Genomic DNA, 124,246 nt, shown 5'->3' on the forward strand with positions numbered 1-124,246 from the left:
TTGATTAAAATTGGTTAAGATTGGTTAAGATTGGTTAAATGAAAAATGTCTTATAGGTAACAAACAAAACGCGAGGAAAAAAAAAACTTTAAAATAGAACAATCGAGAAAAAAAAATGCATTCATATTCAACTCAACTAATATTATTCCGTTTAATTCATTATGTTTCTAAAAACGTTTCTGGTGAACTTTTGACTCAGAATAAAATGAGATGTTCGTTGATCTTGTGCTACTCATTTTTTTTTTTTATAGAACGGGTTATCCGGTCTAGGGAGGGGGCGATGGGGTCCCGGTAAAATTATTAATAGATTTATAAGCCAGACAACGAAACTTTCAGGAGGAGAAGATTGTAAACAATGCATGTCTGATAATTTACAATAAACTATTGAAAAAAGGTAAATATTTGAAATTCACAAGAGCTAAAAAAGAATTTGAACATAAAAGGTTTAATTTCTCGCCCCTGGAAAATTACATAATCATCAAATTTTCTAAACAAGGTAGTATTGTATTTTGTATAAGATTATATAAGTGCGATGTTAAATATTTTCGCTCAAGTTTTATGCAGTGTCGCATTAAAATTTTCGGTAAACAAAAAAAAAAGTGGTTCACAAAACAACGTAAAACCTCCTTAATTGTTTAGCATATGACCAGTTTTTCGGAAAGTGACACGATATTTTGTTTTTTGGGGCTCATGATTTTAATATACTTAAATATGCGCTCTACAAATTTCTTTCTATGTAGTGTCTCTAATTACCATGGATTATTCAGCATGTGATAAAGGTCTAGAACAGAGTTTCTATTATTATTATTTCTTTCACAACATTAAAACGCCAAATCACTTTATCCATAATTTAAATCTCATTTGAGTACCAAAGATTACTTTTTTTATTATTGGAATTATATGCCGTGTGACGACAATATTAATTGGTTTAGGTAATAAATAAGAAATAAATCCGATATGATGTTTAGCTATTCTCATTGATCAAATAAAAATAAATAGTAACATATGATTGTGTCCAGTCATCCGGTAATGAACCTTTTGGTTCTCTAAATTATTTCTATACATAATTACATATAATTGGTCTTTTAAGATTTCTCTGTGTCGAATTTTGTAATTTTCGTCTTTAATTGATGGACTTTAGACAAGATTATTATTCAGCATGTATTTGATGTAATTGAAGAATATCGTAATTAATTAAAGTTGAGAAGGTCCCATTTATAATTTCCATTTTTCAACAACACAAAACGCCAAATTACTGCGTTTAAATATAATTCGATAACTATAAATGATTATTAATAGATTATATATTACGATTAACAATCTATTTTTTTTTTTATAAAAAAAATTAGCCAATAAGAAAAAAATTCACACAACAGTTTTAAAACATTTCAAAAAAATAATGGTGATTTTTAGGATTTTTTCTTGGTTATTATTCATTTTAATATTTCTTCTTTCCTTTTTTATCCCTCAAAAGGTTCAAAGCCACAATAATCAACCGAGTTTTTCATTTAAAAATTTTTTTAATTTAATAAAAACAAATATTTTTTTTGTTTTACGTTTTACTGTAAGTATATCATTATTTAAATGAATGAAAAAAAATGAAAATCTTTTAATATGTAACGTCAAATAATTAAAAAAAATGCACTCTTTTAATTTGAATTGATTATGATTTTTTTTTTTTTAACGAATCATGGAATCATAAAAAATAAAATTTTATTTTAAATTTTTTTAATATTCGGTTTTTTTTTTCCTTTTTTTTTGGTGAAACATTATTTTTTTTACAAAATTTTAAATTTTAATTGAATGAAAAAAAAAAAAACGCGAAAATAATTTTTAACTTAAAATATAATTATTCATACATACTTTTTAATATACTGTACATAATTATTATTATATATCATATGTCGTATTACTTTAAAAAATTCTAGAACCTTATTATTCATTAAAAATTTTTGAAACTTATTATTTTTTACCCGAAAAAAAAAACCTCAATCTTATTATTGGATGAATTTATTATTGGATAAAAAGAAAAAGCCAAGAGAATAATTTTATATATCTTCATTCATGTATTCATGTAATTATCCAATCCAATGAACCGTTATCCAATGTCGATCTTTAATTTTTTTTCTTTCAATCGATTCTAAAAAAGAAAAATAGTAATTTCTATGTAAAAAAAAAAATTTAGAAGATAATGAATTTTAAAAAAGCGATTTGTTAAAAAAAATAATGCATTTGTAAAAAAAAAAGTATGCATCTAAAAAAGAAATGCATCTTTAAAAAGAGTACTCATTTATGTTGTTATGCATAATCATAATCTTAAAAATGCGGCCAGCAATCTTCACAGAAGATTGCAGCTAGGTACGACAGTCCAAGCTTAATGGTCAGTTTTATTTTTAAAAAAACTAAAAAAGGTAAATTAAATAACTTCCACCCATATTTGTAACTATTAGACTTCTTTAAAAAAAATTTCATTGAAAATATTATAATTGCAATTTTTTTTTTCATACTTTTTCTGCAGCCAATAAACATGTAAACAATTTTAATTAAAGTTTACTGGATTTCAGAAAGAAAAATCTTAAATTTTTAATGTACGGTATCTTAAACGCCTGGTACATACGGGTACATTACATCTTGCATATATAATTTCCTTTAAAAAAAAAAAAACTGGTTTTATATATTATATAAAATGAAAAGAACAAATAATATTTTGATTTGTTAATTCATTATGTAATTTAACCGAATTATTTTTTCCTTTGTTTAAAATCGAAATCTTTAAGGAATCGTACATTTGACTAATGGGACTTGGCATTTTGTATGTAAATCTCTCTATTCCAGGAACATTATTACAGTATAGCAGGTAGCAATTTTACCGAGTAAATAATATCAAACATGGTTAGTACCGCAAGTAATGATACATGGTTAGTATCGCAAGTAATGATAACGAATTTAAATGCAGTAATTGCTAAATTAAACATGGTTAGTATTGCAAGTAATGATAGAAACCTAGCGAATTAAACATGGTTACTACCGAAAGTAATGATAGAAAATCCAGCGAATTTTAAATGCAAATTGGAAATCAGTATATGTTACAAAATATGTTAGGTCAAAAAAACTTCAAAAATGTTCAAATATTCAGAATAATTTGTAATATTCTCATATTAAAATATTTATTGGCGAAAAAATTACGTTAAAATGATATATCTATAAAGCGAATGAGATTACTATTTTTGTTTTAGTGGACTGACTCTTTTACATCATAGTACGATTTTCATATAGCCTATATACTGCAATTCGCTGGTTTATAATCATCTTTTCTGTTTCGTTTAGTGTCTTCACGATATTCTATTAATGAAATTTCATATTAAAGGGTCGAAATCTCGTAAGGAAATCGTTCTATCTTTGGAAATTCTATAGTTAAAAATTTTGATTCGATAATTTTATAGTACAGCAAACTCCGATATAACGATACTACCTATATAACGATAACTCCGATATAACGATATGTTGAGGATTGTTGGGGATTCCCATATGAAAATTATTGAAAAATATCAGTTATATTAAATTATATTGATACTTAGATGTTCTCTCATATAGCGGGAAAGTAAAATTTTATCGTTATATTAATATATATCGGTATACCGAATACTGGTATTATCGAGGCATCATGCATGTTGTTAAAGAGACAGTACCTAACCTATTATTAAAGAGGAATGGATATGAGAATGAAATAATAGCAAAGTTACAAAAAATAGTCTCCTCGTGTGGCCCGCATATAATGTGTTGCATATAGGAGGTCAAGAAGGGTGTCGTAACGTCGATGTTGGATGAATTTATTTCAAGATATCTATTCACATCATTAGCATCCGTCAATGCTTACGTTCCCTTTATAGACACTTCCAATTAATTACATCACAATATCTACGATTCTACGTCCACACAACAATACTATGTCCACAGCGGGGTTGACACGGTCCTTGTTCTAATTTTTAGAAATTGTTCCCTGTAGCAAGGTCTCAGACTGAAGGTAGGCTTGTATAGAAATTTCTTTATAATGTTCGTCTGCAGCCATTATTGTACTGTCTTATATTTCTATCATATAGTTTTGTTCTCTAATAAAGTACCGCAAAAAAAAAAATAGTAGACTGTGTATTTTTATCATATAGTTTTGTCCTTTTAAATAAAGTACCGCAAAAAAAAATAGTTGACTATGTCCAGAAATTCGAATCATCATCATTGGTATGGGAATTTTCACAGTAATTCTATATGAAGTGGACTTAAGTGAGTCTTGGTGTTTACTTTTCGGATGCAAGCGACATTACCTTGGAAAAGTTACATTTTCTAGCATCCATTTTCCGACGATTACTCAACAAGACATATTCCCGAATGGACACTTTACTGGCATATCATCTTAACATTTTCCCGATGTACTCTTCCAACGATTACTCTTTTCACTGACATATCATCTCAACATTTTCCCGAATGACTTATGCAGATGATTTTTCTGCCGTAGTTTCTTCCCATAATCCATATGAAAAAGTTTTTAGCATTTCGAATTATATGATTACATTTGACTTTAAAATTGGGTTTGGAATTTTTTTATGAAAATTTTATTATTTATTAGAATCTGTTCTGACTTCAAAAAACTTAGACGGAACCTAAACTTATGGGTAAATAGTTCATTTCTTTGATTACAATATAAATAGTCCACCTATTTACTTTTGTTAGGGTATTAAATTTTGTTTAAAAAGTTTGGCACACCTTCTAGAATGTGATTTTAATTAAATTTCACGAATAATTAAATGGCTAATAAAAGCTTAAAAGATAATAATTAAATTAAGGTACGGTAGATAACATTAGAGGATAAATCGCAAATTTGTTACAAATATTGGTCATCCTAATTAATTCTAATCATTGTTGGCATTTGGACGCGGCCAAGAATTTTTTTGGCCAGTTTGGCCGACCAAAATGGCCAACCCTAGCCAAATTTTGATCAAATAACAAAATACTAATTCTTTATTAAGGCTGAATTGGCATTTGGCCCGCGGCCAAAGATTTTTTTGGCCAGTTTGGCCGACCAAACAAACTGGCCAAACGGCCAAGTGCCAACACTGTTAAGTTTTAATCACGTCAGGAGGAAATACTGTGAAAGATTATGAAATTTACAATTTTACTCACATTAGAGAAGCGGTTATAATTTGTAAGTAACGAACAGAAAATCTTATATTTAGGAAAACGCAGAAAGAGGAGAAGAAGAAGGAGGGGAATATGCTTTATTTACGTTTTTATTTACTGGACGGAATCGGTGGTCCTATAAAAAATTTTATCCGTTATTTCTGTAAAAACTCCGTAAAAAATGAGTCTTTCCCGGATCCATTCATGGAAAATAAAATAATTCGATAAATTCCGTGATATAAGGTTATTAATGCGGAAAAAAAGATGGATATAAAAAGAGTTTACCATAAAATCGACAGTCTACAACCCCGACACCAAACCCAAATCCTGTTGAAATAAAATCCCGAAAGTCACAAATTCCGACAGTTAAAAAATCTTGACAGTCAAAATCCCAAAGTTTTTTTTTTAAAAAAAATAAAAAAATGTATATAGTTTTAAAATGTAGTGACGCAGTAAAGTGACGCAGTAATGGGCTAATTTATTCAATATAATTTAAAATATAATCTGTAAATTTTATTAATACCAAAATGTAAATTGTTTGCAAATTTTATTAATAGTTACTATATTATTAATGAAAATTAAAGAAAAAATTTTTATCTTAGTATGTACAGTATATTTCTAGATTCTAAACCAATCGAAATTTGCATTTATCAGGATTTTGGTGTCGATAGACTGTCGCATTATGGGTGTTAGGATTTTTGGGTGATCCCATATAAAAAACGGATCGATTTTTTTTACAGGGAAATATATCCGTCGTATTTTATTTGATGGTTTATAGGTTGTGATAATTTGTCATCACACGATGAAGATTTTTGACGTTTCAGAAATACATCTGGTTGTGTGAGGAAGAGTTAGTCGAGACTTACAAATATATATTTATCACCAAGATTTTCCATTTATGATTACCGCAAAAATCGGTGCATTTCTTCCGTTGAAAATATTAACATCGGAAAGTGATGCAGTTTAATTCGAGGCCTTTTAATTTCTAAACCTGAACTAAACCTGAACTAAATAATGCGTTTCAGTCATCAATCAGCGCATTAGTTTAATCGTTACAATCTTTTTTTTTACTACCAGCGAAATCACTACTAATGTGATATCTAATTTAAATGTGTAAATTTCTAGTTGTATTGAAACAAAAATTCAAATAATTTGAGAGATTCTTGAAATTTAATTTGGCAACATGTGTAAGTTGCCGTTAATTATTTTATCTCTATTTGCAAATTAGCTTGATATGGACAATTACAAGATTGATTACAGGACAATTGCCGGACAATTACCGGATATTTAATGGACAAAAATTGATTGATAATCAATCAAAATAAACATTGTAAATCAATGCGTTTCATTCAGGGCTGAAAATGAAAAATCAAGAGGTACTAAAATTATATTTGACATATTAGATAAAAATTGCGTAAAATGATGGAATAATAAATTTTAAGAAATTAATTTTATCATTAATAATAATTTATTTCAGATTGAAATGATTATTATAGATTTTCAATACATGTGGCTATTTTTTCGTGCTGCTCCTGATTCGTTATTTATGAAAAGATCCGATCTAGTTATTTGATCTGATAAACGATCTATAATCAATTAATAAATAATAAAAATCAATCTATATTTTTAAAGCTTTCTTGGAAATAATTATTATTAAAAGAACTTAACTGAATAAATTAAAGAATCTTTATGATAATCTGAATTTATTGTATTAATTAATTATTAATATATTGCCTGGATGTTTTTTTAAATGTTCCTTGTAAATCAAATTAAATAAATTAAATTACCTTATCATTCTTAATCTATAGAATTTATCCCATATTTAGGATTCGGCGTTTACAGGGAGAAACGTTTCGAGTTTTTGAAAAATGGTTTTCTCCTATGCAGGTGATATGAAATACAAATAAATACGTTTAAGAAATTGATACGCAATATCGATAAATTTGAGCCAAACTTTTTATAGTGTGACCCTATCTACTTAAGCTATATCGGAGAACTAATTAATCTATCCAAATTTAGTTTAATGAATACATATATAGATAGTTAGCAACCTCCTTTTTTTTTTCCTTTTTTTGAATTTGTTACCGAAGATCATCAATTATTTAAAAAAATTTTTTTTTTGCGAAATTGATTTTTTTTTTAAAAAAAAAAAAATCGAGAATTCGATTAAAAAATTTTTACGGAAAAAAAGTATTAGGGTTAGGTTGTAATCAAAATGAGTGATCCGCCTAATAATGAATCTGAATCCGAGCGTCAACAAAGTACTATTCCTATTAGTAATCCAGCGTTACTTTCTTCTTCCCGTCGTACTGTAAGGTAAATTAAAGATCTATTTTTGATTTGTAATTTATATAAAAGAAATTCATCATTAATTATTAGGTAATCCTTTTTAGTTTTCCAAGTCCATATTACGATTCAATTTATAATCCACCCGTAACCGCAGAAAGTCAAGAAGCACATGGGTATAATGAAGAAGAAAATATAAATAATTTTGATACTTCATTACACCCAATCGAAGAAGAAGCTCATCGACCTTTAGATTCTGATTTCTCATCATTTCCTAGAAGGATAAAAAAGGGAACTTCACCTAGATTTCTTAGACATCGACATCAAACTCAATATGGAACTCCACATTCATTTGCTTGGAGTGCTTTGAGATATTTTAATGAAGGATTATCCGGGGGAACTCCTTCATCTATTCATTCTGAGGATGTTTTTCAAAGAAGTTTTATGTATGATGAACCTGGTGTTATATCTCCTGGTGAAGGAAGTATGTATAGTGTTATAATGGATGATGGTTCATTACAAAGAAGAAGAATTTCTCTAACTTCGGAATATTCAAGGTTCTTATTACAATATAAATTTTCATTCTAAAATTCTAAAAACATTTAATTTATTCTTACTCTTATATTTTAACTTTTTTTAATTCAGGTACAATACGGTTAACGAACAAACGGCATTACTTCATGATCAAGATAATTCAGACTCTGATGCTGAAGATACGTACAATAATAATAAAAATCGACGTTATACATCAAAGTTTGAGAAATTTAAAGCTTGGTTTTATGAAGATTTTTTTACACAAAGTACAAAGAATATAATTAAATGTGCATTAGCATATTTTCTTGCATCACTATTTACTTTTATTCCGATATTAAATGAAAAAACGGGATTAAAAGAAGCACAAAATTCTCATTTAGTAGCATCAGTAGCAGTATTTTTTAATCCCGCTAAAACTGTTGGAGGAATGTATGAGGCAGTAATGTTTTCTCTTATAGGTGGATTATTTGGATCTTTAATTTGTATTGGTAGTATGGCTAGTGCTGTTTGGTTTGATAATAATGGTCTTGATACTATCGGACGTATCTTAGGTGTTGTAATTTGGTGTGGTGGAAGTATGTTTATAGTAGCTTTTCTTAAGGCTAAACTAAATAAACCTAATTTTAACAGCGGTAAGTTGTAATTTAATTTTATTATTTGGAACTTTTTTGCTAAAATAAACCAATTTACTTATTTTTTTTATAAATTTATAGCATGTTCTCTTGCAAATATTATCATATTTGTAATTGTAACAAAGGAAGGATCACCTGATTTAGCTAATTTTTCAATGGATAAAATTATTCAAGTAACAAAAATAATTTTTTTTGGGATATGTATAAGTTTCTTCGTTTCAGTATGTGTTTGGCCTGTTAGTGCTAGTAAGAAATTAAAGTAAGTTATAATATATTTAAAGAAATGTTTCGTTCCGATGTGAATTTATTAATCTAATCTTTTTATATTTTATAATAGGGTTGAGATTGGGAAAACTTTAGGATCATTTCGTCTTCTTTTAAAACTTCTTACCAAATCTTTCCTTATCGATGATGTTAATTATACAGACGAATCTGTTCAATCTGCAATTAAATCATATCAAGCTACGTTCACAACACTGAAGGAATGCCTTAAGCAAGCATCATATGAAATTCATAATAGGAATATGCAACGACAACTTGGACTTTATCAAGAGACGATCAATAGTTTACAAAGATTAGCACAATATTTGGGTGGTTTAAGAAGTTGTTGTGGATTACAATGGGAAATTATGAAAGATGATAAAACTAAATACGGTAGTGGTTCAACTACTTTGAATGAAAGTTTTGATGGATTAGGTGTGGAAGTAGATGATGATGACGAAGATGAAGAATTTGTAGATTTAGGAAATTTATTGGAAATTATTAGATTTGTTGGACCATCAATGAAATCTTTAGCATATACTTGTAAACAAACTATTTCACATCTTCAAGATCAATTTACCGTTACATCAGCATTTTCAAAAATACCATCATTTACTTTACTTCATCAAAACTTAAAATCCGCACTGGAATTATTTGAAAAATCACAAACAAAATCACTTACAAAACTTTATCGTAAAAAAACTAATTATGATAATAGACCAAATGAAGAAGTTTTTTTAACATATTTTTTTGTATTCAATTTACAAGAATTTGCAAGAGAATTGGCAGATTTGGTGGATTTAGTTGATCATATACAAAAATTAGATGCAATAGAACAACGTAGAAGAGCAACGAGAAGATGGTGGAAATTTTGGCGTTATTTTGGTTGCTTTACAAGTGATAGTTCTCATGACGCTATGTTTAATAAAAGTTTTGATGAAAAAATCAAAAAAAAATTCCCTGAAAATACGAATAATTTATTTAATACGATTCAAACTCCGATACCAAAAACTTTTGCGCAAAAGTTTACTATTAAAATGTGGAAATCACTCACTTGGTTTAGACAATTTGAAGTCAAATATGCTTTTAAAGCAGCTGTTAGTACTGCTATTTTAGCTAGTCCCGCGTTTATTGAGTCAACTAGAGAATTATTTTGGCAATATCGTGGTGAATGGGCTTGTATTTCAGTAAGTTAAATTAATTTTTTTTTTATTTATTTAATTTAATTTAATTTAATGCTAATACTTTATAAATAATTAGATGATGGTCGTGATGGTACCAACAGTAGGAGGGGCAAATCTTATAGGATTATATCGTGCATGTGGAACATTATTTGGATCATTTCTCGCTTGGTTTATTTACACACTCTTCCCTGAAAATGCAATTGTAATGTCAATTTTTGGATTTTTTATCGCCATTGTATGTTATCATTTCATACTTTACTCGAAATATAATCGTATCGGAACATTCGTTTTATTAACGTATAATTTAGTAGCTTTATATAAATTCAATCTTCGAGATTCTGATCAACAAGATCTTGATATTATTGATATTGCAAGATATCGTGCGATCGCAGTTGGTACAGGTATAATTTGGGGAGTTTATGTAACAACATATTGGTGGCCATATGAAGCACGTGTAGAATTACGAAAAGGATTAAGTCAATTATTTATTAACATGAGTTGGTTATATAATAGATTAGTAGCTATCTATTCAATTAATCGAAAAGATTATGATGATGATAATAATAATACGGATCATCCAGTAAATGTTTCACAAGCATTATCAAAATCAGCCAGAGAATTTATAGAAATGGAATTATTTTTACAATTATCATTACTTAAACTTAGAGAATTATTATCACAAACACCAAATGAACCACGTATGAAGGGACCATTTCCAGTAAAAACCTATAGTGAAATTTTAAGTGGATGTCAAAATATTTTAGATAAATTACTTTCAATGAGAATAGCGGTAACAAAACAAGAATGGTATACATCAATTCGAAGGGATTTTATTATACCAGTATCAAAAGAAAGAAAAGATTTAGTAGGAAATACTATTTTATATTTTTATATTCTTGCAGCGGCTCTAAGATTAAAAACACCCTTACCACCTTATTTACCACCTGCTGAAAAAGCAAGAAAAAAATTGATTAAAAAAATCAGAAATCTTCCAGTTGTTAAAAAACGTGTTATTGAAGGAAATGATGAACATTATATCGTTTATTATGCTTATGTTTTAGTCATGGAAGATATAATTAGAGAATTAGAAAAATTAGGTGGAATTATGAAAGAGTTATTTGGTTGTATAGGTAATGAAGAATTTGATGATTTTTTCAATACTAAACGTGAAGCTAGCACTAGTGGTTTTGATGATAATATGGGTGTTGCTAATACTTCGGTTCCACAACAAGATGAACAAGATGATAACGTTAATAACAACATTTCAAGTACTGATAATAATAATAATGTAGAATCCGGAGCTTTTATGAATTCATCTCAACCAACCGCTGTTTCACAAAATGACGTACATAACAATCAAACAACTAATTCGTAGAAATTTTATTATTGTTATATATTGTATTATATATTTTTAAATAGGAATAACATTTTCTTGTATTTTTTTTTTTATTATTAAGTTATTATAAAAAAATTTTTTCGGCATATTATAAAAAGTTGAATAAAAAGACAGGATTTTGATCATATTTTATATAAAATAAGAGATTGATGATTATCAGAAATTTTATTTAATTCGATTAAGGCAGTAATTTACTGCGATACATCTATGTTATTACGTCATGTGCATTATGAATCGTTGTAGTACAAAGTTTTGGTCACAATGACGAAATTAGATAATAGTTTAAAAAGACATCAATCTCAAGTTCATCGTAACTCAAATTTTGAATTTTTCGAAACAAAATTTTTTTTATATCTAAAAAGAAGAAAAAAAAAAGATAAGAAAAAGTAAAGATTTAAAAAGATGAGAATATTTGCAATACCAATATTAAAAAACAAGACAACATATTATTGTCGTCATAAACCTAAAACAACAACATATTTAACAAAAATGACGAATTATGCTACAAGAAAATGGGAAGAATTATCAAATGCTGATAAACAAAGTTTAAAAGGTAGAATTTATGTAGGAGGACAAAATTTATTAGACAGAATGGATTATCAAGAATATTTTCTTAAAGGTGTACCTATGAGAGAAGAGAGGGGTGATGATAAAAGTTCAGTAAGTTTTTTTTTTTTATTATAAAGTAATAGAAAGATTTTTCATTATAAAATAATAGATCATTATAAAAATAATAGAAAGATTTTTTATTGTAAAAATAAAAGATTTTTCATTATAAAAAGAAAAAAGAATTTTTAATTCTTGTTTTTTTTAAGAGTATATTCGAAATTCGAAATTCCTTTATTTTTTTATAACAATTAATTAATTATTTTTCATACATTCTCTATTTTTTAGGTTCCTTTATTATATCCTTCTAATGTAATCACTTCTGAACAAATTGTAAATAATCTTCAAAAACTTTTAGAAAGAAGGTCACCATATCATCGAAAATATATGATTTATTCTGCATTATTTGTTCCTTTATCAGCCACATTTTCAATAATTCCTATTTTACCTAATATACCCTTATTTTATAATCTATTCCGTTTATACAGTCATTATAAAGGTTAAGTACAATATTTGAAAAAATTAAAATTTCTTTTTTTTTAAAAAAAAAATTTATATATTATATACTAATATAATATTTTCTTTAATTATAGCATATAAAGGAGCACAACATTTATCTCATATTATTGAAGATAATAGACTTGTTCCAACAGCATCAAAGGAATTAATATATATTTATAATGGATTAGATTTAAATAAAAATGAAATTATTGATGAACAAAGAATTCATAATATCGCCAAGAAATTTGGTTTAATAGTATTAGAAAATGATGTTAAGAGAGCAAGAAATCAAATTTTAGAAAAAATAAAAAAAGAAAATCAAGAAAAAAATCCTAATAATAATATTAAAGTTGATTGATAGTGTAAGAAATGATGGTGGTGATAATAATAAAATTATAAAGGATAGCAAAAGGACTTTTTAGGAAATGAATTTTAATAATAAATAAAGAAGTTTTTAAAATAAAATAAAGATAATCAAATAATTTTATCAAGAATATTTAATATTTTAAAGATTTATTTTGGGATTGGAAAAGAAATTTCCACGGACAATTTTTTTTTTTGATCCAAAAAAAAAAATCATTTTTGAATTAATTTATGTTCTGAACGCGTAATATTTAACCAAATCTGCGTATATTCTGTGTATTCTTCATTGTCTGCCATTGTGCTAATTATACATTTATACATGAGAAAAAATCGAATTACCAAATCAAGTTAGATTATCTGAATACATAATCGAATTAAGAGATTCAACAGATTCAACGAAAATAAAATGAATCTAAACTAATATATTTTCATTATGATCCACAAAGAAATAAAAATGTATGGGATATGTCGTGTAACATATTGATTTGGTTAAAAAATTAGATTAAGTATCACAAATATAATATAGTAGCCAATGTGCATAATAATAAATACTGTTCTTTTCTTTATTCATAATAAAGTTTTGTTTTTTTTTACGATATTTACTATGCTCTAAAAAAGAATATTTTTTAACTATATATTGATATAAGACGAAACCTATTTCTTTCTTTCTTTTTATAAACATGAAGATAAAAATTATTATTCTAACGGTTACATTTTTAATATTCCAAGTAAATATAATTTTTTTTTTAATTATTTACTGTTTTATTTTATTATTTTTTTTTATATAAAAATAAAAAAAAATAGAAAAATAAAAAATAAATTAAAAAAAATAAAATATTATTTAATTTAGATCATTAATATAAATGCACAAAATATATTGGGTTCGGTAATTATTCCATATAAAACCGTAGAAATTCCACCAAATAATGGAACATGGTATCTATGTTCACAAGAAGCGACAAAATATGTTAGTAAGTATCAATATTTTTTAATAAATTTTTTTTCAAATTTTTTTCTAAATATTTATCATTGATTATTTTACAAAAATTTTCTTTTAGGTTATAGCGTAAGAGTAGTAAATAATACATGGCCATTAACGGAGCCAGAATTTGGTACAAAAAAAGAGGGATATAATGTATCACTTTTAACAGCACCAAAAGAAGGAATTGTTGCTCAAATAGTTTATACTTCATCTTTTAAATTTGTTCCTTCTTTATCTTGTTACATGAATTTTGTTACTGAATGTGATCAAGATGCTGGCAATTATTTAATGAAAGATAATGAAGTTTATTGCTTGGTTTTGGTAAATCCTGCTTCTGAAGCAAAACATACAAATGTTACCATTTCTTTTACTAATTCAGTATTTGAAAATCCATTTACAAGTGATGATAAACCTGGTGGAAATTCTCCTCCAGGAACACATAATAGCGCTACTTTATTAGAATTCAGTTTTATTAATTTATTTTTATTATTAGTTATTCATATGTTAGTAATTGAAATTTTATAATGTAAATTTTAATAGTTATTGATGAGCAAAAAAAAAAAAATTTCTTTGCATTGGCAAAATAAACCAAATATTTGTCGGTAAATACTGTATTATCTGTTATGTATACTCATAAATTGACATCATAGAGTAATAATAGTTTTGCATATATACTATATGATTGTATGCCCCCTTCTTCATAAATGTTAATAGGATCTTCGTCCATTTTTTGCGTTACAAAATTAATTAAATGGGAAATCGTGAATATATGTAAAGTAAGACACCGATAAACTAATGCATTTGCGCTTGCACTAACTTAAATACTTCATTTTGATCTTCTAGAAGACAGATCTGATATCGATGATTGAACCGAAAGTTAGTATGAAAGAATTACGTAATAACCGCAAATAACATTTAGTAAATATGGGCAAAAATCTTAAATTTCCAATCACAACGAACTAGAGTAAGCTGTTTCAACTTACCGCGATAACAAAGTTTAATAAATTTTTAAGATTTATTTCTTAATTTAAAAGGAAATTCAAATCATTATAATACCTGTATTCCTTATATTTCAATATTTTCTTTACTCAACAAATAATGTGCTTTAATTAGTGAAGAAAAAATATGTTTTTCGTTTTATGATAAAATTTTGAATTAATGTAAATTTCTTTTTATCCAACAATTTATTAAGCACATCATTGAAGGCATCTAAGAGTGATATACTGGTTTCACCTTAACTTACAATCTAATTACTGATTAAGTGGCTCTTACGAGTTGATTTTACAGTTCTTGTTCCAACTGGATGCGCTTGATTCGAACGATTCCCTTGTACGAAGATTCACACGAACAGTATTAAGCAACACTATAGTAATCCTCAATTTTTGACAAAACATAATCACGATTACCAGGAGACAGGAGTTATAGAAGACCTACAAATTAATATTTTAATACCAATAAAAGGCTTATGTCTTTGAATGAGTGTTGGTCATTGAGACCATCTGTAAACATCGAAGTATATTCGTTGCCATTAGCGACACATGGGAAATCAATCAGGTTGGTAGTTGTCGTCTAAGTGAACTCTTTAATGAATCATTCTTTTGTCATGCTGTTACTTGAATCTAAATCATGTAAAATAAATAAGAACGTGAAACGATCATAATTATTGTATATGGTAATTCTGCCATGTGTTATCCTATGCCTGCCCCGGTCTCCGTAGGCTACCTTGGCCGAAGGACTAAGGGCCTTCAAAGGCTCAAGGCCGGAGAGGAGCCTGCTTTATCCCTAGGGGACTTGGGCTATAGTTTGAAGAATAATTATAAGATAAATAAAAGGCAAATCCATTTCCACAACGTATATATCCTTATTATCCTTCCTTCTATTTCTATTTTGTTAATTAGTTAATCATTACTAAGTTTCGTCAAAGACTACCGTAATAAATGTTATAGATGAGACCTGCTCGTATTTCGAAACGTTGTTTGAAAAATTCAGCAAGGAACAAAAACAAGAAATGACAACATGTGTGTTTTAGTGTTGTTATATCAATGTAGAATAACCTTAGTAATAAAAATATAACCGCTAAAGGAAAGTTTTGACAACAATTGACATATATGTCAGATGAACTCGATTAATAAAGTATAAATAATGGCTATTACAATCTAGATTCTAGAGTTTACCCATGGAAAATTCAGCTGGTAAACCGTGTACAGATGACATCCACAGTAACAGTATATGATTACTATTTACTACATAATAATTCAATATACAATAAAATAATGCATTTTACGAAATACAAACATAATTAATTTTTCAGATGCATAAAGTGGAAATGAAATAATCGCAAGCGAAATACACGACATTTCAAGGGAGTACATAGACCCTATCAGTATATACTACAATTAAAATCGGGATTGATCTAGGCCATTTTAATGCGGGTCTTTGCTTTTACTTTATTTCTAACTACGAGATCCTCGCATATCTACCTATCTACTCACACAGACCATGTACAGTTTATTTTCCGCAAGAGAGTCTTTCTGAGATGACAGAATTTCAGATCTATAGAAGAATTCCAGAGATTATTAATTGGGTAAAAACAATGTAATACTTCCGATTCACTCACCGTTAAATTTCTATGCCACCCTCCTCTGTATTGAAGACCAACATGTAATAACGATTGCCGATTTGATTTCATCATGAAATTCGAAAAATTCTATTAATATATTTAATCGATATATAAATATTAGATTTTTTTATCCTTGTTTGTTTGATAATGACTTAAGTTCGATTAGTTTGTTCCTTAATTTTTATTTTTATTTTATTTATTTATTCATTTATTTATTTTTTTGAGTAAATAAATGATTTATGTTTTATTTACACAAGGAGGTTTGTTAATCAGATTCATGTAATTTGAACCCGAGAGTGACAATCTTTAGTAAAATTATGTTAATATGATAACACAGAAGCCTTGGATTTTTTTAATCAATAATTCACGTAAATATTCAGAAAAGTTTGGAGCACCATTCCTTATCATTTCCGATAATCAGTGTTCCAAATAAGAAATATCAACTTTGATGTGACAAAAAATTTATTACTGCGGACAACATATTTGATGATTTATTCTAATTCTCTTATCGAAGAACATATACAGTATAAATCTAAATAATAATATGACAATGATACAATATTTTTTAAAAAAAAACCTAGAAACGGAAAGTCCCGATACAGTCGGAAATAAAAGTTATGTTAAAAAATAATATTACTAAACGGATCATTAAAAAAAATTAATCTCTAGAAATAATGAATTAGAATGTAATTTTCGCAATTAATACTCACAGTGCATAACATTTTTACAAGTTGAAGTAAATAATTCAAGCATTTCATCTGTTCGGAATCAGTTTTTGTCCGAGAAGTTTGGCGCAGCAATGCGAGGCAGAGTGAAATATAAATTATAATGGTAGGATGTATTACTTTTATTTTTTTAAATAGACTCTTACTGATTTTTGCTCCGAAATTTTGTAATAGATCAAAATTTACTTCATCTTGGAATGTGTGAATGGGAATTGTTTAATTTATATTAGTTAGAATGATATATATAAACATAACAAAAATTTAGTGTATAAAAAATTGATCATAGAAGCAAAGTAGATAGTAAAAAATTGGCATTAGGTGTAGGAGTAGCGGGAAGGAAGCTCATTTTATGGGTTAAGGCTCAAGATGCTTCCTCCCTTTAGACTCGCTACTCATTTTACTCACACTTTATTTTGTCATAATCAATGAAAAATCGGGTTTTAAATTTTTGCGATAAATGTGCATCTACCGGGAATTTATATATTTTATTTTGAGCATTGTAATCTAGTTTCATTTATTACATTTTTTCTTGTATTTATTTGCATAATCTGTTAGTTGTTAGTTAAAGCTAAAAGTAATCTTATTTCCAATGATTAAAAATCTGGCAAATCTATCAGAGTCAAATTCTTCCTAATCCAATATGTTGTATAATTCCATCCTTCATATTCTTTGTCTGCTGTTGTAACATACAGTACTTCTGTGGACCAAAATCATCAAACAGATCGTTTATATCCGGGATAACAAAATATAGATTGATTGGATTATAATTATTTATTTTACTCCAAATCACTGAGACTGTTCACCTTTGTACTATGTTTTCTGCAATTGTCATCTGATATAAATAATGAATCCCATCACATTCAGGCACAATAGCATCAATAGATTTAAAATTAGGACTATCGGGAATGTTATAACACCCTGAAGCAGTGATGTTAAATGACATTGTCATTTGACCAAATTTCAAATGACCTTAAATGACATTGAAATGATATAAGAAATTATGTCATTTAAAAAAAATGTCATTTGCAAATGACAAATGACAAAATGACATATGTCATTTCTAAGTGACAATATCATTTATGATTGTCATTATGATGATTAATCTATTTAGCGGCACATTTCATAATAACTTGTTGATCGAAACTCCAAAAAGCATAACTTAAAATTGATGATATCCAAAAATGGAATGACAAGTGTGTGATATTTATTTAATCTGGAAATTTAACAATTTATTATTATTTGTTTGTTAAATCTAAGATTTATCGATCTTTTTTGTGATTCTCGCGTTTCGTCATTATTTTTCATAACAAATTTCTTATTTCAATATATACGAGTTTGTATAAAATTAAAATGAAAGAAAAGCATAATTTTCGTGAATTTTTTTATTTATGTACACCAGATAATCCTAAAGCAAATAAAAAAGCAGTGTGTTTTTCTTGTATAAGAAAACATACTTTACCTATTGCTATTTCTAAACCTGAATGTTTCGTATCTAATAAAGCATTATTATGCCGTAATCATCTGAAAAAATGTGAAAATTTTGCTCATGAATATCATGAGAGTGAAAGAGAAGAAATTTTATCACGTAAAGTACCTGAAGATGAGAAAAAAAATAAAACACAAGCAATAATAAATGAAAGTGAGATGGAAACTGATAAATCTACAACTGCTGCACCATCTAATTCAATTATTAAATAATCAACCTTATCAGGATATGTATCCCGGCCATTTTCTAAGAAAGACATTCCTCATTTTGAAAATCTGGTATTACTAATGATGGTATCAAATGGTTTATCATTTACATTTCTGGAAAATAAAGAAACACAAGAAGTTTTTAGATTTATTGCTCCAGCATTGAAACTTCCAGGACGTCATGCCATCAGTAATCGTATTCTTTCTAAATCTGCAAACCAACTATCTATATCAATTGTAGAGCAGGCAAAAGGTGATGCAATTGGTGTTACTGCAGCTTTTGACGGCTGGACAAATGTTAAACAAGAACATCTTTTTGGGGTTGTACTTATTACTTCATCTGGTAAAACACTAATTTGGGGAGCTAAGGATATTAGTGATCAACGATCTAAAACTGAAGATGTTAAAATGTTAATTAAAAATTTGATGAATAATGCCGAATTGAAACAAATAAAAATCAATTGTTTTGTTTCTGATTCAGCTGGAGAATATGCTGCAGCAAGGTGAGTACAATTTTATATTATATATTTTATGGTATAGAATATTATTAATAAAATCTTAATTTTTTGCTTTTTTAGATGTCAATTAAGAGTAGAATATCCAAGTAAGGTATTTTTACCTTGTATGGCCCATCAGATGAATTTGGTTGTAGGAGATATTTTTAAAGAATCACTTCAATACAAGCAAGTATCAAAAAATGCAGTTCGTATTGTTAGTTATTTTCACTCCTCTCCTTATTTCACTGGATTGTTAAGAAATGAACAAACTTCATGCTATGGTCAAACAATAGCATTGATAACTCCAGGGGAAACACGCTGGAATAGTTACTACTTTTGTTTTCACAGTATTTTAAAAACAGAAGCAGCATTAAAGGTGAGAATTATAATTTTGGCAAGTTGCTCAATAAATCAATAAATAAAATTTTTATACCTGTTTTATTAATTTTTTTAGACTTTAATAACAAAATGCTCTCCTGAACGTATTGGAACTCCAAGTACTTCTCGAGCTGGAGTATCTCGTCAACGTTATAGAACTAATTCAAATAATGAAAACAAATGTCTCCCTTCAGACATAATTGAAATTATTAATGATCCAGAATTTTGGATCCAACTATTTGAACTTCAAAATTTATTATTACCAACACTGGTCGAATGAAGGGCTACCGGGTAAATTTCATATACCCGATAGCCCTATTATATGTTTTCGATTTTAACCTGAATGGCAGCTGATCGATCCACCCGATTTGTGACCGGTTCTCGGCGCAGATCAGGTATAAGTCATGTGACTTTCAGGTTAGAACATAACGGTAAAGTGCTATATGAATATCGGGAGAATTTCAGCAATCCGATATTTCTCCGAACTATTTATAATATTAGATGTATATTTGCTACATCGAAACCCGAAACTTATTATTTATTCATTTATATATACTATATATTATTCATTTATTTATTTATTTAACATAATAACATATATATATATTTATTTTATTATTATATTTTTAAAAATTATATTCGTTAATTTATCCTATTCTATCTATCTACATTATGTTGTTAATGGTTTGGAATATTATTCCAGTTGGTTCGATTCCAACAAACAACTATTTTTCCCAAAGTTTTTATGCCAACTCTTCCGAACTATTGCCTACTAATACCAAACGAATTAAGCAGAAGATGGATATTAGATTGTGGTGGATTAGGTTGATTTTGACTTGGTAAAATTGTGAGTGAAATATTATTTCGTTCTCTATAAAAAAAAAGAACGTTTAGTAAACGTTCTTAACGAAAAATATTAAAAAAAATAAGTTCTGGTACCTTGTGTCAATTTCATCTTGAGCGAATTACCTACAAGAAAACGAAAAAAGTAACGTTAAAAATGTTACAAAAAAAATAGAAAAACCCTTCTATTTACCTTTCGTCCAAAGTCCAGTTCGTAATCTTGTCTGGCGTTCCTACTAAAAAAGAAAGAAACGTTAGTACGTTTCTTTAAAACAATTAAACACCATACACCGCATTATCCCATATACCTAAGTCCAGGTTCTCCCAAATTCCTAGGAGTCCGGTAATCTAAAAAAACAAAAAAAGAAACGTTAATACGTTTCTTTAACATAATTAAACACCAACGCTATACACTTCCCCATATACTTTACCGGGTTCTTCCAAATTCCTAGGAGTCCGGTAACCTAAAAAAATGAAAAAAAAGAAACGTTAATACGTTTCTTTAATATAATTAACGCTATACACTCCTCCCATATATTTTACCGGATTCTTCCAAGTCCGGTAACCTAAGAAAATGAAAAAAGAAACGTTAGTACGTTTCTTTAACACAATCAAACGTCATACGCCACCCATATATTATACCGAGACTTCCAAGTTCCTAGGAGTCCGGTAACCTAAAAAATTGAAAAAAGAACGTTGATACGTTTCTTTAACAGCCCCCATATATCTAAATCCGATTTATTGAAAAAAAAATATTTAGTTTCGACAAAAAAACTTACCGAATTTAAATACCGAGCTCAACAAATCCTACAAAAAAAAGAAAAAGAAACGTTAAAACGTTTCTTAATAAAAAAAATAAAGTTTCGTAACGATTTTCGTTACGAAACTTACCATTTCGACCTTAGAGTACCGGAGCGGCGGAGCCTACAGATTCTACAAAAAAAAAAATAATAAGAACGTTAAAAACGTTCTTTGAAAAATAAAAAAAATATTGAAAGTTTGAAACTTACCCTCTCTTAGGCCTTAGCATCCCAGTCCGGTATAAAAGTCGAAGGGAGCCTACAAAAATAAATAAAGAAACATTAGTAACGTTTCTTTAAAAAAAAAATAAAAAAAAAGAATCGAAGTTTCAAAACGAAACTTCGAAACCTAACCGAAATCCAATATCCAGAGAGTATCTACAAAAAAAAGAAGAAACGTTAATATAACGTTTCTTACAAAAAAAAGAATAAAAAAAAGATTGTTTTGCAACGTTTAAACTTACCGTTTCGAAACACCGAGCCGAACACTTCGAACCTACAAAAAAGAGAGAAACGTTAATATAACGTTTCTCAAAGAAAAAAATTTTTTAAGTTTCGTAACGTAACTAAACGTCGCGAAACTCACCGTCATTTTGAATTTCACAAGGCCGAAATACTTGAACCTACAAAAAAAAAGAGAGAAACGTTAATATAACGTTTCTTACAAAAAAAAATAAATAAAAAATAAGTTTCGCGTTGTGAAACTTACCATTCGAGGTTTGCCATTTCGAAGCTCCCCACTTGAACCTACAGAAAAAAAGGAAACGTCAGAATAACGTTTCTCAAACTCTCCAAAGAAAAAAAAATTGTAAGTTTCGCAAGCGCTGCGAAACTTACCGTTCGTTTCGTTGAAAAATGAAAAAAGATATTTCGAAGTATACTTGAAGTATATCTTCGAAATGTCAAATTTAATTTCGTCCGTCTAAGGAGCCGCCCAAAAGAAACCGAACCTAAAAGAAAAAAAAACGAAACGTTAATAAACGTTTCGTTGAAAAAAAACAAAAAAAAAATATATTTCGAAGTATACTTCAAGTATACCTTCGAAATGTCGAATAAGGAGCCGCCCAAAGAAGTCGAACCTAAAAAAGCAAAAAAAACGAAGCGTTAATAAACGTTTCGTTGAAAAAAAAAAACCCAAAAAAGAAAGACATTTTGAAGTATATATACCTTCAAAATGTCTTATTGATTTCCGTCCGTCCAAGAAGCCAAGAAGCCGCCCAAAGAAGCCGAACCTAAAAGAAAAAAGAAACGAAACGTTAATAAACGTTTCGTTAGTCGAAAAAAACAAAAAAATAATTATTTCGAAGTATACTCGAAGTATACCTTCGAAATATCGAGTTCCGTCTCAAGGAGCTGCCCAGCCGAACCTAAAAAAGCAAAAAAAACGAAGCGTTAATAAACGTTTCGCTAGTCGAAAAAATAAAAAAATAAATTATTTCGAAGAAGTATACCTTCGAAATGTCGAATTCCGAACCTATACCTTCGGCGTTCTGGACCTAAAAAATAAAAAAGAATATTAGTGCTAACGTTCATTAAAACAAATAAAAAAAAATTTTTTGCTTACTCCGGAAGACTGGAACTAATTTAGATACCGGTATATGTCTTCGGCTTCCTTAAAGTCTCCAAGAGTCCGGCGTTTCCTTCAAAAGAAAAGAAGTCCGGAGACTACTAAAGTGAAACTTTTTAATCCGTTTCTGCATGTTGCAGATTATATTCCGAACGTTGGACGAGCTTGCCAGAAGTTAGAAATTTGATTTCGAGTTAAATATTTGGTTCTTCAAAAGGTGTGATAAAAATTTATTTATTTAAAGTATTGTAAGAAAAAAGTTAAAAAAAAATTAACTTTAAAGTGTAAAAAAAAAAAGTTTATCAATTAAAAAAAAGATCGAAGATTTTTGTGGGAATAGAAATAATTACATGCCGTAAATTATTCCAATGACCTATCAGACTACTGATAGGTATAATAAAATTTTCTGATATTTTAATGATATGTCTTTAAAAAATCAGATTTTTTTCATAAAATATTATTAAACATTTCGGATTACCGATACTTGTAAATGTTTAATATTGCCTATCATGCCATATCGGGTTTCTGATTATTTCCTGATATTTGACCAATACGTTATTACCCGATATTTCATCATTTGACCAGTGGCAATATGCAGCGCATTAAATAAATTACAAAAGGATATTGCGCGCCTATATGAAATTGCACACTGCTTTGGTTGGATAATTAAAATATTTTCTTCTCACAAAAACGTAGAATTTGGTAATTGCATGATAGCAAGATTAGAATCACGCTGGGCACAGTGGGAACAGCCATTACTATTACTTTCAATTGTTCTTCATCCAAAATATCGAGTTTCAAAATTTAATTCTTCTGCTAAAAATATTTCTTATACACATTTTGGACAATGGCTTATATATTACTATCAAGCATGGTTTAATGAAACACCAAAAAGAATCCTTCGTGATTATTTATCATATCAACGTGAGCTTTTTCCTTTTAATTCTGAAACTTATAATCAGTTTGAAGAAAATATTATTGATTTCTGGGAATCTGCCAAAGGATTGGCACCTGAACTCTCAAAATTAGCTTTACATCTTTTTGGGATCTGCGTTAATGCAGCTTCAGTGGAACGTCTTTGGTCAAATATGGGTTTTTTACATTCAACCCGCCGAAATAAATTATATGTAAGTGTATTTTACCAAAATTTATATTATGCAAAATCACATTAACAAAAGATTATACATTTTTAATTTTGTAGCATAAGAAAGTTTTGGCTATGGCTCAATTGCGAAGTGATATATTATGTAAAAGAAAACGTGATGATATAGAAATTTCTGAACGACAATATAAACGATTACATATTGCTGAACCAATCCAAGAATACCAATCAGATGAAGAAGACACAAATGATAATGAGTTCACATTTAATGCTTTTAACGATAGTGATACTGAAGAACTAGAAGAAACTTCTGTTATTGATGAATGTAATGTTAATGATACCTTTGAAAAAACTAATAATAGTGATAATATTAATTCTGAACAATGGACTAAAATAATTGAAGATTGGATTAAAATGGTTAATGCAGAAATTAATATAAATAATACAGAAGTTATAGGCGAAGAAACATATGAATTTGAAATAGGTGGACAAAGTATTCATCCAGCAGATAATCCATTGGCTAAATGGAAGTTACTTGATTTGTTTAATGAGACTTTAGAAGCTCCAGTTAATATGTTTTAATAATAAATTGTGAATTTGTGATTAAGTAATTTTTACTTTTATTAAATAATACGCTATAATAAAGATTTATTATATTAAATAATTTTGGCCGGCATTACAGCTCACATGACATAATTTCAAATGACATAATATTGTCATTTACTCACTGAAATGACATAATGATACGTGACATGTCACTAATGTCATTTGTGTCATTTAATATCACTTCACAACACTGCCCTGAAGATATTTCATCAATTTCACGAAACTGTTTGTGCTTTAACTCTTTAAGTGTTAACTCTTGAACGGGCAATTTTTCAGAGCCTTCATTGCTATCCTTAATTAAACGTCGCACCTTATATGTTCCACCTTTTTGCAAGATATCATGAGCCATCATTTCAACGAGTTTGCTGGCTAATGGACTACCAGCAATCTTTGCAAAATTTTTGATTACATTAACAATTATATCTTTTGTATTCTTTTCATAGTGATCATATAAAGCCTTACATATTTCTGGTGAAGTAATAACATATTGTTTATCTTTAAAATTAGAATGGGTAAATATGTATGGCTTTTTTGGAATAATTATCTTTAAAAATTAATCGTATTATACCATATTATCAAATTACAATCTGTCATCCCCGTCAAACACGTTGTTTGCCAAATTCATGCCATGAATAGTATGAGATTTGCCTTCATTTAACTGTTAATAGATGAAATCTGCTAAAAAATACCAATGAGTTATATAGAAAGCCAGATATAGTGAAAAGTGTGTTTTGCCAATGCCAAGTACTAATCCAATTATAATACATCCTTTTTTTCTGTCATTTTTTCTTTACTAATAGTATGATTATTTCCAATCTCTTCAACCATCTGCAAGTATGAAGTCTTTATTAGTATTATATTTTGTATTGATATACTATAGACAGGACCCCAGACATTACATATACAACTCAGTGGCAACTTTTTCGCAGATTGACCTAAATTTCGCAAAAAAAAAATCAGTTTTTTTGTGATTATCTTGGCATCCAGTAGTCCAATTTGTACAAACTTTTTTTTGTTTTGTAGCTCTCATCGAGCTCTACAAAATAAAGAAACTCTGCATGAATCGGATCACTGGATACTGAGATAATCGCAAAAAAGGAAAATAATAAAAGAGCAAATTGGGCCTTTTTTGGCAAAAAGTCAGTTGTGGGTTCTATAAGAGATGTCCAGGGTCCTCTATAGACTATTCCTTTTGGTAAATTACAGAAGCAAAGGAATTTTGCCAGTAGTCTGGGCTTCTTATTTCTATCATCCTTCTTTTCTTCAAATCTATTGTAATATTCTCTATTACAGATTTACTACTATTATCATATTTTTTTTTTATGCCTTCAGCATATTTGGTAAGTTTATTAAAATTTATATATAAAGAATACATAATGATTAATTAAACTAAATCCTAATCTAAGTAACTACCAAACTACTTATCATACACAAAAAAGCATCTCATATACTGTATATACTACTAAGTAGAATTTAGATTCAAAGGGTAAGAACTGCTTGACTATCAATCTATCTTAAAGCAATATTCTCCATTTTTTATATCCATTTGGAATTTCATAAAACCTACTATGCTGCTAAAACAAAATAATATCCTGCTATACCATTATAGACCAACTATAAATATATAATTCAGTTAGTAAATTCCTTCTATAATCCTTAAAGTATTTTTTCATACAATAAGTCATTAGCAAAATGGCAAGTTGGCTAACTTAAAGTTGCATTTAAATTGCAAAAGCCATTTAACTTTCTTAGATTATATATTAATAAAGTGGTATTCCAATAGTATATAAAATACTTCTACTTACTTAAAAATTTCCCTTTACTGAATACTATCTACTATTGATATGACATATTCTAAAGAATTAAGTATAAAAAGTTGGTATGATAGATACACTTAGAATCTACTAACTACTTTTGAAGGGTAATACTAAAGATTTTAAGAAGATTTTTTCCATTAATATTACATTCAGTGATCTATTCAAGATCAATAATATTTGTATATTTGGTCAAGTGTGATATTTTTAAAGCTATAAATTTTAAAAAATAAAATTAGTATTTTTCTGCTAAAAAAATGGACATAATAATCATTGGAAAGAATTCCTTTTTTTCAATATTTAATAACAACATTATTTCAATAAATAAAATATTATTTTGTTGATTGTATAGCTGTAATAAATTATTTAATTATATACTTTTTACCAAACAATTCCCTATATATTCTTTCTTTTAAGACCAATAGTCAAAACAAATTAATTTTATTTAAATAAAGTTTAATTTAGTAAAAATATGTGAAAACTTGAAAGTAATTTATAGAAATGAAGTAGAAAATGAAATTAAATAAAAATTAATAATAATATATATATATATATATTTTTAAATGATTTATATATGCTTTATTGATATTAAGTAGTAATAATATATATTAAAAATAATTCTAATTTAATGAAATAGAAGAGAATGTGAAACTACAGTCAACTTTTAATATAACGAAGTCAGCGTCTGGACTGATCAGGTCTTTATTATAGGAATATTCGTTAATATGATGGGAAAATCTGGTATAACCCAGAAAATTTTTGTATATTATGGTATATTGTCATATAATAATTGTATCTTATAATGCAAAGATGCAAGTTACACAAAATATCTTCGTTATATTGAAAAAAAATTTGTTATAAAAGAAAATTCGTTATTAAAAGGGGCATTTTTCATATACGGTTTATAAAATTTACTTCGTTAAATGGTATACTGCATTTAATTACCGTATAGCGCTACATAAAACACCCTCGGTGTAATTCAAGAAACCCCGCTTAGATTGTATAGTACCCGGGGGTGTTATGTGAGGAGGGGGGTACTATAATAGGGGGATACATTGAAAGGGGGGTACTAATCATGTGATAATATACTGGTAATCTTAAAAAGTAATAAAAAATTCAAAAACTTTCAAGCGTAAAATTAATTTAATTTATTGCAAATGAGAATTCTGTGTCGTTAATAATTACCAGACAAATCTTTTTATCAGATGACCTACAGGGTAGCAAAATTTTGAAAAGTGCAATAAAATGGTCATGAAATTTGATCACGTCAGTATTCTTCGCGTTCTTACAAATTTTCATTTCTTCATTTCATTCATAAAATGGGTCGTCCTCGAGCAAATAAAAGTAGTAACCGCTCAACAATAACAGAGAAAAAAAGGAGACACTGGAACGCACGCGAAAAAGTTGCAATTATTATATATCATGAAAATAACCATAGTAAAAATAAGACAGCAGCAAAGTTTAACATTCAAACAAACCAACTTCGCAACTGGATATCTAAAAAACCTCAGTTACTGAAAGTACAACCAGGTGTTAAACGTTTAAATACAGGAGCAAAACCAAAATACCCTGCTTTAGAAACTGCTTTGCTTATTTGGGTAAAAGAAAAAAGAAAAAATCAAAATGCAGTTACACAAAGCATGATTCAAATGAAGGCCAAAGCACTTGCACAACAACGCCAATGGCAAGTTACATGTTCTGGTGTTGGATCTTTTGCTTTTAGTAATAAGTGGCTAGATGGTTTTATGCGACAAAAAAATTTGAGTAATCGCTGCCGTACTACTGTTGCGCAACATTTACCTGATGATCTAGTTGAAAAACAACAAGAATTTTTATCATACATTGTGTATCGGTGTGTTCAGTATGATTATCCTTTAGCATATATTGGTAACATGGATAAAACGCCGGTATCCTTTGATCTTCCTTCCAATACCACTATTGATGAATTGGATACACGATCAGTTAGCATCCGCACAACAGGACATGAAAAAGCTAACTTTACAGTAGTTTTAACGTGTATGGCAGATGGAACAAAACTTCCTCCACTTATAATTTTCAAACTTAAGAATGTTCCTCGAGGAAATTTTCCTTCTGAAGTAATTATTCGTGCAAATCAAAAGGGTTGGATGAATGAAAATGAGATGCTTTATTGGATCGAAAACATTTGGACTAAACGTGAAAGAGTTTCTAATCCACAGTCATTATTGGTTTTGGATTCGTTTTCTGCTCACATAGTTGATTCTGTTAAAAGGCGTTTTGGTGAAAAAATACCAATATTGCTGTAATTCCTGGAGGATTAACATCCCGCCTACAACCTTTAGATGTTTCAGTGAATAAATCATTTAAGACCAAGGTAATAAGTATTACTCTGATCCCTTTGACAATATCATTTAATTCTATTTTGCTTTTTTGATTCTAGTAGTTATAATAAAAAAAAAATAATAATAAATATTAAAACATGTTATTATTATCCTATAGATGCGACGAAACTATAATGAATGGATGGCAGAAGCGTAAAAGAGTTAACACCAGCTGGTAATTTAAAAAAACCTCTTACGAAACTGTAGCAAAGTGGGTTAGAGATTCATGGAATGCAGTTGATGTTAATTTGATTCAGAAATCTTTTAAATGCTGTGGCATCTCTAATAAGCGTGATGGAACTGAAGATGACTGGATTTTTAACTATAATCGACTTGGACAAGGAAATCAGCCAGGGGATGAAGTAGAAATGCCATCAGATGATGAACGTGGCAATAATGAGGAAGGGAAAACAGATGGTGAATATGTTGGCAAGGAGAGGGAAACGGATGAGAAATATGTTGATGAGGAAGGGGAGGAGGATGATGAGGGAGAATACGAAGGGGAAGAGGATGAAGAGGGAGAATACGAAGGGGAAGAGGATGAAGAGGGAGAATATGAAGGGGAAGAGGATGGATATGATAATAAATACCATAGTCACTATGAACAAGGAACAAATTACGTTAATGTGTGGGATGATTAACAGGTAGTTTTGATCATGTAACAATGCTTATTATTCGTTAATAAAGCTTATCAGTTTCAGTTTTCAGTTTTTTTACTTTTATAAGTTAATTAATAAAGTTAATATATTATTATTTATTACATATTATTATTTATTACATTTAGTTTATTTATTATAATATATAAATGATTAGTACTGGGTACTTTACAAAATTGATAATTGATTAATACCGGGTACTATTTAAAATCGGATATTGATTAGTACCAGGGTACTTTTCAAAAATACTAGAATAATGTAAACTTGAGTAATACCCCGGTACTAATTAAGGGGAGTATTATTCCAGGGGGTACTGTATGCAGCGCTGTACAGTAGTAAAATTTGATATAATGAGATTTTTTTCATATGTTAAAATCTGTACCATACTGAAGATCTGTTATATTGTAAAATTCGTTATATTAAAATTTGTTATAAGAAGAGTTGACTGTAGACTAAATTTAACAATAAAAATATAAAATTAATAAAATTTTTTAACTAAATAGAATAAAGAATAATATTATTGATTTAGAATTAAATTTTTTAATGAAAAAAAAAGGAGAGTAAAATCAGATGAGATTTAATATAAATACAAAAACTGACAAAATTTTTCATATAAAATTTAGTAAAATATATTTAAAAATAGTTTTAATTGAATTTTTAAAGAATAAAATATAAAATAAATTTAAAATTACATAGTTTATAAATATATATAGTAAGAAACATGATGGTAATTAACAGTTTTTGAAATTACAGTCAACCCTTGTTATAATGAACCTTAGGGTCCAGATCTCAACTTCGCTATAAGACTATAGTGAAAATTTTAAGAGATTTGATTGGTTAATTCATTATAGCGAAAGGAAATTTATTATAATTGTCTGAAAAATTCACTATATCAAGGGTTCATTATATCAAGGTTTGACTATATTTATTTGTTACAAAAACTATTTATTAATGCTAATAAATTATATTTAATTTGTAGATATTAAATAATAAATATATTATTATTTACTGATATGGATATTATGATAGTTTTGCTTTATTTTTTAGAAGTAAAGATAAAAGAATATATGTATAAAGTATATATATACCAATACTTTTTATGCAGGTAATATAAGCAATCTATATATTATAATAGAGATATTAGCTATTTATATTACTATTATTAATTTAATTATAGCATATAAAATTTATATTCTTATTTGTAAATATGTAAAAAGTAATAAATTTCAATAGTTAATACTAATTTTAATTTTATTAAATAAATAGTTTTTTAGTATTTTAAAATAAATATAAAACTAACATTTACTAATTACAATATAAAGAAATGGTTTATAGAAGTATTTCTAATAAATTAAAAAAATAAAAACTTCTAAAAAGTTTTTATTTAGTATTTAAATTATATATTACAAATGTATTATAAGCATTACCAAATTTTTTTGTTAAATTAATACCAGTAAATAGAAAACTAATAAAAACTTTATTTGTCCATTCATAAAAAAAGATTCCCATTTGCAACTTTATTTTTATATAACAAAATTTTTTAAAGTTGCAAAGTATTACTCAAGTTAATAGCTTTTTAAACATATAATTTTTATTACTTTACATTAATATTATAAAGTTTATATTGTATAGAAAATTTGTATTCTGATTTGCTATATTGATTATAAGAAATTATCACATAATTTACAATACCTTTAAATAAAATACTTTTGGTAAGAATTGCTTCCAGTATGTAACTTCTTTAAAATTAAAAGTTTTTGGTCCAGATAAATTTGAAAAAATTTTCTTGAAATCTTTAAACTGTTAAAAAGTATCTTATTATTACTTAAATAAAAAAAAATAAGCTTTTTCTTTAACATTCTTTTGCTAGAAAAATAGTCAAAAAATCACTGAAAGTATAATTGATATTCCCTATTATTATATATAAATTTATTATATAATTAATATAAGTTTATATTTCATCTTGTAGTTATATTTATAACAACTTTTAAATTATCAAACTTATATATAATATATATTACATAAAATATCATTATTATATTTAAAAAAGTTTATTATAAAAAGAAATTGGTATAAAAAGGGTTATTTTATTATGTATAGTTTATAGTAGATTTATTTATTAAATAGTATATAGCATTTAATTAATAATATTTATTATAGCAAATTTTTAAAATTTGTACAATATTAAAGATTCATTATATTAAATAATTCATTATATCAAAATTTGTTATAACAATAACTATATATAACAAATTTTTTAATTATATAAATTTATTAAATATAATAAAATTATATTTCCTGAAATGGTATAATTGCACCAAAAATTAAATTATAAAATAAGTCTTATTTTATTTACTTTATTTTTAGATTACTTGTGTAAATTTCATTACTACTATATTTTTATCTAGTAATTTTTTTAAAAAAAGTAAAATATATATTAGCAATATTTTTTTTAAAAAAATAATAAAACTTTTTTCTTTAATCCTTTTTTTATTTTAATTTTAAAAATCTGGTCATATTTTTTATTTAATAAGCTAGCAATCTTATAAAAAAGAAAAAATAAATTAAATTTATTAAAAAAAGTGAAAACCCTTCATCTGCTTTTTCTTACCTTAATTTTTCAAAAGTCTGGTTTTGTTTTTCATTTAAAAGTTCTATAAAAGAAAAAAAAATAAATTAAATTTATTAAAAAAAGTGAAAACCCTTCATCTGCTTTTTCTTACCTTAATTTTTTAAAAGTCTGGTTTTGTTTTTCATTTAAAAGTTCTATAAAGAAAAAAAAAATAAATTAAATTTATTAAAAAAAGTGAAAACCCTTCATCTGCTTTTTCTTACCTTAATTTTTCAAAAGTCTGGTTTTGTTTTTCATTTAAAAGTTCTATAAAGGAAAAAAAATAAATTAAATTTATTAAAAAAATAATAAAATCATCTTTTCCAACCTTATATTTAAAATTCAGAAAAAAACAATATTTACAAAAATAAAAGAAAAAGAAATGTTAGTAATATGTTTCTTAAAGTTAATTTTGAAACTTCATCTTAAAGAAACCAATTTACAGTAAAAATTCTTCAGTTATGTTTTTCATTCAATAACTTTAAAGAAAAAAAAATAACAAACCTTTTTTTCCATATAATTCAATTGTCCAGTCATATTTTTCATTTGGCAAGTTAATAACTTTACAAAAAAGAAAAAATAAATTAAATTTATTAAATTCTTTTTTTAAACTGGATTACCACTAGAAATACACCTGTTTGGCTACCTATCAATGTATCAGTGGTTGGTATTTTAATATGATCTCTATAAGCTAAGTAAATCATTTTAAAAAAATTAAAAAAAAAAATTACAAATTTCAGTTTAAAACTGATTAATAAAAAATATGTAATATATAATATAATATTCTTTTAATACAAATAATAGTAATTTTAAAAAATAATTTTTAAGAAATAAATTTTTTTTTTTTCTTTATAAAGAAATACATATGTGAGGATTGGATCCCAATAAAGAAGAAGTTTGATAAGGTTACATTATACATGAGCAAAAAATTATTGGAGTAAGACTTTTTTTTAAAAAAAAAAAAAAATAATAATAATAATAATTTTACTTTTTATTTATAATTTTATTTTATTTTACTTTTATTTCTTTTTTTAGTTTAATTTTGGTTTATAGTATGGTATTTTGGTTTAATTATTTTGGTTTACTTTCACTATTTAATTTTGTTCTTAATTTATTTGTGATATAATAGTTAATGTTTGATCGGACTGGGGTTGTGATTATTATGTAGTCCAAATAAATATATTCTAATAAAATGATACATGATTTAACATTTAAAAAAAAAAAAAAAAAGAAATAAATTTTTTTTTAAAAAAAATTATATAAATTTTTAAATTAGAAATTTTCTTGAAAATATAGTAAAATTTGAAAATTATTTAATTTTAAATTTTTAAATATTAAAGTTAAACTTTATATATTTTTTTATTTAATAAAATAGACTTATACGGTTATACCATAATAAAAATACTTTCAATATCAAAAAATAATTGAAATATTAAAATACAATATAAATATATTAAAGATAAATATAATATTAAATATGTTGGTTTGACAATTCATTATTATTATTACTAGATATATCTGTTAATTAAAAGAACTTTATTGAATTTATTCTATATACAAGTTACAAATTTAATTATTTAAAAATAATTTCTGCAATTGTTTATTAATTATAAATACAATTAAAATTTTTTAATATGAAAATATGAAAATTCGATTATAAAATTCAATTATTTTATCTGTTATTTTTATTTTTATTTTTAACATAAAGATAGAACAGAAGTACAACAAAACATGTAGTTGCTACCCATGAGACTGTCCCGCTTGATACAAGATGTTCTATTGTATTATGTTAAATGAAAAAATAAAAAAGAATATTGATCTCTATAAAAATGTTCTATATTTTCATAAGTAAATATAAGAGGTCCATACGTTACAATATACCATCCATACCATCCATAATGGTGTAAACGTCGAGGGTGGAAGATTATCACATGATCTGTTAAGTTATCGACTTACGAGTAAAATTTTGATTGGGTGGAAACTTATATAAATTTAAAGATATAACTTTTTTAATAATATAACTTTTCCTTCTTTTTAATAAAATAATAAATAATGTTATTTGAAGACGAAATACGGTTTTTACGAAAAATGAATAAGCGTCAGGTGAAATTTCTTAAAGATGTATACCGTAATTCCAACATTATTAATTATAAATATTTGTTTTAGTTGGCGCAACAAATTTTAAATTTCCTAATGATAATTTCATCGGCATTAATGGTATGGAAAGGGCTAGCTCTTTATACAAATAGCGAAAGTCCTATTGTGGTAGTTCTAAGGTATCAAGACAAAGTCTTATCTTCAATTCTTTATTGATCAAATTTAAACCGATCTATTCTATTTTATAGTGGCAGTATGGAACCAGCATTCTATCGAGGAGATTTATTATTCCTGGGGATGCCAGATGAGCCTATAAGAGTTGGTGATATATGTGTATTCAAAATACCGGGAAGAGATGTTCCGATTGTACATCGCGTCATAAAATTGCATGATGAGTGAGTATTTATTATCTTAGTTGAAAATGAAATATTGACCCGCGAAGGTTTCATTTGCAACTTTCATTTTTAGGAAAGAAACAGGGAAACAATATATTTTAACAAAAGGTGATAATAATCAAGTAGATGATCGTGGATTATATAATCCGGGACAACTTTGGATTCATAGAGAACATATTATTGGAAAAGTTAGAGGGTAATTAATCTATTTTTCTTATGTATTTAAGAAAAAATATCTTTTAACTTTTTTACTTTTTTAAGATTTTTGCCGTATATTGGAATTATTACAATTCTTATGAATGATTATCCTCAACTTAAATTTGTATTAATTGGATTCCTTGGATTATATATGTTAGTTAATCGAGAATAATAATTTGTATAACTTAAATAAATAATAATTAACATGGTGAGAAATCTTTTTTATTACATTGTTTGTATAAAAATAACCCGTAAATGTTAATTAATTGGTAAAAGTAGCGTAGACATTATCAATGAATTTTGCAAGATTCACATCTCTTTGAGAGAGACCTTTACATTCATGTGTTGCAAGTGTTATTTCTACACGATTGTATACCTGAAATAACAATAATTATTACATTGAAATTTAAGTCGCATATAAGAATTTAACTTACATTGAACCATTCTGGATGGTGGTCAACCTTGTCTGCTCTTAATGCAATTCTAGTCATGAAACCAAATGCTTCGTTAAAATCCTTGAAAGTAAAATTTTTCTTTATTGCATCCCGGTCTTGTACCATTTCCCAAGAATCGGAAAGTAATGGTGAAAGAAGTGTATTGCGTTCCTCTTCGTTTAACTTTTGTACTCCCATTCTTTTTATCGTTGTTGAATAAAATGAATAACGTAACGTCGGTAATATATGAAATAATGGACGAAAGGAGACAGATTTTGTAAAACCAGATAAAGCGAACATGTACAAATTATCGGAAGTTATAAACGTTTTAGAATTAATTATGACATCATCCATCAAATATCATTTTATGGTTAATTTACTGTGCCACATAACAACAATTATAATATTTATTAATTATTTATGTGTTAAATATGTTAAATATGTGATAAATAAATATATAAATATACAAATTTGTAAAACTCTCTTTTTATGTTAATAATCTAAGTTAATTTATCCCATAACCAATATCCAATTGTTCTAGCAAGATCAGCTGCAAATTGTAACTCGAATTCTTTAAAGTCGAGTGCTTCACGACAAACTACATTCACTACAAGTTTGCCATTATCGTTATCATTATTGTTATCTATTTCTGTCTCATCATCCTTAGAATACGATAAAATAAAATGTAAGAGTAAATCATAAGTATGAGAATTTAAAATTACTAAATGACGAATATTATTTTCTTCTTCATATAACTCTCTAGAAAATTCGGAATGATAACGTGATAAAAATTTTAACAATTCAGTCCAATTTAAATTCATATCAAGGAATTCCTTAAAATCAGGATAAATCGTGATAAGTTCACGACTATACCATTGATTTTTTAATTCAAGAAAATCTTGAACGTTTATTGCATTATTATTCGCGTTGTTATTACTATTTGGTTTAGCATTACATAATACACGCCATAACGAATCGCGTCGATGAAATTGACTTGCCTGTTTAAATAATTGAAGGATATTAATTATTTATATTTTTAAAAATTCAATAATAATAACAATATAAAATTTAGTAAATATTTTTAATACCTGAGAAATTATAGAATCAAGTCTATTTTCCGAACGATTTTTTATCTCTAAAAGGTCTAAATACGATAGATCTGTTGACTGACGACTATGAATATATTCGGAAGAACTTACAGTGGTTTCTGCCTCAAATGATGTATCAGTATCATTTTGCAAAACAATAACAAAATATTCTAATGAAATCTTTCCGGGAACACTTTTATCAAATTGATTTCTTTCGGTAAAAATTAATGTACTGTAGGTTGTTTCATTATCATGTGCAATTTGATTCTGCGGGGTAACATTTAAAGTGGCAAAGCAAGAAATTGGTTTACCATCATAATAAGTAGAGCGGAAACCGTATCGCAGAGGATTTTTTATAATGTACTCAAACAAATCATTTGGAATTGTCGGCAACTCTTTGTAAAAAGTATCATGATAAATACGATGAGCTGCAAAATATGCAGGTTGAGAATGTCGACGAATGAAAGCCCTAAGTACTTCCAGTACATTAAAAGAGGGTGAATTTTCCAAAGATTCCAAAACATGCTTGATATATTTCAAATGGAAATCATAAACAAAAGAATTAACGTGTATCATCTTCTTGAACCTTCCACACTCCTCAGTAAATACTCTTAGATTGTATCTGTCAATTTCAGCGACTCCAGGAGCTGTCGTAAGCCTACGTCCATGATTTAATGTATATAAAGTAACGCACACGAAAATTTCTTGAATTCGAATTTCACACATTATGGAACCACCCTTAAGTTCCTTCAATAAGAACACAGCGGGACTATCTGGCGCTGAAAACCTAGACGTATAAAACACTTTGTCACCATCATCTACCAACATTAAGCCAGATTTGCCACCCATAACTACTTGCATTCCAAGTTTTTCCAAGTTGGAAGAATATTCCTGCAAAAAAGTTTCAACCATATCTTTATACCATTGAGATATTATGGTTTTATCCTTTCGGTCAGGTGCAATTACTGTATGAATATCTGAAGAACGTATTGATTCAACCTTCCCTCCAAATAGTAGGGGTGTTCTGCAAAAATGCAGAAGTCGAGAAGTGCGAAATATTATAGCTAAATCTGATTTTGTTATTACTTCGTTCGTATCTGGATTATCTTCCTTGTGTCCTTGATATCTTTTTTCCCATTTCTTGTAAACTTTCTCAGCATTATCATGAGCTTGGATTATCTTTGCTTGTTTTATACATGCTTCTATAAATGGAGGTCCATGTCTCATAAGTGCATCCCGACTCACACTAGAAATATCACATGCGGCTACTTTTTCAACACAAGAATCTTTTAATACGTCATTTAAATCAGATGAAGTTAAAATGAATCGGTTTGCTTCCAATCCGGTTGAATATGAATTGCCTACTTCATGACGTGCCTCTGAATTTTTTTTACTTTCTTCAGATCGGATATCAATATTTTGACGCTGAGGAAATCGTTCAGATATTAAAGAATATACGTGCATTAAATCTGTTGTCGTACTTTGACCATTTGGTGTAACATTCGAACGATTTGTTCCCGACATTGAAAGTCTAGGGGTATTAGGATTGCTGTTGACAGGTAATGGAGTCTGAGGTTGTGTCTTAAATATATTATTTGTATGATAAAATAATCCCATTTTTTGATGAAAAATATTATTCAAAAGTTCTATGCGTTTATTATGCCAATCAGAAATTCTTCTCATTGCAGTAAATACTTGCTCAGCATATTGCTTATCCCAATTATAAGTATAAATAGTTAAGTCAAAGCCATTAATAGACATTACCAAAAAACACGAACGAAACAAATCAGATGTATTGCGGTTGGCATGGTCATTGATTGTATGCATCATGATGTCCTCAATTAAATGACGCTTTTGTACGGCTAATGGCATCCAAGAACTTTTACGCGAATGGATCACATTAGCTTTTTCATTTGAAATATTTTCAGTAGAACTTCTACGAGAATGTAGCACATCGCTTCCATACACACTGCTTCTGCGATTGTCTGGTTTATGTGAACCATATTTTGCATTCATCTCTTTAAGTCCAGCAACTAATAAATATTGATGTGGAACAGATATTGACTCGTCCATAGTAGAAATAGAGTGCTTTGGCCGATAAATTTCATATTTTGGTGTTAATGCTGTAGGAATTGTTCTCAATATAATTGGAGTAAATATATCATGTACTTCAACTAAAAGTTCGTGGACTTCATTTAAAAAGTTATCCATCATCCAAGAAGGCATATCTAATCTCGTACGCAATGCATGCAATGCCGGATTTGCCATATCAGATGCTTTGTTCAAGAGTTCTAAAACTGGCTCAACAAAATTATGTTGAACATGCAGTTCGACATGTTCATTAATACATTGATCGCCTTGATCTAAATTTTTTGTCATCTGGATAATGTTATCAGCAGAAACGCGGCCCAATCCTTTACTTATAGATACTTCAATGAAGTAATCACAAAGACTCTGTTGGAAACTTTTTGTAATTCTATTAAGTAGGATATTATAATTAAGAGGACAATGACTCCATAACTCTATTAATAGCCTATAAGGAGCGTCTAAAATATTATAATTCGAACCATTATTCGAGTCCGTAACTATTAATGCCTCATCGTTAGAAATGTATTCTAAAATCTTATTCAAATCTATGTCGTCCGAATCAACAGTATCAGGAACCGAAAGTTCAAAAACAGGCTGACCTTGTCGATTCAATAAAGTGAAACAGAGTCCTGCAATCCCTTGACCGACTGATGCCTCAAAAGGATGTGTACGAGATTGGTTGTTATTGTTATAAAAGAAGACAAATTCATGAAGTTGGATATTATTTGTTGTTGGAGTTTTTCTATCCATTCGGAAAATTCAGTTAAGTATCGTATTAAAAAAAATTTACATACGTTCAAAAAACTGGTAAGATCTGTGTAACATACCTCCCGCTGTCAGAAGTCGAATCTGGAAATTCGGTTGTTCCATAGTTTGAGTTATAATGACGCTTTATTGCGTTCGTCACTTCTGGTCCTTGTAAAGTGTTGAGGTACAAAGAAATATTTTGTCTAAAATACACCAAGAAAGCATAAATATTTCTTATACATGATGGTGCTTTTAAAGATAGGCGATGGGGAGTTCTATGAATAGGTAAAATAAAATCTACATCCTAAATGATAATAATAATAGTAAAAATATTATATACATATAAGGTAAAACAAATAGCAAACTACAGAGATTAATTTTATATAAACTTAACTAACCGCTCGAGTTGGATTTACTTTAAGATTACGAGCAAGAAAGGTAGACATAACATTAAGAGTTATGTTTGAAATCAATCTTTTTTCTAACGATTCCATTAACTTTTCGGTTATCTCTTTGCCTGGAGTATCCAAACCAAAAACTTCTACGACTAATTCTCGAGAATCTGTTACTCTAGCTTGAGCATTCGATTTGCGTGGACTTCCTTCATTTTTTGGTGGAGGTTTTCGTGATTCATCAGTAACATGAATATTTGATTGTGATTCCAAATTCGAAAATCGAGAAGAATCATCAAAATTCTCATCAACAATATAAGTTGAGGATACTTCTACTTCAAATATTTTGAGATAAACGATATAATCTTCGCTCCTTATTACATACATATTTTTTCTATTAGAAACTTCAAATGCATTAAGCACAGATGATGCAATGCCATTTAATGCTTGGTTCGGTTTTAGCCGCCAATGGAGTGGAAACGATTGTTTATAAACCAATGGACATTCAAACTGCCCTGGTCTAAATTTTTTCGAAACAGTCACATTCCCATCATTTGGTGCCATTGAAAGCACGTCAACCAAGTCAGATGAAAACTCTCCCTCAGAATCCGATGAACCGTCAGAAGGAACCAAAAAGTTGCTAAATACATACAAGAGAATCAAGAACAAACAATCTATTACATAAACAATTTAATAGTAGACTATCCTTGTTCCTTACCTACAGCTACGTAAATAACATAGTTCGTCTAATAATACTAATCTATTGACTTTTTCGGAAATTTGTATTATACAATTTCGCACATGTTTGATTATATTAGCACGTTCGATTGCTGAAACCGCCTTTGAATAGAAATACATTTGTATACAAGTTTCTTGTGGGATAAGCAACAACCAAAACAATTGTTTATGTACAACATGTCTCTTAACAGATTTAACATTTTGATGATCTAATTTAGTATCATTTTCATCAAGGGAATAAATACTAATTCCAAGACCTTGGCAAATATCGCTATCCTCATCAGGATAATTATCGTCATACGTATCTTCCAGAATATTAAGAGATGAATTTTCAGAGATTCTATTTGAATCAAAATCAGACATACTATTGACAATTATAGGTTCACTCCTCTCTTCATCTTCGCTTATATAAAAGCAGCCTTCAACTTGATTTAATGAATATGGTGACATATTAGTTTTACTAAATTCTTTTAAGAATCTTTCCTGTCCTTTTTCATCATTAACAAAGGATAATGGAACATTAAAAGTAGTCGGAAAATCGACAAACGGATTTTTATGTTTCAACTGTGCTTGAATATATGAAAGGACCAATTTTTCTACAGGTTGCGATTTCAATAGTCCATGCATTATTTCCTCTCTTAATAACCAATCAATACGATGTCGAGTCTCTGCCAGAGCTTCTTGTTTGTCAGTAGTAAGTGAATCCATATTTTCTTTTGTACTTTCAAAGGCACTATAATTTAAATATCTTACGTTATCGATCGTTAAGAAAAACAAGAGTACGTAAAATAAGTAATTTTGAAATACCTTGTCACGTTATCATCCGTTCTGAGATCAACGAAACCTAGAGCTATTTCGGCAATTTCATTATCAACTTTAGGCAAAGTCAAACAAATAAGATGCAAGGTAGCGGTAGTGCCATCAGAGGATTCCACAGGAGATGTTTTTGTCCCGATTGATTCTGGAGAAAAATCGTAAAATTTGCCATCCACTGTACACGAATAACTTGTTGGCAAGCTTGAAACAGGAAATTTCACGAAACTAGATTCTCCTGGTCTATAGTCTCTATGCGCGTAATCAATATTCTCAAGCACACGGGTTGAAGCCGGTTTCTTGAGGGTGCATTCAAGCCGTAAAAATAAAGGATTATCTGCATAATTAAAAACATCCAGAAAGCTTCCTGCAATATCAGCAGCATTTTCGTTATCTATAGACAACGAATTTGGTTTTTTGAAATTTGGCCGATAATAATATATATTTTGCAATTCATCTCCATCAAAATTGGCCGGTTCAAAGTAATGACCAAGTACAGCAACAAATTTTTGATATACGTCGTCGACATCATCACTATGTAAGAGTGTTTCTTATTTTAAATAATGATTAATCGTAAAGAACTTGAAAATAGTAAAATGTACCAACCTATCTGGTCTCTCTCGAGAAGCTTTTACATGTACATTGACATACCCTGTGATATCTATATCAACAGAAGTTTCTACGCAAGTGTCAATCGCTTTAAGAAAATCAGTTTTTGTAACTTTATGTCTTTGTAAAACACTAGCGTATACAGACTTAACAAATCCATGAGAATATAACTGTGTAATATTTAAAGTGATTTGTGTTGCCTGATCTGAAAGATCCGAATTAGAGAAATTTTCGGAAAAAGAACCACTTAACAAACTAGGATCTAATGAATTTTTAGTTGAAGTTACAGCTTTATGAAATAAAGAAATAGTTTCAAAAGATAGGGCCTGATCTCGACTAGAATCTAGTGACTTGTTTATAGAATCACTTCGAACTTGGGGTCTTTTACATAAAAATATTATTATACTCATAAAACACGATTTGTTGTCAACTTGAAATCCGCGATTTTGTTTCATAATATCTAATATAACCCTAAACGATGGAATAATTATTAGAATAAATGAACTAAAATCAACAATTTTTATGAAGCATCGAGACTCTCTTAAATTCTTGATATATGCTATTGTAGTTGAAGTTTCTTGAAAAATGTCGGTTTTAGACAACCCACTAATAATTTCTTTTAATATTGAATCTTTAGAATCAATATTACTTGTATCAACTTCTCCGTCTGCATAATTGGTTAGAGTCTTTTCAACAAAAAGATGCAATAAAGCAAAGTCACGATCTAAAGGACTTAATGACGCAATAGAGGCGCGATCAATAATGTAAGTTACTTCAATAGTTGGGTTTTTGGGTAACGAGAGGGACAATTTCTTTTGCTGTGCCGCTTCTATATATGACAAATTTCTATTGCTTATGCTACCTTTCCTTATATAAGGGCTTGACTCCAGAGATCTTAGATCTTCATAACTAGAGGCTTCACTGTTCATAGATGATGATTGTTTAACAGATTGCAAATTAACTTTGGATAAAGATTTGAAAGAAGGAATATTATAATTGGCGATTAGTAATCCACTCGATTTGAGTAATACAGGAAGATTGAATAAGCTCGGGAGATGGGATGGCTTAGGTAGAGCTAAGCCGTATGAATTCCTACGATGTGACACGCGTGTTTTTGCAATATAGTGTATTTGATCGAAAGTCACTAATTGAGATAATATTTGACGGTCTATTGCTGATATTTTATAAGCAACAGATTCATAAAGGTCTCTTAAGAGAGGCTGCTGCGAAGGTTCCATCCATAATTCGGTTATAATTTCTCTAGTATGTAGATCCTTGTATATATGATGCTGTACACCATATATTCTACCTTGATTAGCGGATGTGCCTATATCTGAATTACCTTTAAGTTCCAGTTCCTGATAAAATATTTTTTTATTACTAATTTCGGATATAAGTAGACATCCTTCATCTAAACGTGATTGACAGAGACGTTGAAACGCTAAATCTCGGATTGGAATATTCCTATAATCCATTAAAAAAACATAATGTTCGATGTCAGACATCCAAGTCCACCGCCAATGCCTTAAGTAAGATTTTACAATACAACTTCGGCCTGTAACATGACGGTTATCTGACGAAATTTCGGTCTCTGTTTCTGAATCCCGAATAAGAAAGGAAGATAAAGGTCTTCTACATATGTAGAATAATGGTTCATTTACTTCATATGAATTTAGTTCATTAACAAGGTTGATTAAATTTTCTAGCACTTGTTGACGTCGAACCGCTTCAACGTTAAAGAATAACAAATTTCCAGTAACAAGATTTCCAGATTCTTTATTGATTCTAAGCTCGCAAAAACTTATTGGAGGAATTTTATCACCTTCTATAGGATGAAAAGTTTTAACATATACTTTATCGGAAAATGTAGAGCTTGACCATGTAGTTTTTAACCGTTCTTTTAAAGTTGAGAAAGCATTCTTATCTTGTCGATCATCCAATAGCCTATTCACGGATGTAATAGTAGATGATGGCTCTCCGGATATTAAAATATCGAATTTGGCTTCATCATACCAAATGTTTGTATTACGTCGCATCGGATTTTGTTCAAAGGAATCCCATAATTGTTTTAACATTCCCAACCGCGGAGAAATACCATTACCAATCGCAATCCGATGAAATGGTAATTTATTACTTTCCTTAGTTATTTTGGGGAAAACGTGCTTCTTCAATAGCTCATCTGTTTCGTATATCATTGTCATGAATTTATGCAGCCTGATACATTTTAAAAAGAGTGGGTGACTAGGATCATTATTTTGTTGAGCTCTCTGAAAATTTATCAAATATATTGCAAATAAAGTATCAGCTACAACATTGATCTCAATTCTTGGTGATTTCAGTCTTGAAAATCCATAAACTTCTCCCATCCATAATGCTTTAATTTTATATTGAATTGTAACATTAGGTTGCCAAAAACGTGTCATTGTTATGTGAACCCTTTCAGCTTCATTAACGTTTCTGCCTGTCACTGGAACTATGCTTTCAATAATAAATCCATTGCGCATACGAGCGAATATAAGTTGCATAACATCAATCGAAAGGGAATATTCTCGATATCGCGTTGACATGGCTTCGACCGCTGGTGGTTGACTTTTTGGGTCCCATGGAAAATTATAGTTATCGTCAAAAATTTGACGCGGAGAACTCCTTTTTCGAGTAAAATAGGCTTCAATCATTAGTAAATGTTTATGATAAAAATTATGTGATAAGGGAACATTTGAAGATTTAACATCATGCACATCTGGGCAATCTGCTGAATAAAGAAAAATCCCTGATGTTGCCATAGCAACAAATTGCAATATTTCATTATCAGGAAGCAACCCAAAACTATATTCCTCACGAGGTCCAATTTGAATAATATTACACCTAACACCTTCTTTACAAAGTTGTTGAATGATGTCGTCGTCAGGTGACATCTGAGCCAGGTTTGAGTTAACAACACCATCCGTAATTACAATTAGTGCAGGAAATCCTTCGTTAGGCAATAAATTTATAGCAATCAAACCAGCATTTAAGCTGTAAGCTAGATTACCCCCACTTAATCCTAACCGCCATATTTTATCTAGGTATGACACGCTAGTATCTGATTCATGCATAACTTCCATAACATATGTGGCGGGAAATTTAGTTCTACGAAGTTTTTGTCGAAATTCAGCAACTTCATCTTGAAAATGAGCAAATTCTGAGTTTAAATTATTAATTATATCAGATACGTTATTTCTATTAACAACAACTCCTTGCAAAAGGACTCTCATTGTAGGAAACTCCGCCAACTTAGGAATGAGGTTTGCATTTGATGCAAAATTAGAACATTCAGCAATAATGGTAATTGATATTTCGGGTTCGAACTATGCGTATTATATAATCATTAATTAAAATTAACTTAATGAGAACTATAATATCCATTTGTATAAACTTATGTAAATACCTGCAAAGCCATATCATTATCCAAATCTTGAATTATAAATGGCTGGACAAGCCCTTCTAGACAACGACAAGTACTGAAACATTGTATATTTATAAATTATTTAGGTAAAACTAATTTTAGTAAACATTTAAATCCTCTTACGTTTGCACCACTTCAGACATTACAATATCTTCTTTTGTACTGTTACAATCAATGGTAGTCAGAGAAGAAGTGACATCCAAAAGAAATACAAATCGATATTTTGTATTGAACGTGATTATACGAGAATGGGGCATAAGTTTGTAGCTTTTATCTGTTTTTAAAACTGGCAAATCCTGTGGTGTATATATTTTGCTTGCTTTCCTCTCATTTTGATTTTGTATTAAAGAAGCTAAAGGCGTATTCGATACATGGAGTACTTGAATGCTCTATTATATGATGAAATTACATATTACGAGTTGAAAATAATAATATAATAATTTAAATTCGAAATCTCTTAAATGCATACATTATCATTCTCCAGACTCAGAGGCTGAAATAATCGTTTTAGAAGCCATTGATAATGATCTATTCTCGAAAAGTTAGACGCGTTATTTACAAGTAAAATCACCGATTTCGCCTCGGAGCACTTTACATAAAAATCGAATAACGCGTAAGTCAAAGTTAAATTATGAAAATTTGCGTTCAAAATCAAACAAAAACCTGTGTTCCATTGAAGGTCTGATGTGAAGTCAACATAATAATGTTGCAATGTATTATAAGTGAAACGGAGACATAAAATGAAATTTTAAAAACGTAAAAACCTACCGCAAAAAAAACAAACAAAAAGATATTATGTCATGAGATTAGTTACGTAAAGATAAGTGTACTTTACTATATATGGATTGAGAAGTGAGAACCTTCTAACCAAAATTGAGATATCTAATTTGTAACGCTAGAGAAGATCATTTGATGTTACCAGGATAAGCTGGATAAGCTTTAAGTGATTGTGAAACATAGATCATTTAGAATATACATTAGTGTATTACTATGCTTGCTCCGAAAATTACAATATGACTCCGAAGTTATGATTGAAAGTGTAGATTTACTGTTCATATAGAGACCGATTAGATCAGAACTCGGATTTAGTTCACTTTTAGTGTTTTATTGATTACTATTTTAAAGAAATATAAAGTTCACGAAATGGCCTCTAACGTAGTAGTACTCCTGAACGGGGGAAAAAGACAACCAATAAAGACTACTCCTATGATGCCTTTAAAAGAGATCATCAAACTTGTATGTAATAAGCAAGGTTATACTGATGTAGAAAATTATGGATTGAAGTAAGATTATTCAGATTCTTCTAGAAATTTGCGAAGAATATAATTAATGATCTTTTCCTACTTTACTACCTGTTGTGATCTTTGATATACGTATAGACAGAATAAGACTATTCTGGATCTTTCTCTTTCTGTTCGATTTGCCAATCTTGCTCCGGGGGCAAAACTCGAATTGATTCGAATAACACCAAAAGGTAAAGAAAGTCAGCATTCGATATTAATCATTAATACATTAATTACGTACATTGAGCTCATTATTTAATTAAATTATATTATTCAGCTCATAGTGAAGTTACAATTGCTCTACAGATGGATGATGGAGGAAGGGTGGTTGAAAAATTTTTGTCGACAACAACTTTGTGGGAGATATTATTACACTTTGAAAATACTTCCCAGGACAGGTAAATATTCTTAGAAAATTTTAATATCGCCAAAAAGAACCAAAATTAACAACTTCTTTTACTAATTTAGATCATTGAACCTTACAAAACGAACGGCCCCAGTACCGGTATCACAATCTAAGAAAGGGGTATGGAAAAAATTTGCCGGAAAACAAAACAAGCTTTTTTATCAACAACCTGTGTGCATTTTATTAAATAAAGAGGTATGTAACTTTTATTTTGAACGTTACTTCCATTTTGCTAAATTTCTCTTATTAACATTTTAAATTATAGTATGGGACTATTTCTTTACTTAAATCGACATCCTTACAATCTGCTGGAATTACTTCCGGCAATATACTTTTACGTGTTTTATTTCGACATACGGAATTAAGTCTCGATGATGTCTTGGAGGAAATAAATACTCCAATACAATCATCAGCCGTAATTAATGAAAACAATTCAGAAAAGTCAGTTCAATCGACAATACCACCAGTAATATCAACTCCAAAAGTTGAACAAATTGAAGAAACAAATATGCAGGTTGATTCACAGGAATCAATCGAAGAAACAAATATGACGAATTCAGTTGAATTAACTGAAGAAACGAGTATACCGGTCAATTCAATTGAATCAGCAAAAGAAATAAATATGCAGACCAATTCAGTAGAAACTGGGGAATCCTTGACACCTGGTGAATCAAAGTTGGAAATACAATCACAGGAGACGGGCGAAATGGAAATAGATACTAAATCTTCTGATGTTCATGACTCTACAGTCAAAAGTCCGGAAGATCAAGAGCCTGTTGAAAAAGTTAATATAACGCAATATGAACAAACTTCTGATGCACAAACTAGCTCAGTCACAAATGTTGTTGGGCACTTTGATAGAGATGTTAAAGTATTCAACCCCCCACCAGAAAATGCTACATTGTCAACTCAAAGTAAGAATATAAAAAGTTAATTAAAATTTTTATTTAAATAGATAATATATTAATAACAGTAAATTATTTATAGTTGACCTTCCAGATTCTTTTTATGAATTGACTGCTCCGGAATTGCAATTCTTATTGGTAATGCAAGATTCGAAACGAAAAGCCGAGGCGAATGCTGGATTTAAAACACGTGCTGCAAGAGAACAAGAGGAGAAGGCAAGGGAACGTAAATATCCAAAAGTAGGAATTTATTTTTTATTATTACTCGTTTGGAGTTCTCTCAAAGAATTTCACATTTATTTTATTTTATTTTTTTTTTTAGACAATGATTCGAGTGAGATTTCCAGATGGTTTTCAATTACAAATGACCTTCCTATCCAAAGAAACAGGTATTTCCACGAAATTTTAATACTTTTAGATGCATGAAATCAACTCAACTAATTTCATATTTAATTTTAAGTTGGAGAATTATATGAATTTGTTAAAGAAGCTTTGCGAACTCCGCAGCGCTCTTTTTATCTATGTATCCTTATTATGATTTATTTTTCAAACTTGTAAAAAATATAAGATGTGATCTTTAACTTAAATCCACTTGGACAGATACAAGTCCTCCAAAAAAAGTACTTACAGAAATGTCTCTATCTTTGTATTATGCTGAATTGTCACCCGCCTCAGTTGTAAATTTCAGTTGGACAGATAAATTATCAGGTGCATAAATATATCCTTAGAAGTTATGTCAGAGAGATTTAGTTAACTAAATATATATGTTTTCAATAGATTCTGAACACTTTTTATCAGATGAATATCTTAAACTTAGAACAGACATGCCACATCAGCTTGTTGACAATCTCACCCCAAATATTGTCCCTTCCTCTATCAATAATGAAGGTGGCCATGTTCTGTCTGAACCTTCGCGCCAGAAAAATATCGGAGAATCGGCTCAAGGACAACATTCGCGCGCTCACTCTACAAATCAAACTTCAAATAAAGTACCGAAATGGTTAAAATTTGGTAAGATGATTATTATTATTTTCTTTTATTTTAAATTTGATTTTAACAATAATTTTTTAATAAATAGGAAATAAGAAATAACAATATAAATTGCATGATATTTTTTGTTATAAACGTTAATTACTATAATTTTATTTTCAATAAAAATAAAATTTAAAATGTAATGATTCACAATAATATTTTGAGAATTTATCAAACGGTTGATATTACATTATTTATCATCTATTTGTAATCAAATGAAAGTAATTTTATAAATTTATTTATAGAATTAATTACTAACTTACCTATAAATAAAAATAATAAAATAAAATATCACAATAATTACCTAAGTTTTTTTAACAAATCTAAATCTGCTTGATATAAAACATCATCTATTATCCTATAAGACCGGCCTCCATTTGCCTTTTAAAATATTTAACAGTTTCTCCAATACCTTGTTTTACTGGCCATCTAGGTTTCCACCCAAGAATTTGTTCAGCTCTTAAAATATCTGGTCTCCGCTTTTTAGGATCATCCGTTGGTGCCGGTAGAGTCTTAATCTTACTAGAACTATTAACTTCATTACGAATAAGCTCAGCAAATTCACGAATTGTGTATTCATCTGGATTACCCAAATTAATGGGTTCCATATAATCTTTATTCATCAACAAAATCAAGCCGTCTACCAAATCATGTACGTATTGAAAAGAACGCGTTTGAAGGCCATCTCCATAAATGGTTAGTTCTTCTCCTTTTAAAGCTTGCATGATAAAATTACTCACTACACGACCGTCATTTTCGTTCATGCGAGGACCAAAAGTGTTGAAAATTCGAGCAACTCTAACATCAACACTATCCTGATGCATGTAAGCATAAGTTAAAGTTTCCGCAACTCGTTTTCCTTCATCGTAACATGCTCTTGGCCCTATTGGATTGACATGACCCCAATACGTTTCTGCTTGAGGATGTTCTTCCGGGTCACCGTACACTTCTACCAAATTTTTCAACATTATAAATATAAGATGGCTTCACGAAAATTTATTGAATCCTCAATTCATAAAAAAATAATAAGCAGAAGACACGCTGAAAGATAAAAATAAAGGGTAACTGAAAAAAATACATGCCCGAAGTAGAAGTTAATAAAAACCGAGCCTTAACGCGTTTGGCAAGACCCAGCATATTGATTGTACCCATTACGCTGGTTTTCACGGTCTTTATGGGATTGTACTGATAATGAGGTGGTGAAGCAGGACAAGCCAAATGATAAATTTGATCTACCTCAATCAAAAAAGGATCGACCACATCATGACGAATTAATTCAAAATTAGGATGTCCAATCCAATGAGCAAGATTATTTTTGCGCCCGGTAAAGAAATTGTCGAGTACAATAACTTCATGTCCGATTAACATTAATCTATCTACTAAATGAGATCCAACAAAACCAGCACCTCCAGTTACTAGAATTCGTTTCTTTTCGCCCTGTATTAATGAATTGACAGGTAAATATGATCGTGGTTGAAGATATGAAATGGTTCTTGTTGTGGGATCAAATATACGATCGTGTGGTTTCTGGGGAAGATAAATATGGCGCAAAAGTTCAAGCGGAACTATTGATTTAACAGAAGCATGACCCACTGCTATTATTGTTTTACTATCTTGTGCAAATATCTGTTCTGAATTAGTGTCCCAAAACCATTCATCATTACGCTTGAAAGTTGAAGTCTCTTCTTCAATATTACTTTCAGTTTTGATTAAATTGTCCTTACGATTGTTAATATCTGTTACACTCTCGATAAATCCAAAATTATTGCCACTTTCATTGCTGGTATTAGATATAGTTTCAGATATTATTTTTGAGGAAGATTGATCAGACATTCTTGTACCAGGAAAAAAACTTCGTAAAATTAAGAAAATACTAATGACGTAATTTCGTAAATGAATAATCAAGGGTGTCACAAATTTCGAATTTAGCAGGTACATGTGAAGTTTAATAGAACAAAGATTTAGCCTATAACAGTTATCTGTTAGCAATGTGGCAACTCGGTCGCTTTTTATTTTTTATTTTGTTATTTACATTTGTCGAGAATTATCAACATAATGATATTTTTAAAGAATCACTTACGATAAAACCACTTTCAGACGGAAAATTATTGACCCATTTTCAATTCAATGTGAGAACTAGTGAGATCAAGGAAGGCAAAGCTTGTATGAATGCAAAATCTCTTTTTTTGTATGCAGCAATTTTACGAATTGATTTTTTATTTTGAATATTTTTTCAGTCAGCCATTATAAGTTCTTTCCGCGCGCAATAGGTCAAATCATTCAGAGCTATAACGCGCGCGAATTGCACTTGACGTTTACTCAAGGACGATGGAATTATGAAGATTGGGGTTATCCTATTGTACCGTCAGCGGGAACCGGAGTAGAGCTTTGGGCATGGCTATGGAAGGATGGAAAGTACGTTAGCCATTTTAAAACGATGTTCTTTTCCTGTTATTTGATGAAATGTATTAATTCGATTTCTTATCATGTTTTTAGGTTGGATAAAAATTGGAAATCACTGACAAATGCTCTTGCCGGCCTTTTCTGTGCTTCTTTAAATTTTATAGATGATACGATTACTGTTCAACCGAAATTATCATTTCGACCAGAAGGACTGTATAATGGTGAAGATCTAATCATAATATGGTCCGCCTTCATATAGAATTATCTTTTCAACAAGGTCAAATAAAAATAAATTCACATTGAATAGATTTTTATTCATTATATAGCTACGGAATTATCTGCGCGTGCTGAACTGAGATATGGATCCTTACCTCATGAGAATGTTTGTACAGAAAATTTGACACCATGGATTAAACTTCTTCCGTGTAAATCAACAGTAAGTTAGATATTTATTAGTTATCCAAAATAATTATTATTTGTTTTACCTTTTTAATTCTTTTTAAATCAGTCTGGAATAGCATCACTTTTGAATGGGCACAAGCTGTATGATTCTAATTTTCATTCAATGTCCATTCACGTGCGGCCGGTATGTCAGGTATGAAATAAAATGAATTGATTTTATCTTAAGAGTGACTTTAAATCTTCATATTTCTTTTTCATTTTAATAAAATAGGATTTGGAATGTCTGGATAGACAGTTAGAAATTGTTCAGACTGTATCTGCTGTTGTGGATCCCGTAAGAAATTCAGGGAAAAGGGGTCGGTAATCCGTTAAATTATCTTGTTACAGGTGTAACCTTTAATTGAACTTCTTTAATTTCTTTACTATTTATATTATAAGATTGGAGTTTGGATCAGATTTTTGGAAGACGACTTTCACAAGCTTGTCCTTTGGCCGAAGAAAGCAAATTGGAAGTAATATTATCCGAAAACGGTGATTATAAACTAAGTCCAGCTGTGGATGATGTTACTAAAAATGACGGCGATGCCACTATTGCGTTATACAATCTCAAAACTTGTAAGTAAATAGTTTTTATATGCAACTAAAATAATGTCAATTAATATATAACTTTTTCCTTTACAGTACAATTAGAAACTGATATTTCAATGACATGGAATGAAGATGTATTCAAATATAGTAAGAACCAGTGTTTTTGGTTTCTTTTACCACCGATACAATTTGACAACTCCTTTTTTTTAGATCTTAATTATGAACAACCACGTGTTTATGCACATCGTTTTTTTACAGGTGATCATTATAGTCTATCTAATAATATATGCAAACTTAGCTAATTTTTTTTAAAAAAAAATTCATAGGTTACGGCCAAGAACGAGGTGGAATTAAAGTTAATATATTTAACAAAAGTACAAATATGACTGTGCCAATAATATATTATGATGTTATACCATGGTTCTTGAAATTATATCTTCATACGTTAAAAGTACAAATAAATGGAGAAGAAGTGCGAGGTATTGAGAATTAAAAAGATATTATTGTTAAATAAATTAAATCATTCTAAATAAATTTATTAAATAGATAGTCCTGTAAGTCCCATAAAAGATTTGTATTATCAGCCAGCTGTGGATCGTTCACGGCCAAATGTTATTGAAGCGGAATTATTGTTACCACCTAATTCCATAACGACTCTGTCAATTAATTTTGACAAAGTGTTTTTAAAATATACCGAACATCCACCGGATGCAAACCGTGGCTTTGACATTGGTTCTGCGGTAATATCATCTATAGGTGAAGGTTTCAACCACTTGCACGATTTTATGACAAGGTAATTTATAATTCAAGTAATGTCATTTCATTATATTATTTCCATTGAAGTTTTTTTTAAAATAAGGAATGAAATTCCTACACATAGAAATTGCTCTGAAGACATTCCAAAAGCAACATGTCACCATTTCTTTATCCGCGTTTATACAGAAACACTCCTTGTTAGTCTTCCTACACCAGATTTTAGCATGCCGTATAATGTTATAACATTAACGTGCACGGTTATTGCGCTTTTCTTTGGGAGCACGTTTAATTTATTGACAAGAGATTTTGTTGCATTACAACCTAATGAAGGTAATAAAAATAAAGAAGGTTAAGACTAAATATATAGATTTTACTATCAACAGTATCATCGTCCCTGAATAAAAATCAAATTTACAATAATCTGTAATAAATTATCAGAGCATTCAAGAGTTAAAAATTTTTTTTTTGATTACCTTTTTTTTACTTCACTTTGTTTCAACTTTAATAAATCAATATAATCAAATCTGTCATTTAGACTAAAAGATTCTGTTTTTTTTAGTAAATCAATATAGATCAAATCTATAAAAATCTGTCATTTAGACTAAAAGATTTACCGACTCGGAAATGTTGTCGGTGTCTAGATGATCGGCTATACTATCCCGATTGTGTAGAATTTATCTAACCTACCGATAATCTATCTATATGAAAGTTCTTTTCAAAAATTGCAAGAATGCAGACACGTTCACAAACTCGAAAAATGGCTGCTAAACTTGCAACAAAAGTAGATGATACAGCGCAGGCTAATAGCAGCCTTACAGGACAGAGCGGTTTCCCTGAACAACCTCAAGAACAGAAAGCTGCGCCAGAACAAGAACAAATTCAGAAATCTGAAGAATGTAACGATAGTGCAAAAGATATAGAGCAACAGGAAGATGAAAATGCCATAAATGACGGTTGTGAGGAAGACATAAGGCAACAGGAATATGAAATTTCCATAAACGATGATTGTGAGGACGACGATGATAGTAAAAACGAAGAGGAGATGGAGTCGTTATTATTAAAAAAAGCCGAAGAATCTTTACGGACAAATCAAAGTGCAAAAAAGTGAATATTATGGATATTAACAAATTGTATTATATTATCTAATTATAATCTATATAAATCATTTATCTATTATCTTTAATTTTAGTGACAATAAGGTGTGGAACGAATTCAGGTATTTGCTGAAACAATTTTTCGTAACATAATTGTCAAAATAATTCATTATGTCTTGTAGCTTCCCAAGTTTGAATGTTGGTGTTTCAATCGATGAACAACTATATATCAAGAGGCATCCTGGGGGTATTGTCACGCTACGGCAGGATGAAATAAGTCAAGATGGTTCATCGAAGAAGCATAAAACTTCCAATAAAACGGTACAATCTTCGTCTAAAACCGCATCTACAACTGATGATAATGATCAAGATTCATATGCAAAACTTAGTAAGAAAGAAAAACAAAGAGTATGTCAATTTTTTTTTGGGGAAAACAGGAAAGAATCATTATGATGACAATTCTATTAACTCTAGAGCAGTTAAATGACTCCGTACTGGGGTTTATTCTGTAGTGTTAGATTTATTAATAGTCATAGTTACACTGACCCATTTGAAATTTAAAAAATTCCATGTTAGTTTAATTTCGAACGAAAATGCTAACGGTCAATTTGTTTTAGATACGCGAATCAACAGCTGGACCGGGATGGTTTGATATGAAGAAACCTGAAATTACACCTGAGATAAAGCGTGATCTCCAAATTATTAAATTAAGGAATGTATTGGATCCAAAAAGATTTTACAAGAAGGATGATTCAAAAGGGCTACCAAAATATTTTGAGGTAAATTTTAATTTTTTAATATTATTATAATAGTTCAACTTAACATTTTTTTTTTTGAAAGATCGGTACGATAAAAGAAGGGCCGGCAGAATTCTACTCTTCCAGGATACCGCGAAAAGAACGAAGACAAACAATAGCGGATGAACTTCTGACAAATGAACAATCTAAACGCTACTTTAAAAGAAAATTTTCCGAGATTCAAGAGGTTTGTAAATCGGGTTCTTATCAACTTCCTTAGTGTGAATTTATATTGAGATGTTATGTTTTATTTGTAGATTAAGCAAAGTGGGGGTAAAAAATACTACAAACAGCTCAAGGCGAAAAGAAGACCTAATTGGGAAAAAAAATTTTAAGAGTGCAAAAACTGACATGGATAAAAATAACGCCTTAAAAATTATATTACTGGTGTGAAAGTTGTTTTTAATTATTATAGAAACCTTTTTGAAAAGATTTTGTGTTTATAGAATCAAATATAATACAGATTTATTTAGATTTTCTTCAAATTCTCTAGAAAATACTGACCATCTTTTTCTATCAAAGTCTTCTTCAGAAACTTGAAAAATATTATTCACTTTTTTCTTTTTTCTAATTCTTTTTATTTTTGTATTAAAAACTAATTGAATTTGTTTAGTCTTATTCCTATTCAATTTAATTTGAGTTTATTTCACGGGGAAATTGTGGATATTCATGGCTGCGTCGTAAAATCTTGATATTCCCACATGTGACTCTTAGATAACTTTTTAAATCATGATAAATTTTTAAATAAATCATCCGTGGGAATATCAATAATCATGAATGATAATTTATCTGGTTGATCTGGGTGGTAAGTGGTAGCACGTAATATAATATATTATTTCGTATAATTACAGAATATATTATGATAAAGTTTTGAAAAAATAAATACAGTAAATAAGATAAATAAATGAAATATAAATAAATAAAAAAAAAAATAATTTTAAAATTAATTTAAATGTTTAAAATATCTTCAAAGTTTTACGGCTTTGAATAAAACTTAATTTATTTATACATACAGTATATAAAAGAAAAAAGAAAAGCGAGCAATTCGATAAAAACAGAAATTTTTATTTCTTTTAAGTAAAAATCGAACCAAATACTTACTAATATAGGAAACCGAAAGGTCGGATTGTCGATCATTTATTTGATGATCATAAACAGTTCATATAACATCCGTACTTAAGAGATTATCACAAAATCGTGTGAAAAATTTAAATTTATTTTTTGTTATCTTGTTTGCAATTCAGACTTTTTTGCATTATATCATTATCATTATTATACCCATATTTTTTTTATAAAAAAGCAATGATTTCGACCGACTTCTCAACTAACCGATAAATTTTTTTATGCTTTAAATTTTTTATTATAGTCCTTTTTTCTTTAAAAGCAATGAGCATCGGATATACATCGATATCTTCTCTTGATGAATATGAATTGGAGGATAGTCACAAGATAGTATTGAAATATACGCGTCGGCTTGAAAAGGCTACAAAAAATATTCATGGCCGTATAAATTCAAACGAACCATTTGTTACGAGCGAACAAAGGACTTATATGAACGAAATCGCAAGAGTTGACCCTAATTTGCTTGATGATATAGTTAACCAACTCATAAAAAACAATAGGCTTGATGAAATAACTTCAAAGAACATTATACAATTACGCGAAATTTTTATGGAAGAGCTGGTCAAGGCTTATGCCAACTTATCATTTAGTGACGAGGATGAAGAATGGGAATGTTCGCTTAGTCAAATAAGTAAAAATCTTCCATCTTCACCTTTAGCATCGATATCAAAATCTCCAATTGAAAATCCTTGGATTACAAAAAATCACTTATCTACTAAAATGCCAGGAGAATATGAAAATTATGTCGAAGGAAAAACTTTTTTGGATAAATTTGAGATTATTCGAATTTTAAAACCATTCGGACCGATTGAACCAACAAATAATCTTTGGAACAATATTAGAATTAACTGTGGTGTAAAGACTCATGAAGTTTTGCGTGAAGCTTGCAGAGATTACTTTTCAACTCTCTCAAATGTGAACGCTTTTGTTGAGATGACAAGGCTAATAAACCGTAATCTCGTCAATGTATGGTCTTTAAGTTCAAAGGAATTTCCAAAAATTGGTTCCGGAGTCCACGTTCTATATTCGGGAAATGTTATGCTTAAAGAAAATAAGTTGATCTTAACATTAAATCCTCCCAAGTTAGGTACTTCCAAAAGATATTATAGAATGTTATCATCCGAAAGATTTTTACATTTAAAGGTTAAGGATATCAATCACTTGGATGATAATCAAAAGCTAAGATTGAAAAAATTTCTGTTATTTCCTCTATCGTTGGCGGGAAGAATATATGAATTTTTATACGCTAAATCTGATAAGCTATATTTTTTTGCAACAAGTGGGTTAGACATTCCTGATCATATTTCAATTTGGCAAGCGATTAATTATAATTTACCAATAGAGATCAACAAAAATATGACAGCTACGAAGTTTTTCTCTCGTATATCATTAGGATTTTCTAATTCCACACCTTCGATCATCTTTGAACAAAAAGAAATCCGATATGTTAAAGATATTACAATCAATGGTTGTTGTTACACTGATGGATGCGCTGCAATATCTCCAGCTGCTATGAAAGAAGTAGGTGAAATTTTGGGATGTCATGAAACTCCTTCCGCAATCCAAGGCAGAATTGGGGGTGCAAAAGGCGTTTGGTATATTGACCCACACAAAGACTTGAGTGGCAATAAGTGGATTGAAATACGTGAATCTCAAATAAAGTATAAGCATAATTTTGATAGTAATTTTGTTCACTTACGAACTTTAGAAGTTTTACACGTCGCATGCTCACCAACATCTCCTGGTGCCCTAAATAGTCAGTTCATTATGGTTTTAGCTAATGGTGGAGTATCAGTTAGTGTTTTTTTTACAAAAATGAAAAATTATATTGAAAAAACCAAATCTGAGGTTGTTGGATGTGATGATCCACGCGCTTTAATAGCTTGGATGACAAAAAATACTAATGTCATGAGAAAAAGATTAGAGCGTTTGCACGATCATTTCAAGGATGAATCAGATGATGAAAATAATGAAATAGATTCATCAATGGATTTAGGATCTGAGATATATGCCATGTCGGGATTTCCAAATAGTCCATCTGAAAAATGTATTCAGATGTTACAGGCAGGATTCACACCTTCAACATGTCCTTATCTGGCAAAAAATTTAAAAATTGTACTTTCTTCAACATTAAAATCGCTTTTTACTAAGTATCGAATAAATATTCCTTCGTCTCGCTTTTTAATTTGTATTGCCGACCCGACAAAAACTTTAAACCCGGGAGAAGTTTTTATTCAATTAAATAGCGGAGCAGGACGTGATGAAAGTACTGGATTGCCATTTGGAATTATTGAAGGTGAAGTGATCTTGGCTAGGAATCCATGCAATTTACCTTCCGATATCGTTAAAGTCAAAGCGGTCAAAAATGCGAATTTGTGCGATTATCATAATGTTGTTGTATTTCCTGTAAATGTTGATTTGAAAGACAATGTTCCATTAGCAACTCATTTAAGTGGAGGTGATTATGATGGTGATAAGGTAAATCTTTTTTTTCCTGTAGATTTTTTTTCCCCCATTCTCACATATTATATTTTATAGATTTTTTGCTGTTGGGATTCGGAAATTGTCAAAGGTTACAAAAACTCCCCACTTTTACCACTCGATTCAAGAGTCAAAAATGCGTTTGAAGAAAATAAAGAAAGTATAGATTACTTGTTATCTTCTTCGGATTCCAGCCAAATTGGATCTAAGTTACAAGAAATTATTTTGGATAATTATTTTAAAGACCTAGAAACACCACGCGGTCTTTATGATTATTGGCATAAACTTCAATCCTCCGAATTCGAGATTCCCAATAAAGAGTCAGTTTATCTTGCTCAAATGTGTGCACAACTTATCGATGCTACTAAGCAAGGACTTACTATCAGACCAAGCGTTCAACAAAGAGATAGTGAGATATTCGGAAAACTTTCAGTTCCTTATTGGATGGGAAAAGATCACAATAGTTTTAAGGATCGATGTAACATCAAAAAGCAAGAAGGCACCAATAGAGGTAACTTTGGAGTTAAAAGTATGATGGATATATTATGTTTCTCGATTGAAAAAGAGATGAATCAAGTGAATAGCAAAGATTTTTCAGTAACGGAAATGAAAAGAGGACCAGATCCACATATTTATAAATTCTGGTATAATGAACTGACTCGTGCTCAACAAATGGAAGAAAGTTTATATGTGGAAGATTTGAACCTTATTTCAACGCATGCTTTACAAATAGCCCAAAATTACAATAAAAAATATGCTCAAACATTCTGTGATCGGGATAGAAAAGAAACTGAACAACGACCAAGTCAATATAAGTTAAATGAAGAACTTAAAGGCATTGATTACGAATGCTTAACAAAATTTTTAAACACGCCGCCAATTGAAAAATATAAAAGTAGTATTTTAAGATCGTTGAAAGACCGAAAATCAACTATTCGTGAAGATCCACTTTCAATTTTCGAGTTACAATTGAAAGCTGCTTCGCTCTATCTCTCTTCGTTTAGTAAAAAACCGGATGGACAAGTTTGTTGGGTAATTGCATTTCGTATTTTATGCAATATTAAATCACAAATGTTAGAGAGTGAACGAAATTTTTCTGTTGGGGGTCCAAGATCGATAATTGATGATGTTTGGCAAGCATTAATGATAGATAAAACATTCTTAAAATATAGATAGTCTAAATAAATATTGAATACGTTGACTGATGGCTAGTCCTTGTATAACTTGAATTTATTTGTCCAATCATGTTATTTTTCCTCTACTTTTTTTTCTTGCGGATATTTTTAATGTGTATAAAATTTTGTTGATTGTTGCCACGCATGTGATTCGCGGCGTATAATAAAAATTCTTTGGCGTATCACATGAGATTTTTAGTAAAACTATAAATAAATGTGGGTTTTGATTTTCTCTTTCAAGTAAACGTATTAACGGCTCACTTAAGTTTTTGAAGCATGTATCATCCCCCACGTGGCGGCGTTCGAGGCGGAAGGGTAGGTGAAGAAATTGCTATTAGTTTATTACTATAACGGTAACAAAATTATTTATTCCATATAAAATTAGGATCAGTTCAATTGTACGTAAAAACAATATTGTTTAATATTTTTATTTCAAATAAGCTTGTCCTAACAAATTTTTTCGTTAATAACTTATAGGGGAGTAAGTCTTATTCGAGAAATTTAGATAGTAAATATGTATAAAATTGTAATAATTTTAATTAAAATAAATATTAGTGATGTGAAGACCGATAAACATAGAGAGAATTATCTTGGACATTCGTTACATGCACCAGTTGGAAGATGGCAACAAGGCAAGGATCTTACATGGTATGCTAAAGAAGGGAAAAAAGATGATTCACGTATGGAAGAAATCAGGGCAATTAAAGAAGCTGAGGCTGATGTTATGGCCGAATTATTGTAAGTTTTACAGTGAATCATTTGGAATAAAAATTTTGAATATTTTTCTTATTCAAATATTGTTAATTTTTAAATAATGAATATATACAAAGAGGAGGTGGTAAAAGAAGAGTAGTTACAGGGAATGTTACTCAACAGGAACTCACTAATGTTTTGAAAAGACAGCAAGAAGATGAGGAAGGTGATGATCTTAAGGAAACTATTCAAGAAGTAACTAAAGGATTTAAGAGGTGAAAATTGAGTCGTTTGTATATTCTTAAATATTTAAAATATTAATCCTGTTATATTCATTTCAAAGTTCGGGAAGATTATCAATTAGTGAGATGGTTCCAGACGATACAAGATTAGTTCCAGAAGATAAAGGTATTTCAACTACAAGTTGGAATAGTAACAATATGGCGGAGAGTATGCAAGTGTCAACGATTCAATTAGAAGATAGGAAGAAATCAAAGAAAAAAAACAAAGAAAAAAAACAAAGGAAAAATAAGAAGGATAAACACCATGGTAGCAAGAAAAAGCACAGTAAACGATCAAAGCGTGATTTGAGTGTATCCCCTTCAAAATATGATGATGCAAGCAATGAATCAATTCGCGGACGAAGTCGTTATCATAAAATAGATGATGATCATACAGGTAACCGAGATCATAGTGGAGAACCTAGACCATACTCGTATTCAATTTCACCAAAACGCGATATGAGACGATATCGTTCTCGATCTAACTCCCCAAAGAGAGATATACGGTACCGTTCACATTCCAAATCACCAAAGAGAGATGCGTTACAGTATCGATCTCGTTCTAAATCTCCAAAGAGAGATGCGTTACCGCATCGATCTCGTTCTAAATCTCCAAGAAGAGATTCGTGGCATAGATCTCCGGTAATACGGCATCGCTCCCGTTCTCCAAGTATAAGATATGCTCGTTCACGATCTCGTAGTCGTCATTCTCCATATTATCATAGTGATGATGATAAACGTAAATATAATGAGTTTAAAAGGTATAGTTATGGCAAAGGGAATGATAGAAGAGACCGTAATTATACCAGAAGATCAAGAAACTATTAAAAATAGCAACAAAAAGGAAGATATACAAAATTATAAAATTATATATTTTATAATAACTATTAAAATAATTACATCTTATTAAATATAATGTATAATTCCTTTTATTACCTACAAAAATCTTTACGTTATTTAACTCTATTATTACATAGCAATAGTATGAAAAAGAGAAATCTTGTTAAAATTAGAAAAGTTAAATTGAATTTTAGGTGAAAGGTGAGCGATCATTTATCTTTTACTTGAAGAAGAATTTGGATATCATGAAATAATATAAGCGTAATATAACTTTATGTTTATAGTAAATAGGTTTATCATCGTTTATAAAAAATCAAAGTTTGAATTAAAAGAAAGAAAAATAGATTCAAAAGAATGCAAAGACTTACAAAATTATTTCCAAAGCATGTTTTTATTCAAGTATTTAATTACACTTTATTAATTATTTTCGATTTCACCATTTTGTTCTTTTTTTTCAATTTTTTATTAATATGTCATTAATTAACAATAAAGGACCAAAATTAATTACCGGATCAAAAATTGAGTAACAAAGTACCTCATCAAGAGAAGAATCATTCGACAAGAATACTTATGAGCCGATAAAACCAGTATCGGGAGTATTATAAATCAATATTTGCAAAGGAAATACAAATATCTTTCTTTATGAAATAATAAAGACGATTTTATAGTGACGAAAAAAGACGAACAATATGATAACAATATTATCAACATACAACAAAAAGAAAATTTTTTTGTAGTTCCATCGTACTTTAGAGATCACAAGGCCAAGATCAATAGAAACACTTGATTTACCGCAATCATAAGCAGGATGTGATAGAACTTATTTTGTTGTATCTCGTCAACCAAGGATTAGATCAAATAATCGAAAGAAAATGATTTAAAATATCAGTACCAATCATTCGTTATATAATTAATTACATTCACCTTTCGTTGATAAATTAAACAGGAAGATTCAGTAAATCTTCTCCCGACTCTTGGTCTCGGAAATTCCATTAGCGTTACTCTTAAATTAAACATCAAAAAAATTTTTGTTGATTAATAGAATATCATGAATTAAGAACAATAAATATGAAAAAACTTTAATGAAAGAATAATACCTGATAACTAATGATCTTTCTATATCAGCATCTAACGGAAATAATAATGAATACTTTATTGATAACAAATTGAATATACGCTTTCGACACAATTAATTTACAATATCGATTCTACTTATTTATCGATTAAACATAAATTTAAAATTAAAATTAGATTAGGAAAAGCTCCCAATATACGCCTTTAAAAGGTTATTAAAATTGATAATATTGTAACAAAATACGAAATTTTCCTCCTACCTATCTAAAATTGATATTCCGAACTCTTTCCTTTATTTAATAAATTCGTATACTCGATCTTGCGGCTCAAAAAACGTAATTTATGCAACTTCTAAATACGGATGATTCTTTTAATTTTTATTCCTTTTATTTACAACTTTAAATTAATTTTCTAACAATTCATTTTTACTTTACTATAATTTGATGTTTGTACGGATTTTTCCATTAAAAAAGTTTGTCCCAGAATATTCTGCCTGTATCATTTCGGATTTGGAAAATGATCGACTCTATCCGTTTAAATTGTGAGTGCAATATGAACTTCCATAAGTATTCAAATCAAAAATAATAAATTACAGTATAGTAAAATTCTTATTCATTCCGCACATATTACAACAAAATAAATTGGTATTTTATTAACTAAAAGCCAAAATTAGAATATAAAATAAAACGAGATCATGTCGAATCGGTTCCCCGTGATTTCATTTAAATGAAAATTGTCTACCATTAGCTTGAAGGACATAATTATGCACATGTATCAATGATCCAGCATAATATTTTTTGCTGTAATGCCATAATTTTTTTTTTACGGCTACAGCATTTCAAATAATTTTGACGTATACCGTAACGCTAACGCCATAATTGGGAACATGACAAATTTGAAATAGAAAAGAAAAATGTGCAATGAGTTTCCCCCCTCTTACTGTAGTTTCCAAAAAATAGATTGATCCACATTCAACCAGAACAAATTGCAGATAAGTTTTCTATTATTGTCAATTGATCTCAGCTTTCTTCATGATTTTCAAGATGCCGTTAAATGTTATTAGAGCATTAAAGATGTTGTTAGTTTAAGTCCTTCCCTCATCGAATGTGGCTCTTTTGATTCTAAATTTAAATTTCTACTCATGTTGCTTTCAGTGTCTCTGATCTTTCGCTAATAATCCTTTCGTGGCTTTTAATCAACAAACTCTTAATTTTCTCGGATCTTTCTCGGTTGTAAGTATTTAAATTATTAAATATTTTAATTTCATTTAAGATCAAATGTTCTTGAAATGTTTAATTGTTTGTATGTACATATTTCTTAAAAAATGAGAAAGAAAATTAAATTTCTTTTTTTTTAAAAAAAAAAATATTAAAAGATAAATTTCAAATTTACTATAAGTCCATTACTGCTAAATCATTACTGATATAAGAAGTTGAAAACCAAACCAAAATTGTTCAAGGGGTGCCATATTTGTCATTTCCTATTTTTTTGTTTTTTTTTTGTTTTTTTCTGGTTTTTTTTGTTTTTTTTTAATAAGAAATGCATTCCCTCGTTGCTTAATCTATTTCCATTGCGCAGTCTGGACAACAATCTGATAAATCTGTATCGGTAGATTCACCAAATACTTCTTCGTCGAGTCTAAATACAGGGTGGTTTAACGACCATTCTAATTTGATCATTGTTTCTGCATCAGGAACAAAAGCCCGTTTTGTTTTGGGCTCAATTAGTGCGTCGTCAATAACTTCTACGGTTTTTCCCTTTCGATTTTTATTAACCACAGGGGCCCATGGAGTCCTTACCGTATCGTTGTTGACAATTGGAGTATTACTGCCTTTCTTCTCATTATTCTGTTCATCATACGGTTCCTCGTTCTGTTCTTCATTCTGCTTCTCATTCTGCTCCTCATTCTTCTCCTCATTCTTCTCCTCATTCTGCTCCTCATTCTTCTCCTCATTCTTCTCCTCATTCTGCTCCTCATTCTGCTCCCCATTCCGCTCCCCATTCTGCTCCTTGACGACAGCAACCGGTGCGACTTTTTTATTTTCTTTAGGTTCTTTATCATTAGATTTTTGGACAATGGTATATACCAAATTACCATTTCTATGTTGTTCGAACATTGGATTTTCGTGTTTATTATTTTCATTGTCTATTTCCCCTTCATCAAAATATTTATTATCTGTATGAACAACATCTGAGCTTTCACTTGATAAAATATTAGAAATTGCCATTTTTGATAATTCCGAGCGCTGTTCAACGTTTTCTGCTTCTCTAGAGACCTCTTCAGTTAATATCGATGAAAGATTCATCTTTGAATTTGAATTGTCCTCACAGCGGGACTCTGTTGATCTCTCGCTTTGTTCACTCTTGCTTGGGAGTTTATCATCGTAGTCCGACATATCTTCATTAGCAAGGGTATCTGCAACAGTAACATCTCCAAGTGAACCCTTACTCTCTACAGATTCTTTAATATCTACTTTGTCTAGTAGACCCTTAACATCATTATCTTTCTTCACTGCATTTTGCATGCTAGTGGGGTTCATATCATTTTCGATCGCAACAAAATTTTTGTTTTCATTGCTCGTTATGGGATTCATGATTTCTTTAATGAAATTTTTACTTTCTACGGCTTCTTGCACCATGGTTGGACTTTCAGGGTCTTTGATAGTGCCATTAGCATAATCCAAAGAAGTATTCACCACGACTTTTTTATCATCGATAACGATAGCGAGATCAGTGGGATTCTTAATGATCTCAAGGTAACCTGTTGTATTTCTCACTTCTTTATGTACAGATTGTTTAGCTTGAGAACGGGTTCTCACCAGAAGAATCTCTGCATCATTGTGGTCTTTTTCTATTTTTTTTAAGCGGATTTCTCTATCACGTTCTACTTTATGCAAGATATTTTCCCTAAGTCTCTTTCTTTCCTACATTATAAGTATTATTAATATATTCCAAACAATATTTCATCATTTACTAAAAGATACTCACATTTTCCAAGGGTTCGAGATATGGCAATACAGTAGTAACGAGTTTATTATATAAAATTCGTTCTCGATCCGACCTGTTCGGATCAATGCCCTGGTAGTCGAAAATGAACTTTTTTAATTCTTCGACCGTGCTAGAGACAGTCTCCCATTTTGCACGCCCTGAGATCATTGACTCCCGGTAAATTCTGACTCCAACTATAAAAAAAATATAAGCATACCAAGTTAACTAACACACTGTGTTGTTAGTCCACGAAAATAATACTTACTCCCAATATAATAATATCGGGATCCGCTTGTGTCTTCACCTAGGACTTCAACTTCTAAAGGCCTTACATCGTCATCATTTATTATCTCATTATGCTCTTTTCTGATTCTCTTTATTTCGGGTGACTCCGCAAGTTGCCAGCTCACGAGGACTTGCATTATCATGACCTATTAAAAAATAGGTATCGTTATTAATATATCATGAAAAAGACAAATTAACGATAATAACTGAATAGGGAATTCATATTTTCTTCTCCGAATCAGCCAAATTACCTTGTCTCGATTACTCATACCATAGTAATCGTAGTTTACTCGCTCTATTGGATTGTGATCGGTAAAGAAATCATTGCCCCTCTCTCGCCAATCATTTAACAATTTAGCGAGCCTTCTAATCCATCTACATAATAAAAAAAATGCAGTTTTAGATAGAAAATTAACAAAACGTATAGTAAAGTTTTATACATACGAGGTCCTTGTTTTTTTCACCTCAAGGTTATGTATAAATGCTTTGTGTAATGACTCTATGAGAGTATTAGGACCCTCTTTGCAACAAATCGCTTCGTCTAAATCCTATTATATATAAACATAAAAAATACAAAAACGTTACAACATAAATAAAGGAAAATAAATAAACTACATACATTCTTCACCGATTTTAGCAACTTTTTTTATAAGAAACTGCAGAAATTTTTTGACCTCATAATATTTTATGAAAATTAAAGCTGACAATATATACCTCTGGCCAGAATGAGATGTTGTTGATGGCGCTCCTGAACTTGACGCAAAAAGCGATCACAAAAGCTGTTTCCGGCATGTCCTTTGGATCCATATCCATTGCTGGAGAGTAGTAGGAGGTAGCAGAACCCACGGTAGGATTCGTTGGAGAAGCTTGTGAACATGGGGAAATAGAACGTTCTATTTTAGCTGCGCCCATTTTGCCTTAAGAACTTATTACGCGTTCTATATGGCGTCTGCGATATTACAGTAAAGAGTTTAAAATAGGCTTCAGCTTGAATGGTTTTCTGTTATCAGTCAAAATTATATAAAAATGATAGTATCAGAAGAATGAAGAAAACACGAAGAAAATGAAATCTTGAAGAATAAGCATAAACACGATCTTATCAGTTATCATGTTGATTCGTTATGGAACAATTTAATTGGCTAAGCTAAATTTAATACAAGATATTTTTTTATTATACTACAGTTTGTGTTTATGTTACACATACATGCGTGAGCGTGTGAAGATAAAAACTTAACGAATTTAAAAATTAAAAACCGATAAAATGTCGGGATCTAAATTTAGTTTAAATTCTAAAAAAATAATTTTTATAAATAAACATATTAAACGCAAGGTTATCTATATATATAAAAATAATACCACATATACAAATATTATACACTCTACAAAATATAAAAAGATCATAATTCTTCAGCATCACTCTCGCCACTTTCAATACCGCCGTCATCAACTAACATCCTATTATCAGCGCTTCTGATAGGCCGACCACCAAACATTTCTTCATCTTCAAATACATCATAATCAAAATCTTCGCCACTTCCTACACCTTCTCCACCAATTAAACTTAAAATAATAGGTAATAACAATAAACCATGAAATGCACCTGATATTACCATTGACACATACATTCTAAAATAATATACTTCGAATATTTTACTTCTTGTAAACGCTAATACTAGAATTCCCCAAAACTTTGTCAGTGTGATTCCTGATAACACAGAACTTCCCACATCAACTATTGATCTGTACGCTCGCTCTTCTCTATCAACTCCTTCACCTCCTACAATAAATGCTCTTGCTATGTGCACACAAAATTCCACTCCGATACCAACACATATTACCAAATTCACCAAACTAATTGCATTTAATGATACACCCCACAACGCCATTATTCCTAATACATTGGTAATAATCATTATAACATGACATACTACAATAAAACCCGTCCACGCACTTCCAAGTAGTAATGTAGTAACAAACCATATTGAAACAAATGCCAAAAAGAATATTTCTGCCGCTAAACTTATAATATATTCATATTGTTCGAAAAATATATAAAATACTGAATATGGGAACACTTGTATTGAAGGATTTTCTTCATTTATTAATTCGCTTATTCTATGTGCTGAATGATAGGCTGCAATATAATCATTTTGACTTTTTAATGGAGTATGAAATGTACGAAAATGACTTGTTTTAACTGTGATATCTTCTAAATCGCGAACAATCGCATCTCCATAGGCGGCTTTTCCGGCTAAAGGACAACTTTCATCCGGAGATGATTTTAACCATAATCCCAAATATTTTAAAAATTCTTCTCCTTGTGGCATTCCTGACATTGTAATATTCCATTGTGGTTCTCGATCTTTAAAACAAATCTCACAATCATTATCATCATCATATTCATCGCACAATTCTTTTTGATCTGTTCCTTTCTTAAATCTACAACACATTTCCAATGACGGATTTAACCAATGAAAAAAATCATCAATCCATACGGATGTTGGCTCAGCAATATATGAAACATTGGAACGTTTGCGTTCTTGTTCTAATATGTTTGCCAATGATAATTGGTTACACGTGCTAAATCTTCCACATAATGATTTTTGGCCATCTACTTTTGTTACATTAAAATCTTTAGTAACAAAGTAAACTGGAGGTCCAATGCGGAAATATGCATCCAAATCATTAAAATAATCAACTAAATATGAATCGAACGGTAAAGCAATCCTTTGATCTATAAATAAATAAATAAAAATTAAAACATTCTTTTTAAAAAAATTTATTATTTATCAAATTAAAATAAAATTACTTACCTAAACCTAGTTCTACTTGAGGGACAAAACTCAAAGATGTCATAAACACGCCAACAAAGCAAATAACGATAACGATACGAACTTTCTTATTTAATACAAAAGGTGCGTAATATTTTCGCATACATTTTTGTAATAACCCTTCTTTGTCAATGCGTTCAGGGGCCCTTTCAATTCTATAGCAAGGAAAACAATCAATTCTATCTTCTTCCTGTCGTTTAGCGTCCAAAGACAAGAATGCTACGAACGCAGTTACTTGCAAAGAAAAGTCTACCCAAACAGCCAATGAAGCATAAAGAGCAAAATTTCTTACTGCTGGCATAGTAACAATTCCACCTAAACCGAATGCAATTGTTTCACTTAATGCACTCAACAAAATACTTGGTCCCATACGTCCTAATGTTTTAGCAATACGTTCTTCAACTGACACTTCACCAAATGATTTCAGCGTAAGCCTTTCAAATTCATGATTCAATATGAAAATATTATCAACTCCTACTGCGAGGACAAGGAAAGGAATCACTTCAGCTATAATTAAAGTAACTTTAATTCCAAGTAAAGAGAAAATTCCGACTGCTGTTGAAACTGATGCCAATACTATAATAATTCCACTGATTCCAAGCATAAATTTTGAGTCAATAATCGTTCGCGGGAACAATGTAGCGTTTCCTAAAGCCAGGGATGCATAAAAAAACATGACCAAATACGATAAAATGATAGTATAAATATCGGTATTTGTTGATTTATTTAATTCAGCTTCAAGCGAACTCTAAAAGAAGAAAATTTTGTTAATGTTATTTATGTTAATAAAAATGCAAACATGACAATTAATTATCCGACCTCTGTTGAGAAAGTTATTCGAAGTTGTGACACGTCGATTTTATCATTTTCTCCGCCAATTAATTTATCCAAATATTCTCTTAATGATTTTTCCCATTCTCTAGCTGCATCGATTTCATTCTGATTCAATGAATTCCTCAAAACATAAGTAAGGACTAAAGCCTTTGCATTTATATAGTCTTCATTTTCAAACCCACCAAGAATCATATCTGGCTTTAATGGTTGTTGAAAATCCGGTAAACAGTAAGTTGGTGCAAATGTGCATGACTTAAATTCCTCTTCCCAAGTTTCTTTTGAAAATCTATCCAAATCCGATTGCCAATACCCTGTTACAGATTGAACTATGCACGAATCTCCATTAGGACGAAAACATAAATCTTGCAATGTATGATTATCAGGGAAAGATTTCAATTCACGAATTTCGCGTTCAATAATAAATAATTTTTTTATAGTATCATAATTTATAATACTTAAGCCAGAGTTAATGTTACTTATAAAAATTTGTTGGGTTCTATAAAATGGTCCAAAATTTTGATCAAAGAATTCTTTCTGCATTGCAGAATCTGAGTTTGGCGCAACCCAGAGTCTTACAGGGTCTCTTTCCACCTCAAATTGTGAGCAACCCAATGTCGCAAGAAATACTATTAACGCGGCGACACCTATCGTTTGCCAAGGATATTTAGCACACATATATCCTTGTTGATAGAAATAATCTTGTAAAAGTAAATTAAGAGCGTATCGTCTCGATGGATGTTCTTGAGTTAATGAAGTGTCTTCTTCTTCAGTAAGTGCAACAGGTTCAAATCCTTCTCTGTCAAACCTATTTCTATTCCAAAATTTCTCTACGAAAAGTCTAATCACAATAGCCATTAATAAAATAAAGTAAGTTAGGTAAAGTCCAAATGCCCAACAAGTCAAGGAACCAACAAGACACGGAGGTTTCTCTTCCGGAGTTGGTTCTAGCACGGGACAGACCGATTGACAATCCACACAAGAACAACGATATTTTACATCAATATCATTACATCGTTTAGGCGGGTCGTCATATGGCAACATGATATCTGAAGTATCATTTAGAGGAAAATCAATTTGAAAAGGAGATCCAATAGGTCTTTCTTGTCCTAAGAAAGCCAACATATCATGATAATTTTTGGCTCCACCACCAATAAAATCCATTACATAACCATTTGTGGCAGCAAATTTTATGTCTTTACAAGAATCGTAAAATCCCTTTCCAAGTGTTTCGCCCACGAAAAAATCAACACTTGTAACAATTTTTAAATTTGTAATTGGTGAAGTTCCTATGGACGTTATATTTAAGAAAGTTGATTGGTTTGGAGAACATGCTAATGTACAAAAAAAATTTAAAAAATTCTTCCAACATGCTGGACAGGTGCTGATCAATGTCTCAACTTGTTTTGTACTGGAGTTGAGATCGTCTAATTGATTCGCATCACAACATGTTAGTGAATTTTCGTATTGTGACCCACAAATTTGAACAAGTTTTGATCTCAAATCGTAATCGGGCTAATGAAGTTTAATCAACATAAGAAATAATATTAAATTACGGTAAATCATTTGCAATATATTTGTTCTGTAACACAAAAAATAAAATAAAATAAAATAAAATAAGACATAATAAGTAGTTGAATCATTTACCTCAATAGCTGGTTTGTTGTGAGGACAGTTCAATTCCTTGCCAAAAAAACTTTTGGAGCCACAATGGCCATGCATAACACAATAGCCTTCTTGATGAATATAATCCGCGAAACTTGTAGATATGGTAAAAGAACACCATATAACAAACATCAAAGTTATACTATACAGCTTTTTCATATTTTTTTTTTGTGTGTCGTTAAAAAAAAATTATTTTAAATTAATTTATTTGATAGATTTATTTAAATTAAATTAAATTATAAATTATTTTGCCTCGTTACAAGAGAAATAAATAATAAATGAACAAGAAAATTTTAATAGTTATTTTTTAGTTTCTACACTTAGAAATTATGATAAAGAGAATATCTTGATTGATAAAAATGATTTCTTAATGGCGAAAAGGATCAAGAAAAAAAAACCTGCAAGACCCTTTAATTATGAGTCGGCGAAAGAAGAAACCATGATAATCATTTCTAGTATGTGTTTCAGATTCGGGTTTTTGGACTATTTCAATTTTTGGGGTTATTAAGTTACCACGCCGTGTGATAATGTTATGGGGCATACCCGTGCAACCATATTTCTTTAAAATGTCGTAATATTGATGTAACATCAAATTCATCACATATGGAGTACAATTAACGCCAAGTTTATAAAATTCAGCTGATTAAGACGCAGGATGTCATATACTCATAGTGTTTTAAATGGGGCACAGTAAAACGTGTAAATGTACTACTGCGCCTAGATTTTTTTCTTGGATCACGTCACAGGTGCATCACACGGATAATAAGATACCCATCCGTCATTCCGTCTTGTGTATTGAGACTCAGTTGTTCATCCTCCTGGGAATCATCTAAGGCCTTTCCTCTCTCCATAGGTGATTATAATTGCCAAAATGGTATTTCAAACTTTTTTTAATAAACTGTAGGAAAAAAAAAATTTTGCATACAACTAACAATGCAATATATTAATTATGCATTTGGAAGAACAATAACATACAATTTAGTATTCAGAAAAAAAAGAAATTTGAAGAAGTATCGGAGTTTTGTTTTCGGCCCGATAAATAATCCATTGAAATTAAATCCGTATTTACCGTTAGTAATGATAAAACTTTTGGAAAATATCAATATATTGATATGTTACATTGATCAAGACCCTTTGAAAATTAAGCGTATCGTGTAACATTATCGCCGACTGCGTTAAAAATTAAAAAATTAAAAAATTAAAGCAATCATCACAAGTATAATAATCGTTGTGCGGATTTTCTTAATAAGAAATTGTCGATCCAATTTATAATTAACTATATTATTTTGATAAAAATGGCTAATAAATCATTAAATAAAGAAACAAGTAAAATTTGGGTTCTAAAAAAAGATCATTTTTATGTATTATTTTTACAATAACGATTTTTTTTTCGTTGCATAATTCCGAATTCAATAAAACAAACATGACCAATAATTCATTTAATATAGTTGTGTACGCAGTCACAGCATAATTTCTAGAAATTGGATCCTTTAGTTTAGCTTGTATATAAATGTTGTATATAAATGGATGTGCATGAGGTTCCACTAATTCAATTTTTTTTTTTTTTACCTTCGGTTCAATTAATTAAACATCCCTACTTTTTACCCTTACACTTTTTTTACTCTTTCACTCTTTTTACCTTTTCGCTCCTTTTACTTTTACACTCTTCTTACTCCAAACACCATAATAAAATTTATCCCTCTAGTTATTTTATCTGACTTTACCATAGTTTTGTATATCATAAAGTAACTTGTATATTTACTATAATGGAAACAGTTGAGCCAACAAGGCAGTATGAAACGGACCCTGTAAGTTTCAGTGTGTGTTTCTTTTATTTCAGTTTTGATTGTCTACTTATAATGCAAAATCAACCAAAACCTCGATATAGACCTCACACGGCTTACTTTCTCCACTTTCACCTCAATCACCACAAACACCACCAATGAGCCCACCCTCACCTTACCAAGAATCGAATAGAAGAGTTAATAATCCTTTAATTGATCTTATAGAGACTGAAAAGAAATATCTTAAGGATTTAAAATGTTTGTTACAAGTAAGTAAGATGCTTATAAATTTAATATATTGATGTCATTTAAAACATTTCCTAATATATTTTGAATTTTTAGCAAGTTACAGCATGTTGGAGTAATGATGATTTTCCTCCGCCAGAATTAGATCTAATGTTTCGAAATGTTGAAGTAATTTATAAACAGAACAAAAAATTTTACTTAGTGAGTATCATTATCTTAAATATTATTCTCGTTAGCAAAACAATATGATTAACAAAATACTAAATTATATTAAATTTGTTACAGAAACTTGATAAAATAGGATCGAATCCAGCATCAGCAAAAGATCTCGGTGAGACATTATTGATCTGGGTAGGTTTTTTTTATAACATATATTTATTATACTTATCTGACATGTGATCTTTGATATTTTAGATCGATGATATGGATGATCCATATACAAAATATGTCGAAAACTTTAAATTAGGATTTGATTCTATACCCGAAATCGAAGAAAATTTAAATTTACAACAGACTTTAAATGTAGTTATTATAATTTTTTGTATGTTATTTATTAAATTACAGAAATTAACGTATTATTTCTTTATTATTAGGATATATCAGTTGAAAAGAATCAACCTGTTTCCTTGGATTATTTTTTCGATATGCCATTAAAACGGTTATATTATTACAAAAAATTATATTTGGTATGTGTGTTCAGGGTAATATAAATTTTTATATATTAAAAATTTATAAAAAAATTTTTTTTTTTTATTGTACTTAAAGCGATTGTATAGGTCCACAGAGCCTGGACGAGCTGATAATAGTCTATTGTTGGCTGCAAATGAACGAATTGATCGTCTCCTTGAACTAGAAAAAAAAATCAAAAGTTCAAATAAAATAAAAGAGTTTGTTTCATATACGATGAATCCTTCAGCTGCCGAAGACGTTGTCTCGTCAACAGTTATTTCGTCAGTTTCGGAAGATGTATCCTCAGTGATGGTGTCTCCCACTATAGAGGTTCATCAAATAGAAAAACAAGATAATATTGCTCCTTCGATAAAATCGCAAACTATAGATTCTCCAGTTGATCCAAATATTGTTGTATCTACCGATAAAGTTCAATCCGTTAAGAGAGATTGGACTTTAGAAGAGTTAGAAAGTCAACTTGATACATCTAAAACTAAAGATTTATTTACCAAATTACCAAAGGTATAATTATTATATATTATCTACTAATTTAGTAAGTTTTTTAACGAACAATTTAAACTTGATTTTTTTTTTCCAGATTGTAAAAATTTCACTTCTCTCAAAAAATCTTCCTTTCGAACGTAAAATTGTTCTTCATGGCGATTTTATTATTGAAACCACAAAATCCATGAATTCTACTGAAACAACTCATATTAATGCTCACATATTTTTATTGACTGACCTTTTGTTGATTTGTCAAGAAATTACCCAGGAAGAGAAGGATTTGAAATTAATGTATCCACCATTTAATACATACCATCTTGCAATCAATGATGTAAGCGACGACCAAGAAGGTTGGTGAATAAACGAATATACATGCAGATTTTAATAAATTACATAAATTTATAACATTTCTTATTATATTAGATTCATTGGAATTGACAATTTTACAAAAAGAAATGATAATCCTTTACGCAAATGATAAAGACACCAAGGACGATTGGTTAAGAGAAATTAATAAAGCGATTGAATTTTCTTCCAATGGTATCCAAACTTTTCTTTTTAAATATAATTAATTATTTGTTAATATTAATTGAATTTTTTATTGATTTTTAGACCCCCAATCGCGAACTGTACGTAAAGTCGAAAGTAATCCTCGCTTATCAACGATTTCAACACTTTCAATGTCTTCAGATGCATTGAAAAGAAGCCCAAGTGTAGGAAACTTAATAAATAGAGCATCTATGCGTCCTGTGTCCTCTATTAGCCAAGGTTCGAACTTATTTCCTGATTTTTCCAGTACAGATTCACCTATTACACGTTCACGTACACCGGATCCACCTCAAAATGCAGGTGGGCAATATCCGGGTGATTATTTACCATCTGGACAAGGGAGAGGTCAAGAACGTCATAATAGTGATCCAATATCATCTCCGGGTATAAGAAATAAATTGACCGTAGGATTACAAGTTGAACGTGCTAATTCCATGGCTTCACTTGTATCAGTTATGAGCATCGCAAGTTTTAAAGAAACAATTTTTAGATCATCTGCATGTGAAGTATTCGTTTGGATAAATAGTGAGTGGAGGCCCTTAACCAAGAAAGATAAGTGTATTGTTGAAGTTCGTTTGACAGTTCAAAACAAAGGATGTTGGGCTATTCTATTAGAATCATCAAATAGAATGGTTCTTAATGCATGGGTTCATTCTGCAACAACACTTCATCGTGAGGATGAAAATTCTGTTAGTATATCATGCGAGATTGGGCAAAGAAAAGAATATTATAAAATTAATACAACTGATTCAGCAGAATCAGATCAGTTTATTAATTATCTGTTGAAAATTAAGGAATCTGCAAAGGAATTAAATGTTCCTGCTGAAGGATATATTTCTCGATCTTCTTCATTACAAACAATTGAGCCTTTGCGTGAAGTTGAAAAAACTGTTACACAAGTTATGGAAGTTAAATGTCGCGTATTTTTACAGAATGATCATGGAGTTTGGACAAACATCGGATGGGGAAATATGAAATTATCACTTGAGACACCTTCACATCGCAAGAGAATTATAGTTAATTCAGATAAAAAAACAAAGACAATAATTGACGCTATTATTAGTGAAGATGGTGTTGAAAAAGTTGGAAAGAGCGTGGCACTTACATTAAATAATACGGGAAGTAACCTTCGGATTGTTTATTTACTTAAAATGAAAGATGAGGAATCGGCTGCCAAAGTAATTGATATTATGAAAGAAAAACGAAAGAAATAAACCAAAATTTATATCATTGAAACGGAATATAATTATAATCATTGTACATATAAACTTTTTGAACATTCATTATAATTTGTGATTAAATATTCTGAAGACATTGATTTTTCAGTGAAACTTTTTTGTTTTTACAGACACTATGTATTAGGGGAATGGAAGTTATTATAAATATAAATATAAACCATATATTAATTAGGTTATATAATATTAGTTATTATTGAATTAGATTTATTATTAAAATATTGTAAAGGAAAAAATATTTATTAATTAATTTATATACATTGCATTATTACATTATAGAATATTATTATTTTTTAAGATGAAATAAAAAAAAAAAGGCTTCAATATTCTCTGCCATTTTTTACATACACATTATTATATTTGTCCAACAATAGATCCCTATCCAACTAGTGAACTTGTGAAAGAACGGTGCCAAGGCAGCAGAAATATTTTAATATGATAAGCTTGGGTTCTTGATCCAGAGAACCAGAGATCCCAAATCCATTTGATCAGTATTTTTTTTTAGAAGCACCAAGTTGGCACTCCTTCTAAAGATATATCTTGGTCTAAGTTTAGATGATGCTATTCTAAAACTGTAGTTGGCACTTTATTTGAGATTAAGTGGCATTGCCAGTAATCGATAGTTAAGATGGTAGTCATGGTACAAATAGTGAAAAAAAGCTTGTAAAGGAAGTATTGGTACCTTCAAAAGTTCTGTGTTCTGACCCGTATATATCGTTGCTGTCTAATAAGTAGTTCAAAAAATTCTCTTATAAAAAAGCTAATCTTCCCAGTATTTTGGTGGCTGTTTCACTAAAGATACTGACAGATAACATACTATAATTTACATTCTATCTTGAGACATGCACTGATTGAAAAGTACTCCGCACATTTGCTGTCCCTTATAGTTTACAAGAATCCTTTCAGTTGATCTTTGTACTATCAGATTTAAGTGTTAATTCTAATTATGATGGAGATTTCACATACATAAAGGTTTCATTTTACGCCAATTGAGAATATTTGAGATATGCATCCTTGAAACAAAGCCCTCCTCTAAAAAAAAATACATGATAAAAAGTAGAAATATAAACAAATGGCACGAGAGCACATTAGCGTTAATGAGTTGGTTATCCTAAATTAAAAAACTCCTCCCATAAAGATGATCTTGATACACGGTGACACCTTTACTATTTTATCAATATCATCTAAAGGATTCTTACACTTGATATAATTGTACCTTTGTTTAAAAAATTAAAAAGATCACTATAATGACGTTCTTCAGTTAGTAGTCGTACAGCTCTAATCTGTAAATGGAAACTCTCCTGCATTAGTTATATTCATTATGAAAATCATTGCCAAATATAAATAAGTTAAATTTAAATAGGGGATGGAACATGGAAAATATATATACGCTCCCCCCTAAGTACATTTTTCACAACGCGTTTTTAATTTTTTTTTTGTTTCCATTGGCAATTATGGTTTTAATGTCTATTCTGTCATATCGAAAAAATAAGAAAAATGCAGACCCAAAATACCATGAAAGTCTTGCCCATACAGTTAAAGATATAATTTTAGGAGTTAATCATTCAGATCACTCCAAAGATAGAAAAAAAGCCAAAAAAGTGGTCAAAGCTTTACAAAATAAAACGGCTGCACAGGGTATGATAGATGTATTAAAAGCAATGCCGGACCCAGACCTAATTATACCTTCAGTTGAAGTTACAGAAGTAGTAGTAGTAGAAGAAGAAACAACTTCAACAAAACCATCCAAATCATCAGATAAAAATAACAAAGAATCATCCATTAAAAAAATAAAAAAAGAAAAGGTTACAATCAAACCACCTTCAACTTCTTCTATAAAACTTTTTCAGCCACCTTCAGATAATATTTCAGCTTATGTTTATTGGTGGGGTTACGAAATTTATGTGCCGCAAAAATGTATGGGTAGATTGGATCAAGCTCAAAATGTCAGTAACAGTTTTTTGGGATTTATACAAATTATAGCCGGAAATGCTTCTGCTATTTCTCCCTATTTTGGTTTGATTTCTGCTTGGGTTGGTTTACAATTCACTGTAATTAAATCTCAAAATGTTGGCCATGGTGTTGTTTTGGCTGCTACTTGGTAAGCAACTTGATTCTTATTTTTTTTTAAAAAAAAAAATTAATTTTAGATTTAATTTATTTAATTTGCAATTTTTTTTAGGGTTCTTCCCGTAGCTATAGTTCCAAGGCCATGGTAAATGTCTATTTTATTATATAAAATGGAATTGATTATTATTAAGAGCATTTATTAATTAACGTTCTAATTCCTTTAGGGATGCTCCGCTTAAAGAAGTTAAAGAAGTATGAACAATTCCTTGACATTATTATATTCAACAATTTTAAATATTGTTAATTTTATGTAGTTATTTGATTTTATTAATTTTGTTATTTATTAATTGTAATTATAATTCTTTTTTTTTTTGTAATTTATAATATATTAACTTTATTTCTTTATTTCTCAATATTTGATATTTTAACGTGTTTGGCATTAATGCAAGTATGCGCACAAAATTTTTAAAATTTTTTGCAGATTCAATTTATGTAGTGATTTTTTTGTAGCATTTCTTATTATATGTAAAGTAAAGCTTAACATGGTATGATCGACTGTCGCAGTTTGCACTATGCAATCATACAATTTTTCCGCCTTATTATTTACGTCGTACATTCATTCTGACTTAAAAATAAATTTTCTAAATTTAAATAAGCTAGGAAAATCTTATACTATTTTTGAGACCCTGCATTTAGCCATACTCCGTTTCATCATCATAATAAAAAAAATTTTTTCCCCTCAAAAAAACTAAACAAGTATATATATATATTTTTTTTTATTTTTTTTCCAATTATGAATTCAACTGCCTCATTACCAACAAGTTTTACGCAACCAACCCTTGAGAATGAAGGACCCCTTGATACAGAAAAAGGCGTTTTTTTAGAAAGTACCCTTAAAATGACGGGTTTTCGTAAAAAACGTTTTTCAAAAATACCGGCTCCAGTTATAATTCCCCCTCGCTCCCCTATTTTAAATGTCCCTTCACCTATTACTTCCGCTAAAAGTGATTCATTTTTAGAATTACCATCCCCAAAAACTCCTCAAAGTCCAACAAAAAAATTTATTCTTAAACCTATATCTGCAATATCTGCTGCTTTTCAAAGAACCAATATAAAAGGTCGTAAATCCCCAACGGCTACTTCATTTTTAAAATTCCAAAAAACAAATAATAATCTAAAATCACCCAAATCTACCTCTCCGAAAGCTGTTCCTCCACAATCACCAAAGTCCCCTAAATCCCCTAAATTTTTACACCGAAAAGGAAGTAATAGTTCGATTCGTAAACATTCCGAAAATCCTACTGTCAGTCCGGTTACTTCTTCTAATGTAACTCAAACAAACAATTCTAAACCTGGTTTCTTTTTTGGAAAATCTTTTTCGCTATCTTCTATTCAATCTGCGGCACCCAAATCTCCATCAAAACTCGGAAAGTTTAATCTTAAACCACAAAAATCACCTACATTTTGTAAAAAAGCATTACCAATTTTACCTTCTGAACTTGCTGAACGATTAAGAGAATCTTCATCTCGTAGTGCAAAAGTTGAAGATGCATGTTTACATAGGTTTTCTAAACCTATTTTAATAGATGTTCGTAATTTGGCGTTGTATCAAGATAAACATATTCGTGAATCTTTTAATGTCAATTTGCCAACACTATTAATTAAAAGATATCGTCGTGGGAATATGAGCAACTTTTCTTTAGATTCATTTATTACAACACCAGAAGGTCGTAAGAAATATTTAAGTATAGTAAATGAAGATGGTGATCAATATCATCATGATGTTATAATTTTTGATGATTCAATGGATGAAACAGATAAAGATAGTTCAGGCTGGACTTTATTGAGTGTCTTAGAAAGAATTATGTTAAGTTTTCATTCTTCCCCGTCATCTGATAACGTTCAAGAAACCAACGATGTACCTAGAGGAAGAGTATATTGGCTTAAAGGAGGATTTGAGGCATTTCGATTATGGGATCAAGAAAATGAGTTTATTGCTACTGGATTAGAAGTTGATTCTCCTTCCGATAAAGATTCTCTTAATGATATTTTAACGGAATATGAAGGTCAAGAACAACAACAGCAACAACAAGGTTCAGGTTTAGTTCGCAGAGATTCTTTATTTTCAGTAAATACTGAACGAAATTCTCTCAGACACAAAAGAAGCGGAAAACAACCTGAACCTAAACAAGAACAAAATTCACAACCACCACCACTAGAAACAAATGCTAGAACAAAACATATTGAAGTTTCACGAGGACGACGGCCTTCAAATGGGCTACAATATCTATTTCCACCAACTAATGGAAATGGCAAAATTAGTAAGTACAATTTTATTTATTTTTTCAATGATATGTGTGTATATATTATAATGATAACAATTTTTATTTTATAAAAAGGTGAATTTTTGTCGCTTTATCCAACTTCGTCACGTGGATTACATGATACTATAATATCAAATTGTGAAAATGTCCCCGTATCTCCAAGCACTCCAACTTTTGTAGTACATCCTGAGATTGCATTTGTAGTTTCTACCATAATACCCGAATTTCTCTTTATAGGCCCTGAAATTACAACAGAGGAAGAGGTGGAGGCGTTAAAAAATAAAGGTGTAAGAAGAATTCTAAATATGGCTTTCGAATGTGAGGATTTTCTAGGGTTAAAGGAAAAATTTGATCGTTATTTAAAGTTAAACGTTAAAGATTCTGTTGAAGAAGACGTTGAAAAATTTTTAAATATCGCTGTTGATTTTATAGGTATAAATTTATCTATTATTATGTCCTTTTTTTTTCAAATAAATAAATAAATGAATGAATAAATAAATAATAATTTTTATTTTAAAATAGAACGTGCACAAGAGGATAAGGCGCCAGTATATGTTCATTGTAAAGCGGGAAGATCACGGTCAGTGACGGCAGTTTTAGCTTATCTAATCAAATCACATCAATGGACATTAAGGCAAGCTTACGATTATGTAACGGAACATAGAAGTGGCATATGCCCTAATATTGGATTTGTTACAGAGTTAATGAGAATAGAGGAAAGTGTATTTGGTTTCAAAAGAAACAGTGGAGCCGTTACTGAGTTTGATCTTAGAAAGAAAGGAGAAATGTTTGATATGGAATATATTGAGCCATTAAGTGAAACGCCTAGAACTGCATTTTTTTGAGAACAGTCAAAATAGGGATATAACATAATTTATACATCGCATTAATATGTTGATCATATTGCTAAAAAAAGTACACTTTTTTTTGAAATCATATATCATATTTATTTTTATGAAACTATTGAGGATTGAGATAGATAATACAGTATTTAAGAAATTGGGGGAATTTTATTAACAAATTATTATTATTATTTATGCTTGATCAAGAATATCACAAAAAAATTTTATTTTTGTAAATAGTTAATTTTTTCCAAGTAAATGATTTGTTGAATTTTTTTATTTCTAATGGGGCTCATAATTATGTAAACGCATAATCATTGATAAATAACTAAACTATGATTAATAGTGATTTTTAAGTGCTGATCAAAATGAAAAAGGTATATACTGATGCAATCATTATGATTCATATGATTATAGTGCGGTACATAAAAGGGATCAACACTTTTATATGTCGTAATTGTCGTAATTAGTCGTACCCTCCCAAATTCTTTTAAAATACCAACCAAATTAAAAAAAAACCACTATATGAAAGAAATAAAAAAATAAAAGAAAAACTATTAATAAAACAATAATAACGTTTCGCAAACCTAAATATTGTGTTCAGTCAAACAAATAAAATCCTGGTTTTTCAAGTCTTTGTCCTGTATCATTGCATGAAATATATATTATACTCAATTTCTTATGCCCGAAATTTGCCTTTATTAGAAATCATTGAAATCATTTAACAATTAATTAGTCCCGTTTTGTCATTATAGGAGTTTGCTTTTGTGTCTAGTCTCGGAAATAATATTATAACTATAAAATACTATAAATATTCTCAATTTTTTTTTATTAACTCTTTTTTTTATACTATTTTTTTACCCTATTAATTTTTTTTTAAAAAAAAATAAATGGCCTCGATAACAGAATTTGTTAAACGTCCTGGTTTAGGTCGTTTAGGTCGTCCCGTAAGAGTTAGAGCAAACTTTTTTGAAGTAACGGCTCTACCTGATGCTAATATTCACCATTATGATATTGATATTTCACCGGAAGTTCCGCCTGCTATGAACAGAAAAATTTATAAACACTTTGAAGCTTTGCATTCAGAGAAAGATCTTGGTAAAATAAAACCCGTATACGATGGTCGTAAAAATCTCTATACTGCTAAACCATTGCCCTTTGGTGAATCTGCTGCTTTCGACGTAACTCTACCAGAAGACGATGGTACCCCGTCTGGTAAAAGGCCTGCACGTGCTTTTAAAGTTAAAATTAAGCTTGTTAATAAAATAAATATGGAAGAACTTCACAGATTTCTTGAGGGAAAGGGGTCTATATCACCAAACATTTTAACAGGTTAATACTTATTACTATAGTTTTTGTATTTATAATAAATTTTCTTTTTTTATTACTAATAATTTGATTTTAATGTTATTTAGGTATTATGGCTCTTGATATATTAATTCGCCATAAACCATCAATGGAACATGCTACTTTTGGAAGATCATTCTTCACTAAACAAGGCTCACGACCACTTAACGGTGGGGTGGAAGTTTGGCAAGGATATTATCAATCAGCGAGGCCTACACCAAAAAAAATGATGATTAACGTTGATTTAAGCGCTACGGCCTTTTATGAAGGTGGTAGTCTAGTACAAATGGTAGTAAAAATGCTCAACAAACGAAGCGTTGATGATCTTAGGAGAATTCATGATAGGGATCGTACAAAGCTTGAAAAATCTCTGAAGAACTTGAAGGTTTATGTTACTCACCGTGGTGAAAATGCTTCAAAACGTCGATTGAGAATAACTAAATTAACCAATACTCCAGCTTCAAATACTAAATTTGAAGTTAATGGTCAACAAATCGATGTCGCTACGTACTTTTTTAATACATATAATAAACGTTTACAATATCCATTTCTTCCTTGTGTTGTCGTCCGAAAGGAGACCTATTTACCAATGGAAATATGTAACGTGGTCGAGGTAATGTAAAAATATTAATAAAAAAAAAAATTATTTTTTTTTCTTTTTTTTTTAAAAAAAATCATATTCTTTTATTTTTACCAGGGACAACGTTATATGCGCAAATTAAATGAAAGGCAAACAGCCGACATGATAAAATTTACTTGTCAGCCACCAAGTGCCCGTGCCAATAAAATAAGTCAAGGTTTACAAATACTTGATTATCGACAAAATGAGTATATGCAACAATTTGGTTTGAAAGTATCTACTGAAATGGCTGTAGTTCAAGCTAGAGTATTGCCCGCACCAAAATTACAATATCATCCCACCTCCAGAGATGCTAATTTTACTCCAAGAGATGGTTCATGGAATTTAAGAGATAAAAAAGTAGCTACTGGCGCTACACTTGGTTCATGGGCTTGTGCTGTTTTTGGAAATGAAAGAGATTATCCGATGGCTGCTGTACAAAAATTCATTAGGGAATTGGTTACCACATGTCAAGACACTGGAATGAATATTCCAAATAAGAATCCACCTATTCAACATTGTAACCCTCAGGGTCCAATTGAAACTTCTTTGAGACAAGTTTGGGTTAAGGCTGGAAACTTGGCTAAATCAAAACCTCAGCTGATTCTTTGTATTCTCCCCAACACTGGTGTACCGTTATATGCCGAAATTAAGCGTGTTAGTGATACCGTAATTGGCGTCGCTTCTCAATGCATTCAGGGAAAACATATGTTTGCAGCAAAGAAACAATATTGTGCCAACGTTTGTCTAAAAATGAACGTTAAACTTGGCGGGATGAATTCATTTATCGACCCAACGCAAGTACCTTTCATCACACAGCGCCCGACTATCCTTATGGGTGCTGACGTTACTCATCCTGCTCCAGGTGCAGAGAATACGGGTCGTCCATCTATTGCTGCTGTGACTGCTTCAATGGATGCAAAAGCATCTCGCTATGCCGCTTCCATTCGCGTCCAAACGGGTAGACAGGAAGTAATTAGTGATTTAGCCGAGATGGTTAAGGAACTGTTAAAAACCTTTTATCAAACATGTGGAAGAAAGCCTGATCGTATTTTATTTTACCGAGACGGAGTTTCTGAAGGCCAATTTTCTATAGTACTAAAGGATGAAGTCAAGGCAATAAAAGGTATATATTTATTTTTAAATTATTTTTAAAATATTAAAATATTTTACATACGCTTTGCTTACATTATTATAATAATTATTTTAGAGGCATGCAAATCACTTGACGAGAAATATAAACCAACTATAACCTTTGTAATTGTGCAAAAACGTCATCACACTCGCTTTTTCCCAATGGAAAGTAAAGATGCCGACAGAACAGGAAACTGTCAACCTGGTACGGTAGTCGAATCAGTAATAACTCATCCTTTTGAATTCGACTTTTATCTTCAAAGTCATCCTGGTTTACAAGGAACTTCACGTCCGACACATTATCATGTTTTACTTGATGAAAACGGATTCAACTCTGATTCACTTCAAACGTTATCGTACAATTTGTGTTATGTTTTTGCTCGGTGCACTCGTGCAGTTTCTCTGGTACCTCCAGTGTATTATGCACATTTAGTTTGTGCTAGAGCAAGATTTCATGCGAGTGGTGAAAATTGGAGCGATCCAGATACTTCAGAAGGTGCTGGGGGGGTTGCGAGTTATGCTGCGGTAAAAGCTGAACTGTTAAAGGTTATGTACTTTATGTGAAAAAAGAGTGTTGGATATGAAACAAATTATTATATGTTTTGTAAAAAAAATTTCCCCCACCCCACCCCTCAATAATTATAAATTTTATTCGCATTTATTTATATATTTTAAATTTATATATTCTAAAAAGTAGAAATTAATAATATAGTCAATAAAGAAAAAAAGTTGTTTTGCATTTGGTCATTCGTTGGGTTTTAGTAAATAAAAAAATCAAGCATTTATATTTCATTAATTTTATTATGTAATTGCAATCTGCTTTCTTATATTGTTGAAAAAAATGTAAAACCTAGCTAAAATACTAATTTGTTATGCTACTGATTTAAATGTCGTATTCTTGCAAATAAATCTTTGTACAGCTAAAAAGATTGCATTATAAAGTATTTTCATCGTAAAGCTAAAAATCACTATTACTATAAACTGTAAAATAACCAATGAAATATCTTATATTCCTTCTTTTCTAATCCTATAATAAAGAACTACAATAAATAATTATTTAAATTGAATATCTTTCTCATTTTACTACTCTTTTTTCTTGAATATATTTGAAGTATTATATTAAGATTTCGTGATACAATTTCACTAGCAATTATATACAATTATATAGTCCTCTGGACCAATAATTCTACTTCTTAGATAAACTTTCCAAAAGATGTATTCCAAATTCGCGAGGAAATGGTTTACGAAGTGATAATTAAAATTTTTGACATTTTGTGATATATCAAGTTTTTTTTATCAGACAATTATATTAATTCTTTCTAGTAAAATAATCGCTTGATTTGTTTTTACTTTCCTCGTTTTTTATTATATAATTAATTTTATATGACAAAGGCGACATTAAAATCTTTTTTTCTGTTTTTCGAAGATATCGAATTAAAATTGTTAGATATTTCTGTTAGATATAATAATCTATTGATATTTAAAAATCTCGCAATGCAGATTGATATCAGAAGACCTGTCAAGAGAAGTTGTGGGTATTGTACCGAAAATGTTACACCGTTACACGGTACACTTTCGAAAATATTATTGGTTGATCTACAAATTAACCAATAATATTTTCGAAAGTACTTAGAATAAAACAAATACATATTTTTTAATTATATTTCCTAGCTATAAACTTTTTAACATGTCTACACGATTTCAAAGAACTGCTGATAAAAGCCTTAACCAGAAACATGCAAAAATCCTTAAAACTTGTTTAGACCGACTCGAAAATAAATATTGCGCAGATTGTAAAAAAAAAGGTTTGCTTTGATATCTTTTCAACGATAAAAAATTTTGTACTTTTTTATCAACATCTTTGAAATAGATCCGCGTTGGGCTTCTTGGAATTTGGGTATTTTTGTTTGTATAACTTGTTCGGGTACCCATCGATCCATGGGAACTCATATTAGTCGAGGTAATACTAAAAAAAGTGGATTATATACCTTCATTAGAAAGACAAATGAAAATTTTCTTATTATTAATATCAAAATATTGTTATATATTTTTAGTCAAGTCTGTAGATTTGGATACTTGGACACCCGAACAAGTTGAGAATATGGTTTTATGGGGAAATACCAAAGCTAACCTGTAAGTCATATATAACAAACTTCACATATACTTTTTTGTTTATAATATTTATAGTTCTTTTTATTAAGTTATTGGGAAGCTAATTTAGAAAATAAGAGACCTCCAGAAAGGTAGAGTATTGTTACTCTTATTATTTTTGTCATTATTATTCATTTGTTTTCTCATAATCGAATAATTATTTAAACTAGTAATTTATATATAGTAACATGGATAGTTGGATTCGAAGAAAGTACGAGATGAAAAATTGGGTGAAATCAAGAGAAATTCCAGATCCTAGAACTTTAGGTGAACAAAATTCAGGAGATTCGGTAGGATTATTAATATAAAATTAATTTATTGGTTGCCAATTATTGAGAAACTTACTTTTTCCTTTACTCTGTAAAAAAAGAAACAAGAGAAACCAAATAATAATAGTAACGATGAAGTTGATCTTTTATCGTCATCATCAATTTCAATAAAGAAATCGCCTACTATATCACAACTTCAAGGAGCTGATTTATTTTCTATATCAACAACAAATTCGAGTTCGGTTCCTTCAAGTCCAACTCAAAAAAAAGAAACACTCCCCATGCCTAGATCAACTACTCCTAATTCTCTTTTAGCAACTTCAAATAGTAGTGGACCTTCTAGTCATGATAACCTTAAATCTTCTATTCTTTCTTTGTATAACAATCCTAATCATACTGCTCAAGGATTTAATAATTATAATAATAACTATTTATATCAGCAGCAAAATTTACCAAATAGTTTATCGGGATATTCTAATAATAATTTTGGTACTCGAACAACCTCGAATATGAATGATTTAACAAGTATTTTTAATCAATCACAAACATCATCACCTCAAGTACAACAAAATCTAATGCCACAAGGAAGTCAATATTTTGGAGCATTTTCTCCTTCTCAAGCATCTTTATCAGGAAGTTCTTCTCTTGGAAAACAAACTCCCACAAAAGCTGATGAGTAAGTAATCTATCTATATTTACACATCATTTTTATTTTAATTAAAAATATATATATATATTTTTCACTAATAATTATTTTATTAATAAAATAAGTGCTTTTAGTGACTTGCTTAGTGATTTTACCAATCTTAAATAAGAAATGTAACATATAAAATAGATTATATTATAGATTGCATACTGTAAGTTTTAAAGGAATAAGAATATCATTTTTATTCTGTATTTTTAAAATAAAAGGTAATTTTTTAATACTAACTTGAAGTATTGGATACTAAACTGTATTTAGTTTAAAATATTTAATTGAATAAATAAATAATACAGTTGTTTTAATTCAATAACTTATAATTAATGGTAAATTGTTACATTATTAGTAATAATATTTGTATTTACAATAAAGTTTGATTGTTAAATTGCTTTATAATGAAATTAAATATCTGTTTATTATTACCAAATTTTAATATTCTAAAATTTTAGGTAATTTACATATATTAAATAGAGTTCCGAACAGGTTGTCCAAATTCAGGTAACCTGACAGGTTGACCTGAATTTTTCAGGTCAGGTTTAGCAATTGCAATTCAGCATCAGTTCAGGTTGTAACATCAGTATAACCTGAATGACCTGTTGACCTGAAACTATAATTTTATATAATAAGTGAGTTATGGTATTATAATTCACTTTTTATATTGATTTATATAATAAAAGTGAATTGCGATATTGGAATTCACTTTTTTATATCGATTTTATATATAAAAAGTGAATTGCGGTATCGGAATTCACTTTTTTATATCGATTTTATATATAAAAAGTGAATTGAGGTATCGGAATCCACTTTTTTATATTGATTTTATATTTAAAAGCCTATTGTTTACTCCTACTCACTGGCGTTTCCTATTCATCAAGTCACAAGACTCCCGATTAGAACACCATCTAGAGTTCCGAATGGGTCAGGTCAGGTCAGGTTATATCAGATTATCTGTTTGACCTGACCTGAACTGAAACCTGAAAATTTTCAGGATTTTTATTAAAATATCAAAAAAAATGGTGAAAACATTTTTTTTGAAATATTGCAATTCAGTTTTTTATATTAAAATTGTATAAAAGGTGAATCGCAATACTGCAACTAACTTCAAAGAAAGTGTTGAAGGAGGTGAAGGAAAGTCATGTTAAAAGCATTCCAGTAGGCTAGTAAAAGTCTCCCAGAGGTAGTTCTTCACGTAGTGCTTAAGATATTGTGGAGCTGTCATGTGTTTCTTGATAGCTTTATCCAAAATATCAAAAAGCGTCAGTCCGTTAGAATATAAGTTGTTTTGTTATAAATAGTTGACAAAGTCTTCAGTAATTAGGCAGACTCATTCTATCGTAAAAGTTGTTGCTTAATAATGATCTTGAAGTCAGATATTTGTCTTCATATCATTATTACTTAACTTATATTATTCAGTATAGTACGTTCTGTCTTTTTAGTTCTGTTTTTGCGCACTTCCAGTCCAACTTTTGTTGTCCTGCTTTCACATTAAGGATTTTTGCCAAAATTCAAAAATAAAAAAATTACTAATACTACAGTAAAAGGGTAATAAAAAATGTATATATATAATGAAGTAATAAAACTTAAAGAGAATAAAGCGAAAAATAAAAGTTTATAATAAAAAAATTTTAAGAAAAAATGGTCATGGACCTATAAATACATTAATAAATCTATAAATAAATAAATTAATAAATATAATAATTAATATTCTTAAGGATTCCTTAATGGTAAATTTAGGATCCTTAAGGATTCTATAAAAATTTTATGATAGAGAATCCTCACTGGTAAGGAAGGTTCCTTAAGGATCCTTACTAATTACAGAATTTTTGGAATTCCTAAGGATTTGTATCTTAAAAAATTTACTGATGAAAGAAACAAAAAAGAAATAAAAGAAAGAAAAAGGAAATGAAAGAAAAATAAAGAAATAGGAGAAAACAAGAAATAATAATGTGAAAATAATAAAATTAAAGTCCAAATTAAAATAAATGAATTAAAATTCAAATGTAAAGAAAAATCCAATCAAAAAAAAGAAATGTGCTCAAAATAATAAGAATCTGAAATGAAAACCAAAAGAAAATCCAAAAGGAAATTTAACCAAAAAAGAAAAGTGATTAAAAGGAGAAAAAGAGAAGAAACCAAAAATAAACTCAAGCAAAAAGAGAATATTTATTAATTACTATTTGCTACAAAAAAAAAAAATAAAATTCAAAACTAACTGAAAAACCTAAACTTACCATTTATTAAAATACTAAACTTTAAAATTTTACAAAAAAAAAACTTATTATAGCATTAAAGATCAAAGTTTAAAAGAATGTAAATAAAAAAGGAGATGCTATAATAATAAACAAATAAACAAATAAATGAATTACAAGTCATATGATAAGATAGCGATGATATTGCACATGCGATGAATAAATTTTTTCTATTTATTATTATTAATAAATCTATTAAATTTTAGTTTAATAAAAATTATAAAAATACCTAAAAAAAATATGTTCTGATTTGACAGTGGGATTTTATAAAATTTTAGAGTTCATAATGCTTATTTAATAAATTTAAGAATGTTTCCTCTTATTATAAAGTGCTATTAATATAATAGATTACCTAAATAATAAAATTTTGAATTTTTAGTATATATGATTTTATAATAAATTTATATAACTAAATATATATTTCAAAAGTTTTATTAATATTTATTAAACTAGCAGAAGAATATTTAAAAGTTTCTTTTATTTAGTGTTAATCGTTTAGTTCATTTAAATAGTAATTTCTGAACTTTTTAATAGAATTTTTCTAATTTCTTATTATTTTCTTGTGCTGCATTTCTAATTTTTTCTAATATATTCTTTCCTTTATATATATTTTCAAGAATATTATCTATAAAATCTCTTTGTAAAGATATTTCTTATAAAGCTAAATTTAAAATAAATATTACATATTCAGCTGAATTCATTTAAGAATGATATGATGCTGTTCTTACTAAGGTTGCTTGCCGAAATCTAGGAGGTTTAGGCAAGATGACGTTTCGCCGAAAAGCGAAATTCTGCCGAAATTATATTAAAGTTATATTAAAAAACTGGCGAAACTTTGGAGAAAGGCGAAACTGCTGAAACTTATTATAAATGCCGAAACTGCCAAAACTCTGCCAAAACTATAATAAATCTATAGTAAAATTTTGATGAAACCAATCGTAGAATTTTGAAGAGATTTAGACAAGCAACCTTAATTCTTACACTTGTTAAAAAATTAAAATTTCCTTGTTAAAAAAGACATATTAATGCAATTTATACTAATCCAAATGTATTTCTATGATCAGGTCTACTATTTGTATAAATTAAAAGAATTTCTGGCAAATTTTATCCATTATATTGTTATAAAGAATTTTATAAAATTCAGTAAAGTGATGAAGAGTTGAACTAGATTGAAATACTGTATTTTTATAAAAGACATAAACTTATCTATTATAAAATAATTCAGATATGCATATATATTGGAATATCACAAATAAATATTATAAAAGAAGTTAATAAAAGTTTTGTAAAACCATGATCAGATGATGACAATTCTATATTTGCTAATGTTAATGAAGGCTTATTTCTAACACTACTAAATGTTGCAATTCCTTCACCTATTGAAACTTTATATTTGTCATCAGCATAAATTAAAGAACAATAATTACAATATTTAATAGCAAATAGTTGCATATATCTAAACAATGCAACACAATAATGAACATCAACATGAAACTTAGATAATTCTTATGATTACACTTTATACTTAATTTCAAATCTTCCAGTATATTTAGAAGTTGCATTTGTTATAGTATTTGCTAATTAAAATTATAATTGAATATATTCATCAAAGGTATTAAATTTCAGAACTAAGTAGCATTCTATATTTTTTTTCTAATCTTTCAATAATAATTTTTTTGAGATTAGCAATAGAAATTACTATTGGTAAATATAATATTGATGATCATGTATAGCTGAAATGATCTAAATAAAAATTATATGCATGATGCTAAATTTTAATAAAATACCAGATATTGTAGCAATTGTTTATGGTAATAATTAAATAATAAATAATAATATACTTTTCATTTAATTCATTCCAAAACATATCAAATTTAGTATTATAAAATCCATTATTGATTCTTAAATAAATCCATTATAATATCTGCGTCTTGTAAATCTAAAATCATTCTAATTTTTTCTTGCATATTTTTTGATAATTCATAAGCTGACATTAAGTTATCTTTTGCTAAATCATTATACAGAAATTTCTATATACTTGATGACATTTTAGTAATTAAAGAATACTAAATAAATTTATTATTATTAGATTTTATAATATTGGTATAAATGTTAAATATCATGAATTTGATATTACTTTTTTAGTAACATTCTTTCTCATTTATTGTATAAAATAAGATGGTATTATTTCATTTGCTAATATTAATATTTTCACATCTTAACTTTTTTTTTGTTTGAATATTGAATCAGAAATTTTCCATATAAAATTTAAAGTTCCTAAATAATTTCTATAATAATAATGATAAAGTATAAATGTGCAATTTACATTTAATTCATTTATGAAATTATATCAAGTTCTTTTATTTTAGGATAAATAATTATCTAATAAGTATAATTCATAAAAATTGGAATCTTTAATAAGAAGGTCAGAAATATTTTTAAACTTTGAATTAAAATTTCTTTGTTTATTTTTAATTTCCAAGATTATACGGACATTTTGCAGTAAAAAAGAACAAAACTACTGAAAATATTTAAATTTTCTTTTATACAGTCAAACCTTGATATAGCGAACCCTTGATATAGTGAATTTTTTAGATAACTATAATAAATTTCCCCTCATTATAATGAATTAACCAATCAAATCTCTTAAAATCTTCACTATAGTCTTATAGCGAAGTTGATGAGGTTTAGATCCTAGGGTTCGTTATAATAAGGGTTAACTGTATATCGAAAATATTTTAAATGCTATAATTTGTTCAAATTTTATATTAACTCATTTTTTATTTTTTTTTAGTAGTTTCATTCTTTTTTACTGCAAAGCGTTTATATTATCTAACAAATTTCAGGTTAATTCATTTTTTGAATGATTTAAAATCATTTTATTGTTAACTAACTCCAAATATAGGTTATATATTTTTGAATATTATGACATAATTCAAATACGTTAGAAATAAAAAGTTTCCAGTTCTCTTGACCTGCCTAAAGTTAAGTAATAAAATGTTCAATTACTTTCAAATGATCATTTAAATTTTCTTGTCACAGGTCAAAAATGAAAAATCAAACATCAATTAGTCAGCAATCAGTCACCAATCAGGTAGCTGATTGTGACCAATTGGTGACTGATTAATGCCTGATTTTTTACTTATCAATCTGTGATAGCAAGGTGGTGAGTTACTTTTGTGATATGTAATATCAGGACCCTGCTTACTTATAAGATAGGTCACCCCCAGGCCTAAGGTAAAAATCATATATAAAATTCTTTGCAGATCCTACTATAAAAGGAAATTTTATGTTACATTGTTATGATTTTTTTCTTTTTTAACTAATTAACCAATAGAATTTAAGAAAAAAGTAAGGTAAAAACTATTAGTAAAGGGTTAATTTTCTACAGTGACCTTTATTATAAGTAAGCGAGATCCTGTAATATCTGTATTGTACGAAGCTTATTATTTCAAGTTGATTTACTATAAAATAAAATAAAAATTCATATATATAAAATAATAATAAATAATAGTTATAAATAATAATTAGTGCATATTTTTTCCATTCTAAATTAATTGTATTTACCAATTACTAACATATTAGTTATTATTTCAAACTAATTTTAAGATTTTAAAATTATTTTTTGGGATTTTAAAATTAGTTTTAGAGTTTTGAAATTTAGTTTTGAAATTTAAAATTAGTTTATGAGGTTTAAAATTAATTTTACAGTTTGTTTTAAAATATATATTAGTTTTAAAATAATTTAGAAGTTTTAACAGATAACTTTATTCATATATGATTATATAGACCAGTTAAATTTTAATTTAAATATATAAATAATTTCAATGGAAATTTAGAATTAAATTTTCTTTTTTTTTTTTTACAATTTATTTTTTTTATTATATTTATTACTATTTTTATAAAAGTAAATTAAAAGAAATAGTTTATAGTAAAGCTAAGCTTTTATATTATATTTATAGATTATATTAACTAATTGGATGAGCAATTAATTTATGTATTTTTATCAAATTTATATTTTAATAAAGTATATTATATGGTTTTTAAATTCAAAAAAAAACTGAAAATTATTAAAAATATTATATTTAAAGTATAAATAAATCTTCCTATAATTAAATTTAATTTATTAATTCCTACACAATTTGCTGGTTGGCTTTTTACCTATACAGGTACTGTAAATAAGTTGGGAATATATTATAATAATACTTTCATAGAAATACATCTATACATCCCTATAACCTTAAATAATAAAAGAATTACGAGTTGTATTAAATATATTTGGAATTTTTAACTGATAATATAATAAAATCAGCAGTTTATTTTAGTTTTTTAAAAAAATAATACTTTTTATTTAATAATTATAGATGGATAAAATACAACTCCCCATTTTTTTTTGTTTGCATTACTTTACAGAAACTAATAAATTTAGAGCGACTCAGCTACGAATTTGCCACAAAATCGTCACTTAGATGTGACGAGTAAAATCACAATGATTACGTTACTTCTTACTTAACGTAGTTGAAGCGATTCCTATTGGGTAGTTAGGTAGAGTATAGGTAGAAGTTATGCAGCGTTATCTGTTATTATTTGAATTTTATTTATATACTGAAATTTATTTATTTATCAATTTTAAAATATATCAATTTACAATTGAAATATATTGTTATTACTTATTAGCATCTATTTAAATTACAAACAAAAAAATCTAATTGCGCAGTGATCCACAATTCCACAATCATGTGATTCGTATCTTGATGTCTCTCATAAAATATCATTATCCATCACAAAACTTAAAAGTATAGAAAAAGAAACATTAATAAAATGGTTCTTAAAAAAAAAAGATTATCTTCCCAAATTCATACTTTCCAAAGAAAAGTCTGGTTAAAACCTATAAAGAAAAACCTAAGTCCAATTTAAAAAATAAAAAATTTGAATCCAAAAGCTGTGATCAAAATCTACAAACAGAAATTTCAAATCAAAGTTAAAGCCAAAGTTTGAATCAATCCTATAAAAAGATAATCAAATAGCCTACAAAAAGAAAATAAAATCCAAAGTAGAAGTTCAAAATACTCACAAAAAAGACAAAACGAATCAAAGTAGCTACAAAAAGAAAATCTAAGTCAAAAGTTGAAGTAAACTACAAAATAAAAACCAAATTAAAGTGAATCAACCTACTAAAAAAAATCTAAAGTTAGAATTTCCAAAGCTGAAGTTCAAAATGAAGCAACCTACAAAATGAAAATTTTCTAAAATCCAGGTCAAAATCAAACGAAACAACTTATGAAAGAAAAAAAACCAAACTGAAGTTTGAATTGAAGTCAAAGTCCAGACTGAATGTTTTAGGCTAGAATTGAACTAGTCAAAGCAATGCTGCTTTCCGCCAGGACAAGACTAAAAAAATTAAAAAATTAAACGAAGTCAAAGCCCTACAAAAAAGAAAAAGAAAATCAAGTTCGAATTTAACTTACAAAAAAGGAAAAGAAATACAAGTACAAATTAAAGCCCTACAAAAAAGAAAAGAAAATCCAAGTCCAAGGTCAAAATGATAAACCTACAAAAAAGAAAAAGAAATTCCAATTCTGATGAAATGTTAGCGTAACATTTTATAAAAACAAGAAAAAATGGATTTCGAAATAAAACTTACCAAGAAATTTAGAACTAAAGTTGAAGGAATCTACAAAATAGAAAAACAATAAAACTTTAGAATATTTCATAAAAGAAAGAGGGAAAAATTAAATTTCTAAGCGAAACTTACTCAAGATATCTAAGCTGAAATCAGATTCTATAGAATAAAGAAGAAAAGTTTAGTTTTATCAAAAAAATAATTAATAAAATATAAAAAAAAGATTTGTCTATAAAATTCAATGCGAAACTTACGATCCAATCCAAGGAGTCCAATCCAAAAAGGGGCTGGTACCTACGAAAAAAAGAAGAAATAGTTTCTTCAAAAAATTTTTTAAAAAAATGTTTTTTTTAGAGGTTTTAATGCAAAATTTACTAATTCAATCCAAGAAGTCTAGTTTAAGAAAGGGCTTGCACCTACGAAAAAAGGAAGAAATATTTAGTTTCTTCAAAAAAATTTAAAAAAAAATTATTTTTTTGAGAGTTTAATGCGAAACTTACTAATCCAATCCAAGAAGTCTAATCAAAGGGGCTGGCAACTACGAAAAAAAATAATAAATAATTAGTTTCTTTAAAAAAAACTTTAAAAAAGTTAAAACAAAGTTTCAAAGAACATACCCAATAATTCAAAGAAGTCCAACCAAATTGAAGCTGATATTTGCAAAAAAAAGAAGAAATGGTTTAGTAACCTATTTTTTAATAAAAAAAATGAAAGTTTCTTCAAAACTTACCCAAAGAGTCAACTGAAGAGTACCTGATACATGGAATAAAAAAAAGAAACATAAGTTTTTTTCAAAAGAAAATTTAAAAGAAAAACTTTAAAAAAAAAATTTTGAAGCTTTCGCTTCAAAATTTACCCAAAGATCCAACCCGAAATAAAAGCTGGTTCTAGAATAAAAAGAAGAAATGTTAAATTTCTTTAAAAAAAAAATCTTTTTAAAGTTCGAAGTTTTACTAAACTTCGAAACTTTTGAGCCAAATCAAAACACCTGGAGTGTCTTTCTAAACTTAAATTTAGACTTTTGTATCAAAAGTCTATTTTTAAATAATGATTCCAAATGTAGATCATTACTGTTTATATAAATCCTCTTGGAGATAAATTTTAATTTTCTTCCGCTCATAATAATTATTTTAAATGTGTAGAGATGTAGAGATAGAATTACTTATATTATATGTTGATAGTTAATTAGCCGTAAATTGGATATATGATATATTTTTAGCAAATTATATCAAAGGTACTATAAGAATGTAAAAAGTTTCCAATAATAAATATTATGGATGTTGATATATTTTTTTTTACATGTTAATCGAAAAAAAAATCCACTTCATAATAATGTAATATGTCAATTAAAATCGAAAAAAACAAAATCTCAATGAAAAAAAAAAATATTTTTTTTTCGTACATTAATTTTATTTTAAGTTTTCAAAGCTGCAGTTAAATTGCAGCAGCAATAACATGACTTTCAGGATATTAAAATAATTATTGATTCTAAAAAAAATTTCTATTTAATAATCTCAACTAAGCTGCAGCCTAAACGTGACTTATTAGTATTATGATCTAATAAATTAAAAAAAATGAGGCAGAGTAGTTGCGTAACTGATGCCTATTGGTTACTGATAGGTGTCTACTACGCAACTACTCTGCCTCAAATATACGAGTTTCAGTAAAGTAATTGTGATTATTTGTTCTAAACTCCCTTAAAATAAGGGCATATATTCTTAGTTTCTCACAAAATTTTATGTTAAAGAATTGCAGCAAGAATAGAAATTCAATTGTTAAAAATAATTATCATTACTATAAAAATTACTATAAAAAAAAAAAAATTTATTCTAGCCAATTTAATCTTAAAAAATAGTATGGTAATATACAGATTATTGGTGTTTTACTCTATTAAACTCTGATCACGTATAATTCTAATTATATTATATATTATGAATAGAACTCTTGTGTAAAGCTCTGCTTTAATTAACTATTTTATTGTGGTTCTGTAATCTATTAAGTAAGCTTGAAAACCAGTTACTCTACACATGTAACCTCGTAATTGCGTAAGATCACTAACCATATATTGCTTATTGAAAAATAAATTGTGGGTACGGATACGGTCAATGATACTATTTTAAAGTTTAGAATTTAGATATCTAACTTTATATATTTTATTTCACCAATTCTTTGACAAATTACCGTATATCGCGGGCCATAGTACCCTTCCTATGCATAGTACCCCCTTGAAAAATTTCATAGAATTGTATAGTATCCAGAGGGATATTTTACAATTATCTCGTGATCCGGTGATCAGATTTGAGCCATCTTTTTTTATTTGATAGCTCTCATTGAGCTCTTTAAAATAAAAAAAAGATCGTTCAAATTGGACTGGTAGATTGTGAGATATTTGCAAAAATGGAATTTTTAAGCTTTGTTTAGTACCTGAAAGTACAGGGTCAAATCCCCGATTCTTGCAAGATACCCGGGGTACTGTGGCCCGCTATATATGGTAATTAGTTAAAGATAATATGAGCATTTAAAATAATGTAATGTTTTATCTCAATACTAATATAAAAGAAGGAAATGATATAACGTGGCACTGGTCAAAATAGTCCAAATCGGCCAAAATTCAGCTAGCCGATTTTAGGCTGATTTATGGTCTAATGCTAGTCGAATTTTAGCTGATTTTTTAGCTGTAATTCGCTGCCACTCACCTAAAATTTGGCTTGAAATTTCAGCCAAAATTCAGTTAACATTCAGAACAATTTCAGATAGCAAATTTTGGTGAATAGTTTTCCAAATGTTACTTAATTTATGTTGCAAATTTGTACTAAATTTATTTACTAATATTCAGCCACAACTCATTTTATTTGATATTCGCAATAAAATCACAACTTTATTTATAAATGCATATTACAAATAAGTATTGCTATCTACAATTCCACAATCACATAATTCATATATTCGTATATACTTACGAATCTTGATCTTTTAGAAACACACCAAAACTATAAAAAAAAAGAAAAGAACGGTTAGTAATCGTTTTATAATATTAAAAAAAAAGCAAAAAAACCCAAAATTCTACTTACAAATCTTTAGTTTTTTCTATTTATCAGAACCCACCTGAGACACCAAACCTATAAAAAAGAAAAAAAAAGAGCAGTTATTAATAGCCATTTATAATAATATTAAAAAAAATAAATAATAAACCAAGATTCGTACTTACGAATCTTTGGTTTTTTTCTGTTTATTGGAACCCACCTGAGACACCAAACCTATAAAAAAGAAAAAAAAGAGCAGTTATTAATAGCTGTTCATAAGGTTGCTTGCCGAAACCTAGGGGTTTAGGCAAGATGGCGTTTCGCCGAAAAGCGAAATTCTGCCGAAACTATATTAAAGTTATATTAAAAAACTGGCGAAACTTTGGAGAAAGGCGAAACTACCGAAACTTATTATAAATGCCGAAACTGCCGAAACTCTGCTGAAACTATAATAAATCCATAGTAAAATTTTGACGAAACTAATCGTAGGATTTTGAAGAGGTTTAGACAAGCAACCTTAGCTGTTCATAATATAATTTAAATATTTAAAAACACTGCAATCACGTGAGCGTTATGTTTAGACTACCCACATAAATTAACCATTTACAATTGTGTGATCACATCGTGCGTAAAAGTACTGATCTTGATATTTATGTATATATATAACGCGTCAAAGATAATTACGTGTTTAGTCATTTCCTTTCTCCTTTTTCTTGAAAAAAAAATAAAAAAAAGCACAGTGAAAAAATGAAAAAGAAATGAAAAGAAAGAAGAACCGAAAAAAGTAAACAAAAAAAAAGAAGAAAAGAAATAATTTATAAAACGAAAAAGAAAACAAAAAAAAAAAGAAAAGAACCCACCAGGACCCCGAAAAATACATATAAAAGTTAGAGATGATCGTCAAAATTTGCCTTAAAATAAGCAAATGTTTTTACTAAGATCAATACGCAAAGTTGACTTCTAACTTTATAATTTATATTAGAATAAGCAAATTTTTTTATGACATTTGTATATTAAAAAAATGAAATCATGGCTTTTTTTTAATTTAATTAATTGTATTTAGGATATACTTCCAGTATAATTGATTTTCAATTGCTAGCATAATGCCAAATTGCATAAATTAATTTGTACTGACGTATTTATTTATACTACTTAAAGATGCACAGGTCGAATGAAAAAAAATCAGATTTTGACCCTTTTAAAATAGTTTTGCCGATATTAGCATATACATGCCGATTTTCGTGTATTTATGTATAGATTTGCCCATTTATACCGATTTTTAATAAAATCCGATACATCAGTCGGAAATACCAATTTTTAATGGCCGATCTTTGTTAATATTAAATTCGGATGTTGTTATTATTATATAGTATTGTCCGCTTTTCATATCGGAGGTTTGATGTACAAATCGGAATTTGCTCCTTTAAATATAGCCATGCCAATTTCAGTATAGCTTTTGATGAAATCCGATAATTCAGTCAGAAATACCAATTTTTAATGACCGATCTTTGTTAAATAAAACCGATATTAAATTCGGATGTTGTTATTATTATATAGTATTGTTCGCTTTTCATATCACAGGTCTGATGTACAAATCGGAATTCGCTCCTTTAAATATAGCCATGCCAATTTCAGTATAGCTTTCGATGAAATCCGATAATTCAGTCGGAAATACCAATTTTTAATGACCGATCTTTGTTAAATAAAACCGATATTAAATTCGGATGTTGTTATTATTATATAGTATTGTTCACTTTTCATATCGCAGGTCTGATGTACAAATCGGAATTCGCTCCTTTAAATATAGCCATGCCGATTACAGCATATCTTTGCCGATTTAAAGTATAATACTGTCACGGTAATACTGCAGACTTAATAATTTTAATATATATATATATACACTAATGTACCGACTTCATAACAATGAAAATTCGGATAGAGAAGAAAAAAAGGAAGCATTGGAAAATAAGTGAATTAAACCTTCACGATATACTTAAAGATAATAAACTTAGGACCTTAGGTGGAAAATTAGTTAAATGCTTCTTAACTTAACAAATGGAAATATACTTATACCATATAAGAAAAAGAGAACATAATTATTTAAAAAAAAAATTATTTTGATTTTTTTTTTATTATTATTATTATTATCAGGTAAGTTGGAGCGCGAACGTAATAAGTTTCTCGGATTTTTTAGAGCTTGATTTTCCGCTGAAATTAACAAAAGATATGTTAATGAAATAATATGAAATAATAGGACAAAGATATTTTTAAGTAATAAGGGAGATACTTACATCGTAATTTGCGTATTTGCCGGTGAAGAGTAGAAATTGATTCTACTTCATGGTTCTCCAGCTCCTCAACCCTATCTTCTGCGTCCCAGAGTGCATTAATAGTCCTTTGGTGAGCATTTTGGAGCTCTTGTAGTGCATTAGTAGTCCTTCGATGAGCATTTTAGAGCTCTTGTATCTTGGTTTGTGAAGCATCTAATGCTTTTTCGTTGCTTTTAACTCCGCAAGGCATGTTCCCAGGCCTCTGTTATAACAATCGACATTCACTGAGCAATAAAAAAAATACATATATATAAAAATAATGAGTGGTTAGCAAAAGCTAAGTGAATAAGTCGATAATCCTTGGAAGCATTCTTCAGGATTGTTTCATTTAAGAACCGAGACTGCCCTGGAAGTACAAGACCTCGTCTTCAGGTGACCCATCTAAGAACCGGACAGCTCTGGAAGTATAAAACTCCGTCTACAGGCGACTCCATTAGAGAAATACAACCATGAACCTTGCGTACGATACCCACTTTTCAAAAATTTTATGGTCATCATACGCTTCGCTTTAAGCGTCTTAAAACGCTCCTTAGATTTTTTATGCGAGGTTGTGGAACGGCGAGAACCCATAATGGCGTTAATAAAATATAATTGATGAAAAGACAAAAATTATTGAGCGAAAGTAAAAGGCATGGAATGATGAAAGGTAGACTTTATATAATAAAAATACGCGTCCTGAAAAATGCGAACAAGCTGATGAAAATACACGTGAATTTTAGAATAATTATTTTTAGACTAAAGAGAATAGCAACTTTAAATTAATAATATATTATTTTGAGATTTGAGCCGATTTTTAATAACGTTATTCAAATTTATAGAAAATTCATTTTATTAAAATGTTATTTTTTTATTTAAAGGAATAACTGCCATATAATTTTTTATCTTTCTCACTTCAACATTAAATTACATGTAATAATACATTATATATTGGTATTATACTATCTCTATCCATAATTCTATATTACATGATTTTATGTCGTTATATACTTGACAATAAAATCTTATCTTGAGAATCATGAATCGGTTTATACCATTTAACTAGTGCAAGTAATTATTTAAATAGACCTGTCCCTTAAGGTTTATAGGTCCGGAATGTCTAAAAATTTGCAAATCACATGAATTTTCACTCTGGACCCACAATGGTTAGTATTTACGAGTGATAGTTTAGCCGTTTCCAAACTGATACATACGCCCAATTGCAACAATCATGATTAAAAAAAATACTTTTGTCAATTGATTGGTTACTATAAAATCGCCTTATATTGTTCGACATTCCAATTGTCGAAAACGGCAATAATCATAGTATAATTATTTGTTAATATTTCACGTGAACAAACAAATCAATAATTATTTATATAAAACTTTCTCCATCCCTTTATCGAATTTTAGAACGATGGTTGATTGATTGTTTTGCTAAGTAAATTTCATTTTACGATTTTTAATAGTGATATATACATGATAATTAATTAAGTGATAACGATGGTATCAATTTTTAGTTTAATTTTAATAGTGATATACACATGATAATTAATTTAGTGATATCGATGATATTAATTTAATTAAGTGATATCGATGATATTAATTTTTAATTAAGAGATAACGATTATGATATTATTTTAATGATGTAAGTAATGGTTAAATAGGTGACTTTTCACCTTTCTTTTCGTTTCAATCTTGTTTCTTTATATTATTAAAATGAAAAAAAAAATAAATTGATGCTTATTCTTATTTCACGTAGCGAATCACATCCTCGTTCTCCTTCTCAGAGTCGCTCTCAGCAATATCATCAATCTCCTTTCTCTCACTCCCATCGACGTCGACGTCGACATCATTCTCGTTCTCGACACCATTATCATTCTCTCTCCTCCTCTCCCTCCTCTCACTCTCGTCGACGTCGACATCATTATCATTCTCAACAATCCTCTTTCCCCTCTAGGAGGAGATCGTTAACAAAAAGTATTATTATTTATATTTTTATTGAAATTATATTTAATATGACCTTACTAATTACTTGTAAAATAATAGGAAATTTGCCGGATTTATCAGAAGGTGGTTATATATATATATTATTATCAAATCAATTAAAAATATAATAAATTTATAATATTTTATTAACTTCTGATAGGTGGACAACAGCAACATCATCAAGAAGAGCAATCTTTGCAATCTTTAGGTGAGGACCCATTCATATCATCGCTTTATTAACTTTGCGCTTCTTTGCATAACTGTTTTTCCTATTATAAAATTATTAAATCAAGAAATTCAAGAACTAAAAAGCGCGGTATCACAATTGTCTAATCGACTGGAGGCTTTGATAGGCAGTAACTCCAGCCATTCCAGTGATAAGACGATCACGAGTATAACAACAAGTATTAATCGAAGTCTATCACCCGTAATAAGCAGAAATAAAGGAAAAAAACTATCACCAATGACTCCAGGCTTTAAAAAAACACTTCGTGTAAGTTACACCTCTATTATAAAATATTTATCTTTTATAATCTTTAATCATATTCATTATTATTTTAAATAGGATGAAGTTGTTCAAATCATTAATAATTTAGGTTCCAGAATTTCGTTTGATGTTTCACAAACGTTTAGTGACCAGAAGAAATCAATAAACAAAAAACTTTTACCAGCGGTAAAAGCGGCAATGAATCCATCGATTGAAGTATACGATACCGAGATTGTTAATGTAATCAAACAGCTTCATAAGTCTCGCCGAGATATCTGGAAAATAACCCAGGATGGCAAATTAGATACGCACAGTAGACGTCAACATATGACTTCTCGGCGAGACCAAGTACGAAATTTAATAAAATGCAAAATTTGTCAATTATTTCTAATTGTCTATGCAATCAATTAACATTATTAATTAACTATTAATTAACTTTTTAACAGAAAATGACGTGACGTAAACGCGGTTTACAACACATAATTAACACAAAAGACAAGGTTTTAAATGACTGCAACCCTCAAGAAATTACCTGGGACGAGTACATGAAAGATTGTGAAAAAATTGTAGTGATCTCGGAACTTCATTCTGATGAGTGGTCATCGGAAGATGAAAATCTTGCCAACAATGAAAAAAATCTAGAGAAAAGACCAGAACGTTTAGATAAATCGAATTCTGTAATCAAAATACATGAAAAAAAATGGAAATCTACGAGAGTATGTAAAGTTATTTTTTTATCAATATAACATTTATAAATAATATTTTTTTTTTAATTAGATTAGGAGAATTCTAAGTAGGGCGGATGAAATTGGGGAGAGTATTGGAACTGGTCTAATCCGTATGCGTCATCGTTTAGATAATGTCATCGATAATAAAAGTAGACTGACAGAAAAAATGCCAGACTGGTGGATTTCTTCCACCTGGGCGCCAGTTAGCAAAGACAGCGAAGACAGCGAAGACAGCAATGAAAGTCATAATGAAGGTGGCGATAATAATGATGACAATAATAATAATGATGACAATAATAATAATGATGACAATAATAATAATAATGACAATAATGATGATGACAATAATGATGAGGATGACAATAATAACAATAGTGCCAATAATAATAACAACGAATTCGATGACAACAACAACAACAACAACAATAATAATAATAACCCTTTAGTAGTTTTATAAATATAATATATGTAACAATAATATAATAATAATATAATAAAAATATGATATATCCTTTAATAAAAAAAATTAGTTATAATTTAATCAAATACAAATGTTATATAATTCAAATTCGTCATTCCGATTTACATATAAACAATTTTATATAAGATTCATTTGTTTTTTAAAACGAAATTTTTTTATTTAAAGGAATCACAGCCATATATTCTTTTATCTTTCTCGTTCCAATATTAAAATTACATTTTATAAATTTTCCTAATATATGATGTACCGGTATAATACTATCTCGACTCATATCATAAAACCCATTTGTCCATAATTCTATATTACATGATTTTATGTCATCGTCTACTTGACAAAAATATCTTGTCCTATGATCTTGGACCAGCCTGTACCATTTAACTAGTGCTAGTGAATGAGTTAATGATGATGAATTTTTTAAATAAATAGTATGTTCAAAATAAAATTGAACTTGACCGGGGTATGTGTCTATAGTTCCATCTTCCTGCTCAAAACGAGCTAATATGTATGATGATTTCTTATGATGAGCTGCCTGAATGGAACCAAATATATCCGCCCCAATTCTTATTCTACCGTATTGTATAATTTTGGAAATTACAACAATATCGTTATTTGGACCCGTTATAGAATAAATGGGGACGAAATGTTCTTCATACAAACTATTATAAAACTCAACCAGTAAGTTCAAGACGCGGTTTGGGAGACATGTTTCTTGGCGCGGTTTCATTAACAACCTGGGAAAACGTTCTGTTTCATAAGCCGATTCATTTTCGATAAGTGAAAGCCTCAGAAAATTTTGATACTTATCACTTGTAAAATCGTCAAGTGCAGCCAAGCTTTCTGCAGATTTTCTAGGCTTTATAATGTCCAAAGTGGTGTTTAATATATTACTATCGCAATTTGTGAGGTAATAGTTTAAAAAGGAACTTTCAACCATTATTTTTAATAGCTCTGGTTCAATGTTACGTTTGCTATTTTTATACGATCCTATGTTCTTAAGAAATAAATTGGTCAATCTGTATAAATTAAAAAAAACAATACGATTTTCAAATCGGCGAAATTAATATATCATACCTAGAATTCCGTTCATTTGTTCGAAGCTAAAACACCAAAATGAGGATAAAAATCCATAATCTAAAGCGCATTCACATATGTGAAGGCATAAATGAAGATTTGGGCTTATTTTTTTTGTCCGTATTTTTTTTCAATTAATTTATTCATTTCGAGTAGTTTTGTAAATGCTTCGTTTAGATCACTTTTTTGTAGTTCCCGATTTGTTAAAATTTTACAGGAACGTACGAAATAAGCAAGAATTTTTCGATCGATCTCTCTCAAGAGATTCCATGTGATAGGTATTGCAAAAATTAGAACAAACGTCTTCCACATGTCTGCCGTAAAATTTGAAAAGCCGTCGCCAGTGGCTATTCTAACGGGATGGCGACCGAGGTCACTTGGAAATTTTATCAAGTCGGCTCGCTCTTGCATTATTTTGAGCTTTTCATTATTTAATATACCTTCGTTGATCCAGAGCTTCATTACAATCCACTTTGCTACCCCGAGAAAGAGGCAGTACATGGGATCAACTACGCAAAAGCGCACAGAATTAAAATAAGGTAATTGGTATACTTCCGACCAACGAACATGATACTGTGAGACATGAGCCTTACGCGATTCTTCGGTTGCACATTTCTTCCATTCACGTGCCTTCTCCCTTATTAAATTAATATCTCTCTCAACAAACCAGTCATCAATGTCTTCAAACCCACCAAAATTGGGTTGATTATTTACCAAGTTTGCTGATTTATGGCATCGATAACATGCGATTCGAGCTGATATAAAATCACATAATTTTCGAGTCGCAGGAACGTCACTAGCACAACCTATTGTCGCGCCACGGATAAAACGACTGTTGTTATATTCGTAGGTTTTTATATGATACCCTTCCCATAACCGATTCAGCTGATTTATGATGGGGTATAAGTAATTGTTGATTTCATGTTTCTTTGGCTCTTTAGGACCGGGTATAACTGCTAGTGTGAGAATATTGTAGGGCTTGAAACGTTCGCTTCGGGGTAAGTTACAAATAACGGCATATATTACACCGACAGAATATTGGGAATTTATATAGGGTTGAAACCAATCCATGTTTAGCATTAATCCGATATGAGTTTCGGCGTATTCTTTTTTGAAGAATAGTTCTCTTTTGCCATCTTCAAAACTCATCCAAATCCTCCCATCATAGATGTACAATAAGGCTTTAGTTTCGTTTTCCCTTTCTGCCCACTTTCAACATGTCACCTCAAAATCTTTGCGACCGAAAAATAGGGTTAGTTGGCGCCTAATGTTAACTAATGGAAATGTCATTATCAGACGGATAATTAGATTATTTCCACCATCTTTATTACTGTCTATTTTTTTGACTAGAGGGTTATTACATTTTTGTCGAAATCTTTCTATGCTATGATTCGGGTAGTTTATAAAACTACATGTTGGTACTTCGGTTGTGTTTGATATTTCATTTATGTCATACAATTTGTGACATTTATTACATGCGGCATATTTGATAATATTCGTTGATATTCCCAATATTTTTTTGGCTACGTACAGGGAGGAAGGAAAAGATGAAAATTTATTTTCATCTACCGTTAAAAGAAAAAACCTTAGAAATTTAAATAAAGAATCTATTGAAACATTAGGAAGCTTATATCTTTGTTGATATTGTAATATTCATAAGATAATCCAGGTATAATTATCATTGTTGATATTAGGAAGTTTTGGTTCACCATCGTCAAAATCTTTTGACGCAAAATTGACTTCTTCCTCATCATCATCTTCAAAATCTTCAGAGTCTCTATATTCTTCATCGCTTTCAAAATCTCCAAAATTACTGTCTTCGTCATTATCTTCAAAATCGCTAGAAACACCATCTTCATCATCATCTTCAAAACTTTCAGAATCTCTATTTTCGTCGTCATAGTCTTCAAAATCTCTATCTTGATCATCATTCATATCTCTTCCGTTATCCGGTAATAAATTTTCAAGAACGTGATCAGATATTTTCCCTTTCTTTGTGAATTTATGTTTTGCCGATTCATGTATAGGTATAATCTCGAGTAAAGGTTCGCATTCCATTGCATTATTATCGTCAGTATATTGTCCAACATCAGAAGGCCCAGCCTCTTGATAATCATCACCAAAATTATTAGATAGATTAGCATTAGAAGGTTCAGCTTCTTGATAATTGTTACTAAAATTATTATTCGCATGAGATATATTATATTTTAACCCATGTTTAGTTTTCGTTCTTGGGTCCACTAACTTGCCATTACATTCTTTACAAAAGCAGTATACTTTAGTTCTTGTTCTTATTCTATTAGATTTGGCAACAGCTCGAGGGTTAGACATTTTTTTATCTAGAAAATTTTTTGAAAATTTTTTTTGAAATAAAGTGAAACAATCAGCCACATTTTTTTAATTTGTATTAATTATAATATTACAAATATTTACTCAAAATCTTTCAGGATTTTAACCAATTTATATATATATGATTGGAAAATACCACCTGACAGGCACTTTTGCGCCTCTCCCACCCCTAAAATATAGCATAATGAATGTTATTAGCCATTGTTAGCAATAATACATGCTTTATTCATCGAATTATAAATTTCGAGATTAGCCAGAAAGATTATTTTCGCAAAAATGGGCAAACCATCGTTGAATTCTCGCAAATCCTCGCGAAATCGCAAAAAAAAATAGAAGAGAGCGAATGCTAAAGGAATTAAAGGGGAAGGATAAGGAAGTTGCCGATTTGCAAGTCCAGTTGCTGGACTTTAAAAAGTTGTGTACGATTCGGGAGAGAAATTACTTAATAAGTTGGAAAAAAGTTCCCGTGAAAACAATAATTTGGTGAAGTGATTAAAAATATACGACGAAAAAATAAAAGACTATGAAAAAGAAATTTATGATTTAAATTTACGATTATATTTTTCGCAACAACATCAACAAACGCAGCTGTAACAACAATCGCAACAACAATCGCAATCACCTACATTTAGCAGCTTATCAGAATACTTCAAATTTCACAAGTCATGATTAATCAATTATATTTCATTTTTTCATTTTTTTGGCTTTTGCGTCTAGATAAATTTGAAAATTCCTTTATATTTTGTAAATATGATGTTTTTTTTTGGCTATTAAATCAGCTTCTTTTTCATAATATAAGATAAGATAATATTAATACCTTTAAAATCGATTTAAAATGTCATAAATTTTGTATAAATCTAATAGTAATTAATCATCATACTGCATGTAACAAGTATCTCAACGAACGATTTGTCCATCAGCGCCGAATGATCGTGATAAACTTGCATCTATCATTTTAGTAGTAATACATATAAACTATAATTTAAACAAAAAAGTCAGTCTAGTATGGGGATCATCCTCCCTATCGACATGGGGAACATCTCCCTGTAGATGTTATTCATGTACGCAGGCAGAATGGAACTCAGAACTTTATTACATCAACGATGTTAAAAATTAATTGATTGAGTTATTTTTAATCAAAATATCAAAATCACGTATAAAAGTATAAAAAGTTATTCTTTTATTGCCCAATAAGTACTAATTTTCTGCCTTGGGCGCAGTTCGTTACTACACGTGACTGGATGACGCATAAGTGTCACACGCCAGATGCATAAATCCTACAAAATCGGAGGTGCCGATCATGATATATTTGTGTATGTTTACCACGCTTTCTTTGATGATATTTATATCACTTTTTTTCATTCACATCACAGTTCGAAATATTTCCTCTCTCTTTTCGTTCACATTACAGTTCGAAAATATTTCCTCTCTCTTTTCGTTCACATCACAGTTTCAAAAATATTTTCTATCACTTTTTGCGTTCACATCACGGTTTCAAAAATATTTCCTATTGCTTTTTCGTCACGTATTGCTATTTTGTCGCGTCACAGATTTCCTACCGGAAAAACAAACTTCCGTAAGTAATTAATTTAATTAAGTTTAATGATATTAATTGATTATTGATAAATTTAATTGATGGATAGCGATGTAGTATAAATTTATTGATATGTGATAACGAAGTTAATAATTTATTTTATGTTTATTTTAATTAGGCAATTACGCGTTAAATGATAGGATGACTCAAAAAGTGCCTTTTTATCTCTTGTCTGATCTTTAATAATAAATACCATAATGAAAAGATTTAAATTTTTACAAATTTCTCGGGATGCATAGGAACCTCAATACTAGATCTCAACAAAAAGAATCAGATTCCCGTTCTCACTCACATCGTTCTTATCAACGATCCCATTCACGTTGTTCCCATTGTTGTTCTCACTCACGTCGTTCTCATCAACAATCCCATTCACGTCATTCCCATCATCGTTCTCACTCACATCGTTCTCATCAACGATCCCACTCACGTCGTTCCCATCGTTGTTCTCACTCACATCGTTCACATCGTCATTTTCATTCACGTCGTTCCCATCATCATTCCCAACCTCGTAGTCGTAGTCATTCCCAATCTCGTAGTCGTAGTCATTTCCAATCTCGTAGTCGTAGTTGTTCCCAATCTCGTAGTCACCGATTACGACAACAACATATCTCTCCATCTCATTCTAGTTCCCCTATCCGTTCACGTCGACATCATCGATCACATAAATCACAATCTAGATCCCACAGTTCTAACCATCATCGATCCTATTATGAAGTATCTGATTCTAATGATCAATTTACCACTCTCTCATCCAAAGATTCATCACCACAAAATAGAGGGAGATCATTAACAAAAAGTAATATTATTTTAAATTAGGCTTAATTACATTTCAAAACATATACCGATTTAACATAATTATTATAGGAACACTTACAAATCAATCTTCGATATTGCAAAATCAACCTTCCTCTTCAATTACTCTGGCTCTAAATAGCGGTATTATTTCCCTCACGCTCCTATTCTGACTTACATGTAAAAAAAAAATTTTCAAAATGAATTATATTAAATACTGACTTATAATAGGTGGCATTGAAAACCAAGAAATTCAAGAATTAAGAAATGTAATCTTAAATCTCACACAACGCCTAAATAACCTAACCGAAAAAAATGCTAGTCATGAAGAACCTTTAGTTGATCGTCCCAATAGAAGCTTATCACCTATTCTTATTAGAGAACAGAAACGTGAGCTGCCACTCATGTCAAGTAATTATAAGAAGACACTTCACGTAAATATACATTTTTATTAAAATTTATCTTTATTAAATTAAATATTTGATCATTTAATGACTGTTTTATTAAATAGAATGAAGTAGTCCATATTCTCAATAATCTTAATCAGTCGCTTCAATTCGACCTATTAAAGACGTACAGTAAACAAAAAAAAACAATAGAAAGAAAACTTTTGCCAGCAGTAAAATCGGCCATGAACCCTTCTATTGTAGTATATAATATAGAGATAGTAAGAATCATAAAACAATTGCATAAATCTCGCCGAGAGATTTGGAAACTGCAAAAAGAGGGTAAAATGCCAGAACATACCAAAAGACAACACATGATATCCAGAAGGGATCAGGTATAAAATTCATTATTTAATAATAAAAACATATACAATTAATTAATTTTTTAATTTACTCTTCAATAGAAGATGTCCCGGCGTAGAAGAGGATTGCAGCACATGATATCGACACAAGATAAACTTTTGACTGAATGCCAACTTCGTAACTTAAAATGGGAAGAATTTATCAAAGATTGTATAAAGATGACTAATACTTCAGACATACACTCGGACGAATGGTCCACAGAAGATGAGGAATTAGCAAACAAAGAACGCAGTAAAAATACAAGATCAGGTCGATTAATTAACAATAATTCAGTAATAAAGATTTACGACAAGAAGTGGCGGTCGTTGGGAGTATGCGAAGTCGTGATGTTATTAATGAATATAACATTTATGCTTAATAAATTATAAATTTTTATTAGATTCAAAAAATTCTACATCGATCGGAAGAAATTGGTATTAGCATCGGATCTGGTCTAAATCGTCCACGTTACCGCTCAGATGAAAATTTTGACAAAAAAAGCAAACCAAAGGAGAACATTCCCAGTTGGTGGATTTCGTCAAGCTGGGTTGCACAAGAATCCGATGAAGATGGTGATGAAGAGGATAATAGTGACGATGATAACAATGATGATAACAATGACGACAATAACGACAAAGATAAAAACAATGCTAGTAACGATAAAAATGACAATAACGTTAACGATGATAATAACGATAAGAATGATGACGATAAGAATGATGACGATAAGAAAACCGATAATAATGATTATATTTTTATCGATGACAGCGATGAAAAGGATGATCCATTTCGACTAGTGGTTCCAAAAGAAATTATTAGGGGATCAACTACTAAAAAACGTTCTCTTTTAAAAAGTGAAAGAAAATAGTAAGATGATTATAGCACATAGTAATAATAAATATAGCAAGAATATAATAATAAATATATCATAAACTGCAAAATAAAAAAACGTATATTACAATGTGTTCATATAAATTAAAATCAGTCAATAATAGAAAAAAACGGGTAATGATGAATTACGAAAAAATCAAAAATAGAAAGATTCTGGCTTACTCGAAATAAAACCAGGCATAGGTTATTTTAAGTATTGCTCTTACTGATCTATAAATTGGCATTTCTATTCAAATCTATTTGTGATCGAAATAAAAACAGGCATATGTTATTTTAAGTATTTCTCTTACTGATCTATGAATCGGCATTTCTATTCAAATCTATTTGTGATCAAAATAAAAACAGGCATATGTTATTTTAAGTATTGTTCTTACCGATCTATGAATCGGCATTCCTTTTCAAATCTATTTGTGATCGAAATAAAAACAGGCATATGTTATTTTAAGTATTTCTCTTACTGATCTATGAATCGGCATTTCTATTCAAATCTATTTGTGATCGAAATAAAAACAGGCATATATTATTTTAAGTATTGCTCTTACTGATCTATGAATCGGCATTCCTTTTCAAATCTATTTGTGATCGAAATAAAAACAGGCATATATTATTTTAAGTATTATTCTTACTGATCTATATATCGGCATTTCTATTTGTGAGAATGGCATGATTATCGCAGTCCGATTTTGGATGATTACTGCATGAATCTGCATGGTAGTATAAGTCTGTTGTGCCAATTTATAAATCAGCACTTATTTTTTGAAAAATTATTATACGAATCGGTACAATAGGCAGTCCGATTTGGGAGATTATTGAAGAATCAGCAGGTAATATAAAATGTTTGTTATTCTGATTTAAAAATCGGCACTTCTATATGTTATGAATCAGCATGTTTATTTTCATGCCGGCAGTCTGATTGTGATGATATTTTGTAAATTTATTTACAAGTCGGCAGTCCGATTATTGTTTGAATTGGCATGATGGTTTAAAATGTGGCATTCCTATTTTTTGTCATTAAAAAAAGGAATTTCTATTTTTAGCAATTCGCGCCATAAAATCGGCTGAATAAAGCCACGAATCGGACAAATACAGCCAAAAATCGGCAGTCCAATATTTGACTGATTTTTACTTATTTGACGTGTGTAATTTACTTTTATAATTCATTACTTTTATTTTAAATTTTTATGCCATTAAAAATTATGACATTACAGCCTAATTATAGTATTACGACCCAATTACAGCATTACGGCCTAATTACAGTATTACGAAAAGTGTCATAGCTGTAATGCTGTATGCTGTAATATTACGGCATCGGCCAATCAATTACGGCTAACATCTTTAATACTACTATAATTAATTATTTGATAATTCAAGTATTAATACTAAAACAAAAAGATTGTTCATTATTTTTTTATAAATTATAACAAAAACTTAGAATATTGATAACATTTTAAAGTTAAAGAAAAGTCAATATAATTTATAAAATCATTTCTAAAAGAAAATCCTATTTCTAAAGAAAAAAAATATTAATACTACTTTCACATATAAAACAAAAAAAATTCCACCCTATTCTCAACTTACTAAAAATTTCAGTTTAGTTTTAATCTAAAAACCATTTCTAATAGAAAAAACAATAGAAATGTTAATAAATAATAATACTTCTAAAATAAACAAAATAAAGCTAAAAAATTCTTTACTTACAGTGAGCATTGGAGTTCCAATCTGAATTCCAAGTTCCCAAGAAAAAAGTAAAAGGAATATTAGTATGGTAATATTCCCAAAAAAAATTGACTATACTTTTCTCTTAACTCATATTTTTCCATGATATTGGTATCTAAAATAATAAATTTTAGATTTAAGAAGTTGCTTTTAAAGAAAAATAATAATTAATAGTTACTCGGCACGAAGTGCTGAGTAACTATTGTATTTACAATAAGCAATATGATTGGTGGGATTTACTGAGCACAGCTCAGTAAATTTTACTGATCATATTCTTATTGCAAATACATGTAAGGCATGACAGTGCCGCAGTTATGAGGTCACGTTGTGCCGAGTAACTGTTTTATCAGGCTTACGTAATAGGTATTTTTTATACAACTTAGTAACTGGTTGTACTAACATAAATCACCAATTAGTAAATGCCTGATAAAAAGAAATATTAATAACATTCTAAACCAAATTTTTTTTTTTAATAAAATGGCCTGTTGTTAAAAAAATATAACAGTAAAGGCCAAAAAAAATTTTTATTGAATAAAACGGTTTGTTACAGACCAAAAAAAAATTATTTTATTTTTTTCTTTTAATAAAACAGTCTGTTAAAAGTCAAAAAAATTGAAAAAAAATTTATCTATTATCAATCAGATTAGCTGTCAATTACGTATTTTCAAAAATTTATGTATTATACTATGCGTAATGCTGCTTATTAGGGAATTCCGAGGTATTATGCTGCTAATTAGTAGAAAATCGCTGGAATTCCAAAGCGTTATGCTACTAATTAGTAGAAAATTGCCGGAATTCCAAGGCGTTATACTGCTAATTAGTAGAAAATTGCTGGAATTCCAAGGCGTTATGCAGCTAATTAGTAGAAGACTGCTGGAATTATATATATATATATATTTTTTATTAAAAAATACCGTTGACTACGCAAATTAAAATATATGACATATATAAAAATGATTGTTATTATGCAAACTATATATATAACCTTTTAAAAAATCTCAAAATCTATACAAATAAAATTTTATGACTTTTGGAAATTTTACTAATATGGTTAAGCAAACTTACATGTGACCTTTATATGTATTTTTATCTGTAGAAATTTCAGCTCCTGGACCTGAACGCGCTGCATCTCCTGACGCGTCCACCACTGCTATACAATCTTCCCCCTTTCGCTTTTATGCTGCGCATGCGGCTGTGCCTTCTATTATCGAAGGATTTTAGACCCACTTCAAAACCAATCGTGAAGCTTGCGACGCGACTGACTGAGAATTCTCTTCTTTTTCCTCTTATGGTAGTAAGGCTACCACTCAAGGATCAGGCGACAATAAAATTATCATTGTCTATTTTTGTTCCATATGGAAAAGGCTATCGCTGCGCCCATCACCTTTCTGCATGATCTACAGTTTTACGAACATGACCCATCTGCTAAAAAAGTAGATGAACAGCTTCGTACCCAGGTAGTTACTGACATCCCCCTCTTTGTCACTGATGCACAATTAAGGGCACTTTCTCCTGTTATAGTATCGTTACCACTGCCAAACGTGTCTTTCAAAACTTTATCGTACTGCATATATAGTTTTTGAGCTCTTGCCTATCATGGATCAATTTGAAACCACGTGAGCTGTTCTTTGTACTGGACATTGCTTACGCGTCTGCCCTGCTTCTCATTCACCTGACTAACGCGCTGTCAGACGTGTCCATGTTGCACTTCTTGCCAGCCTTCCCTGCAGTTCAGTTGCCGCTGACCTTTCTGAAATTGCCAAAGAAATTTTCACTAAAAGCGTTAACATCCCTTTCTCTTACAATTCATATAATTCCAAGCCATACGCCTATGTGCACTTTTCCTCTGCTGCTACTAAAGAATCAGCCATGGATATTACTTGTGCTCTCAAATCTATTGGCCTTACTTGGCATGAACCTTCTGATATTTCCTCTCCTTTATCATCATTGCCTGGCCCCGCCCCTTGTAAGTCCAGATAAATGCGCTTTATCACAAGCTCCTCCTCAACGTCCTTTCCGACCATGGCTAGCAATGATAAGTTGCGTGAATTGTATAACAAACATTTAACTCCTTCTCATCCTGCCAAACATCATAATCATTTTACGCGCTCTGCTAATTCTGAACAAAGATCTTACGCTAATGCTGCTGGTAGAAGAGCTCTTTCCTGCTCCCAATCCCGTCCCAGATCTTCACATTCATGCTCTTAACATAATAATCGTCATCGTCCTCAACGTCCTTCTCACTCTGATTTGGATCACGACATAGCTGCAATGGATGTTCCTCTTCTAATGGATTGGCAATATATCACTGAACAAATCACTATCATACTTGAAGAGATTACTCATCTTACCACAGAATTTGGTAAACTTCAAAATCGAGTTAAATAGTTAGAAGATCAACACTCCTCTTCTCCTATCCAAAGATCCTCACAACCTCAGGTTCCCCTCCCTCCTGTGACTGATTCTATAGATCAAGGATGGGATAATAATGAACCTTCTGATCCTAGACGTCTTAGTGACAACCTCATGGATTTTAGCTTCCCTGTTTCACCACAACAAGGTTCTAATTTTATTGCTCAATCACATATTCCTCTCCCTTCTCGAATGAGTTTGATCCCTGGCCCAGCCACATCACCACAAGACCGCCTTTTCTCTCTTACTGCTACTGTTACTGAACTCACCAAAACAGTTAAACAAGGCATGGCTCAACAACAACAATTCTTGGCTGCTCGCGATAATGCGAACTCCCAATAATTATTAAATTTCAATTATCCTCTTTTACTTTTTATGCTCTTTATCATAGTGTAATAATGATGGATAACAAAAAACATAATTTTTCTCCTTACCCTTCTCCTCTTATTAAATTTGGTCAAATTAATGTTAATGGTTTATGTTCTCCGGTTCGACAACAACATTTGCTTAATTTCTTTTTTCACTTCTCTTTTGGTGTCTTATCTTTAAATGATACTCGCCTTTTCCCTGCTTCTGCTAAAAATATTTATAAAATTGAACATTCTCAACATAATTTTCGGTCCTATTGGGCCTGTTCTTCTTCTTCTCGTCCTCATGATGGTGTTGGTATTTTACTTAGCAACCCTCTTCATAAACATGTTTAAACGATTGATTCTCGGGAAGGTCATTTGCTTAAGATAGATCTTTTTTTTCATCAAACCAAGATTTCTATAATTTCTTTATATAATCCCCCTTCTGGTTCTATTCATTATAACATCTCTGCTGACCTTATTGCCAAACTTACTACTTGGCTTGATTTTACTTGTTCTAACAATTATTATGTTGTTATTTTAGGAGATTTTAATATTGATGAAATTGCTCACTCATCATATTCTCCTCAACATTTTAAATTATTACGCTTACTTACTTCTCGTTACTTTATTGATCATCAAGCCCATTTCTCTCTTAGTTCCAATCCTGATAACACCTATTTTTATGATAGTGGTGCTTCCCGTTTGGATTATATTTGGTCTTCTTCTAGATTTCCTGCTCCTGATCTTTTTTCTCATGTTGTTACTTGTCCAGATTTATCTGATTGCCCATTCACAGATCATCATACTTTAATCACTGTTTTTGATTTTAGTACTTGTTTAGCTATTCTGGCAAAATCTCGTCTTAAACAGAAAAAGGAAGGACGAGTTGTCTTCACGTACAATTCTACTACTGAAACTCATTGGACAGCATTTTCTTCTGATGTGTCTTCCCGCCTTTAATTGGATCTTAACATTAGTGATCCCTATATTGAATTTGATTTCTTCAGACTTTTTTTAGATAAACTTTGGCATACTCTGAAATGCATAATTCTTGGAACTGCCATCGAACATCTACCGAAGAAGAATATTTCAAATACCTATCATCACTCTTACCCTCCTGATCTTACCAAACTTATATCTATTAATAAATTTTTGGATAAGCTTTTATTTCGTCTCACTACATCAAGACCTAGTCGTCCCACTCAATTATCGCAAATGATGTTGGCTTTACCTAGACATCTACAAAATCTTACAAATTTGCTTCCGGACTATGTAATTCCTACTTATACAACTACACCATTGTCCACCTTTAAAAGTTTTTTGCGATCTCAGAAATCTTTGGTCTCAGCTTTCTTATCTATTCGATTTGCACAACATGCTTCTGATTCAATTGAATATTATACTGCTTTACGTGATGATTATTTTTTATCCTCCCTTGGCACTTTTATCAATTCAGCTCAAAGAGTTCAATTGTTCTTGATCAGGTTCTGGTTGTTCTAGATTTAAAACCCACCTTTCTCACTGATCCGTCTGATATTAAACAAGCCACTGTTGCGCATTTCCAGTCAGTAGTTTCTCCACCCTTAACACAATATACTTCTAGAAACTCCTTTCCTCCTCGTTAGCAGAAGGCATATACCTCTCTTTCTGCATCAGCAAGTTTTAAACAGGCGTATAAAGTGTTGAAAAACGCCATGTGTTGCTCAACGCCAAAAAACGTAGGGAAATGAACCCTTTGTCAATCAACGCCACCTAAAAATGTTGAAAAACGCGTAAAACAACACCAATTTAAATGTAAAACAACATACAGTAAAACAACGATAGTTTAAAAACGTGTATACAATGTATAAAAATGCGTATATTGATATTAAAAATGCGTAAAGCAATGATTTTATTGTATATTATTAATATATATATTATATAAAATATGTAAATTTATTTATGATAAAATACGTATCAATACAAATACATTACTATCTAATGTAAATTCCTCTTGTTATAATTGGATTGCCGCGGATTTTTAAGCGATCAATGTACTAAATTTCTGATGACAAAGCGCCCCTGGTGACACAACCATAACAAGGTGGAAATGTGATTTTTTACAATCACCTAATTGATTTTTCTACGCGATAATTATATTAATCTATATTTGTCTAATGTAAATCTATATTTCGAATATTCAAAAACAATTATTCCTAAAAAATGAAAGAAATGTTTAATTAGTAAAAAAATAAAAAAAGATGGCAAAGTTTTGCAACGAAACTCACCATTTTTATATATCAACGCTCCTAATCGATGCCTCGAAAGTCCTAAACCTCACTATAAAAAATAAAAGAAACATTAGAAAATTTTTCAAACTAAAAAGAAATAAAAGTTTCGTAATACGAAACTTACGAACAAAGTTTTGCAACATTTTGTTGCAAAACTTACCCATTACCATCCACAATTCAAAATCCGAAGCCTAATAAAAAAAAAAATAATGGAAATGTCAGTAAACATTTCCTAATTAAAAAAAATAAAATAAATGGAAGTTTCGTAACGAAAAAATGTTACGAAACCTACCATTATCCGAATTTCCATATTCCCAGAAACTGAACCTACAAAAAAGAGAAACGCTCAGTTAGAACGTCTCTTAAAGAATAAAACAAAAAAAAATGGAAGTTTCGTAATGAAATGTACGAAACTTACCATTTTCCAAAATTCCAAGTCCCGGAGGTTGGCCGAACCTACAAAAAATAAAAGAAACGTTCAGTTAGAACGTATCTTTAAAAAAAAAGATGGAAGTTTCTTACGAAACTTACCGTTTAAAGACTCTTTTCCAATATTAAGTTTCCTGAAACCTAAAAAAAGAATAAAGGAAACATTAGTAAGAGTTTCCTAATAAAAAAAAATTAAGTTTCGTAATGAAACATTACGAAACTTACCTAATCATTTCTTCCGTTCCAAACTTTCCAATCTTACAAAAAGGATAAAGGAAACATTTAGTAAACGTTTCCTAATAAAAAATTAAAAAAAATTAAAATTTCGAAGGGAAACCCTTCGAAACTTACAATATCCAAGATCCGAAGTTTGAACACGCCGAAAGTCTTACACAAAGAAAATATAGGAAACGTTAGAAACGTTTCCTTATAAAAGAAATTAAAAAAAAAAAATTTTTTTTAAAAAGTTTCGAAGCAAAATGCTTCGAAACTTACCCTTTCCTCCGTTTTCCAAAAAAAACCTACAAAAAAAATAAAGGAAACATTAGAAACATTTCCTTATAAAAAACTAAAAAAAAATTTTTTTTTTAAAAGGTTCGAAGCGTAAAATTACGCTTCAAAACTTACCCTTTTTCCTGTTTCCCAAAAAAAGACCTACAAAAAGAATTTAAAGAAACGTTAATAAACGTTTCTAAAAAAAAAATTAAAAAATAAATGAAGTTTTGCAACGTTTCGTTGTGAAACTTACCATAATATTAAAAAGTTTGAAATCCCATTTAGAAAAAAAAATCCGCGGACTTAAAAAAGAAAGAAAACGAAACGTTAATCACGTTTCGTTAAAATAAATAAAAAAAAAATTAATTTTACTCGTCCGTGAATCATCCGGGAAGTCGCGGTCCTAAAAAAATAAAAAATCGAAACGTTAGATACGTTTCGTTAAAAACAAACAAAATCAAAAAAATTTTGAAGGTTTACCTTCAAAATTCCCATCCGTGAGCCATCCAGAAAGCCGCAGTCCTAAAAAAAAATAAAAAATCAAAACGTTAGATACGTTTCGTAAAAAAACAAACAATTAAAAAAATTTTTAAAAAAAAAGAAAAAAAAATAGTATTACGAAACGTAAAAAACGTTTTGTTAAAAAAAGAAATAAAAACGTAAATTGGAACGTTAGCCAATGTTCTGATTAAAAAAAAATAAAAAAAATTATATTTCGAAACGTTAAAAAATGTTTCGTTAATAATTTTAATGAAATAATCGGAACGTTAGCCAACGTTCTGATTAAAAAAAATGAAAAAATATTATGAAACGTTAAAAAACGTTTCGTAAAAAATGAAATAATCGGAACGTTAGCCAACGTTCTGATTAAAAAAAAATGAAAAGAATATTTTGAAACGTTAATAAACGTTTCGTTAAAGAATGAAAAAATAAAAAAAATCGGAACGTTAGCCAATGTTCGATTAAAGAAATATGAAAAAAAAATATTATTACGAAACGTTAAAAATGTTTCGTTAAAAAAATAAAAAAATAAAAAAAATCGGAACGTTAGTCAATGTTCGATTAAAAAAATTAAAAAAATATTACGAAGCGTTAAAAAGCGTTTCGTTGAAAATGAAAAAATAAAAAAATCGAACGTTAAAGTCAACGTTCCCGATTAAAAAAAATGAAAAAAATTAATATTGAAAGCGTTAAAAAATGTTTAAAAACGTTAAAAGAAAAATGGAATCGAAAAAAATAATGGAGGCGTTAGCCAGCGTTCGATTAAAAAAAATGAAAAAAAAATATTTACAAAAGCGTTTTTAGCGTTTTGTTGAAGAATAAAATAAAAAGAATAATCAGAACGCTAGCCAACGCCTCCGATTAAAGAAATTAAAAAAAATAACAATTGAAACGCTTTTTAACGCTTTCGCTAAGAAAATAAAGTAAAAAATAATCAGAACGTTAGCCAACGTCTGATTAAAGAAATTTTAAAAAAAATATTTCAAACCGCTATTTAACGCTTTCGTTAAAAAAAATGACATAAAAATAATCAGAACCGTTAGCCAACGCTCCGACTTAAAAAAAAGAAAAAAAATAATAATGAAACGTTTTTAACGCTTTCGTTGAAAAATAAAATAAAAAAATAATCGGAACGTTAGCGAACGTTCCGATTAAAGAAATTAAAAAAAAATAATAATTGAAATGTTTTTTAACGTTTTGTTAAGAAAATGGAATAAAAAAATAATCGGAACGTTAGCCAATGTTCTGATTAAAAAATTTAAAAAAAAATATTTCGAAACGTTAAAAACGTTTCGTTAAAAAATGAAAATAATAGTTTCGCAACGTTTTGTTGCAAAACTCACCAAAAGTTTGTAAAAAAAAGTCTCGTAAAAGGCTCATATCTCCGGAATTAATAACCTTATACTACGGAATTTATTAACTTATTTACATTTTCTGTGAATGGTTCCGTGAAGGCTCCTTTTTACGGAGTTTTTAGAAATACCGGATAAAACCTTTTATAGTAGGGATGAAAGGAAAGGGGAGAAAGGGGAGAACGAAAGGGAAAAGAATGAAATGAAAGGGAAGGGGAGAACGAAGGGAGAACGAAGGGGTAATGGGAAAACGAAAGGGAAGGGAGAACGAAGAGGAAAAAGCAAAAAAAATTAAGCTTTACCAAAAAAAAGCTTAATTTTTTTTTTGCTATACCGCAGTCCGCAGCGGTAATTAATCCAGTATCACGTGATAAACGTGATATAGAGTATACCGAAATAAATTTTTTTTTAAATATTAATTTTAATATTTATATATACATACTTAAATTAAATAGTACAGTGGTTAGATTGTGAGATATAATATAAATAAGGTGTTTGGTTCGGTTCCTAAGGTGAGCAAAATAAATATAATTTAATTAATATATTTATATATAGTTGTGTTAATATACAGTGCGTTGAACAACAATGCATAATGTGTTAAACTACACATTAGAGTTGAATGACGCGTATATTAACATTATGCGTTAATATACTTCAGTATACGGGTGTTGATTAATATTGTTAATCGCGTTGAACAACTAGTTAGTGTTGATCAACGCGTATACTGGTGTGAATCAACGCTTTTCAAACTTGCTGATGTGATGTATCTGCCTCATTATACGACCCTGTCTTATCTTCGATCTCATTGCAAGAATGGTCACAAGTCATCTTTTTTATGCCCAATAACAAAGCCTCCGGTCCTTCTAAGATTTCTTATGAAATGTTGAAACATCTATCCGGAGATGCTTTGGATTTTTTCCTTCTCCTTGCCAACTCCTATCTTTCGCGTGGTGATATTCCTGCTGACTGGCGTGAAGCTGTTGTTTATCCTATCCCCAAATCTCACGACTTTGACGCTCAACTCAAGAATACTCGTTCTATTACCCTCTTGGAAACTGTCTGCAAATGTGTTGTTAAAGTAGTTACTAATCGCCTTTCACATCTGCTTGCTGACAACAAAATTCTCCAAGGACATAACTTTGCTGGATTGCCCGGTAGTTCTACAGATGTGCCTATCAAAATGCTGATGCTATTATTCATCAACACAAATATGATTCTTCTGATGACCAAGATCTTTGGATCGTTTCTCAGGATATCTCTAAAGCTTTTGATTCTATGGACCTTAATATGCTTAAATTAGCTTTAGAGAAATTACATTTTCCTGCACTTTTAGTGCGTTTTATTCTTAATCTTTTTACTAGACGAAATAATAAGATTATTACTTGTTATGGTGATACTCCTAGGTATAGAGTGCGTGTTGGTATTGACCAAGGAGAAATCATTTCCCCTCTCTTATGGGTGATCTATTTAGATCCTTTGCTTGCAGTGCTAAATCAAGAGGCATCTGATCCTTTCCTTCTGAAATCTTCTGCTCTTCTGGATTATTCGCCTATGGAATTTGAACAACATTCATTACCAGTATCGCACCTCACATTCTTGGATGATTCTACTTTAATAGCGTCTTCGAAATCTGGCATTGAAGACCAATTATCTATTACTGCAGAATTTTATACTCTTAATAATGTTCAAGCTAATTCTGCTAAATATGTTCTACTTTTCTCTTCTGATTCTTTTTCTGTAATTTCCTTTGGACTTTTCCCATCTCCTTTAATTAATAATAATACACTTACTCTCACTTCTTTTGCCCTTACTACTTCTTTTCGATTTCTAGGAGTTTAGTTTTCGCTATCTGCTTCTTCACAATTTGTGCTTAAACAAGCTCGTTCCATGGTCAAAGATATGGCCGCTCTTCTTACGCCAAAGAAATTGTTGGCACAACATGTTGCTTATTTATATAATGCTGTTTTTCTTCCAAGATTAGAATTTCGATTACAAACATCTTTATTCTCTGAATCTATTGTTCAATCTATTATTTCCCTGATGCTCTCAATTATTAAGAGAAAAGCTGGTTTGGCTTCCACCACTCCTTTGACACTTTTATATTTAAAAATACCCTTTTCCATTCATCATGCTTTTTGTCATGTTTTATCCTCACATATTGCTTCTTGGCAAAAAATTTTTACTCATCCTGACTTTCAGGATTTCGCCAATTACGCCATTTCTTATCTTCAAGGATTTTTAGGTGCTGAAAGTTGCCCTACTACTATTGACCTGACACCTTGGTCTCAGATTCTTTCCCTCCGTTCCCATTCTTTATTTAATTCTTTATTCTTCTCTTCTCATCTGAATATCACGTGGCCTCTCTCCTTCTGGCCTCCGAGGTAGGGCTCCGATCAGTTTTGGTAATTACTGAACCGAACCAATCAGTTTCGATATCAGAACGGTTTCAGTATTCTGATTTACTGAACCGAACCTTTCGGTAAATTTACCGATTGGTTTCAGTAATTTCAGTTTCAGTATCAGTTTTGCGATTTACTGAACCGAATTACCGAACTGATACTTTCAGTATCAGTTTCAGTAAATTTTACTGATCATTTCAGTAGATTTTACTGATCATTTCAGAAGATTGTACCGGTCAGTTTCAGTAGATTTTACTGATCATTTCGGTAAATTTACTGAACTGATTTGCCGAACTTTTCACGTTGCGAATGTATTTTGACAGGCAATTTATTTTTATAAA

General features: G+C 29.5%; 27 protein-coding genes across 27 annotated transcripts; 17 read left to right on the forward strand and 10 right to left on the reverse strand.

Moving 5' to 3' along the window:
* Positions 1-7,387: 7,387 nt before the first annotated feature.
* On the forward strand, positions 7,388-11,526 carry OCT59_004424 (uncharacterized protein; the record flags this gene model as incomplete). The annotated part of the gene is made up of 6 exons (XM_025316360.2): positions 7,388-7,488; positions 7,566-8,015; positions 8,104-8,624; positions 8,706-8,883; positions 8,962-10,072; positions 10,146-11,526. The coding sequence occupies 6 exons, from the start codon at positions 7,388-7,390 to the stop codon at positions 11,442-11,444; spliced, it is 3,660 nt and encodes a 1,219-aa protein (XP_025180731.1). The 3' UTR covers positions 11,445-11,526.
* A 341-nt stretch (positions 11,527-11,867) lies between these two features.
* Positions 11,868-12,930, forward strand: OCT59_004425 (uncharacterized protein; the record flags this gene model as incomplete). The annotated part of the gene is made up of 3 exons (XM_025316361.2): positions 11,868-12,125; positions 12,360-12,570; positions 12,665-12,930. The coding sequence occupies 3 exons, from the start codon at positions 11,868-11,870 to the stop codon at positions 12,928-12,930; spliced, it is 735 nt and encodes a 244-aa protein (XP_025180732.1).
* A 559-nt stretch (positions 12,931-13,489) lies between these two features.
* OCT59_004426 (uncharacterized protein) lies at positions 13,490-14,523 on the forward strand. Its single transcript, XM_025316362.2, has 3 exons — positions 13,490-13,663; positions 13,786-13,906; positions 13,994-14,523. Exons 1-3 carry the CDS (start codon positions 13,616-13,618, stop codon positions 14,440-14,442), a joined length of 618 nt encoding a protein of 205 aa, XP_025180733.1. The 5' UTR covers positions 13,490-13,615; the 3' UTR covers positions 14,443-14,523.
* Positions 14,524-18,612: 4,089 nt separating this feature from the next.
* Positions 18,613-20,109, forward strand: OCT59_004427 (uncharacterized protein; the record flags this gene model as incomplete). Its single annotated transcript, XM_066148263.1, has 6 exons — positions 18,613-18,901; positions 18,974-19,297; positions 19,436-19,457; positions 19,533-19,558; positions 19,814-19,827; positions 19,906-20,109. The coding sequence occupies 6 exons, from the start codon at positions 18,613-18,615 to the stop codon at positions 20,107-20,109; spliced, it is 879 nt and encodes a 292-aa protein (XP_065996882.1).
* A 671-nt stretch (positions 20,110-20,780) lies between these two features.
* Positions 20,781-21,566, reverse strand: OCT59_004428 (uncharacterized protein; the record flags this gene model as incomplete). The annotated part of the gene is made up of 8 exons (XM_066148264.1): positions 20,781-20,798; positions 20,866-20,908; positions 20,981-21,020; positions 21,104-21,136; positions 21,216-21,238; positions 21,315-21,346; positions 21,465-21,479; positions 21,564-21,566. The coding sequence occupies 8 exons, from the start codon at positions 21,564-21,566 to the stop codon at positions 20,781-20,783; spliced, it is 207 nt and encodes a 68-aa protein (XP_065996883.1).
* A 2,561-nt stretch (positions 21,567-24,127) lies between these two features.
* OCT59_004429 (uncharacterized protein) lies at positions 24,128-24,723 on the forward strand (the record flags this gene model as incomplete). Its single annotated transcript, XM_066148265.1, has 2 exons — positions 24,128-24,166; positions 24,241-24,723. 2 exons carry the CDS (start codon positions 24,128-24,130, stop codon positions 24,721-24,723), a joined length of 522 nt encoding a protein of 173 aa, XP_065996884.1.
* Positions 24,724-24,865: 142 nt separating this feature from the next.
* Positions 24,866-25,575, reverse strand: OCT59_004430 (uncharacterized protein; the record flags this gene model as incomplete). Its single annotated transcript, XM_025325552.1, has 2 exons — positions 24,866-25,291; positions 25,513-25,575. 2 exons carry the CDS (start codon positions 25,573-25,575, stop codon positions 24,866-24,868), a joined length of 489 nt encoding a protein of 162 aa, XP_025180734.1.
* An 8,636-nt stretch (positions 25,576-34,211) lies between these two features.
* Positions 34,212-35,120, forward strand: OCT59_004431 (Signal peptidase complex catalytic subunit S11C). The gene is made up of 5 exons (XM_025316363.2): positions 34,212-34,291; positions 34,355-34,464; positions 34,534-34,680; positions 34,754-34,876; positions 34,942-35,120. The coding sequence occupies exons 1-5, from the start codon at positions 34,241-34,243 to the stop codon at positions 35,048-35,050; spliced, it is 540 nt and encodes a 179-aa protein (XP_025180735.1). The 5' UTR covers positions 34,212-34,240; the 3' UTR covers positions 35,051-35,120.
* OCT59_004432 (uncharacterized protein) lies at positions 35,073-35,648 on the reverse strand. The gene is made up of 2 exons (XM_025316364.2): positions 35,313-35,648; positions 35,073-35,254 (listed from the first exon to the last, which is right to left on the reverse strand). Exons 1-2 carry the CDS (start codon positions 35,610-35,612, stop codon positions 35,141-35,143), a joined length of 414 nt encoding a protein of 137 aa, XP_025180736.1. The 5' UTR covers positions 35,613-35,648; the 3' UTR covers positions 35,073-35,140.
* Positions 35,649-35,679: 31 nt separating this feature from the next.
* OCT59_004433 (uncharacterized protein) lies at positions 35,680-45,931 on the reverse strand (the record flags this gene model as incomplete). The annotated part of the gene is made up of 11 exons (XM_066148266.1): positions 35,680-36,310; positions 36,401-39,230; positions 39,316-39,539; positions 39,634-40,267; positions 40,346-41,098; positions 41,173-41,712; positions 41,785-45,134; positions 45,215-45,287; positions 45,356-45,621; positions 45,702-45,821; positions 45,896-45,931. The coding sequence occupies 11 exons, from the start codon at positions 45,929-45,931 to the stop codon at positions 35,813-35,815; spliced, it is 9,324 nt and encodes a 3,107-aa protein (XP_065996885.1). The 3' UTR covers positions 35,680-35,812.
* Positions 45,932-46,375: 444 nt separating this feature from the next.
* On the forward strand, positions 46,376-49,155 carry OCT59_004434 (uncharacterized protein; the record flags this gene model as incomplete). Its single annotated transcript, XM_025325553.2, has 11 exons — positions 46,376-46,515; positions 46,612-46,706; positions 46,793-46,913; positions 46,984-47,116; positions 47,187-47,835; positions 47,909-48,066; positions 48,149-48,215; positions 48,287-48,349; positions 48,427-48,534; positions 48,604-48,837; positions 48,905-49,155. The coding sequence occupies 11 exons, from the start codon at positions 46,376-46,378 to the stop codon at positions 48,916-48,918; spliced, it is 1,782 nt and encodes a 593-aa protein (XP_025180738.1). The 3' UTR covers positions 48,919-49,155.
* OCT59_004435 (UDP-glucuronic acid decarboxylase 1) lies at positions 48,949-50,691 on the reverse strand (the record flags this gene model as incomplete). Its single annotated transcript, XM_066148267.1, has 3 exons — positions 48,949-49,059; positions 49,163-49,807; positions 49,941-50,691. The coding sequence occupies 2 exons, from the start codon at positions 50,689-50,691 to the stop codon at positions 49,212-49,214; spliced, it is 1,347 nt and encodes a 448-aa protein (XP_065996886.1). The 3' UTR covers positions 48,949-49,059; positions 49,163-49,211.
* Positions 50,692-50,846: 155 nt separating this feature from the next.
* OCT59_004436 (uncharacterized protein) lies at positions 50,847-53,592 on the forward strand (the record flags this gene model as incomplete). The annotated part of the gene is made up of 13 exons (XM_066148268.1): positions 50,847-51,021; positions 51,096-51,273; positions 51,355-51,482; positions 51,588-51,697; positions 51,770-51,856; positions 51,935-52,019; positions 52,102-52,278; positions 52,345-52,398; positions 52,462-52,509; positions 52,578-52,730; positions 52,798-53,044; positions 53,111-53,337; positions 53,567-53,592. 13 exons carry the CDS (start codon positions 50,847-50,849, stop codon positions 53,590-53,592), a joined length of 1,695 nt encoding a protein of 564 aa, XP_065996887.1.
* A 103-nt stretch (positions 53,593-53,695) lies between these two features.
* On the forward strand, positions 53,696-55,525 carry OCT59_004437 (uncharacterized protein). The gene is made up of 6 exons (XM_025316367.2): positions 53,696-54,111; positions 54,197-54,223; positions 54,284-54,509; positions 54,719-54,880; positions 54,942-55,085; positions 55,156-55,525. The coding sequence occupies exons 1-6, from the start codon at positions 53,738-53,740 to the stop codon at positions 55,231-55,233; spliced, it is 1,011 nt and encodes a 336-aa protein (XP_025180741.1). The 5' UTR covers positions 53,696-53,737; the 3' UTR covers positions 55,234-55,525.
* Positions 55,526-56,284: 759 nt separating this feature from the next.
* Positions 56,285-59,721, forward strand: OCT59_004438 (uncharacterized protein; the record flags this gene model as incomplete). The annotated part of the gene is made up of 2 exons (XM_025316368.2): positions 56,285-58,498; positions 58,559-59,721. The coding sequence occupies 2 exons, from the start codon at positions 56,285-56,287 to the stop codon at positions 59,675-59,677; spliced, it is 3,333 nt and encodes a 1,110-aa protein (XP_025180742.2). The 3' UTR covers positions 59,678-59,721.
* Positions 59,722-59,914: 193 nt separating this feature from the next.
* Positions 59,915-61,781, forward strand: OCT59_004439 (uncharacterized protein; the record flags this gene model as incomplete). The annotated part of the gene is made up of 8 exons (XM_025325554.2): positions 59,915-59,991; positions 60,062-60,074; positions 60,154-60,157; positions 60,232-60,414; positions 60,507-60,644; positions 60,713-61,446; positions 61,685-61,691; positions 61,775-61,781. The coding sequence occupies exons 1-8, from the start codon at positions 59,953-59,955 to the stop codon at positions 61,779-61,781; spliced, it is 1,125 nt and encodes a 374-aa protein (XP_025180743.2). The 5' UTR covers positions 59,915-59,952.
* A 594-nt stretch (positions 61,782-62,375) lies between these two features.
* On the reverse strand, positions 62,376-63,029 carry OCT59_004440 (uncharacterized protein; the record flags this gene model as incomplete). Its single annotated transcript, XM_066148269.1, has 3 exons — positions 62,376-62,493; positions 62,588-62,640; positions 62,994-63,029. The coding sequence occupies 3 exons, from the start codon at positions 63,027-63,029 to the stop codon at positions 62,376-62,378; spliced, it is 207 nt and encodes a 68-aa protein (XP_065996888.1).
* Positions 63,030-64,095: 1,066 nt separating this feature from the next.
* OCT59_004441 (uncharacterized protein) lies at positions 64,096-66,902 on the reverse strand. The gene is made up of 6 exons (XM_025329771.2): positions 66,552-66,902; positions 66,282-66,385; positions 66,089-66,212; positions 65,818-65,983; positions 65,553-65,746; positions 64,096-65,488 (listed from the first exon to the last, which is right to left on the reverse strand). The coding sequence occupies exons 1-6, from the start codon at positions 66,747-66,749 to the stop codon at positions 64,121-64,123; spliced, it is 2,154 nt and encodes a 717-aa protein (XP_025180744.1). The 5' UTR covers positions 66,750-66,902; the 3' UTR covers positions 64,096-64,120.
* An 87-nt stretch (positions 66,903-66,989) lies between these two features.
* On the reverse strand, positions 66,990-71,323 carry OCT59_004442 (uncharacterized protein; the record flags this gene model as incomplete). Its single annotated transcript, XM_066148270.1, has 4 exons — positions 66,990-68,571; positions 68,651-69,416; positions 69,488-71,014; positions 71,147-71,323. The coding sequence occupies 4 exons, from the start codon at positions 71,321-71,323 to the stop codon at positions 67,235-67,237; spliced, it is 3,807 nt and encodes a 1,268-aa protein (XP_065996889.1). The 3' UTR covers positions 66,990-67,234.
* A 1,607-nt stretch (positions 71,324-72,930) lies between these two features.
* On the forward strand, positions 72,931-76,156 carry OCT59_004443 (uncharacterized protein; the record flags this gene model as incomplete). The annotated part of the gene is made up of 10 exons (XM_025316370.2): positions 72,931-72,972; positions 73,053-73,217; positions 73,291-73,395; positions 73,480-73,545; positions 73,609-73,716; positions 73,788-73,880; positions 73,960-74,385; positions 74,462-74,717; positions 74,791-74,907; positions 74,980-76,156. 10 exons carry the CDS (start codon positions 72,931-72,933, stop codon positions 76,128-76,130), a joined length of 2,529 nt encoding a protein of 842 aa, XP_025180746.1. The 3' UTR covers positions 76,131-76,156.
* A 1,437-nt stretch (positions 76,157-77,593) lies between these two features.
* Positions 77,594-78,479, forward strand: OCT59_004444 (uncharacterized protein; the record flags this gene model as incomplete). Its single annotated transcript, XM_025316371.2, has 3 exons — positions 77,594-78,252; positions 78,334-78,366; positions 78,446-78,479. Exons 1-3 carry the CDS (start codon positions 77,606-77,608, stop codon positions 78,477-78,479), a joined length of 714 nt encoding a protein of 237 aa, XP_025180747.2. The 5' UTR covers positions 77,594-77,605.
* Positions 78,480-79,008: 529 nt separating this feature from the next.
* OCT59_004445 (uncharacterized protein) lies at positions 79,009-81,390 on the forward strand (the record flags this gene model as incomplete). The annotated part of the gene is made up of 3 exons (XM_025316372.2): positions 79,009-80,542; positions 80,621-80,977; positions 81,068-81,390. Exons 1-3 carry the CDS (start codon positions 79,015-79,017, stop codon positions 81,388-81,390), a joined length of 2,208 nt encoding a protein of 735 aa, XP_025180748.1. The 5' UTR covers positions 79,009-79,014.
* Positions 81,391-85,981: 4,591 nt separating this feature from the next.
* On the forward strand, positions 85,982-87,721 carry OCT59_004446 (uncharacterized protein; the record flags this gene model as incomplete). Its single annotated transcript, XM_025309224.2, has 8 exons — positions 85,982-86,022; positions 86,159-86,292; positions 86,358-86,447; positions 86,542-86,620; positions 86,689-86,730; positions 86,823-86,928; positions 87,009-87,583; positions 87,679-87,721. The coding sequence occupies 8 exons, from the start codon at positions 85,982-85,984 to the stop codon at positions 87,719-87,721; spliced, it is 1,110 nt and encodes a 369-aa protein (XP_025180750.2).
* A 14,826-nt stretch (positions 87,722-102,547) lies between these two features.
* OCT59_004447 (uncharacterized protein) lies at positions 102,548-104,469 on the forward strand (the record flags this gene model as incomplete). Its single annotated transcript, XM_066148271.1, has 7 exons — positions 102,548-102,788; positions 102,858-102,881; positions 102,958-103,005; positions 103,091-103,290; positions 103,363-103,632; positions 103,785-104,000; positions 104,062-104,469. The coding sequence occupies 7 exons, from the start codon at positions 102,548-102,550 to the stop codon at positions 104,467-104,469; spliced, it is 1,407 nt and encodes a 468-aa protein (XP_065996890.1).
* Positions 104,470-104,632: 163 nt separating this feature from the next.
* On the reverse strand, positions 104,633-105,427 carry OCT59_004448 (uncharacterized protein; the record flags this gene model as incomplete). Its single annotated transcript, XM_066148272.1, has 1 exon — positions 104,633-105,427. The coding sequence occupies one exon, from the start codon at positions 105,425-105,427 to the stop codon at positions 104,633-104,635; it is 795 nt and encodes a 264-aa protein (XP_065996891.1).
* Positions 105,428-107,217: 1,790 nt separating this feature from the next.
* On the reverse strand, positions 107,218-107,895 carry OCT59_004449 (uncharacterized protein; the record flags this gene model as incomplete). Its single annotated transcript, XM_066148273.1, has 1 exon — positions 107,218-107,895. The coding sequence occupies one exon, from the start codon at positions 107,893-107,895 to the stop codon at positions 107,218-107,220; it is 678 nt and encodes a 225-aa protein (XP_065996892.1).
* A 1,843-nt stretch (positions 107,896-109,738) lies between these two features.
* OCT59_004450 (uncharacterized protein) lies at positions 109,739-111,955 on the forward strand (the record flags this gene model as incomplete). Its single annotated transcript, XM_066148274.1, has 6 exons — positions 109,739-110,303; positions 110,372-110,443; positions 110,531-110,733; positions 110,811-111,080; positions 111,150-111,380; positions 111,488-111,955. 6 exons carry the CDS (start codon positions 109,739-109,741, stop codon positions 111,953-111,955), a joined length of 1,809 nt encoding a protein of 602 aa, XP_065996893.1.
* Between the last annotated feature and the right edge of the window lie 12,291 nt (positions 111,956-124,246).

The sequence above is a fragment of the Rhizophagus irregularis genome, chromosome 12 (genome assembly GCF_026210795.1).
Source record: "Rhizophagus irregularis chromosome 12, complete sequence".
Classification (NCBI taxonomy): Eukaryota; Fungi; Glomeromycota; class Glomeromycetes; order Glomerales; family Glomeraceae; genus Rhizophagus; species Rhizophagus irregularis.

Excerpts from the sequence above, each read along its gene's own strand:
- OCT59_004426 (XM_025316362.2), top strand. The coding sequence starts at position 13,616 with ATGAAGATAAAAATTATTATTCTAACGGTTACATTTTTAATATTCCAA. Across the intron at positions 13,664-13,785 it reads TTACATTTTTAATATTCCAA|ATCATTAATATAAATGCACA; the intron begins GTAAATATAATT and ends TATTTAATTTAG. Across the intron at positions 13,907-13,993 it reads AGAAGCGACAAAATATGTTA|GTTATAGCGTAAGAGTAGTA; the intron begins GTAAGTATCAAT and ends ATTTTCTTTTAG.
- OCT59_004431 (XM_025316363.2), top strand. The coding sequence starts at position 34,241 with ATGTTATTTGAAGACGAAATACGGTTTTTACGAAAAATGAATAAGCGT. Across the intron at positions 34,465-34,533 it reads CCTATTGTGGTAGTTCTAAG|TGGCAGTATGGAACCAGCAT; the intron begins GTATCAAGACAA and ends TCTATTTTATAG. Across the intron at positions 34,681-34,753 it reads GTCATAAAATTGCATGATGA|GAAAGAAACAGGGAAACAAT; the intron begins GTGAGTATTTAT and ends TTTCATTTTTAG.
- OCT59_004432 (XM_025316364.2), bottom strand. The coding sequence starts at position 35,612 with ATGTTCGCTTTATCTGGTTTTACAAAATCTGTCTCCTTTCGTCCATTA. Across the intron at positions 35,255-35,312 it reads ACCATCCAGAATGGTTCAAT|GTATACAATCGTGTAGAAAT; the intron begins GTAAGTTAAATT and ends TTGTTATTTCAG.
- OCT59_004437 (XM_025316367.2), top strand. The coding sequence starts at position 53,738 with ATGCAGACACGTTCACAAACTCGAAAAATGGCTGCTAAACTTGCAACA. Across the intron at positions 54,112-54,196 it reads ACAAATCAAAGTGCAAAAAA|TGACAATAAGGTGTGGAACG; the intron begins GTGAATATTATG and ends CTTTAATTTTAG. Across the intron at positions 54,881-54,941 it reads GGCTACCAAAATATTTTGAG|ATCGGTACGATAAAAGAAGG; the intron begins GTAAATTTTAAT and ends TTTTTTTGAAAG.
- OCT59_004441 (XM_025329771.2), bottom strand. The coding sequence starts at position 66,749 with ATGGGCGCAGCTAAAATAGAACGTTCTATTTCCCCATGTTCACAAGCT. Across the intron at positions 65,984-66,088 it reads GTATGAGTAATCGAGACAAG|GTCATGATAATGCAAGTCCT; the intron begins GTAATTTGGCTG and ends ATTTTTTAATAG. Across the intron at positions 65,489-65,552 it reads ATCTCGAACCCTTGGAAAAT|GAAAGAAAGAGACTTAGGGA; the intron begins GTGAGTATCTTT and ends CTTATAATGTAG.